General features: G+C 45.5%; 5 protein-coding genes, 1 long non-coding RNA gene and 24 other non-coding genes across 33 annotated transcripts; 28 read left to right on the forward strand and 2 right to left on the reverse strand.

Annotated features, from left to right (window-relative positions):
- Positions 1–12,903: 12,903 nt before the first annotated feature.
- Positions 12,904–14,830, forward strand: LOC114793971 (myb/SANT-like DNA-binding domain-containing protein 1). Its single transcript, XM_028986197.1, has 3 exons — positions 12,904–13,457; positions 14,180–14,464; positions 14,555–14,830. Exons 1-3 carry the CDS (start codon positions 13,204–13,206, stop codon positions 14,817–14,819), a joined length of 804 nt encoding a protein of 267 aa, XP_028842030.1. The 5' UTR covers positions 12,904–13,203; the 3' UTR covers positions 14,820–14,830.
- A 781-nt stretch (positions 14,831–15,611) lies between these two features.
- On the forward strand, positions 15,612–43,552 carry rgs12a (regulator of G protein signaling 12a). Of its 2 annotated transcripts, none has more exons than XM_028984744.1 (18): positions 15,612–15,703; positions 16,589–18,317; positions 20,526–20,627; positions 33,424–33,445; positions 35,303–35,472; positions 35,556–35,648; positions 36,365–36,508; positions 36,588–36,770; positions 36,850–36,964; positions 37,279–37,367; positions 37,530–37,730; positions 37,845–37,918; positions 38,406–38,532; positions 39,582–39,675; positions 39,782–39,852; positions 40,126–40,243; positions 40,357–40,926; positions 42,952–43,552. In XM_028984744.1, the coding sequence occupies exons 2-18, from the start codon at positions 16,674–16,676 to the stop codon at positions 43,260–43,262; spliced, it is 4,128 nt and encodes a 1,375-aa protein (XP_028840577.1). In that variant the 5' UTR covers positions 15,612–15,703; positions 16,589–16,673; the 3' UTR covers positions 43,263–43,552. The 2 variants fall into 2 exon arrangements, with proteins under 2 accessions (XP_028840577.1, XP_028840567.1); XM_028984734.1 differs by having other exon boundaries at positions 15,628–15,767.
- Positions 43,553–44,032: 480 nt separating this feature from the next.
- hgfac (HGF activator) lies at positions 44,033–57,974 on the forward strand. Of its 2 annotated transcripts, none has more exons than XM_028985222.1 (14): positions 44,033–45,514; positions 45,817–45,880; positions 46,330–46,423; positions 47,351–47,424; positions 49,899–50,024; positions 50,125–50,256; positions 52,369–52,479; positions 53,353–53,527; positions 54,940–55,034; positions 55,114–55,357; positions 55,664–55,803; positions 56,282–56,422; positions 56,746–56,888; positions 57,716–57,974. In XM_028985222.1, exons 1-14 carry the CDS (start codon positions 45,446–45,448, stop codon positions 57,878–57,880), a joined length of 1,773 nt encoding a protein of 590 aa, XP_028841055.1. In that variant the 5' UTR covers positions 44,033–45,445; the 3' UTR covers positions 57,881–57,974. The 2 variants fall into 2 exon arrangements, with proteins under 2 accessions (XP_028841055.1, XP_028841046.1); XM_028985213.1 differs by having other exon boundaries at positions 44,035–45,514; positions 49,899–50,042.
- LOC114803006 (U6atac minor spliceosomal RNA) lies at positions 49,282–49,411 on the forward strand. Its single transcript, XR_003751854.1, has one exon. It is a non-coding gene; the product is annotated as a U6atac minor spliceosomal RNA (small nuclear RNA).
- Positions 57,975–59,558: 1,584 nt separating the features above from the next.
- Positions 59,559–91,315, forward strand: dok7a (docking protein 7a). Of its 2 annotated transcripts, XM_028984980.1 has the most exons (13): positions 59,559–59,653; positions 59,756–59,801; positions 62,637–62,867; positions 67,986–68,186; positions 71,166–71,285; positions 79,269–79,376; positions 80,146–80,846; positions 83,354–83,402; positions 83,540–84,052; positions 85,319–85,404; positions 86,658–86,730; positions 88,834–88,962; positions 90,231–91,315. In XM_028984980.1, exons 1-13 carry the CDS (start codon positions 59,600–59,602, stop codon positions 90,371–90,373), a joined length of 2,454 nt encoding a protein of 817 aa, XP_028840813.1. In that variant the 5' UTR covers positions 59,559–59,599; the 3' UTR covers positions 90,374–91,315. The 2 variants fall into 2 exon arrangements, with proteins under 2 accessions (XP_028840813.1, XP_028840821.1); XM_028984988.1 differs by lacking the exon at positions 88,834–88,962.
- On the reverse strand, positions 59,941–60,012 carry trnae-cuc (transfer RNA glutamic acid (anticodon CUC)). The gene has a single exon. It is a non-coding gene; the product is annotated as a tRNA-Glu (tRNA).
- A 16,961-nt stretch (positions 91,316–108,276) lies between the features above and the next one.
- On the forward strand, positions 108,277–110,362 carry LOC114793663 (alpha-2 adrenergic receptor-like). Its single transcript, XM_028985761.1, has one exon. The coding sequence runs from the start codon at positions 108,447–108,449 to the stop codon at positions 109,719–109,721; it is 1,275 nt and encodes a 424-aa protein (XP_028841594.1). The 5' UTR covers positions 108,277–108,446; the 3' UTR covers positions 109,722–110,362.
- Positions 110,363–111,092: 730 nt separating this feature from the next.
- On the forward strand, positions 111,093–117,297 carry LOC114794246 (uncharacterized). The gene is made up of 2 exons (XR_003750327.1): positions 111,093–111,350; positions 117,096–117,297. It is a non-coding gene; the product is annotated as an uncharacterized LOC114794246 (long non-coding RNA).
- Positions 117,298–124,834: 7,537 nt separating this feature from the next.
- trnar-ucg (transfer RNA arginine (anticodon UCG)) lies at positions 124,835–124,907 on the reverse strand. The gene has a single exon. It is a non-coding gene; the product is annotated as a tRNA-Arg (tRNA).
- A 2,739-nt stretch (positions 124,908–127,646) lies between these two features.
- Positions 127,647–127,719, forward strand: trnar-ucg (transfer RNA arginine (anticodon UCG)). Its single transcript has one exon. It is a non-coding gene; the product is annotated as a tRNA-Arg (tRNA).
- Positions 127,720–128,608: 889 nt separating this feature from the next.
- On the forward strand, positions 128,609–128,681 carry trnar-ucg (transfer RNA arginine (anticodon UCG)). The gene has a single exon. It is a non-coding gene; the product is annotated as a tRNA-Arg (tRNA).
- A 495-nt stretch (positions 128,682–129,176) lies between these two features.
- On the forward strand, positions 129,177–129,249 carry trnar-ucg (transfer RNA arginine (anticodon UCG)). The gene has a single exon. It is a non-coding gene; the product is annotated as a tRNA-Arg (tRNA).
- A 103-nt stretch (positions 129,250–129,352) lies between these two features.
- Positions 129,353–129,425, forward strand: trnastop-uca (transfer RNA opal suppressor (anticodon UCA)). The gene has a single exon. It is a non-coding gene; the product is annotated as a tRNA-Sec (tRNA).
- A 399-nt stretch (positions 129,426–129,824) lies between these two features.
- Positions 129,825–129,897, forward strand: trnar-ucg (transfer RNA arginine (anticodon UCG)). The gene has a single exon. It is a non-coding gene; the product is annotated as a tRNA-Arg (tRNA).
- A 495-nt stretch (positions 129,898–130,392) lies between these two features.
- trnar-ucg (transfer RNA arginine (anticodon UCG)) lies at positions 130,393–130,465 on the forward strand. Its single transcript has one exon. It is a non-coding gene; the product is annotated as a tRNA-Arg (tRNA).
- Positions 130,466–131,022: 557 nt separating this feature from the next.
- trnar-ucg (transfer RNA arginine (anticodon UCG)) lies at positions 131,023–131,095 on the forward strand. Its single transcript has one exon. It is a non-coding gene; the product is annotated as a tRNA-Arg (tRNA).
- A 261-nt stretch (positions 131,096–131,356) lies between these two features.
- trnaq-uug (transfer RNA glutamine (anticodon UUG)) lies at positions 131,357–131,429 on the forward strand. The gene has a single exon. It is a non-coding gene; the product is annotated as a tRNA-Gln (tRNA).
- Positions 131,430–131,844: 415 nt separating this feature from the next.
- trnastop-uca (transfer RNA opal suppressor (anticodon UCA)) lies at positions 131,845–131,917 on the forward strand. The gene has a single exon. It is a non-coding gene; the product is annotated as a tRNA-Sec (tRNA).
- Positions 131,918–132,495: 578 nt separating this feature from the next.
- Positions 132,496–132,568, forward strand: trnar-ucg (transfer RNA arginine (anticodon UCG)). Its single transcript has one exon. It is a non-coding gene; the product is annotated as a tRNA-Arg (tRNA).
- Positions 132,569–133,680: 1,112 nt separating this feature from the next.
- trnar-ucg (transfer RNA arginine (anticodon UCG)) lies at positions 133,681–133,753 on the forward strand. Its single transcript has one exon. It is a non-coding gene; the product is annotated as a tRNA-Arg (tRNA).
- A 578-nt stretch (positions 133,754–134,331) lies between these two features.
- Positions 134,332–134,404, forward strand: trnar-ucg (transfer RNA arginine (anticodon UCG)). Its single transcript has one exon. It is a non-coding gene; the product is annotated as a tRNA-Arg (tRNA).
- Positions 134,405–134,797: 393 nt separating this feature from the next.
- Positions 134,798–134,870, forward strand: trnal-uag (transfer RNA leucine (anticodon UAG)). Its single transcript has one exon. It is a non-coding gene; the product is annotated as a tRNA-Leu (tRNA).
- Positions 134,871–135,291: 421 nt separating this feature from the next.
- trnar-ucg (transfer RNA arginine (anticodon UCG)) lies at positions 135,292–135,364 on the forward strand. Its single transcript has one exon. It is a non-coding gene; the product is annotated as a tRNA-Arg (tRNA).
- An 886-nt stretch (positions 135,365–136,250) lies between these two features.
- Positions 136,251–136,323, forward strand: trnar-ucg (transfer RNA arginine (anticodon UCG)). The gene has a single exon. It is a non-coding gene; the product is annotated as a tRNA-Arg (tRNA).
- An 83-nt stretch (positions 136,324–136,406) lies between these two features.
- On the forward strand, positions 136,407–136,479 carry trnar-ucg (transfer RNA arginine (anticodon UCG)). Its single transcript has one exon. It is a non-coding gene; the product is annotated as a tRNA-Arg (tRNA).
- A 415-nt stretch (positions 136,480–136,894) lies between these two features.
- On the forward strand, positions 136,895–136,967 carry trnar-ucg (transfer RNA arginine (anticodon UCG)). Its single transcript has one exon. It is a non-coding gene; the product is annotated as a tRNA-Arg (tRNA).
- A 577-nt stretch (positions 136,968–137,544) lies between these two features.
- Positions 137,545–137,617, forward strand: trnar-ucg (transfer RNA arginine (anticodon UCG)). Its single transcript has one exon. It is a non-coding gene; the product is annotated as a tRNA-Arg (tRNA).
- Positions 137,618–138,343: 726 nt separating this feature from the next.
- Positions 138,344–138,416, forward strand: trnar-ucg (transfer RNA arginine (anticodon UCG)). The gene has a single exon. It is a non-coding gene; the product is annotated as a tRNA-Arg (tRNA).
- A 414-nt stretch (positions 138,417–138,830) lies between these two features.
- On the forward strand, positions 138,831–138,903 carry trnaq-uug (transfer RNA glutamine (anticodon UUG)). The gene has a single exon. It is a non-coding gene; the product is annotated as a tRNA-Gln (tRNA).
- Positions 138,904–138,982: 79 nt separating this feature from the next.
- On the forward strand, positions 138,983–139,055 carry trnar-ucg (transfer RNA arginine (anticodon UCG)). Its single transcript has one exon. It is a non-coding gene; the product is annotated as a tRNA-Arg (tRNA).
- The last annotated feature ends 130 nt before the right edge of the window (positions 139,056–139,185 follow it).

Below are 139,185 nucleotides of genomic sequence, written 5' to 3' on the forward strand. Positions count from 1 at the left end.
CACATTCACATGCTCCTTGCTCTTTTCATGTTTCTCAAATAAAGGATGGTTAAAATTCTTTGAGCCCCTGTAAAACGCACCTGATTTGTCTGCTATATGTGGATGCGAGCGGCAAATCTTGCACCACATTTCAGTGCGCTCACTGTTAGCTTCCAGCCACTGCACATCTTGGAGCCACTTTTCCGAAAAAAATCTTTTCTTCGGCTCTGGCTCCGGTTGGCGTTTCTTAGCTGGTGGCGAAACGCCAAAGAAGCTGCTTAATGTCTGTTGTTTTTTGGACATTTAGTTGGTGACAAGCAACGTGTAAGATTAAATGAGATAGTGGTGTTGAAAACGTGATGGTCAAGTACGCAAAGGCGCGTGGTGACACAATTGTCACTACGCATTCCTAATTTTTGTCGCGCATGCGTAACTGCGTACCAGTTATGTGCACCCCTGCTTATAAATCCCTATGTCCAGCCCCCTAATTTGCACCTCAGGGAACCCGAAACTACCAGTGATTGACCAGCTGAGTATGATAATGATGCCAATCACTTGGTGCTGCTTAAAACACAATCTACCTTTCAAATACACACAACACAATTGATGCTGCTACACAGTCCTACAGCTGAGCTTACAAATAGACAGTAAACAAAATCTAGATCCTACCTTTCCAGAAGAGACTAATACAACGATGGACAAAGAGCACTCTGGGAGCACTCTACGTTGGTAGATTCTCACTGAAGGCATCAAAACTATGAATGAACACATGTGGAGTTATGTACTTAACAAAAAAAGGTGAAATAAGTGAAAACATGTTTTATATTCTAGTTTCTTTGCTCTGATTACTGCTTTGCTCTGATTACTGGTTATTCTGTCCCCACCCCTAATCAGTTATTGGTTACTTAAGCATGAAATCCATGTATTTACATGAAAAGCAGTCAGACAAAGTCGAGCGTGACATGTCATGTTTTGTGTGAACGGACGTGAGGGTTTAACGTTCTCTCGTGGTGTTTCAACAGGGCTCCCGGTTCTGGGGGATCGGCAGCGGGCGCTCGTCAGTCCGGCGCACCAGCGGCCGCAGCAAGCGCCTCAGCATGGCGCGTTCGCTGGACGACCTGGAGGTACGGTAGCAGTTCTCGACCCGTCATGGCATCTTTTAAAAACTCGAAAGCCCATCAATGTCAGAACAGTTTTGGACCTCCGCATAAAAACAAAGCTTCGTGTTTCAGCTCCTCCCCCCCGGGCCGGTGGAAGGTCTCCAGCGGTCCCCGCCTCTTTCTGCTCCCCTCCCTGGTGTGTTTCTGAATGCGGCAGGCGGAGAGAACTCACAGTTCGTCTTTTGTGCGTGGTTTGGGGTGGGGGGGGCGGAGTCCAGCTCCAGTTTCCCGCCTCTAATGAACGCCGCTGACTGACGGGCCGACGCCTTCCCTCCAGCCGCGCATATATAACGGCCTGCACACAGCAAGGCGTTCCTGCGCTCATAAATCATGATTATAGTCCGCGGCTCTTCTCCCAGGCGATGGAGCGATCGTACGGTACAATGGTGGGAGGGGCCCAGCGCGATCAAACTACACAAAATGCTCTTGATCGATTAACATGTAAATATATAATAATAATAATAAAGTGAAGTGATTGTCACATGTGATACACAGCAGCACAGCACACAGTGCACACAGTGAAATTTGTCCTCTGCATTTAACCCATCACCTGAGTGAGCAGTGGGCAGCCATGACCGGCGCCCGGGGAGCAGTGTGTGGGGACGGTGCTTTGCTCAGTGGCACCTCAGTGGCACCTTGGCGGATCGGGATTCGAACCGGCAACCTTCTGATTACGGGGCCGCTTCCTTAACCACTAGGCCACCACTGCCCTGTAATAGGATTTGGTCAGATTAAAGCGCCACCTGTTCTGTTTCTTGGTGAAAAGCGCTCGTCTCTGGGTTTGATCTGAGAGTGGTGGTAGCCTAGTGGGGTAGCACACTCGCCTATGAACCAGAAGACCCAGGTTCGAACCCAACTTACTACCATCGTGTCCCTGAGCAGGACACTTAACCCCGAGTGTCTCCAGGTGGGGACTGTCCCTGTAACTACTGATTGTAAGTCGCTCTGGATAAGGGCGTCTGATAAATGTCATAAATGTAAATGACGAGTTTTAGAAGATTAGAAGAGTCTCCGGCAGCCTTCTGGAAGTCTGACGCCTGCCCTCTTGTGTTCACCGCAGGCATCACGGGGATCCTCATGAGCGCCGCAGGCCTCCCTGTGTGCCTGACCCGCCCACCCAAACTGGTGCTGCACCCACCACCCGTCAGCAAGAGTGACATCAAACCCGTGCCGGGTCTGGGCCACTGCTGCCGCAAGACCACCAAGAAACAAGCCCGCAAAGGTGACCTGATCACACACACACACACACCACATTGTCTTTTCACCAAAAAAATTAAAATAAAGTGAAATAAAAAAATGGGACAGTGGTGGCCTAGCGGATAAGGAAGCGGCTCCGTAATCAGAAGGTTCGAATCCCGATCCGCCAAGGTGCCACTGAGGTGCCACTGAGCAAAGCACCGTCCCCACACACTGCTCCCCGGGGCCTGTCATGGCTGCACACTGCTCACCAAAGGTGATGGGTTAAATGCAGAGGACACATTCCACTGTGTGCGCCGTGTTCGGTACTTTTCACTTTTGTTACACTTTTTAAAAATATAAACCCTTTTCTGGTACATAGGGAGGACCCCAGAGGAGGTGGTGAAAAGATACCTACAGAAAGTGCGCAATCCACCCGACGAGGTACGACTTCGCTGAATAAAACTGGGTTTCATCAGTACGTTTTATTGTAGAACTTTTTTCTTTTTTTTTTCTTTTTCTTATCTCTGCTCTTCTTTCCTGCACCGTGTCGTAGGACTGCACCATCTGCATGGAGGCTTTGTCCGGCCCCTCTGGCTACAAGGGTCCGGGGGTGGGCGGAGTCTCCCGGGCGGAGTCGGTGGGCCGGCTGACCCAGTGCGGGCACCAGTACCACCTGCAGTGCCTGGTTGCCATGTACAACAATGGCAACAAGGACGGCAGCCTCCAGTTCCCCACCTGCAAGACCATCTACGGCGTGAAGACGGGCAACCAGCCGCCCGGCAAGATGGAGTACCACGTCATCCCGCACTCCCTGCCGGGCCACCCCGACTGCAAGACCATCCGGATCATCTACAACATCCCTCCCGGCATCCAGGTACGTTTCTTTTCAAAATGATTCATGCAGAAGAAATTATTGGGTTGTTTTTGCACTGCTATACTCCTGCGAACCAACTTAGTATTAAGTGGGGGTGGTAGTAGCCTAGTGGGTGAGACACTCGCCTGTGGACCAGAAGACCCAGGTTCAAACCCCACTTCCTACCATCGTATCCCTGAGCAACACACTTAACCCTGAGTGTCTCCAGGGGGGGACTGTCCCTGTATGATTGTAAGTCGCTCTGGATAAGGGCATCTGGTAAATATAAAATGTATTAATTCCACGCACAAATGGGCAAAATAATTCTAAATAAAAAATATAACTCAGTCAGGCCATTGTTTTTTTTTTGTATTCAGGTTTATTTTTTATTATTATTTTTTTTACGTTTTAGCTCAGTCTTCTTTAGGTGACAGACTGGGCTCTTCAGTTTCTTATTTTCCATCTAATGTAATTTTATCTTTTTTTTTAATTATTATTTTCTTCTCCACTATCTCAGTGTTTTGAAATTCAAGGACAATAAAGTTAAAATTCTCTTCTGAGTGAACAACCCTGATTGTACACAGCATAATGTATTCCAGCTCCAGTTTTTACAATTCCAGTGTACGGTAAAATATTGCAATATGTACGGTATACGATATGCGTATAGTAAGCACAGTATAGGGTGAATGCATATTAATAGCATTAAGCTGTTTTCACTTATAACTGACCTACTTGGTTTATCCGAGGGGGTGGAGCCTGGGCGGTGTGAAGGGGGCAGGGCGTGACGGGTTACGGGAATAGCGACAGAGTTGATAATTTGGTCATTAAGTCTGTTGTCGTTTTGCTTAAAACATTTTTCTGCCGATTTTGCCGTTTTGGTACTTTTTTGCCCTGGTTTCTTCTGCCGCTTATGAAGTCTTGTGTCCTTCAGGGTCCCGAGCATCCCAATCCTGGCAAGCCTTTTACTGCCCGTGGTTTTCCACGCCACTGCTACCTCCCCGACAGCGAGAAGGGACGACTGGTAGGCATCGGCATTCACTCGCGCATCAGCACTAATTTCACGTCGTTCCCCTAACGAATCCTTTCCTTTTCCTTCCGGCAGGTTCTGCGTCTGCTGCTGGTGGCGTGGGACCGGCGCCTCATCTTCTCCGTGGGAACGTCCAGCACGACGGGAGAGTCGGACACGGTGATCTGGAACGAGGTCCACCACAAGACCGAGTTCGGCTCCAACCTCACGGGGCACGGCTACCCGGACCCCGGGCACCTGGACAACGTGCTGGAGGAGCTCCGGGCCCAGGGCATCGCCGAGGAAGAGTGCCTGAGGGACTGAAGGGGAACCGCGGGAGGGAAAGAGGGCGGGGCTCGCCTGACGCCGCCTTGACAGGATCCGGTCGCGTCGAGTCCTTTTTTTTTTTTTTCTATTCTTTCTTTTCTCGTTCCACCTCCAGTTTGAAAGGGCGCTGGAAGTCAGGAGCAGCAAGAACAGGGGTACTGCAAAGAAGGGTTTTCACAGACATAAAAGCATTCTGGCATTCATTGTTCCAACTAAACTGTACTCTGCCTTGCAGCAGTTCAGTCAACGGACACACTACCTCCGAAAAGTTTTTACAAAAAGCCCGGTAGTATCCAGCCATTCCCAAAAATCGGCGCAGTTCCCTTTTCGATGTGGGAACTGGGAAGACAAGAATGACCTGAATCTTAGCCATCACAGGTTTTACCTGGCCTTGACCCACCTCTTTACCTAGGTAAGTCACAGTGGCTTTGCCGAACTCACACTTCGCCAAGTTCAAAGTCAGCGATGCATCCTGCAGCCGCTTGAACACAGCTGTCAGAGTGTGGATGTTCGGTCCAAGTGGACGAATAGACAATAATGTCATCTAAATAAGCGTCGCAGTTTTTAATTCCACAAAGCACTTTAGCCATTAGACGCTGAAAAGTCGCTGGTGCATTACGTAACCCAAAAGGCATAACCGTATATTCTAAGAAATTATCCGGTGTGACGAAAGCAGAAATTTCAGACGCTCGGGGAGTCAACGGAACTTGCCAATAACCACGAAGCAAGTCTAATTTACTGACAATACAGGCCGAACCAACCCTATCAACACAATCTTCCATTCGGGGCAATGGAAATGAGTCGGGTCTAGTTACTGCATTTACTTTTCTGTAATCAGTACAGAAACGAACTGTACCATCAGGCTTAGGTACTAACAGACAGGGACTACTCCATGGACTACAGCTTGGCACGGAGAACCCATGTTCCAACAAATAATCAACCTCAGACTGCATTACCGTACGCTTAGTGGGATTTAGTCTGTACGGGTGCTGTCTGATTGGGGCATGTTCACCAACATCAATGTCATGCTTTAATACTGTAGTACATGACGGAACATCACCAAACAATATCTTATATGTCCGAATTAAAATCATAACCTGCTCCCGTTCATTAAGAGGCAAATGTGACAGATGTGCATCTAAGTTTTGTAAGATCACACTGTTGTGTAATCTGGGCGAAGACACAGGAACATTTCCTAGATGTAACCCATCCTCCTCGGGAGAATATGCATCCAGCAGGGGCATAGAAGCCACGGATAACACAGCAGCTCCTTTACCTGGTGGATCTACATTGTCCTGTGTTGCATCACTGTCTCTCATAACGTATTTCTTGAGCATGTTCACATGACATACACGCATTTTACGTTTACGGTCAGGAGTGCGAACAACGTAATCAGTGTCACTTAACTGGGACTCCACCACATAAGGACCTGAGAATTTTGCTTGGAGAGCAGACCCCATTAGTGGTAATAAACTAGAACTCTGTCACCCCGGCTGAAAAGATCGAGAGACTGCTTTCTGATCATATCGGGCTTTCATAGACCCTTGTGCATGTTGTAAGGAAGCTCGAGCAGTAGCACAAGCATTATGAAGCCGTTCCCGAAAGGAACTGACATGATCCAGCACATTAGTCTCTGTCAATGGTTCAGCTACCCAGGCTTCTTTAAGAAGCTTGAGTGGACCACGCACGGTGTGACCGAATACAAGGTCAGCAGGACTGAATCCCAAAGACTCCTGAACAGTTTCACGAATGGCAAACAACAATAGTGGGAGACCCTCATCCCACTCTTTAGCCGAAGCTAAGCAATAAGTACGGAGCATGGACTTCAGAGTTTGGTGAAAACGTTCCAATGCTCCTTGTGACTGAGGATGATAAGCACTTGATACCAGATGCTTTATTTGCAATTCCTCCAAAACTTGCTTAAAAAGGCGAGACAGGAAATTCGAACCTTGGTCCGTTTGGACCAATTTTGGAAGTCCAAAAGTAGAAAAGAACGTCACTAAGGCTCTCACTATATTCTTAGCCTTTAGTGAGCGTAACGGAACTGCTTCCGGGAAACGTGTGGCACTACACATTATCGTCAGCAAGTATTTAAAACCTGTTTTGGTACGAGGAAGTGGACCAACACAATCTAAAATTATATTCGAAAATGGTTCGGTGAGGACAGGCACAGGACAGAGTGGCGCAGGTGGAATTGACTGGTTCGGTTTACCAGCCAATTGACAAACGTGACACGATCGACAATATTGAGCAACATCGCATTTCAACCCAGGCCAAAAGAAATGGCGCAAAATCCTGTTATATGTTTTTGTTACTCCTAAGTGTCCAGACATCACGTTGTCATGCCCTAAACACAGCACCTGAGACCGAAATTTAAGAGGAACCACCACTTGATATACTGAATTCCAACCTACGTCATCAGCAGTTGGAGGATTCCACTTCCTCATCAAGATCCCTTTATCCCAGAAAAAGGCTACCGAATTTGCAGTTATGTTGGCCTTGTCAACAACAGCCGAACGACACTGCGTTAAAGTAGAGTCTTTTCGCTGCTCCTGGGATATAAGCGTTTTACTTACAGGCAGCGACATTGTTTCATCATCATGGACATTAACAGCGCGCGTCCGCGGCGCTCCCTCTACCACTCCGCCGTCTGATGGCGCTGCACGGGAGACCAGAGGGTCAGAAACAGCCATAAACGTATCACACAGCTCATCCGTACTCTGCCGGCGTGCCTGCGCTCGGGTGACTGCACAAGCAGGGAAAACTGACTCATAACCCGGCACCACTGAAGAGGGTGGAACCGCAGGGTTATCAATGACCTCCGGAAGGGGAAGAACTTTCCCTCCAGCCAAATTGTTCCCAAGAATAAAATCGATTCCCTGCATAGGCAGTTCGGGGCGCACTGCGACTTTGCACGAACCTGAAAATAAAGCACAGTGCAGGTTTAGAACGTGCAGTGGCACTTTAACGATGCCTAATTCAATACCCCGCACCAGTACATAAGAGCCACAGAACGTGTCATCAGAAAAGGGCCAGACATTCGCTAAAACAAAAGACTGCGCAGCACCGGTGTCTCGTAAAATGCGCACTGGCACTGCACTACTGTTTCCAGCAGCTGCGGAAACTGTACCAGCAAGCACAAAAGGTTCATAGACAGGATCAACAATAGTGGGGACACTCACAGCAGACTGAACAAACCCAACCCCTTTTGGTGAGGATTTAGGAGGTGAACGGTGCTTCTTTAAGAGTTTTGGGCATTTAGCGATGAGGTGGCCGGTCTCGTGACAATAAAAACATGCGCGACCATCACTAAAGGAAACGGGCGAAGATCGAAATACGTTCCGATCCCGTCGGAAACTCACATCCCGATCTGGTTTTCGTGAGACTGAATAAAACACAACTTTATGAGTAAGCACGAATTCATCTGCGCAGACGGCTGCCTGCGCCAGCGTTGACACTTTCTGGTCGTTAAGATGAGTGGCAACAGCTTCCGGGATGCAGTTTTTAAATTCCTCCAAAGGATTAATTCACGAAGCTGTTCCCACGTACTGACCTTACTGGAAACACACCACCGGTTTAAACAAAGCTTCTTTCTCTCTGGCAAACTCCACATACGTAATTTGCTCACCCTTCCTAGACTTCCGGAATCTTTGACGGTACGCTTCCGGGACAAGTTCGTACGCGTTCAGAATTGAAGTCTTTACCACATCATAGTCAGAGCTCTGCTGCAAAGAAAGTGAAGAGTAAACTTCCTGAGCCTTGCCCACAAGAACACACTGCAGTAGCAGCGTCCAAACAACTTTAGGCCACTGTAAAGTTGTTGCTACTCGTTCAAAGTGACTAAAATATTTTTCCACCTCGTCCTCAGAAAATGGAGGCACCAGTCTAATATGTCGGCTGACATCGAAAACAGGGGTTTGCGACTCGACAGACAGGACAGACTTGGAAGTTAATTCAAGTTCGAGACGCTTTAATTCTAGGTCTCGTTCTTGACGTTCACGCTCAAACTGGCGTTCGCGATCACGTTCTTCCAACTCCATTTGCTTAAGGTGCAACTGGCGTTCGCGATCATGTTCTTCCAGTTCCAATTGCTTGAGTTGTAGCTGATGCGCTAGCTCCTTTTCACGCAGCCCACGAGCTTCTCGGTCAGCCCGCAGTTTTGCTGCTTCAAGCTGCATCTGCTTCTCTTGCAGTGACATTTCCTTTAACCGAATTTCACTAGAGAAACTCTCGCCGGACTCTTCCAAGCCCTCAGCAGAAAGTGGACTACCAGATTTAACACATGGTACCCCCTTTTCCACCAAACCGACTTTTAACGCTGTTACTAATAAGTCTTTCAACTTTCTATCGGCGCTGGCAATGGGTATGCCATAAAAGTCAGCTACACCCAATAGCTGCTCCTTGGTTAACTCTGCTAACATCTCATCGGAAGGGAACTCAACAAAACCCTCAAAACCTGTTGCCATAGTGACCTGTAATTCTAATCTCACAACAAAATATAAATTGAATTACTTGGTGAACCCACCAAAACAAAGAGAAACTACACAGACCCAACTACAGCTCACTGGGATGTATACCAGAGTCAGTCTGCTCCTGTGGGATTCTAGGAACTCCAGCCCCTAATCTACCTAACCAGCCAGCTACCTAAGATCTAGCTAGTCTTCAGGGAAGTTACCAGTTTTAGGCACCTTTAAACGCAAGCTCGCAACATTTCCAGTCTCTGACTGAGACAGAAATGCTCGACGCGTACCTCCCCCTGGATTTTTCCCCAAAAACAACAAACAAACATAACAAACAGCGTCCGTTGGAAGGACCCGCTCAAGGCAGAACCCAGCTGGACAGCTCTACCTATCCAGAGTTCACCAGAAAACCCACATAAACAGAAAAAACTCAAACTTACCCAGATGAGAACAGTTGCCAAGGTCCACACAATATCCTACCTACGCGATAGCAAATCCCGGACGAGCCCCCAAAATTTGTTACGTCCCCGGTCTAGGGTCAGGGACATAACAAATGGGACATATGAGTATAAACTCCAAAACGACGCAACAACACTTAACGCTAATCTTTTATTACAAACAAAGACATTTAAACAATAACAGAAACACAAAACAGGTCTGGGCAGTCTAAGTCCTATCTTCTCGTCCTAATCCTTCACTTCACCAACAACATTCTTCTCTACCAACAACAGTCTATCTTCCTCAAACACTCTCCTCCTCTTTTCACCAACTCTCCTCCTCTTCACCAAAGCAGCCACCATTTTGAACCCTGTTCCTGATTACAGCCCACCAATCACGGCAGGAAGTGGGAGGAGTCCAATCATGGCTGATGAGGAGCCACCCTGCAACATTACAGACAGAAAGAGAGAGACATACACAAACACAACAGAAAACACCCATAGTCTGCCACGGGACGTCACAAGACTCGCGCCATGGTAGAAAACCGTTCTCGTCGGTCCAGGTGAAAGCAGGTACGACCACGGACCTCAACTTTCAAAAGCTAACCGCACAGCGTACGCTGCGTTTCCGGCCCGGAGGACTGGAGTGCATGTAGTGTCAGTGTTGGCCACGCACGCCCCGCGGCGAGACGGTACGGTCGCGTCGGCATCCAGAGCATGATTGTTTACTGCCAGACGGTGGCGCTCTTTGACGATACATTCCATTTACGTTAGCGGTGTTGCACTGAAGCTCCTTTACGCGCTACTTTCTCTTTTTTTTATCTCGTCTGTCAAGCTGTTACTTTATACGTCTCCATTTTAGCGTTTAATTTCTCGGAGAAGCTACGTGTCAGTATTGTTTGACCTCCCGGGTTTCGGTAAGTAGCGGCCATTACGCTGCCGATCCCAGGTCCCCGGACGCAGAAAGGGGAGGTCTAGAAGACGCACATCTCCTTCCTGCCGGAATGCGAGGAAGAAGGGAACGAGTGAGGAGAATTCGCGACGTCCAGACTGGACTCGTTACCCGAGTACCGGCCCACGATTCGGACTAACTCCGCCCCCTCTGTGTAAAAAAATGTACACAGAGCAGCCGAAGGGTGTCCAGTGTCCAGTCGCCCTTGGTCCTCTTGGTCCTCTTCCTCTAAAGTGAGGGCCTGAGCCCTGGACGGCCCTGGACATCTGTTGAGTGACGGGGACTGTCCCTGTGCACTCTGGGACGCACCCTGACACAACCTATGCCAAAACGAACGAGGCCAATGTCGTTTCCGGAAGTGCTTGGGGGGGGGGGGTTGCTTTATGAAGGTTCGCTCGATTTGCCATATCGTCTGTGGCCAGATCTCTCACGGTTCCGAGTCCAGTTGCTCTCTGTTGGGTCCCTGACTGACCTGTTTACAAAGACATACCGCTACCAATGTGTGTGTGTGTGTGTAAGTGTGTAACACATGCGCGTGAATCTTGCGTTTTTAGAGTCGGAATTATTATGTGTAACGTACGTATGTGTTTATTTACACAATTTTAACCATGTTTAAAAGGTATGGGTAAACCTGTACTCAACCCTTTTTTCTTTTTTTTTTTTAATCGCATTATTTGTTATAAACTTTCGATTTGTCATATGTACTCACTTTTATACTTTCTTATTAGTTCAGTTGTTGCACTTATATGATTTGCTCTGCATTTAGTCTTAGTTCTTTTTTTTTATGGTTTAATTATTCTGATAGTTGCTATGGAGAACTCCATTTGTGGATATTCTGCCTTGAATGGCTAGCAAGGATAAGCTGGAATCGTGTCAGTTTTAAAATGGACTGGTTCAAGTAGGTTCAGGATCATTTCAAGACATAACAAGGTGTAAACAGAAAAAATTGTTGCTGTATTAAAGAAAATGTACAAAAAAAAAACATTCTTGCATATAAAGTAACTGCTGGAACATTGAATGAATATTAAAAGAAAAAAAAAAAAAAAAATTTTTGTTGTCACTCTCTTGTGGTTCTTGTTTACCGCCGCACGGTGGCAGTATTTCATGCTAATTGACTGAATGTAGTAGGAATCGCCCAATAAACTCTTTATTTGGGGGGGTGTACATGTGTGTGTGTACATACATTTTAAGAATGTGACTACGTTGTGGGTATTAATTGACTATGTTCTATTACTAGATGAATTATTCACGTATTCTGCAGACGAATGTGCAGCATGCATTTTAAAACCTATTAACAAAAATCAGTTTCTAAAGCTGCATTAAACTAGTTGTTCTTGGAATACATTGGGGAAATCCCAATTTTTTGGGTACATAAATTGAAAAAAAGGAAACATACAGTACAGGCCAAAAGTCACTTTACATTAAGAAGCATGTACAATACAGGCCAAACGTGTGATTTCTTTATGTTCATGACCATTTACGTTGGTAGATTCTCACTGAAGGCATCAAAACTATGAATGAACACATGTGGAGTTATGTCCTTAACAAAAAAGGTGAAATAAGTGAAAACATGTTTTATATTCTAGTTTCTTTGCTCTGATTACTGCTTTGCACACTCTTGGCATTCTCTCGATGAGCTTCAAGAGGTCGTCACCTGAAATGCTTCTCCAACAGTCTTGAAGGAGTTCCCAGAGGTGTTTAGCACTTGTTGGTCCAGTGAACATATATTTTTCAGGATATTTTATACACTCTATATACTTATTGGAAACATTAATTTCCAATACCATAAATTAAGTTTTAACATAATATTAAATAAAGCGAATGCTTGTGTGCCTCATGCAAGCATTTATGCCAGACTGGGATAATGACCTTCCTGAAGGTTGGGGGCCCTTATCTGCATGTTCTTACAGGAGGGAATTTTCCAGACTGCTCCGTGGAGCTCCGGGGGACCAGCCTGTCAAATCGCGGGACATATGGGGCTCAAGATATAATGCGCCTCCGCCCGGGTCTCGGGGGCCGGGGAGGGGTGTCATCTTCTGCCGAAGCTGGAGCTCTCGGTGCCCAACCCCCACCTTGACCAAACGTCTCGCGTCTCGGACCGCTCCTCGTCCCCTCCGACCCAACCTTCGACCCCCCCCCCTGCAGCAGAGGAAAGGGGGCGGATAAAGCTCTGAAGAAGACCTCCAGGCCTTAGAACGCGAAGGAGCGGGGACAGGCGTTGTCTTTCTTCTGGAACTCCGGCTCAAGTGATTCCATTTTCCTGATCTCGTCGGAGATTAAAAAAGGAAATAAATCCTCGGAGCCTCTGCTGTCCCCCCCCCGGGGGCCGAAAAGCCGCTCTGCACGTTGCCGCCTTCCATTAAAAGCTTTTAAAGCACGTCTGTGCGTCCGAAGCGGTGCGCGTGCGAGACCGAAGTCCGTTGCCAAGGCAACTGGCTGGCCAGTGGCCTGCCCCCCCCCCCCCCCCCCCCCCCCCACCCCATCTCTCTCCCGAGGGATCGTATTTCACGTGCACGCTTCCTGCTAGGCCCCCCGGCCGGCCGACTTTATTGGTTTTCAGCTAAAAGCTTTTTGTCGCGGCCCTGCAGACGCGGGCTGGGGGGCGGAGCCACTTTACATCACAATGACGAACCTTCCTGTTTAAAAGCTTTTAAACCGGATCCGTCCAGCCCCCCCCAGGCTCCATTTTGAGGCCTCTTAACTGAGCTTTGCCGTGCAAGAACCGAGATTCTCGTCCCCGCCCCCCCCTTCACTCTCAGTCTCACACGGAGACACTCGGTTCAAACTGCAGGGGTGAAAAAAACACACACCTTCACCTCCAAGAAGACCCGACTTTTCGGACTTAAGAAGATGTCCTCCGATAACAGCTTTCAGTACATCGTGCCGGGCTCGAGCGAGAAGCACCGGCGGGCGAAGAACTGGACGGACGCCGAGATGAAGGGCCTGGTCTACGTCTGGGAGGAGTACTACTTCCAGCTCAAGAAGGCCAAGAGGAACGCCAAGGTCTACGAGAAGATGGCCAAGCGCTTGACGGAGCTGACCGGCGAGCATCGGCACCGCGAGGAGATCAAGATGAAGATCACCAACATGACCTTCCAGTATCGGCAAGTCGGACGTGGTTTTCTTCCGTGTTCGTGCGTGCATGTGTGTGCGTTCATGGGGCTTCAAGGCCCACCTCATTTAGCGAATCCACCGAGTCCGCTTTAAAGGCACGATGAACAGATATATTGCTTAATATTTTAATAGCTATCGCTATATTCATGTTAAAAATATTAAAATACTAATCTGCCCACTAGATGGCGCTGTGCAAGCCTCACAGCTTTTCCGCAAAGGACGAATGGGATTTGGTCATCGGCTGTTTTTTTATTTACGATCAAAATAGCAAAAGCAAGCGGCCCCCGTAATCGGAAGGTTGCCGGTTTGAATCCCGACCCCACACACTGCTCCCTGGGCGTTTGAAGGCACCGTCCCCACACACTGCTCCCTGGGCGCCTGTCATGGCCGCCCACTGCTCACCAAGTGTGACGGTTAAAAGCACTATGGGTGCTTGTAGCCTATGAACCAGAAGACCCAGGTTCAAACCCCACTTACTACCAGTGTGTCCCCGAGCAAGACACTTAACCCTGAGTGTCCCTGTAACTACTGGTTGTAAGTGTCTCTGGATAAGGGCGTCTGGTAAATGCCGTAAATGTAAAAGCAGAGGACACATTTTGCAGTGTCTCACAATGACAATCACCTCACTTCCACTTAAGAGCTGACGGAAACGGGGTAAATTATGGGCTGGGGACCTTGTTGCTTTGCTAACAGGCCGTCTTCCCCCCTCCAGGAAGCTGAAGTGCTCCAGCAACAGTAAAGACGTGCCGGACTGGCCGTACTACAAGGCCATCGACAAGTTCATGAACAAAGTGGCCGAGCAGCCCAAAGGCGGCCTGGCGCAGGGGCAGCAGTCCGGGTGCGGCGGCGCCCAGCCGGAGGGCGGCAGGTACAACCCGGACGCCTCCCCGATGGGCCTGCTGCCGGAGTACACGGGCTCCTCCGACGAGAAAGAGTTCCGGCCGGAGGAGGAGGACGGGATGGACAGCTCGGACAGCCTGCGCTCCTCCGAATCCACGTACGCCGCCAAGCCCGACTCCGGCTTTCCAGAATCCGGTCTGGGGGGGGGGTCGCGTTGTTGAGCTCTCTGCGTGTGTGTGCGTTTCAGGACCCGCGCGAGCCCCCTGAAGAGGGCGAGGCTGTCGTCCCCCCAGTCGTCGCTGAGGAAGCGGAAGGTGCGCGTGATGGAGGCCATGCTGCAGGAGCAGCGCAAGGTCCGGCGGGCCGTGGAGGAGACGTGCCGCGAGGTGCGGCAGGTCATGCAGCAGCAGAACCTGGCGCAGGTCCAGAGCCTGCAGCTCCAGGAGCGCATGATGAACCTTCTGGAGAAGATCGCCTGGCCCAGCGCCACCAAGGAGCCGAACAAGCTTTAATATTTGCCATTTTTCTCCAGTTTGCTCATTTGTAGCATTTTAAGCATTCGATCAGTGTGTTGTTTTTGGTCACTGGTACTGCTAGAAATACGGGTAGTGGGGCGGGAAATGGACCCATAGTTCCAGTCCGTCCCCCGCTCACCAAGGCAGACATCTTACTGTGCGCCGTGCTTCACACTGACGGTCAGTTTTTTAAATGTCGGTTTTCACCTGCACTGGTCTCAACTCGGGCCTTGTCTTGGTCTTTGCAGAAATTAAAGCACGTGTTGTGAAACCCCCTCCGTGTCCGCAGGCTCCATTGCAAACGGCCAGCCTCCCGCGGACTCCGGCCCCTGCGTGTGGCGGGGCGGGGCGGGGCCGCAGCAGGCGTCCTCGCCATTGGTCGATTCGAACGGGCCGCGTCCCTGGTGCTGTAAATGCGCTCAGAATAAACACTCAAATCTCGTGAACTTTTTACATTGAAAATAATCATAATTATAACAATAAATCCGGGTGACCCAACAAGAAGCCCCGGCCCGGGTCGCATTTTATTTAGTTACAATGGCCGGAAAGGCCGTACCACGTGTTTCGACGCTCGACCAATAGGGGAGCAGCCCGTATTTGAATATCGTATTTGACTGACGGGCGTCCCAGCCAATGGGAAGGCTGCTCCCGGCTTGCACACGTTGAGGTGCCATAGTTACTAAGAAAGACGCCTTTGTATTCCCTACAATAGTAAATGCAGGCGGTTGACCAGCGGGACCCTGCAGGACGTCATAAGGACAACAGCAAACTTTTAAATTATTCCGAGGAAAAAAACACGAACAGCCGAAATCGATTTAAAAATATACATACATATAAATTTTTTCAAACAGAAAGCTTTCCAACCATTCGAAAAATAAAAGGTTTGTTTTTTTGTTTTATTTCGCTTCGGAGATTTTTAAGTTTTGCATGACAACTCTTTCCGAGGTAAGACATCGGACCGGTGTAATAAGAAGTGTAGAAGTATTTTGTTGTTTTGCACTTTAATGAAATGGTAAGCTTTAATGAACAGGCTATCTCTGACAGCCTGTTAGAATATAAGCAGGCTACTTTATTTAAAAAAAAAATAAACACCACATCGGTCATTAAAACACAGTATAGGAATTTATTACAATATTATTACAATCTGCCTTGTCACTATTGTTGCCAGATTTGGTTGTTAGTTTGCAGTTGCTTTGCTGTTTGGAGGAATGAAAAACTGGCCAGGTTTTTAACTCTGACGATCCAATCTGTCAGTATATTAATTCGGGATTCCATATGTCTCTCTCTATATCCATCCCAAATGTTTTTGTGTGTGTAGGTTTTATGACCAGTCGTGCTGTAAATGTGTAGTTTTATTGAAGTGTTGTTGCCAAATGTAAACCATTTTGCCCTGTCTGTCTATCTGTCCTTTAAATAAATACATTTAAACCTATCTATCTATCTATTAGATACAGATAATGTCACGATTCGATTGCAAAACTTCAACTTAAATTAAACAACTTAAATTGACACTTTAGATAAAAGTAGATTAAACACACCCACTAATCAATCAATCAATCAATCAATCAATCAATCAATCTATCTATCTATCTATCTATCTATCTATCTATCTATCTATCTATCTATCTATCTATCTATCTATCTATCTATCTATCTATCTATCTATCTATCTATCTATCTATCTATCTAAATATTCCATGCACACATTCCATGCCCTCGCTCACTCTGTTATTAATGCCACCTCTTGTCTGCATTTGCATCTCCAGAATGTCTGCGTCACATGACTGGCATTAAGTGGGTCTTGGCACCCCAGTGTTACGTTCGGCTTTACGGCACCCATTGGGGACAGAGATGAGGGGCTTGGACCAGGCTGGCGTGGCTCGCCGGCGTCTGGACCTCGCCGGAGGGCCCGAAGTGCTGAGGGTGGAGATGGCACGCGGCCGGGCCGGCTACGGATTCACCATCGTGGGCCAGCGCCCCTGCGTGCTGAGCGGCATTGTGAAAGGAAGCCCGGCTCACGTCATCGGGCTGCGGCCAGGCGACCGCGTGCTGAGCGTGAACGGCGCCGACGTATCGGACGCGGCCCACGAGGCTGTGGTGAAGCTCATTGGCTCGTCGGCCGCGCACCTTCGCCTGACCGTGGCGCAGGCTGGTGCTGGACGAGGGATGGATTCGTGTTCAAGCGATGAAGACCTGGTTCTTCACACGAGACAAAGCAGAGGTCCACAGGTTTTTGGTAGCTTCCCGGAACACTCTGCTCGTTCCTCATTCGTCGTTCCGCAGAAAATCAGTCAGTCCAAACAGCGGCCGATATCCGAGCCGGATCTTTCTTACTGGGTTCGACAAGGAGGCCTGCAGAGCGCTCCAGTCATGCTGGAGAGCAGCACCTCTGTCTTCACAGACCCCTTCCAGAGCCAAAGTGACCTTCTTCTGGATGGGGACATTCTCAACGTGGCCATGGTTGTCGGCTACATTAGCTCCACCCACCTGGACCTGACCCAGCAAGGCCAGAGGGACGAGGGGGAAGCCGAGGGGCTCGGCGCCGTCCACAGGTGCATTACCTCCCTGAGCATGGAGCGGAGCACCCACTCGGTCATGGTGATGCGCGTTCTGTGCGACTGCGTGCAGCTGTGCAACAGCGCCGGGGCGGTCCTGATCACCTACCCGGCCGAGAGGCTCGTGCTCTGCACCGTGTGTCCCGAGGACAGGAGGTTCTTCGGCCTCGTCACCGCCAACGCGTCCGGCGTCCCGGGGCCGAACGGGGCCGAGGCAAGCGGCGGCACCAGGACCTTGTGCCACGTGTTCTTCGTAGATCCCGAACTTTACCACCACCACGCACATAAAAGCATCCTGGGGCACTTCGGGATGGAGTGCACACCAGACCCTGACACCAACGGTTGTCTGGAGTTCCCGCAAACGCCGTGCGCCGTCGTGCAGTTCATATCCGTTCTGTACTCCGACATGGGCGACTTCGTCGAACGCTTGAGGACGAAGGCGGAGAAGGACGTGGTGGAAAACGACGGCATCGCGGGTCATAGCGGCGGCGGAGACAGTTCTCCTGAAAACGCCCTGGCCAGACACCGGAGCCACTCCATGGGGAACATCCCGAGCCGCGTTTGGCCCGACCTCCCGCCTTTCGACCCCCGGCACCGCGGGCAGAATGGCTTCCTCCGCCGCGAGCGACGGTGCCTCCTCTCCGAGCCTCTGTCCGGCCCGGCCCCTTCTCTCGCCGAGCCGGAGAGCTCCGCCTGGACTCGGCCGCCTCCGCCGCCCTACGACCACGGCGCAGCGAGGTCCCGCCAGAGGCGCAGCCAGCGCTGGCGCAGCATGGGCATTCGCGCCCGATGGCAGCGCTCCAGCGACGCCGAGGCCCAGGGACACGCCGGGCCCGAGAGCTTCGCGCCAGCGTGGAGGGCCGTCGCTGCGCACAACGAGCCGGCTAAGAAACCGTTCGGCTTGGGCCAGCGCGACGGACAAGGTCACAAGGAGAACAAGGTCCGTCAATCTTTCGTTCCTTCCTACTGAACACACGAACGCTAGTTGATGCTCGGCACCCTGAGCTGACTGAACGTGGCAAGTGTTGGTCATGAAGGGCCTTTGATTATAATAAAAAATAAAATTAGCAAAGGTATGTAGCATTTAGCCTTATGTAAAGACTTTTGCAACAATGGTAAAGTATCGAACCCGTACACTCAATAGTGCCGACTGCTAGCCTGACGTGAAAATGTGACTTTGTGAGATTAGTAGTACAGCATTTATCAGACGTCCTTATCCAGAGCGACTTACAATCAGTAGTTACAGGGACAGTCCCCCCCCCTGGAGACATTCAGAGTTAAGTGTCTTGCTCAGGAACACAATGGTAGTAAGTGGGATTTGAACCTGGGTCTTCTGGTTCATAGGCAGGTGTGTTACCCACTAGGCTACTACCACCCACTGGCCTGTCTATAGTCCTGCAGAAAAATGGTGATAGGTGTAAAGCATGGTTCGGTCTTTCCTCATTCTGGAAAAACGCAGACATGACTGCCTGTCTGCACCAAACATTGTGGTGGGTGAATGGTGTTGACGACATAATTTCCGCAAAAGCCCGCTCAACGTCCTCCTTGTCCCGCCTCTCTCCTCCTCATTAGCATTTAAAGCTACAGACACCGAAACGGCGCGTCCTGGGAAATCTCAATGTTTGACAGGATCAAAGTGGCCGTAATTGCACCACGGCTGAATTTCGGAAAGAGACTTAAAATACAGAATTTGGTGACCAACAAGACCGATATTTAAGCAAAAAAAAAAAAAAAAAACGTTTCATGTCAGGGGACCTCTCATTATTGTAACAGCAAGAGCCTATGGCTAATAACAACGTTTTTTTGAGTATGAAAATGCGTTTAAATTCCAATCGAAGTCCCAGCAACTAGACAGAGATGGTGGCGGCCCACCCCCAACCTTCCTAAATACCAAATACTGGTGTGGAGGTAGCTCTAAGCCTCCGGGGTGGTTGTCGGGACAAATTAAAATACTTATTTTCCACCGGTGACCCCCGCACTGTGCTGGTGGCGCCTTGTCACCTTGCCCCTTTAAACAAGAATCGGGAGTTTTGAGACAGGAGCCAGAGGAACCAGACGAACAGATGGAGCAGCTCCCCCCAGCCACAGCAGATGGCGCTGTTGGCCCGATGAGCGCCGCGGAGACGTTCCGTTGGGTAGCCGAGCAACCGCGCGCTCCTGTCCATCACTCTTATTTAATCTCACGTGAACTGTTGAACGCGTGGCGTGGTAAATAGGTGCAACGCTGGTCTGCTGTTGCCGTTGGTAGCGGGCCGGCGGGAGGGGTGGACTTTTCTGTGGTTCTTTGTCTGAAGCGAAGGAAGGGGGTTGACATCCGAGGACGGCTTGGCGCAGGAAGCCCGGCAAATTACAGGGCCGTGCCCCGTGTGATACGGCCGTAATTACCCACAATTCTTTTATCCTGCTCAGAAGAAGAGGCTGTGGGGAAGGAAAAATGGCACCCATCGCGTGGGCTGTTAGGAAGAGTCGAAAGGCCAAAGTGCAGGTCCTGCCTACGGTTGCGTCTGGATTCGATTTTAAACACTCAGTCAAACCACAATCGCCATTAATCCCTTAATCAAATTCCAGGAATTGTCAGCGGTCGGGTGACAGGCCAGCTGCTCGAGGAAGCCGGATGGAGCGGTAATTGAGACGGGGGTTGCGGTGATGTTGCAGTCTGCGGTGCGACTGGACAGCTGGGCCTTAGCGGTGTGACCCCCGTCCCCGACTCTGACCCGGGTGCCGCGCTGTGAGGCTGTGATTTAGTTACGCTGCTGCAGATGGAGGATCTACTGTGGTACTAGCCTACAAATACAATATACAGTACAGGCCAAAAGTTTGGACACACCTTCTCCATTTACGTTGGTAGATTCTCACTGAAGGCATCAAAACTATGAATGAACACATGTGGAGTTCTGTACTTAACAAAAAAAGGTGAAATAAGTGAAAACATGTTTTATATTCTAGTTTCTTTGCTCTGATTACTGCTTTGCTCTGATTACTGATGTAAATGAAGGTTATTCTGTCCCACCCCTAATCAGTTATTGGTTACTTAAGCATGAAATCCATGTAGTTACATGAAAAGCAGTCAGACAAAGTCGAGCGTGACATGTCATGTTTTGTGTGAACGGACGTGAGGGTTTAACGTTCTCTCGTGGTGTTTCAACAGGGCTCCCGGTTCTGGGGGATCGGCAGCGGGCGCTCGTCAGTCCGGCGCACCAGCGGCCGCAGCAAGCGCCTCAGCATGGCGCGTTCGCTGGACGACCTGGAGGTACGGTAGCAGTTCTCGACCCGTCATGGCATCTTTTAAAAACTCGAAAGCCCATCAATGTCAGAACAGTTTTGGACCTCCGCATAAAAACAAAGCTTCGTGTTTCAGCTCCTCCCTCCCGGGCCGGTGGAATGTCTCCAGCGTCTTTCTGCTCCCCTCCCTGGTGTGTTTCTGAATGCGGCAGGCAGAGAGAACTCACAGTTCGTCTTTTGTGCGTGGTTTGGGGTGGGGGGCGGAGTCCAGCTCCAGTTTCCCGCCTCTAATGAACGCCGCTGACTGACGGGCCGACGCCTTCCCTCCAGCCGCGCATATATAACAGCCTGCACACAGCAAGGCGTTCCTGCGCTCATAAATCATGATTATAGTCCACGGCTCTTCTCCCAGGCGATGGAGCGATCGTACGGTACAATGGTGGGAGGGGCCCGGCGCGATCAAACTACACAAAATGCTCTTATTCGATTAACATGTAATAGGATTTGGTCAGATTAAAGCGCCACCTGTTCTGTTTCTTGGTGAAAAGCGCTCGTCTCTGGGTTTGATCTGAGAGTGGTGGTAGCCTAGTGGGGTAACACACTCGCCTATGAACCAGAAGACCCAGGTTCGAACCCAACTTACTACCATCGTGTCCCTGAGCAGGACACTTAACCCCGAGTGTCTCCAGGTGGGGACTGTCCCTGTAACTACTGATTGTAAGTCGCTCTGGATAAGGGCGTCTGATAAATGTCATAAATGTAAGTGAAGTAATGTGTGTGTGTGTTGCTTTAAATGCCGCACGTCATTAACCCTCAGGCTACGGCAGGGAGTTCAGATCTGGCTACACCTCGGCTCAGATTTCCCTCCAGAGTCAAAGGTCACCGTTAGGAGGAGGCCACGTTAACGCTCCGCACTCCCGTGAAGGTGATGGGACAGCAGGCCGAGCGAACGAGGATACCTGCCGGCGGCTCGGGGAGGTGCGGGGTACGGTTTCCTCCGACCGTTTCCTGGAACGGTCGGACAGGGGGGAGGAAAACAGCCCCCTCCGCCCACAACCAGCAGCTCAACTCCCCCGTTTCCTAGCTAAGGTGAGCTGTGCTGGAAGCCACGTAACCGATCAGCTAGCATGAGGATAGTTGTCTTTTTGGCGGCCTGTATTAATTTTAGCTGTCGTTTTTACTTTTTCATTTGTCTTTTACTCACTTTACGTCTTTCATTTGGTACAGTATAGTACAAGTACCTGGTAGAATGGACAAAAGCAACGAAAGTGTCATAATTAAAACGGCATTGTCTTATTGTCATATTGCGGTGAACTTATAGGCTGAGGAACGCTCTACATCCACCCCAGTCGGCGCATTTCGCCCTGTGTTTTCTTTTCCACTTCGCTGCAAAGGAAATCACCACCATATTCCTGCGACCGACCACAAGCATTCGGAATTTGAAATAATGCGCAAAACGGAAAAAATAACCCGATTGAATGCCTCGTCTCGTTTTCGTCGGCAAAAATAAAGAGACATTTAGTCTTGTTTTTTTTTTTTTTTTGTTCTAGTTACCATCACATGACCAGCATTTACGCCTCATCTTTTTCGCCGAGTCGTAAAGGTTCGTTGACGAAGAAATTTCGTTCAAGAAAAAAAAAACAACACTGGTTGTGAGGCACGAAAGCGAAATTGTCATCGTGAAACACAGCAGATTACGGGCCTTCTTCGCTGGATGAGCCACGGCGTTAGTTTATTCTCGTTCAACCTACATTAGCACGTAGCGCCAACGTACGCGAGGAAGAGTCTGTGAGGAGGGGGCCGATCGCACCATTTTACACGATCGGGAATGACTGCTGTCTACGTATGTAAATGCATCTCCAGCGCCGGGTCGCCGGTTCGACTGGACTGGGAAATTGGCCTACGGGTGTTCCCATTCCCATTTCGGGGCAGTGGTGGCCTAGCGGTTAAGGAAGCGGCCCTGTAATCAGAAGGTTGCCAGTTCGAATCCCGATCCGCCAAGGTGCCACTGAGGTGCCACTGAGCAAAGCACCGTCCCCACACACTGCTCCCCGGGCGCCTGTCATGGCTGCCCACTGCTCACTCAGGGTGATGGGTTAAATGCAGAGGGCAAATTTCACTGTGTGCATCGTGTGCTGTGCAGCTGTGTATCACATGTGACAATCACTTCACTTTGACTTTGAAAACCAGCTACTGACGGACGAGGCCTTTCACCTCAGTGTCGCGATCAAAGTGCACAAACGAAAACACGCCAGAACCCACGGGACTTTTCTAGCGCGCGACACAGTTCAAGACGCTTTAAATATAAAAATGGCTTCATTCAAATGTACAATGCAAAGCAGAGCGGACGGTCCGTTTTACATCTTTATTACATACGAACATTCCTGTCTGTTTCGTCCAAGGACTGAAAAAAAGAAAAGTATTGCAGTATTCCATTCACATTTAGTTGTACTGAAATTAGTTACTTTACTTTACGTTGCCTGGACGAGGAGCTGCGTAGCCTGTTGCGAGAGAAAAGGCAGAATCTTGCGAATGTTGTAGAGAGTGAATCTGCAGGATCTGGAGATCGCAGCAACGTGATGGTTCAAACTCAATTTGAATTGAGAGGTTTTGCTGAGGGGAGTTATTGCCCGGAAAGATCAGAATCTCGGTTTTGGATAGGTTGAGTTGGAGGTGTCGCTCAGACATCCATGCCGACATGTCTGAGAGACAGGCCGAAATTTTTGTTGCTATAGTAGCATCTTCTGGTGGGAATGACAAATAGAGCTGGGTGTCATCAGCGTAAGAGTGATAAGAGAAGCCATGTGATTGGATGATGTAACCAAGTGAGCGAGTGTAGTTCACAACTTACTTTACTTTACTTTACTTTACTTTACTTTAAGTTCCAACTTGTCAGGAATAGAACATGCAGAGGAACTGTTAAGTGTTAGACGAAAAAAAAAATTATTTTGTGAGTGTGTGTGCATGTGCGTGTGTGTTAGACTCTTCTGCAAGGCGTGCTGTTCATGATCCAGTCATAATGTAGGGGTCCTTGTGATGAATGTGGTGATAAGTCCTGGGCAGATTTTTCAGCCTGTTGAGGCGCAGATTAGAGGGGACACATCTGGAGCACAGAGGACGCAAAAGGCCCGACCCCTGGCCAGATGCCTTCACGTCCCGCCACGCCGTCAGAAGCAGTGGAGCTAAAGGGAGCCTGGGCTGATAAAAGTCTCCTGCAGTGCTGCTGTTTGTCCCCGGGCGTTTTGCGTCACAGGACAGCCCCCTCGCGGTCGAGACGCCAGGATTTTCCATTGGCCGACACGTATACAGGCCGCCATCGCCTGCTCGCACTTGTCATGTCTTCGCTACGCCGCTGTTTTCCGAGGTGCAGGAACGTTTCCGGGATTATATAATGCTAAAATGCGGTATGAAGTGGAATAACAAATCAGAGCCCACGGACAGAATTTGTTCTGAAATGTCCCTGTTATCACTGAGTCACTGTCAGAGTTTCTGATGTGACGGTCCTGGACAATGTGATTCCATTCCTGCCCAGCTGGTACCTGTACCTGTCCCCTCCACGTCTTACATTTACGGCATTCACCAGACACCCTTATCCAGATATGACTTACAGTTAGTAGTTACAGGGACAGTCCCCCCCTGGAGACACTTGCTCACGGACACGGTGGTAGTAAGTGGGGTTCGAACCTGTGACTTTCCACGTCTTCCCCGGCTTCCTGTTGCATCGTGTCCCCTAACCGACAGGGACGTGCGGTCTCGCTCCACAGCGTGCTTTTCACCTGTGAATCCGCCTCTCGGAATGTCTGAGTAAGCGGAGGAATGCCGTCCGTGCGTAATTCCGTCTTTTTTACGCGTCTGACGTCTCCTCTCGCCGGGCCCCGTCAGGAGCCACGCCGACATGGGTGGAGAAGTGAGAGAGAGAGAGAGAGAGAGAGAGAGAGGGAGGGAAAGAGGGAGGGATCAGGATGGAGCGAGGCAGAGCGAGGGAGGAAAGCCGGCAAAACGAGACGGCGGGAGAAAGCGAGACGGCCGTCGGGACTCCCCGATCGAGCTCCATCAGCCCAATGGACCTGTGTGTGCACATCTGGCATCGGAGGGACCGCTAAACACACACACACACACACACGCAACGTCGCGCATGGAGCCAACTTTAACCATCAAGTCAACTGCCGGAGTAAGTTTCCTGGTGCATGTCTCCAGCGTCTCTGCTCCCTCGTCCGAGGCGGTTATCGTTTTAATACCTTTTTTTTGTTGGTTTGTCTGTTTTTTTGCCGCTGCCGTGTGTGTGTGAGCCGGGTTGGCAGCGTGGAGAACTTGTGTGGTCTTGCCGAGGAATGTTTTGGTCAGCATCCCCAAGCGAACCCTCCTATTTGTGTTCATTTTTACCCATTCGGACTGTCGGGGTTCAGGAAGCAGGGGTTCCCCCTCTTGTGCATAAAACGTGGCCACGTTGGCGCTTGCCGGAAGGTTCTGAACACAGAGAATCATTTAGATTCAGATAGAATAATGTAATTTATTATATTTCTTTTACAATCGGAAGATTTCGACATGATACAGCGGACATTTAGCATGTTTTCACTTCATCCCAAAGTCCTGTAGTCTCCAACATTCAGATATCCTGCCTTCGTCCACTTTGACCCGTGTCCATCCGGACATTACATTATCCGTCCTCCTTCAGCATTGAGTGTACTGTACGTCGGACGTATTGCCAGCCGCATTGATCTGGGCGAGTGCGAGGTGGGTCGGGGTCACGTGGAAGCTGTGAACTGTGCTCAGGGCCACGCCCCTTCCTGTGTTGCACGCTAACTAGCTGTCTCCCAAGTCCAGAGGCCAGCGATGCCATCCGGGGCTACAGTAGAAGTTTGAAGATGGACAACCAGCTAGGAAGACAGTAGACAATCTGGAGAAGGCTCCTTGCCTTTCAAACAACGTAGATGAGGCGGCGTTAACGTGGAGCTGGAAATGCTACCATGCGCCACGCAACGATCCTGGCGAAGTAGGTTGGAGAAACAAGTCGCGAGAGAGGAGAACCGTGGGAAACCGGGAGCAGCCCCAAGGCCATGGAGGCCACCTGCACTTCTCCATCTCCCTGTCTCTTTGTTTTCCGCCTACGTCGCCGACGTCCAGCCACACATCTTCCTTTTCCTTACCTCAGGCTGGTAGTGGGTGGTGGTTGATGATGGATGTGTTATGGCACCAGAGCCTTTTTTCTTTTTTTTTGCCGGGGGGTGATCTTTTTTCGCAAAATGGTTTGAGACCTGCAGTGCCACAAAGAGCTCAAGTTCTGCATTTCCATTTACAGCATTTATCAGACGTCCTTATCCAGAGCGATTTACAGTCAGTAGATACAGGGACTTAAGTGTCTTGCTCAGGGACACAATGGTAGTAAGCAGGATTTGAACCTGGGTCTTCTGGTTCATAGGCGAGTGTGTTACCCACTAGGATACTACCACCCTAAACCTAAAGTTCTGCATTGGTCATTTTTTAATGTTTGGAATGACATCATTGGCCATCTACAGCTACTTTTTATTGCACCTCAGACCATGAGGCGTGGCTTTTGTTCTAGCCTTTCGTCCGTGGTAAACACATCCTGGAAGCCCTGACACTTTAACATGGCTCCATGTTACCACAGCTCGGCATCTGGGAGAAGAACGGGTTTTCCTCGGCGCCGGCCTCCATTCAGCTGGTCTCAATTCGGCCCTCCAGCTCAGTCATTTACCGGATCCTCCCATTACGCCGCGAAACCGCCGGCCCGTGACTGTGTGCTACCAGCGAGCTTGGCCCGCGGCGAGCGCGGCTATTTTCGCTCAGGGATAATTGCAAGTGTACAAGCGTCAGGTGGGACGTTGCTCTCGCCCCGTGGAACATCGAGGGAGGAGAAGGTTCTGGGTGTTCGGAGGAGGTGACAACTGCACTTAGCCTCCAAGCGCCTGCCGTATAATACGTCTCGAAGGACTGTTTACTTGGCTTGCGGAGTTCTAAACGGCAGAAATTCTCACAAGTCATAAAACCTTTATGGGGAGGGAAAGATTGTTTCATGTGTAATAACAGCTGGAAGAGCTATTTAGATGTTTTACAAAGTACAATTCGTGTTGGTCATAGTTACATTCACGCTTCTTAGTTAAGTGGTCGTCTTCCCACTTTGTCCATGCTTCATGGGTTTTATTTCATTACGATCTAGTGCACTATTTCCAAACGGACACAGAAACTGCAGCATTTTGTACTTTAGCTAATGAGATTTCCAAGAAAAATCTATTTCTATTAATTTCTCAAAGATGCGTTCACATAGAACCGTTAGTAGTAAAATTTGTTGCAAACTTGGTAATTTCATACACAGTTCAATTCATGGCAGACTTTTATTTAATGTACATTGTGTTGATTGAGGTGTTGTTTAATCCAAATTGCATGCAGCGTATGGCTAATCAATTTGATTCATTAGGCTACCACATAAATGAAAGGAAATCTTTTTCGACGTTGGTGATGCTCATCAATCTTTCCCAAAGTTTTTGCGTATTGATAGTGTAAATAGTGAAAAAGTATTTGGTCTGATTCAGGCTACTGGAAAGTGAGTTCTAGTTTACGACATCTTTTCTTTTTATTGTTCAGTGCAGGGTCGATTTGAATAAATGATGTATTAATAAAAGAGATGAGGACAGTGTCTTGCACAGTGGGTGTAGTGTCTGCATGCCCCTTGTGGCCTTTTTTTATTCAAGAGACAACATGGCATACAAGCATGCCATGCAGTGTGTGAATTTGCATCAGATATGTTTCATGCATCTCAGTATTTGTGTAAGTTCTTCTGTGCTTCGGAAAAACCCACTCCAGACAATATAATGGGCTGACCATCTTTAATGCATGACATCCGCCCTTCAAGATGCATAAATTATACCAGTGTGTTACAAGCTCTGTATTCTAGATGTTGTATTTGGTTATCTGTTTTCTGTGGTCTCCTTTCATAATAGGACTTGTGAGTGTGAGTTTGTGTCAGGCTTATCAGGTCACGTAACCTCACCCTCCCTCCCTGGCGGACTAAGAGGAAGTTGCCTCCAAGGTCTCTGATGTTATTTGTGGGGGCAGTTAGCCAAAGATAAGGACTAGAAATTTGTTTTGCACCATCGGACGATTGTAAAATTGCTGTTGCTTGGGCTAGCGCATAAACACACATACCTCAAAGCTGCCCGGGCGCCTGGAGACCTGGAGTGTTTCTAGAAACGCAAGAGCTTCACCTTCAGCAATTTCCATATGTGGAGAAAGTCACCACAGAGATCTGGAGATGGATCTTGTGCAATGATGTGGGGCGTCATCTTTAATAATGGACATGGGAAAGGGCCACCCAAATAGAGCCGGTCAAAGACAAATACAGATCACTCTAAATTTAGCCCCTCATATATCACTTACATCCCCAAAGCAACGGGACGAACTTCTGTTTCCAAACAGGAACATGCAAGTTACATTAAGAGCAGATTGACTGACGTTATGTTATGGGGCAGAGGTGGCCTAGCGGTTAACAAAGCGGCCCGTAATCAGAACGTTGCCGGTTCTGATCCGCCGAGGTGCCACTGAGTGAAGCACCGTCCCCACACAGTGGGCGCCTGTCATGGCTGCCCACTGCTCACCAAGGGTGATGTGTTAAATGCAGAGGACAAATTTCACTGTGTGCACCGTGTGCCGTGCTGCAGTGTTTGACAATGACAGTCACTTCACTTTTTACTTTATCTGAACACCAGCTTTGCATTGAGGTTAGTCATAAATGATACCGAATGAAAAGTCCCATTCTACTTGGATGCAATGTCCTTGATGTTGGCCATGTGAGTGTGAATGGGTGACGAGGTTGTCATGGGAACGGTGAGCGTAAAGGCGAACCCCACCTCCCCTCCTCCTCGCGCGACTAGCGATTTGTCGGATTATTTGCCCAACTTGTACAGACATGGCACCGCGGTGCAGTCAACCCTCTGTCCGGGGTGGAGATTAGTCAGGTATGTACCCGCGGAGCGTGAAACCTGCAGCGTCCCTGGCGCAGAGAGCCTTCCACAACGTGAGCCTCAAAAAGAGGTTTTCCTTCAGGAGGAAGTTCCTGCGCAACGCGGTGAGTCGCTCCACTTGTCGCTTTCCCTTGCGGGAAAGGTTTCTCTTTGTTGGATCAGATGTTTCGCTCATCAGGCGATGGTTCCATCACTCCTCCTTCCTCTCCCGCACCTTACAGCTGTGGACCGATGGGATGTCGCACTTTGCATTTCACGTAACACTGCACATATTGGAATATAATTGTTAAAATGTGCATACCGAGTTTGTGGAGTAAACAGCTTTTCTCTTTATTCTTCGTTCAGGATTTTCGGGGCAGTGCATAATTCACGTCTCAATGACACAGTGATGTTATCACTTGGCATAACCCTATCCCTAAAACAGACGCTAAATATCAAGTTATCTCAAGTAACAAGTAAATCTCAAGTTATTATACTTTATTACATTTTAGAAATAGGCACAGCTAGCTAGCTAGCAAACGGTCACACGTACGAGTGTACGAAAGTCAAGTCAAAGTGGACGTTATTGTCATCTCGCCATATGCATGTGCGCAGAGAGATGACATTTGAGCGCTAAAACAACACATTATGTAATACGTCTTGCCAACTAGCTAACATGGGAGAAAAGAAATAACATTCTGTTACAGATGAAGAGAAACGAGGTTTATTGGAATTCGTTTGTCAGGACTCTTGAGAAAGAAGCGGTGTGTCCATTCAACTTTGGCCGAGCGGTACGAAAAACACAGGTTTTATTTTACTGCTTTGACATGCATCCTTACAAAGCGCTTCCTGCTAAGAACTAACGTGCCGAGGCACGCCCAGCTGCGCATCCTGAGCTTCCAGTTTAACTTACTCCACGCGTTCCTTGTTCCTGGTTCAGGTGAACTAGTTGAAATAGGATTCATGTTGTTGGCGCCCAACAGAACGTTACGGCTGATTTAGGCCCGCCGGTCCTCAGGTGAGAAACGCCACACCACGGGCTCACCGCAGACACGCGGTGGGGGCGGGAACTCCTCGCTGGGACGTCTGCGAAGGTGCGAAAGACAAGACATTTGAGAAACCGGGGGGCGGCAGGTGTGTGGGTGACCCTGAAGGAGTGGAAGCTGGGAAAGTCGGACGCAGAACCCAGACCGGTGTGTATTCATGTGTGTGTGGTCCGATCTCGTGCGTTGAACAAGTTCTGTGGAACTCAGGATGCAGTTGGCAACCCTTTTATCTTTTATCGCTGGAATTTGGTAACGTGTTGGCCTTGATGGTGCTTTCAAAGCAAAATGTGTGGGCCTATTATTTCATATGTGGCGCAGGTGGTGCCCATTTGATATTGACCCCCTTTGATATTGGAGCAGCTTTAATTTACAGAATACTGATCACATTTGAGTCAAAATCTCAAATTGTACATGGAGAAAGAAGTCCACAGCAGAGGTTTTCATTTTGATGACGTTGTGCCGGAATCAGCAAACCATGGACCCGGAATGGCTATCATGGAAATCAAAAATGGTCTCTTATGTTATCAAACTGGTCCAGTTGGGAAGGGAACGTTATAATCACCAGTCGGTCTGGAGAACCCCCCTTCCCCACCCCCCTCGTGCGGTATAGCAAGGCAGCTCCTTAACGGGGCCTTTTGGTGTATTTAAAGCTCATCGCCAAGACGTTTGTCATCGGTGGCTTCTGCAGCCTGCAGTCCCACATGAGCTGTGGTCACGTTCAGAGAGCACATTTTGGCGATTGTGGCACGGTGCCTTCAGTTACAGCACCAGGGGCCCTTCCTTTGAAAAACAGAAGGAGGGCGGTGTTCAGATTCTTTTTTCCAGAGTGTGCTTTTCTACCATCCTCCTTCTGCTCCTTCTGTTTGTCATTATTTCTCTTTTTGTGGACCGGACCACAAAAAAAAGTTCAACATTGTTCGGGCTTTTTGCTGTTCATGGCAGACCTATAATGCCAACGTGTGCGGGTGTGGGTAACGACAGAATCTTTCACTGAGCTCTCTTGTCTCTTCAGAACTTTATAAATGTCCTCTTGCCCCCAAGAAATCCTAAAACAACAAATAAATGAACTTCCTTTGGTTTCCTAGCGTTCTTCAGAAACAGTTCATGCCTTATTCATTCTGAGCCATGACAAATAATGCTTCCAGCTATAATACACTTCTGGATACAGTCTTGTCAGTCTGTATTATTGGAGATGAATGAATGGGAATGTGTTACAGATAGATATAGATACATAAGGCAGATAGAGACCCTATTGACTAAATAATCATTTCTAAAACACAAGAAATGGTTGTGGATCTTGTTAACTAGTGTTCTCAAGATTTACAAATATGAAGTACACACAGTCAAAAAGGTCTTGACGCATTGTTGGTGTGTCTAGTGCCAGTTCGAAAAATAGTAACTGTAGAAGGTTTTGCTGCAGGACTTGAAAATGAACCCAATATTTGTGAACAGACAAATATTGATAATGCCAACATCCTCATTTTGTGCCTAATGAAGCAAGTAGCCGATGTCTCTTCGATGGAAAGCTCAATGAGTAAGCTGTATAAATGTTACACCACCACCTAGAGGCCTGGCATACAAACTACTACGGGCATGATAGTTGGCTAGTGGCTAGTGGACTCACATTTGAACAAGAACTCAGGTTCAAACCCCACTTACTACCATTGTGTCCCTGAGCAAGACACTTAACCCTGAGTGTCTCCAGGGGGGGACTGTCCCTGTAACTTCTGATTGTAAGTCGTTCTGGATAGGGGGGTCTGGTAAATGCTTAAATGTGCTGCATTGCCACTGACTTGACAAGGATATTTTGGACATTTGCATGGGAAACATTTGGAATCTCTGGATATACCACTCGCGTGTATTGTTCCATTTGAATACGCGCCTGTGGAAATGTCTTCAGTGGCCAAAAATGTTCACACACTCAGTTGTGTCAGCCAGTGGAGCCATCTGAGCTAAAACCAAGTATATCCCGAAAACCAAGACGGACTTTTGGCAGGATAGATTGCTTGGAAAAGCACACTGACCTTTTGAAGTGTTTTTTTTAAAAGGTCTGTGGCTTTTGGAGCATGCCTTTTCTCCTCTGACGAATTACGCTAGAGCTTGGTGTTTTGCTGAACACAGCGAAACGTCCCTTTCCCCCTTTGTCGTCAGCTGGAAACGTTCTCAGAGTGTAATGCCCCGCAGTGTCGCCCACGGCTGTCTGTCTGGCCCGGTTTTTGAAAGACATCACGATCCAGTCAATATTTGCTCACTGCCCATTGTGTTAGTCATGCTGGTGTGGACGCTCTTTTGTATTATCTGGTAATACGCCCTTTTCTCCAAATAGGCTATTGCCCGTATCCGACCTAGCGAGCGCGAGGCACTCAAAGGAGCCTCGGGTCCGACTCGAACCCCCTGTCCCACGAGAGTGAAGATATCAAAAGCGGCCCATTATTGCTTGCAGTGGGCCCTTAAGTGAATCCCCTTGATGATCTCTTGGTTGCTAATGACACACTGAGAGAGGAATGCGGTCGTCGGGAGCCCCAATGAGCTCAGGCATCTCCGGGCACAGAAATCGCCCCCCATTAGCATGAACAAAAGTGGGTAAACCCGGCAGGACGTTCTAGACTGCTCGCTCGTGGGAATGTTATGTTCCGGAATGTGGCGGCGAAATTGTTATGCTGATATGGTGATTATGGTCATTATTGGATTGTGTTCAGTGGGGTTCGACCAATGGATTTTAAACGATTGACCATTGCCATTGATCATTTTCCATCGAAGGAACTTTTAATTTAACTTTTAATTTTAATTGAATTTTTAACTATTTTTATCTTGCACATTTACTTTGTTATACTTTGTCACTTTATACTTTGACTCCACCTATTTGCACACCTTCACCCTACCTGTCACACATATTTTATGTTTTAGGTTAAAGACATAAAAGTGTAATATTTGGTTATGTTTGTAATATTTGCATATTGGTTATTTGTTTCTTGCAATATTTGCAATACTGTGGTCTGTAGCAGTGTATGTGACAAATAAAATTTGAATTATTTGTTGATGAAATAGGCTGTTGATAAGAGCGTTTGGTTGCGAAACATGCTAATGAGGTCACATTGTGTCCGTTTCATTATGTCCACACAATTAATCACAGTGCAGATCTACTAACTTTCCAATCCACCCATTCTATGGACATATAAACTACACACACACACACACACACACAGGCTCATTGTGTTAGATTAGGAAGTATGCATGTTCAGTTTGATGTTCTGACAGCCTCCTCGGGGTTCTCACCTCACCCAGCTGCCGCCACTTCCTGCTCAGCCTCCAGCGTTGGGCTTCTGGCTGTGATGGGATGTCATGTGAGTGCCGAAGCTGTGTGTCTGCACATTGTCACGCATTCGTGTCGGCGTAGGTGTAAATAATGCACTGTGTGAGTTTTAAAAATGCACGTTCCGGTGTGCTTTTATTTCTTTTCGATGTGTGTTTTTTGTGAGTGTGTGTTAGGGCATGTCTGTGAGCAGCTGGTGTGGGGAGGGGCTTTGTCCCGTGCAGAGGTGTGAACAGCTGTGTGTGTTTGTGTAGCAGTGAATGGGCCCACACCACATTAATGAGTGTGTGTGTTTGAGCTCAGGGATCCTCCCCTTTTTGGTACTCGGAGAAGCAGGGTGCTTTCCCCCTTCTCTCTCACACACACACACACACACACACACACACTCTCTCACACACACAGATGCCTGCTGTAGCCGGAGAGATGTCTGGAGCTTTGCTCTCCAGCCTGAATTCCGGCGCTCATGAGGCCAACATCTCATTCGTTTCTCTGTTCTCTTTCTTCCAGACTGCTGCGGCCTCAGACAGCGGTGAGTGTGTTCGCTTTATTTTATCACACACACACACACACACACACAGCTCATTCCAACAATCAGGTAAAATCTCAACAATGAAGTTCCATGAAGCAGACGGCGTGATAAAGGGACGTGGAATGCGAAGGCGGCCTTGCTGAGAGTGCGAGATGCTGCCGACGCTGCGCTGTTCGACTCCGGGCCTGAGGCCCTGTGGAAAATCAGTGCTGGACCAGGTTCTGATAGTTGATGGTTCAGCGTGACCTTCAGCATGTGTGCTACTGCGAATATACCGCAGTTTAAATGCTCAAATGCTGTTTTATATAGTACGGAATGATATTTAGAGAGATGAGTAGATGTCTCAGAGTGCCACTGTTATGAGAAATAAATAAATTGAATAAAAAGTGCCGCTATCACATATGAAAATACAGAAATAATAGTGTAGTAGCCAATATCAGAAGAAGACAACGTTGTTTCTAGTTATTTCTATTTTGAATATTTTTTACATGAATATTTTTAACAATTAAATTACATGGTGTGTTATAGGTGTGTTATATAACCAACAGAAAATGTAATTTTAGGAAAAAAGGAACACTCTTGGCACTCTTTCACGTAAAAGTAGGTTAAATTTAGTTCAAATTTATGTTTTTTTTTTCTGTTTTGTGACATAGTAAAAAGTAAACTTCTCTTACTGGAATAGCACTAAAGTCGAACTTCAGCTTTATTAAACCCGAAGGAAATTGCTCAAACTAATTTCCTTAATTGACGGCCATATTATTTTCCATTGTTTTGTATTTGATACGTGCTTGCAGTCCGGGTTTGTCCGAGGTTGACGACCCATGACAGTCTAGAAAATTGGAAGGGGTTTTGGAATAGCCACACTTAGGTGCACCTAGGCGCTTTAAAAGATGCAATGTGTAACCGTCTGCTAGGGGGCAGTATTTCGCCAGAAGCCGTCCTGCCTCTGTCTAAAGTCCCAATAAACAAACAGCTCACTAAATCTCTGACAAAATGTGAAAAATGAGTTCTTCGTTTGACAGGTAACCTGTTGATTTTGTGTTGTAGCTGGAGTAAGCGTATTAAAAATGGTCTTCATAGAGCTGTATCTCACCGGCCCCTTCCTCAGAAGACTGGGTTCACGGCGAGTTTTTGAACTTGCTTGACTTTCCCAGTAGGGCCGTTTGGTGTTTTTGGATGTTATGTGTCGCACCGTCTGTAGTTTTGAGTTATTCCTCAATTGATTTATGAGTGTTCGACTATAAAATATTATAGTTATACGTGACTGGCCACGACGCACTTCACAAATAACGAACCACAAGTATTTCGAAAGCTATTAAAGCGGATGGGTTGGGATCCCAGAAACGTTTAACAAACCACACACTTGTTTTACTGCCAGCGAAGATCTTCGTCGGCGTGTGTTTGGTTAATGCTCGTATTTCTCACATGCTGACTGGCTTACTGAGGAAATGCTGAGATTTTAACTTTCCAAAGCAAAAAATGATCACTCCATCGCAGTTGTAGCAATGGTACAACCATTTGAAGTCACTGTAGGCCACAATTCATCGATGGAGTGCTACCATAGGTGTCAACGCCACAACAAATGGAAGACTGTTTGGAAGACGGGCGTCTTTCCCTCCGGTAGAAGGACAGAGACTAGAGGTGAACTGAAGCTGTCCATGGTGGTTCATGGTGTCACCCAACTTTGAAAAAGGTCTTGAAAAGACTCCTATGCCCTTGTACAAAGCAATTTCCTTCGGGATTAATAAAGTTTTCAGATTCTGATTCAATCAAAATATCAGCATTGTATCCGTTATAATTATTATCCTGTTTATCACACTGTAGCTTGACCCTTGACCTTTCCCCTTCACCCTGCAGAGTTGCGCTGCAGAGATCTGCAGGGTTGTGGCAGCGAGAGCAGTCTCAACAGCAATGGCAGCCTCCCCGGCGCTCAGGTGCGCCACCGGCTGCCCGAGGGCCGCGTCGCGTCCTGGGCCGTCAGCTTCGAGAGGCTGCTCCAGGACCCGGTGGGCATCAGCTACTTCTCGGTACGGAGCGCCCCCCCGACCCCGCGGCATTCTGGGAACGTGCGTTGTGCCGCGCCGCTGACGACTTGTTCTGCTGCTTCTAGGAGTTTCTGAAGAAGGAGTTCAGCGAGGAGAACATCCTCTTCTGGCAGGCCTGTGAGCTCTTCAGCCAGGTGCCTGAAGATGACAAGAAGCAGGTGAGGCTTGGTGGTGTTTACGTTCGGTTGCTATCTTGATGAACGGGGACCTTGTTGTTTTCCTCGTCGGCTCACGACTTCGCACTCGCGTCACGACTTCGTGTAGTTGGACGCTGGACTGGAATGGTTTGTTTATAGGCTTTTTAAAACCGACATCCTGAAGATGTCTTCGTTTTTAACGAGCCGCGGTGACATCTCTCAGCTGCTCTCTTTGCTCATTCTGCATCTTTCAGTAAAAGGCTTATTTATTCACGTCTTCATGGTCGCATTTCTAGCCCTTCCCCGTGGCAGGAATCCACCATGGTAATCGTTTTAATGGTGACGCTTTCACACAGTCGGGAATAATTCTCTAAAGTCATCTTTACCCGAGCTCCTTTCATCGAGGTCATCGCAACATCATGTTCTAGATACACAGACGTGGTGTTAATCGTTGTAGGTAATGACTTTTCAGTGCTTACGCAATTGAAAGGTGGAACTGTGGAATGGATCCATTATTGTCTTCATTCATCTGCTGTAGGTGGTCATTTTCAGGTGGAATGCTGGTTTCTGTTGTTGTATTTGCATTACATTGTTCCCATGAGCCTTTGCATGTCATCATCCTAGAGTGTCTGATTGTCCCAAAAATTTGTGTCCATCCTTTGACTCCAAAAACTTTCAAAAAGACAACATTTCACAATACGGGGGTATCGGTTTAATAGAATTGACTTACATTGCAGTTGTCGCAGAAGGCGCAGGAGATCTACAACAGCTTCCTCTCCAGCAAGGCCACCATGCCGGTCAACATCGACAGCCAGGCCCAACTGGCCGACAACGTCCTGAACGCACCGCAGCCAAACATGTTCAAAGAGCCGCAGTTGCAGGTGAGACTTGGGACGGAGTGGAATGCCGTGCGCTCACGTAAAGATGTTCGTAACGACGTCCTCCCGCTCTCTCTCTCAGATCTTCAATCTGATGAAGTTCGACAGCTACTCCAGGTTCCTGAAGTCTTCGTTGTATCAGGAGTGCATGCTGGCAGAGGTGGAGGGCCGACCCCTCCCCGACCCCTACCAGGTGCCATGCAGCCCAGCCCCGTCCAAGCACAGCTTCAGTTCGGACCGCTCCACCCTGACTCCGACCAAAAAGGTACAGATCGCCGTTCTTACGTCGCATGTTTGTATTTTGTTCAATTTAACCATGCATCCCACGCCCGCAACGCGAACAGAACGACCTCAGGGACGATCCGCTGGGCAAGAAAAAAGGGAATTTCTTCTCCTGGTCCCGAAACCGCAGCTTCGGGAAAGGGCCCAAGAAAAGGGACATTGGAGACTTCAGCTACAGTAAGTCTGAGAATGTAGGTTGTGCTTAACCCGTAGACCGCAGTTAAAAAGGTGATAGTAGCCTAGTGGGTAACACACTCGGCTGTGAACCAGAAGACCCAGGTTCAAATCCCACTTACTACCATCGTGTCCCTGAGCAGGACACTTAACCCTGACTGTCCCTGTAACTACTGATTGTAAGTCGCTCTGGATAAGGGCGTTTGGTAAATGCTGTAAATGTAAAAAAAGAACATTATGTTTCTGTAGACACAGAGACGTATGTTGCAGTGCTCTGTTGGTTTAAATTTGTAACATGGTTTTGTTTGGCGTGGCAGACAGTAATGGCCGGCGCGAGTCTCAGGGTTCCCTCTCGTCCGGCACCAGCCAGGAACTGACTTCATCCTCTCCGGGGGGGAAGAGCGAGGTGAGAACCAAACACAAGCCATCCTATTCGAGAGTGAATTATCCCGTTAAAGGTGCTGTGTGTTGTACTGTCCACCTGTCACAAAGCAAAATGTCCACTAGAGGGCACTGTCTCAGGTTCAAAAGCAAGCCAAACAAACTGTATCCCGCTCCGTGTGCGCAGTGTGAGTACCGCAACTCGGTGGCAACGGGGGAAAAGGGCGATCGTGGCCCGAAGCAGTGCAGTGTGTCCCTACCGGATGGCACCAACTGCCACCTGGCCCTCAGCCATGGGACGTCCATCAGGCAGCTGCTGCTGGAGCTCTGTCGCAAGCACAGTGTAAACCTGGCTGCGGTGGACCTGTTCCTCATCGGCGGGGAGAAGGTAGACGGGACTCTTCGGTTGTCGCATTACGTAGAACTAGATGCTATAGAGCTGGTGTAGAAGGTAATGTGTCGATTCTCACTAATGCTTGTGTGCTTGTGTTTTAAATGAAAGCCATTGGTTCTGGACCAGGACAGCATGACGCTCTGTTCACGAGAGCTGAGGCTGGAGAAACGCACTTTATTCAGGTAGACAAGTGGTTTTGGGAAGGAACATATTAATGACATGCCAGCGCTAGACAGTATGTGCGAATTAGCACAGAAGTGGCAAAACTTTCAGATAACTGTTTAGCTGATATGAGTTACTCTAACATTCTTAAATGAAAAATGCCTTTTCTTGACAAGTAATTTTTTTCCCATAATGTTAGTTTAAAAGCACCCAATCTGGCAACACTGGCAGGTTACGATCAATGTCACGTAGGGCCTTAATGCATGGGAACATTTATTTATCATGGCATTTTTTTGGTGGTTCTGCCTGGTCAATATTATTCTGGACAAATATACAATACCGACTTGCCTTAAATATCCACCCAGCCTGCACAAGTTCAGCTCCCACCTTGATGTGTTCTGAGTGGCATGGAATTGATGCGTAGGCATAGGATGGTAACAGAATGAATTTCTAATTGTAGGCATCAACGGAGGTTTCTATGGTAATCGTTTGTTCCTCCATCTGTAGGCTGGACCTGGTCCCCATCAACCGCTCAGTTGGGCTGAAAGCCAAACCCACAAAGCCCGTCACCGAGGTTCTGCGGCCCGTCGTTGCCAAGTACGGCCTTCGCCTTAGCGACCTGGTGGCCAGAATAGTAAGTCACTCCTCCTAATGATGGCCCTACATTACAGCAGTGACTGCCGCCACACCCGCCCCGTGTTTAGCGGGCAGCCGTGATGACGTCACCGGGTGGGACTGCATGTGGTCGGTTAGGGGGCTTGTTTCTGAGCTGGTCTTTAGAAGTTAAAATAAGAAGCCCTTCAGAAAAATAAAGAATGGAAGCCCTGCTCACCCCGGGCTGTGTGGTGGGGAAGGAGGTATTTCTGTCTGCCGCTTTGTGAGGACCACTGCTGCCTCCTGTAGCCAAGGCCCAGAAGGCCACATGGAAACAGCAGCAGCACTAAAAGTGTGATCAAGTTACTGAACTGTTCTAAAATAAAAGCAGGAGGTAAAATAAAGCAGTTTTAAACTATTGATTTGTGATATTTGCTCCAGCTGAATGTCATGACGTCATTTTTTTACTATAGATCCATAAGTAAATGCTTATGAATCAATTTTTTCATGAATATATTACCTTAGATGCTCAAACTATATTTCTTAAAGAATCAATGGACAAAAGTGAACTTTTTTTTTCTTTTACATAAAGTGTTTTTTTTTTACTTTACTAATGCATGTTTTAGTCTATGTAATGATTAATTTTATTTGCCTTTCCATTTTCTTCAAATGCAGTGTATGCACTTTGAGATTTGGACAATGTAAAGAGCAGTATAAGTTTGAAAAAAAGTGGAAAATGGAAAAGTATAAATATTATATATATATATATATATATATATATATATATATATATATATATATATATATATGTATGTATGTATATGTATGTATGTATGTATATATATATATATATATATATATATATATATATATATATATATATATATATATATATATATATATATATATATATATATATATAAAAATATAAAAATTTTGGACTTTGCACAGCATAGTGTGCACTGTGATACATATTATTAGCATTTTGGTAAAATTATGTAATGTTTGGGGGGTGTTAAGAGTGTTTTAATAAAATGTGGTGTGGTGTTGGGATATGCTTTAAATTGAATGCGGTATGTTATTGGGCAGAGTGGAGAGACAGAAATTCTGGATCTGGGGCTGCCCATCTCTAACCTTGATGGACTGAGGGTGGTGCTGGAGAGAGCTGACCCTTCGGCAAAGGGTATTAAAACGCACACGTTCACACACGGAGACGCGCTGTACGCTCATGCAAATGCACTGCGTGTGACAAATATGTTCACCAGTTTCACATGCTGTTCTTCTGCCAGAAAAGTCCAAGATGCCCTTCTCAAAATGCCACACCCCACCGACCATAAACAACATGAATCGGTCCACGCCGGTAGGCCTGCCTATATCCATTTTTTTACTATGCATTATCATATATTATTATTTGCTGTGTTTTTTATCTGTTTTAAATATATATGATTAGTGTGCTGCACTGGATATGTTATCACAGTCATATAAGAAGTCATGGTTAGAATGGACTATTTCAATTTCTTGATATAAGAAGTACCTACAAGACAGAATTTTATTAACTGCAGGTGATCAAGCAGGACCAACAGCATCACTTTACCAAAATATCAGCACTGAAAAGTATGCGCTGGTTTTACAGGGGGACAATCGGACAATAAAGAGCCCTAAAGAGACCCCAAGAGACAAGAAGCGAGACCCTTGCACTCCAGATGGGTCAAAGAAGAAATCCAACAAGAAGCGTGCAGATGAAGCTGAAGGTAAGCAGATGCAGCCCATAAAGTTGCCATATAAGGAAGCACCATCAGATGGCGCTGTTTGACTGTGAATGTGCATAATAAACTTCATCAATAAAATTCCTCTCTGTTTGCAGAGCTGTTTGAACTGCTCAGTCGTGCTCAGAGCAGCCGCGTGGACGACCAGCGTGGCCTCCTGAGGAAAGAGGATCTGGTGCTGCCTGACTTCCTGCGTCTGGACTCCCCTCCCACCCTCACTCCAAAACCTAATCCCGACCCGGACCATCCCGTCTGCTCCACACCCACCTCCCACAAAACCGGTCAGCCCAAAGGCCAGAGTGCAACGACCCCCCATCCCACCCAGCACAGTACTGACACACAGCACAGCTGTCCTACCCACCCAGCCAACACAGGGACAGAGGGAGTCAGAGGGGATGATGGGGTGGGCAATGACTCTGGTGACAGAGAGCAGCTGCCCTTCTGTGCCCCTGTGTCCCCCATCCTGCGGCCAATGGGTCGAGCCTTGGAGGAAGAGACCCCCGCAGATTTGACACTAGTGGGCGAAGGGGACATCAGCAGTCCCAACAGCACACTCCTGCCCGTCCCAATGCCCCCGACCCCACCCCGACCGTCCCCTTCTGCCCCCATCCTGCCGGAGGCCACCTACACGCCCCCGCCCCCTTGCCTTCACCCGCCAACGACAGCAGGTATTTTACCCACGTGACGACTAGCCGCCCGAGTGTGTGCCTTCGTGTTTGTCAGTGTGTGTATGTGTGTGCTCGCACGGTTCCTGTTGGAGTACGGGGACTGAAACGCGCCTGGGAGCCAGAATGAAGAGACACCGCAGGCGAGCTCTCGGGCTGTCCGTTGTTACAAAAAAAGCACTTATCTGGGTGCAGACTCGTCAATACCACGACCCCCTCAAATGTATTTTCACAATTCAACAATGCTAAATAAGAGCTTCAGAGGTATTAAAATGGCAATGCTTATAACCTAGTTGCTATTTCTTCATGTGCATGTAGAGGAGCCTCATTGTTGATTGCTAGAGTCCTTTCCTCCTGTAGATGTAGTAGATTTCTGTCCTCATTAATCCTGTATGTGTTTTTCTGTTAGCTGTAATAAACATGGCTGAAATCAGTACCTGTCTTCGCATACATTTGTGATTTTTACTTTCCTTCTTCCATCCACGTGCTGCGTCATTTGATCCTGTTTTTCTTTAGCCTTCCATTCCTTCCCCTTTTCCCATTTAAGAAGACTTGACTTAGTCCAAAACCAGCATGACTTGCTCCAAAATCATCATTGGCATGTTATCTTGCTTCGCTTCCCTTCTTTTCTGTCTAATATGAATTCGTTTTTGTATAAAAAATATCAACTGTTTTATTGGTTTTTCAGAGATTGCTGTACAAATATATTCACATTATCAGTTCTTCAGCTTTCAAATTAGCCAACTTTTACATTCTTCACATGAACTTACATTCACTAAATTCATGTTCAGTCACCCCTTAGGGACATAGTTGAAGAACAAAGTGAAGGGACTGCTTTACAAGGGCTTTGGAGCAGATCTTTCTATGGCCACAGGGGGGCAACAGAAGTCAACGATTTCCACAAAAATGCACAGTCACCGTGTGGAACATGGTGTTATGCTTTACTTTTCAACAAGGTTCCGTAAAATTGTCATCACAACTACTTTTTACAATGTAGATTTTCAGGCACGTACGCCTGATATAAAGCTGTTAATGATTATCAAGCGACTTGCATACCTGAACTGCTGTAAATATCTAGTCCTTGGTTGCTCTTCCAAGGATTCAGTTCATTTCACGATCACATTGTTTACTTTTCCCAAGATTTTATCACAGAGAAGGGACCACCCAGAGGTAGATGCTTTGATCAGTCGGACTGGTTGCTTAATAAAGGAGTTTCTGCATTCCCCGGCACAACGTCCCTGGGTAGGCATGTGTGAGGAAAGTGCACGTATCTCGCTGGATTCGCTAAAATAGAAGAATGCTGTCAGGAGTCCGGAGGTAACACTTCTGCTTTGACGATTCTGTGGCAGTGATCTGTGATCACTGCACGTTAAGCCGAGGTCGGAGTCAGGTCCTGAGGAAAAGTGGCCTTTGGATGAATTTTCTGGATGAATGCTTGGTTTGCTTCATGCCATCCCGCCTCTGTCTGTTATCTTAATTCTTCATGTGAGATCCATCCCGTAATCATACTGACGTAACAGTTGGGTGGGTGACCAGAAAAATCACGTTGAAGCTTAAACTGTCCACCTAATGTGAATGTTGTGGTCTCTCTAGAGACTTTTCAGACACAGGTTCAATGTAAGGGAAGCCTTCATGGTAACAAATCAAGGAAAGACAGTTAGTCTTAAGCAGCCGTTGTCAAGCTAGGGTCTGTCTATGATGGAAATCCATTTACATTTACGGCATTTATCAGACGCCCTTATCCAGAGCAACTTACAATCAGTAGTTACAGGGACAGTCTCCATGAAGCAAATTAGGGTTAAGTGTCTTGCTCATGGACACAATGGTAGTAAGTGGTCTGCTGGTTCATAGGCGAGTGAGTTACCCACTAGGCTACTAGCAACCCAAATATTGTTTGAAATACACTTCATGCTAGTAAGTGTACAACACTCCTATCTTCCCTAAATTCCCTACAATGACAAATTGCATTTTGTGAAACGGTTTACTACTTTGGATAAAGTTCACCAACTCACCTGTTTGCCCCCTCAGGTGCAGAAGCTGAGGACAAAGGCTGCAATTCAGCCCATGGCCACTGGAAGGCACTGTTCTTAGGACCAAATCACATTTCACAGGACCAGACTCTCTCATCAAGCCCAGGGATTGGCCTTGAGGGGGTTCGCCTAGAGGAGGACCCTGACCTGAGCCTGAGTTTCGAGGGATATGCCAACGAGCTCCGGGAGTGCCAGAGCCGGATGAAGAGCAACACGTACCCATTGGCCGCCGAGCCCCGCTGTCATCTTACCAACGAGTCGGAAGGCAATGAAGACGGAGCGGGGGAATATAAAGCGACGTTCGTCTGAGGAAACGAACTGTATGCGGGACTTGCCAAGTAACGAACTGTATACGGGGCTTATGCCATGGTGACAGGAACGGGCACGCAAGAACCACTCCTGATCTTTCTGTGTAAATACTCAATCAACAGTTGGGCAAAAATTGATGGATGGCTGGTCGCCACTGAAAGCGTTAAATAATTTATTGATTAAAAGAATACAGATTAAATGACCTGCGTAGATGCACATGGTTAGTTGAACAACTGTCTCGTCATGGCTCGATAATAAAAGGAAAGAAAAAAAACATTTTTTTTAAAGAAGTCAAGAGTGTCACTTCATTCCTGCCTTTTGTTGTACTCTGATGTAGATGAGCTCATGTACCATTGTCTCGATGTCAACACTGCCGCCTCCTGCCGCCTGTCCCTGGGTCTCACCCACACAGATCACTTAAAAGCTTTTTCTGCGCTTTCAGCCACTGTCATTAGTGAGACATTAGGCAAGAGGCGAGCTGAAGACGTCTTTTCTTCCGCGGTGTCAGGCTTTGTGGCCGGCAAGCGCAAACCCTCTCATTCTGCTCAGTCTCTGGGCGACAACGAGGAAAAGAGTTCTGCTGCTTGTTTACTTGAACATTTGCTCAACCCGCTCATGACTCAGAGGTTTCAGAATTGGGAAAAATGTGCCCTCGAGGGGATCTGCTTTCCCTCAGCACACTGCGGCATCGTCGCTGGCAGTCAGTTTTGTGCTTCGGAAATACTTAAGATGACGTGGTAAAACCGCCACTAGCCAAGATTTACACCGGGCCAAGAGTAGTGACTCGTCTCCAAAAAGCAGGCTGAGCAGAGCAATTCCTGCGATGTGTGTGCATCCATCTGTGCAGTAAAGACCATCTCAACAGATCCAGGTTGGGTTAGGTTTACTCTGGATAATTTGGTCCAGGTTGGGTTAGGTTTACTCTGGATTTTTTTTATCTAGGTTGGGTTAGGTTTACTCTGGATTTTTTTTATCTAGGTTGGGTTAGGTTTACTCTGGATTTTTTTTATCTAGGTTGGGGAAGGTTTACTCTGGATTTTCTTTATCTAGGTTGGGTTAGGTTTACTCTGGATTTTTTTTTATCTAGGTTGGGGAAGGTTTACTCTGGATTTTTTTATCTAGGTTGCGGAAGGTTTACTCTGGATTTTTTTATCTAGGTTGGGTTAGGTTTATTCTGGATTTCTTGATCCAGGTTGGGGAATGTTTACTCTGTATTTTTTTTTATCTAGGTTGGGGAAGGTTTACTCTGGATTTTTTTTTATCTAGGTTGGGTTAGGTTTATTCTGGATTTCTTGATCCAGGTTGGGGAAAGTTTACTCTGTATTTTTTTATCTAGGTTGGGGAAGGTTTACTCTGGATTTTTTTATCTAGGTTGGGTTAGGTTTGTTCTGGATTTTTTTTTATTTAGGTTGGGGAAGGTTTACTCTGGATTTTTTGATCCAGGTTGGGGAAGGTTTATTCTGGATTTCTTGATCCAGGTTGGGTTAGGTTTACTCTGGATTTTTTGATCCAGGTTGGGGAAGGTTTATCTGGGATCATTTGATCCAGGTTGAGGATTTAAAAGTTTAAAAAGGGGATTTAGGAAGGGTTGGGTGCATTCTTGAGCAGTTCACAGTCGCTCAGCCCAGTTCGATAAAATGATTCCTTTTTATCGCCCGGGGAGCATCTGTCGATGAAAGCAGGTCTGTCGGCTGGCAAAGGCCGAGAATGATTAACACGGTGATTTCATCTTGGGGCCAGCGCTCGGCCCAGGGACGCGGCGTCCATCTGCGGAAATGTCTCGCTCGATTAATGCTGATTACTTGCAGCACGCTCAGTCCTGCAAGCTTCCACCTGCCGGAGCAGAACAGGTCAAAGGGGGTCGATAATTACGGGACTGCGAGAGGAGGGTCTGCAGCCACAGCCCGGGCAAGGAATGTGTGCCGCGGCCTTTTCCAGAATATTCTTCACATGCCCACAGCATGTCATGCGAGTCTATAAACGGTTAATGCCGAACTAGAGCTAGTTGTCTGGGGGAAGGTAACCGGGGTCGTCGCAGGTGTCCAACGTGGCCCTCAAGCCCCGCGGTTTCCTGTTTCGGCCGGTGGAATCTCGGTGACGCAACCGGGGATTGGGTCACCCCGCGTCCCTGACGGTCGCCACCCACCTTCACCCCGGGAGCCGAAGGAGGAGTTGAAGGGAGGATGGAGCTGCTCGCCGCGCCGCCGCTGCTTCTCCTGCTGCTGACGGCCGGCGTGCTGGACGCGCGGACGGTGAGGAAGCGCCAGAAGTGTCCTGTCTTTTTCCCGCTTCTTTCTCTCTCTCTCTGTCCCTCTGTGTGTGTATGTCTCTCTCTCTCTCTCTCTCTCTCTCGCTCTCTCTCTCTCTCTCCTTCATGCTCTCAGTGTCTCTCTCTCTTTCACTTTCACGCAGCTCGTGGTGCAAGTTACAAACGTTATAAATCCATTAGCTTTTCCAGCGCTCGTCGTCTTTAAAACACGAAATATAACCTATATGCCCTTTTTTAAAAATTTGATAAAGTTAATTTAAATCCCCAAATTAAACGTGTTTCCAGAGAATGTTTCCCCCAGGCCACGAAATATTACCTTCAAGAGATGCCATCAGAGGGAGCCATAAAGGTAGGCTGATTTATTTTATTTATTAAATCACATACATATGGGATTAGTGCACTTTTTTATTGTTATAAATTCCTTACATCGTCACAAGTACCCTACAGACAGTTCATTTCTATTCATACTGTATATATTCATATAGTATCTCCTTAGCTGTGGGGTTTCAAGTTTGGGTACAAGTCTACGACAGTACAAGTCTACGATATGGCTTTTGTACTGGAAACTACCAAATTTACATAGAATGGACCAGAACCCAACTTACTACCATTGTGTCCCTGAGCAAGACGCTTAATCCTGACTGTCTCCAGGGGGGGAACATCCCTGTAACTGCTGACTGTAAGTCGCTCTGGATAAGGGCGTCTGGTAAATGCGTCTGTGAAGTGGTGGAACTGATTTTTTTTTCTGTAATTATTATTTTTAACTTGTATGATGAACTGGAATATCTACACGTCCAGTTCTCACCACGGACGGCCGGGAGTGTAAATTCCCTTTTCTCCTGGGAGGGACCCTCCATCGTCAGTGCATCTCCATCAGCTCCCCCTGGCCCTGGTAAGAAACCCACCATCGTGCACCCACGTGCTTCTCAGGTGAACGGGCGGCCATGCAGGTTGCATGAAGAAACGTGAAGCGCTGAAGCCTCTGATGATGCGTCACTGAAGGCATCAAAACTATGAATGAACACATGTGGAGTTCTGTACTTAACAAAAAGTGGAGACCTGGCCTCCACAGTCACCGGACCTGAACCCAATCCAGATGGTTTGGGGTGAGCTGGACCAACAAGTGCTAAACACCTCTGGGAACTCCTTCAAGACTGTTGGAGAAGCATTTCAGGTGACGACCTCTTGAAGCTCATCGAGAGAATGCCAAGAGTGTGCAAAGCAGTAATCAGAGCAAAGAAACTAGAATATAAAACATGTTTTCACTTATTTCACCTTTTTTGTTAAGTACAGAACTCCACATGTGTTCACTCATAGTTTTGATGCCTTCAGTGAGAATCTACCAACGTAAATGGTCATGAAAATAAAGAAAACACGTCGAATGAGAAGGTGTGTCCAATTGTTTGGCCTGTACTGTATATATATTACTGTATATTATAGTGACAATTTGCCTTCAGAAATGCATGAAACTGGGCGTGGCTGGTACTGTAAGCCCTACATGTAGTCGGATTGCCATGACGGCGTCGTGAGTAAGCAGGGTCCGCGGCCCCATCCCACGCACAGCCGGAGCTTCTGTTTGTCCCACGCGGGGCCAGCTCGGAGAAGCAGCCACCGGAATTGGCCAATGCGTTGCGAAACCCGGCCAAGAAGAGGGTTCCTTTCCGCTGCGTGTATACGCGTGTGTTAATATGTCCCCCCCTCGTGTAATCTAAGCCGGCGTGGAGAGTGCTGTTTATGTAAGGTGTGGCGTGCGAGGGCGCCCCGGCAGGCCTCGTCCTCGTGCGAGCCTCAGGAATGCTGCTTTATTCCCGTCTCCTAGGTGCTCCCTCACGCACAACTTCGACCGCGATCGCCAGTGGGGCTACTGTCACACGGAGGAGCGTCACCCCAATGGTACGTGGGCGTGGCCTCCGCACCTTTATCCTTTGTCTGATCGATATTCAGCACGTATCAGACAGCATTTGTCTGATAAATGCTGTAAATGTAAATGTCTCCCTAATTATGGAGTAGCGGTTGCACTATTCACACCTTAGTTGGAATATATCGGCTATTCAATGTCGCTGCTACCTCTCTATTTCTGCCACACCACTTCATAAGTGTGTCCCTGAGCAAGACACTTAACCCTAAGTGTCTCCAGGGGTGACTGTCCCTGTAACTACTGATTGTAATCGCTCTGGATAAGGCCATCTGATAAATGTTGTAAATGTAAATGTAAATGTAAATCACTTCATCTAATAATTTACTATACCTGCCATAGTTATTTATTAATTGTTGCTTTGTTCTTGTCATTTATATTGCACTATTACTACTCTTCTGTTCATATTGTTTCTTATTGCATTGAGCATGCTTGTTGGACAAAAGAATTTCCCTCGGGATGAATAAAGGTTTACCCACCCCACCCCACCCATCCCCACCCTACCCTACAGCGCATCCGGAAAGTATTCCCAGCCCGTCACTTTTTCCACATTTTGATATGTTACAGCCTTATTCCGAAATAGATAACATTTTTTTTGTTCTCAGAATTCTACACACAACACCCCATAATGTCAACATGAAAAAAAAGTTTACTTTAGGTTTTGGCAAATTTATAAAAAAAAAAAAAAAAAAACACACAGTAGGGTGGTATATCCTAGTGGGTAACACACTTGCCTGTGAACCAGAAGACCCAGGTTCAAACCCCACTGATTAACATTGTGTCCCTGAGCAAGACACTTAACCCTGAGTGTCTCCAGGGGGGGACTGTCCCTGTAACTACTAATTGTAAGTGGCTCTGGATAAGGGCGTCCGGTAAATGCTGTAAAATGTAAATGAAGCTCAGCATTAAGCTCCTGTTTCCCCTGATCATCCTTGAGATGTTTCTGCAGCTTAATTGGAGTCCACCTGTGGAAAAAACAAGTCACAGGAATCGTCTGTAGACCTCCGAGACGGGATTGTCTCCAGGCACAAATCTGGGGAAGGCGATTAAATCATTTGCCGTTTATTAAACAGCAATTCTTCTTCTTCTCATTCTCGGCATTTACTGTTATCGTTAAAGGCCGATTCTTACGTTTGTATGAGCGTTGAGGAGCGTCCAGTGGCTGTGTCTCTTGGCTGTTTGAGGGGCTGGCTGGCAGCTTGGGAGCATCTGGATCTGCTCGTTCCTTTGCCGATTGACATGTGACTCCAGCCCTGTGCAGGAGCGTGGAACTAGTTCTGGCCGCGTTCGTCAGCGCTGCGCTCAGACGTGTAGCAGGACGGAGTGCTGTACACCGGAGGCGCCTTCTTCTTCTGCTCTTCTCATGAGCGACTAAAGCATATTTTAAGCAGAAACACCTGAAAAGTGGCAAGAAGGCCTTTAATGGTGACTTATTGTGGAAAACTGTGCTTCAGCAGAATTTGGTGGAACTCCCATGCAGTAAACATGGGCGGGGTTTTTGGACGTCTCACAGATAAGAGGTGGCTGGAGTGTGTTTCATAAGAAGAATCAGACTTGGACTTATTAGTCATGCAGTGTTGCATTTACTAGGAATTTGTTTGGCCTGATGGAGGTGTTAAAAGAGACCTGGAGAGCTTTGAGCTGTTGCATCTTGGCTGAGTTGACACACGCTGTTTTGTGATGGCTTCACATTTAATAATCCTGATAGTGTGACGCATGTGGACACCAGTTGTCGAAGGGACGTAGTATGGCATCCGAGCTACGTCCAGCAAATTTGTATTGTTCTTCCTCACGGTATATATTATATATATATTATTCTCCTTCGTTGTCCCTGGCTGGTGGAACAACCAGGAGAGAAGGTTAGCACTCGCCTTGACAAGGATGGAAGAGGCCTTTGTGGCCTTCAACACACATATGGTTAAGGCATTGCCACCTACATCGTGGCATCTCTAACCAAGTTTTTGTGGCAGTGGTGGCCTAGCGGTTAAGGAAGCTGCCAAGAAGCCACTGAGGTGCCACTGAGCAAAGCACCGTCCCCACACACTGCTCCCCGGGCGCCTGTCATGGCTGCCCACTGCTCACTCAGGGTGATGGGTTAAATGCAGAAGACAAATTTCACTGTGTGCACCGTGTGCTGTGCTTCTGTGTATCACATGTGACAATCACTACACTTTAACTTTTACTTTAACAACTTGCCCGGCTCCATTCGACTAGCCGAGACTTCTACCACCTTTAAGAAGCAGTTGAAAACCCACTTGTTCAAAAAGTATTTCAGACGAGTCTAACACTAACACACATACATGCACACACACTCACACTGCACTATTGTTTTTTTTTTCGTCACAATTTCCGAGCATGTTCTTTTTTCTGACAAGTTAGGCTCTTAGTTTTGTAACTAAAAAACTAGAAAAGAAAAGTAAAGAATGCCGTTGTTTCATCGTTCCCTCTGCAGTGGTTGTTCCTGTCGCCATAAGGGAGGCGGACCCGTGTGAGGGGAACCCGTGCCGGAACGGTGGCCTGTGCACACGCGCCCCGTACAACCATTCGTTCGAGTGCTCCTGTCCTGATGGCTACACAGGCAGGTGGTGTGAGAAGAGTGGGTAACACCTCCATCGACCCTGTCCATTAAAGGCCCATCACCGTGCCGCGGGGTCACCTTCCTCCATCTTGTTTATCAGAGAAGTGCTTTGAGGAGGTCCACCTGCGACACTACGACAGCGGAGAGTCTTGGGGGAGGGTCCACCACCGCAATGTGGAGCTGTGCACCTGCCTGGACGGGAAGGTCTCCTGTGAAAGCACCCGATACACTGGTGAGAGGAGTGCAGGCTCGTGTCATTCTGTCTTACTTGATCTATTTAGGTAAGCCCGTGGTGCATTGGCACATGACTTCCTGTAGCCTTAGACTGACCTCCATCTTCAAATCTCAGAATTGCACATGGATCGTGTAGATGAAAAATAATAGTCCATGTTGCAACGACCCCCAAGTACCTCACCCTTCCAATTACAGTAGCGTGGTAGGACCTGCGGTGCCCATCTGGCGCCGACAGCTTCTCCCTCCAGGGCTGAATTTAATCTGCTCTTCAGCACGAAGTGATTTATAGTTACAGGAGATACATCAGAACCAGTTTCATGGTGCTCTACAAGGCGTGGTGTTATACAGAAATAAACTGATAGAAGAAGAAGTGACTTGTTATCTGTAAATTGGAGCGCAGGCACCATTCTGTAATCACCCAGAAGATGAAATGAGACGTCATGACTGACAGCTCTCCAGCATTCTGGATGACGCAACCCCCCATTTCCTGGCAATCTTCACCTACATCCTCTAATACCACTCGCTCATGTCAGCAGACATCACGAACATGATGTCAGGACGGCTGCATTAAAATAAAAATTCCATTTCTAAGAATAGATGGACACGCGCCACCTTTTGCCCCCGGGTGCGTGCTGGCATTTATTTCTCCGATTTCGGACCGAAGCTGGCGGGACGAGAGAAATATGTAATCGCGATAAACCCTCTCATATCCCTGCACTACTGCGTCCCTGAAGCTGACCAGAAATGGAGGAACTTTGCAGAACAAACACGGCAGGCACGGCAGAGGGAGCGGCGTGTTTTGGTACATCTGTGCTGGAGACGGAGTGAGAGGAAGAAAAGTTGTCAAAAGATCTTTGGCTCTTCTGCGCGTGCGAACGTCTTTTCACAGCCAAGAGAATGGTGTGGCTCCTGAAAGGACAGATGAAAGGAACAAATTAAAACAACAGCAGCTGAGTCACACTGACGGCTCTGAGACATTCAGTATCTACTTTTGATGAGATATCAAAGTAGATATGAGCATTTTTCAAACTGCAGATGATCACAAATTTATAGTGAGGGATCAGAAAATCTGTAATAATCTGTTGCATGAACCTCTGATTCATCCCTCTGAGCAGATTACAGATTACTGAAACCCGTGAACATTATACAGAAGTATTGTGCAATCACGGTAGGGAGGACAGGTAGGGGACACCGTCAGCTAGATAAAATCTCGTCTTTGCATGTAGCTACCAGTTCTAATTGCTCCTGTCATTCAGTTACAGTTGTACCGCTGTAATGAGGAGATATTTTTGTTCATCGTGCAAAGTCTTCAGAAATGTAGGGTCCGATGATGTTGGACAACTTGGACAGATCTTGGACGTTCCTGTTCGTCGCTGCTCTTGTGAACCAGTCATCACTACTGTTCCAGTACCAACGGAAAACTTGAGCTTGAACTTGGATAGTCAAATATACCTGAATGTATTTCACCCAGGTAACGCTAGAAATGGAAAACCAGAGCTGTGACGTCAGCAAGAAAAAGCTTTACGATTCCTTCCTGTCGTCTGGACCCCATTCTGAGGAGCGGCACAGGAAATGATAACAAGACGAACCCCAGAACAAGACCAAAACTTTCAATTCTCGTGAAACAGTGGCAGCCTCTAAAGGCCAGGAGTCGATTAAGTTCTAGTATATAAATCTTGTTGATGAATGAAGCTCTCCCATTGCTGACAGGACCAAGACGGTGTAAAATCGACAGAATTGCTCCAGTTCTGGATCTACATTGAAGAAAGATCTGTGATTAATCATGTTGGCAGTATTGTTATTGTGATGTGTGACATCATACGGAAGGCATTAGGGCCATGAAACCCGATAGCTTTTTCCTCACCAATCTGAGGTTCACTTCGGATCATAATATGACTCAGAAGGCATCGCAAGCACCATGTAGGAGGTGACCACCGCCGCTCTCCGACAGCCATGTAATTACCGCTGAAGGGTGGTTCCCACTCGACCGCAGACGCACTGTTTGGCCATGAGGAAACACCCTGCAGGGTCCAGCCTGACAGTTCGGGGAGTGTACAGACTCTTACTGTCTGTTTGTGTGTGTGTTGTGTGTGTTTTTGTGTGCGTCCAGCCTGCTCGTGGAACCCGTGTGAGAATGGGGGAACGTGTCGGATTATTGAGGCCACGGGGGAAGAGGTGTGTGCCTGCAAAATGGGGTACAGCGGACCATTCTGCAGCATTAGTGAGTTGCGGTCATACATAGACATAAATGCTCATTGAAAGTGATTGAAGCGAAGCGATTGGCCACTTTATTTTAAACACATTGTGTGGAGATAGGGTACTGCTGTTGCAGTGTTGAACAGTCATCATGCATTCCTTAATTTGTGGTCAGGATCGAGCCTCGGCTGATCTACCTAATGATGATCCGCCACACAATTTAGATGCAATGTGTTTTTTATAGAGTGCTCATTGACTTGCAGGTAAACTTGCATATAACCAAATCTGGCCAAAAACAGCCTGCTGTTGCAGTGTTGTACAGTCATCATGTAGTCCTTATTTTCTGGTCAGGATCGAGCCACCGCTGATCTACCTAATGATGATCCGCCACAGAATGTAGATGCAAGGTGTTTTTTATAAAGTGCTCATAGACTTGCAGGTAAACTTGCATATAACCAAATCTGGCCAAGAACAGCCTGCTGTTGCAGTGTTGTACAGTCATCATGTAGTCCTTAATTTGTGGTCAGGATCGAGCCACCGCTGATCTACCTAATGATGATCCGCCACAGAATGTAGATGCAAGGTGTTTCTTATAAAGTGGTCATAGACTTCCAGGTACACTTGCATATAACCAAATCTGGCCTTTGAAACACTTGCAGGTGATTGCATGTGCCAGCCCTAACGTTAAAAAACAGGGCTGTTCAAAGTTACTTTAATAGTTTCATTTAAAATATTCAAGCAGAAGCCTCTTTCATGCACTTGTCTCTGTGATAGTTTTAAATGCGAGTTGCAGACGTGCAAAGTATTTCTTTTTAATCAATTGACAGCCCAAACAGAATTATGCACACAATTACTGACCAGTTTAATCCCAAATAAAACCATTTCCCTCCTGTAACAGCCCTTGAGGCGCAGTGTTACGAGGGTAACGGAACCCAGTACCGCGGCACGGCCAACACCACCATCTCTGGTGCCCGCTGCATGCCGTGGAACTCCGACCTCCTGTTCAACAAGCTGAACATGGCCGCGATGCAGGGCGCCGACCTCAAGGGACTGGGGGAGCACGCCTACTGCAGGTTGTATCCTCTGACATAAAGAAAATGCTGTTGAGTAATGGTGCTCCCGTCGTATGTTAATTAGCTCTAAAGTGTTGGGGACAACTTTTTGAGTCATTTTATATTGAATCAAAGTTCCCATCAATCAGGACTAATACAGGATGAAAAAGGGGCAGATTCGTGCAGGCCCAGACTGACAACATCGGCCAGTGATTACGTGCAGCACAGTCTTTATTATATAAATTGATGTTGCAATTGCATTTTATTAAATGTATCAGCACAGCTGCAAACATTTAACAGCACCATTTTTTTGCTTTACAAATGCTTGAGAGTTGTTGTTGTTGCCTGCCTGGAGATTTGAGTATAGCTAAGTATTATTAGCTAAGATAAAAATGGGCATATTATTTCCGTCATCTGTTTCGTAAGTGCAGCCCTGCACATCCAGCCTATCTGGGAGATTAATCAAGATGTCAGGACAACTCTCTGCCATGCCCGCAAAACCACGCTCACACGGAGTTTAAATATGAGTGTTGGAAATTGGGGCGGAGGGGGGTGGCGTAATGACACGTTGCGCGCCAATCCTGACCAGCCTCTCCAGCCGAGTTATGAGAGTTCCAGGCTTGTGATCTGTCACGCTGGTTTGACACGGCCCGAAACAGTGGCTCGGTACATGGTGAACGGGTCAGACAATGACCCGACGGCGAACAGAGCAGCTATACACAGGTGAAAGCAACCAGCAAACATAATAACACTCGACCGACAGGAAGCTCTGGTCCGAATCCCGCACCCGGAGTAGCCCCTGCCGGACCATCTTGATTTCCATAGGCAGACATTAACGCAGGATTTGGTGGGCCTCGTGCATAGTGTGTAGTACGATGTCATTCCGTTGTGCTCCTCCTCTAGGCAGGGGCGTGTCTGGACTTTTTTTGTTGGGTTGGGGGGAGGGAGGCAGGCAGGTGCACAGAGTATATAAGGAGTGGCCGGGGGTTGGGGGGCGTTTGTTGCGAAGACCACACATGTGCAGATGGAGAGGGGGTGTATGATTGTGGGGGGGCGGGGGTTAGGGTGGTAGAAGCCTAGTGGGGTAACACACTCGTCTATGAACCAGAAGACCCAGGTTCAAATCCCACTTACTACCATCGTGTCCCTGAGCAAGACACTTAACCTTGAGTGTCTCCAGGGGGAGACTGTCCCTGTAACTACTGATTGTAAGTCGCTCTGGATAAGGGCGTCTGGTAAATGCTGTAAATGTAACTGTAAAATGCAAGAGCCGTTTTATTACTAGCACGAACATGCGCTTAGAAGCCATTGACGTGAAACCATCAAATTACTCACCCCACAAGGCTTCTCTAATTTGACGAACTGGTCAACAACCCCTGCCTCTAAGCCTATTCCTAACATTTACCATGTCTGGCTGTGGCGCTTTGGCCTAGGAACCCTGATGGTGACAGCAGGCCTTGGTGCTACGTCATGAATAATAGAGTTGCAACGTGGGAGCACTGCGACATTCCCCCCTGTACCACTAACAGTACGTAAAACACTCAGAAGACAATAAATGCCCATTTTTTCCCCCCCGTTCCTCACCCCCCGCAACACCTTGCACCCAGCTTCATTCAGGCACGTGGCGACCCCTGCCCCTAAGGCGCCCCCCACCCGTAAGCCCCGCAAGCCGCCCTCGTGCGGCACGCGGCACAAGAAGCGCATCCCTCGCGGCCGGATCCTGGGCGGGACCGCCACCCTCCCTGGGTCCCACCCATGGATGGCGGCGATCTACATCGGGGACTCGTTCTGCGCAGGCAGCATGGTGGCCTCCTGCTGGGTGGTGTCCGCCGCTCACTGCTTCTACCGCAAGTATCTATCCATGCGTCCGTCTGGATTTTCAGTGTTATCATTCAATTAATCTGTACATTATCAATAACAATTTATAGAAATTAGCAACTGTTAATTATTTGTTGCCAAAGAGTCAAATGAATATTTAGGCTATATGTAAGAAATCATTATATTCCAAATTATATGACAATAGAAAAACTCAGTGTGTTATATAATAAAATTCACACGATCGTTATTTTATTATTTTGCTTTCTTTTTTTTAGCATTTCTGATATCCATAAATCCGTGAAACTCTCCTTTTGTCATTCTCCTTTTCTTCTGCCGTAGCCCCCTGCTGTCCACTATAAAGGTTGTCCTTGGACAGCATGAATTCAACCACACAGGCCCCAACACCTGGACATTTGGGGTGGAGAAGTACATCTTCCCCGAGCAGTACAACCAGTTCAATCCCACCGTGAATGACATTGGTGAGCCTGTTGGGTTACAAAAGGAAACCGCTTACTGCCGTGAGCTTCGTCTCCGCGGCCTCAGTTGTTCTTCTCCCTGACAGCTGTTCTCCATGTGCCCCGGACAGCTGGTGGAACGGGACCTGGTCTTCAGACACACTCGCTTTATTAGCCTCACGCGGCTCTTTAAGCACAAACATACGGAGATTTTTTTTCGCAATCATAACTGCTTTTCATCAGAGGCTTGATGATTTGGGACAATCGGTTCATTGTATGCTTACAAATGTTGTTAGAATATAAAAGAATTTGTCATTATTGACGTAAAACCAATCATATACACAACCCAGCCAGTCAATGAGGAGCATCACATACACATGTTAATGCGTGGACACAGGTCTTTTTTATAAACCAAAAACCCTGTTTATAGAAAAGCGTTTTCGCGTGGACGGGGGCCCAAGAATGCGAAGCCGCAGCGACTGACGCTCCATCTGATCCCCAGTGCTGGTCAAACTTCAGAAGAAGGACGGCCGCTGTGCCCGGAGGAACCAGTTTGTGCGCCCCATCTGCCTGCCGGAGACAAACACCACCTTCCCCGACTACTACTGCTGCCAGATCACCGGCTGGGGCCACAGGCAGGAGAGTGAGTGTCTCAGACGGGCAATCGGGGGTTAAAAAGCTCCGGAGAGAGATGGTTTATTCTGTACCGGTTTTCGCCAATGCCGTAGAAGTGCTTCTGTGTGTTACTACAGCTGCAACACAAGAGCCCACTCAAGATTGAGGTCAAGATAGAACCACTTTTGAGAGTTCAGTCTGTAAAACTGACACTTTGACTCCGCCCGTACGGGCGGAGCCCCATCCCAATATGAACCCAAGAACCCGGATGAGATGCAAGAGCGTGCAAATTAGCACCGGCGGCATGACGGGGCTCTTGTTTCCAGGACCTGAGCTGTGTTCTCTCCCCAGAGGGCCAAACGTACAACAGCCTGATGGAGGGCGTGGTGGGAATCATCCCGTTCGAGTGGTGCTCCCATCCGAAGGTCTACGGCTCAGAGATCCGGCCAGGCATGCTGTGCGCGGGGAATAATGGCTGCGTGGACGCCTGCCAGGTACGGGGACGACTTTGTGCCACTCCCTGCCTTGTGTTATAGCCAGAGTAGGTGTGTTTGTCCGGGTCGGGGAGTAACGAGTACAAGTGTTACGTACTTTAATTATGAATAAATGCGTTGACGCACCGCCAACAGAAACGAAGCATTGAAGCGACCCGGAAACCAAGATGGAGGAGAGGTTGATTATTAGCACTGATTGTAAAGCGATTCTAGAAATTTAAATCGACAGCATCGTCTTACCGTGACACCGCAAGCAAGGCATAAAAAAATGTCGGATGCTACAGACCTGCCGGGTGGATTCTGACAGTGAACGGGTGCTGGTTTAGTGAAAGTGAAGCGATCGTCACAGCACACGGTGACACGGCGAAACGTGTCCTCTGCTTTTAACCGTCACCCTTGGTGAGCAGTGGGCGGGGACGGCGCTTTTGCTCAGTGGCACCTCGGCAGCTCGGGATTCGAACCGGCGACCCTCTGATTACGACCAATGCCCGGGACGGAGGAACCCCGACCAGCCATAGAGATCCTTAAATTATTCAGTGCTTTTGAATGTTAAATACTTGGTTTACGTGCATTATAACTGTATGATCATAAAAGTCCGACATTGTGGTGCTTTATTATATTATCTTTATTACATTGATAAATTATAATAATGTTAATTCATGTAATGGTATATATGGTAAACACTGCCAGATTTCAAAATGTCTAAGACTAATAATTCATCATTTACAAAAGTACTCAAAAAAGTGATCAGATGTAATGGGAATAGTTACACTGCTATTACATTTTAAATAGGGAAACTTTCCCAACGCTGGTGTCTATATGTGCAGGGAGACTCTGGCGGCCCCCTGGCCTGCGTCAAAGACGGGGTCAGCGTCCTCTACGGGGTCATCAGCTGGGGAGAAGGCTGTGGACGGTCGAGCAAGCCTGGCGTGTACACCAGCGTGCCCAAGTACATGAGCTGGATCAACTCGGTCATGCGGCGGAGGTCCTAGCCCGGGTGGACGTGGACTTGTTTATAACACCACTGTGAATAAATAGTTTTTTTTTATGCAATAAAATAATTTTAAATAAAACACTTGATCTTGACTATTTGTTGATCTTGACTGTTGTTCTTCTGCTTGTTGGAGATCATTCGATAGTTTACAGAATTGGAAGAGACTGACACCCAAGTTCTTCTACCACATCTCTACACATCAGCATTTAATCGTTATAATTCGAACAGAACTGTACCCATGAAGATGTTTTGGTCTATTTGAACACTGTGTACGAGGTTTGAGAAGAAGCATTGGAAGCCGTGGTGGCACCATGGGGGAACGTCTCCTCATTTTACCAGCCTTTGCATGTACCATTTGTGTCCCTGTCCTGCAAAGGGTGGTAGTAGCCTAGTGGGTAACACACTTGCCCGTGAACCGGAAGACCCGGGTTCAAACCCTACTTACTACCATCGCGTCCCTAAGCAAGACACTCAACCCTGAGTGTCTCCAGGGGGGGACTGCAACGTTTTAGTTCAGGCCCGGAACGTTGCTCCAAAGTATTGGAGAAACCTGTGGTCAGATGGGGGCGCTGATTATTTGGTTATAAATCATGCTCAGCGCTGTCGCATCGTACGCGTGCGGCTTGGCGAGGCCGCGCCGAACGGCATGTGTAACCGGCCGTGCGGCGTGCGCGCCGGCAGAGTGAGGTTTCACATTCCTGCCTCGCTAATCCCGGATCGTCTTTCCACGCCCGGGCATAACCTATGGCGGCGGAGGCCGCTCAACGCATTCTATCGTTGCTGCCAGGGCCACTGGTGCCGGCATCGGGAGCGGGTGTACAGTCAGAGACGAGGGAGGCGGTTGGCAACACCGGGGACAAACAGAAGGCAGAAGGGTCTTGAGGGTGACCCCAAAGCGGTGGTAGTAGCCTAGTGGGTAACACACTCGCCTATGAACCAGAAGACCCAGGTTCAAACCCCACTTACTACTATCGTGTCCCTGAGCAAGACACTTAACCCTGAGTGTCTCCAGGGGGGGACTGTCCCTGTAACTACTGATTGTAAGTCGCTCTGGATAAGGCCGTCTGGTAAATGCCATAAATGTAAATGAAAGCGTGGTCAAATGGGTGTGGCAGCACAACTCGCACGGTGCTTCTGGGTTTATTATAAAGGACACAGACTTTCATACACGTCTCCTTTCTTTTCCTTCTCCTACCCACGATTCCGTGCTTCAGCCCCAGCGTGTCACACGTCATTTTGGACAACCGCAGCGGCTTACATCAAACCTGAATAAACCCGTCGAATGAGCTTGCGGACATTCTCACTCTTGGTCGCCATTTTATACTGTCCGTTGAACCTGGACGTGTAGTCCTTCCGGGTCGGGGAGGTCTGGGTGCTCCATCATCTGCAGACGATCACCCTCCGGCTTTGGGGAACCAGGACCCACCAGAGAAGAGCCCCCTCCCTTTTTTCAGGGTCTTTTAAAAGCTCTCTTGCTGCTCACATGCTGCTGCTGCTTTTAATTAGTCCACTTGACCTCTAACCTGACAAACAATTACCGAGGAGCCGGGCAACTGTGCAAACCGCGGAACACATGTCGGGGGGTCTGGGGGCTGTGCATGGGCCGGAGGGCCGGAGGGGGGGGGGCTTTAAAGCGACACCGCGCCGCCCCGCGCCGATAAAGTTATTCTGAAAGTCACCCTCCCGCCGGACGGCAGTGCTGGCACCATGACCGAAGATGACGGATTCGGTGGTCGCGGAGGGACACGTCAGGATCCGAGAGGGGAAAAGGGTGCTGTTCCCCCCCCCCCGCCCCGTTCCTTTCCTTTCATTGTCGTCGTGATGAAACGACGACCGCGGTAACGATGTGTGTGTGTATTTTTAATTTTTGCAGTGGAGGAGTAGATGGGTGGTGCTGCGCAAGCCCTCGCCAGTGGCAGGTAAATTACGCGCGTCCGTGACGCAATCGCGTAACAAGGTGCAAGGCAGCTTTTTACATCCATCCGACGTCAGACGTGAGCTTTTCGTGGGTTACTTTGTCACTTTGGCGATCGTAAAGTGAAGGGGAAAAAAAAGATCTTCCCTGACCGGGAATCGAACCCGGGCCGCGGCGGTGAGAGCGCCGAATCCTAACCACTAGACCACCAGGGAGTCGGAGGCGAGCGCTCCTCCTCTGAAACAGTAGGTTCTCCAGCCGCATGCGACGTCGCTGTCGCTGATGTGTGCAGATGGAGGTGCGTTTTAAATAGATGCAGAATCGGAATTAACCAAAAAATAAAATCCAGACCACAGTTGCATTTACACTTCAAGTGGGCCTTTTAAAACATCTTTTAAATTCCACTGGGCATTTTGACAGGAAGGGCAGGAAATATGCCCACTTTGGCACTTTGGGTTGAGCCGAAGAGCGGAGTCAGGCTTCAACCCTTTATAAGACACCTTTGAGTCTTGCATTGTGAAGATGCTTTTACTTTACAACCCTAAAATGCACATTAGCACATAACTAGGCCCCTACTCCAACACTTTATTACAACTCCAACTGGGTGGACCTGATAAATGATGGCATAGGTGGAGTGAGAGTGATGCATAATTGCTTAATTATTGATACACACTGAGGATGTTAATTTGTTAATTAATGGATAATTTGTTGTGTCAGGGTTTAGTGCTTTATTATTGTGGCATTGCTAATCATGGTAATAGCCTTAGCTTGGTTTTTTTATAATTCGAATTTTTCTTTAGTTGTGTTTAACAACTTAAATGACAACAATGGCTGTTGTGAAAATGCAATGGTAAAAAATATATTTTGCTCCATTGTGAAAACCAGCTAACTAACTAATGCTGACTAATGTTAATGTTAGCAATTGAAATGTCGTCCCAAGAATAAAAAGTTTAGGTAGTTTTACAATAAAACATAAATAGTGCTAACATTAACTAATGCTAACTACAGCTAGCTAATGGTAATGTTAATTAGCAAGTGACTCTTGTAGTAATGAAACATAGCTAATGTTAACATTAACTAATGCTAACTACAACTAAAGCTAGTTAATGGTAGTGTTAATTATCAAATGTCTCTCGTGGGAATGAAACGTAGCTAATGGTAACATTCCACAGCTATTGATAATATTATATCTTTGGTATTATATTACACACACTATAGCTAAACAAAACTTAATTCTATTAAGAAAACGACAGATCGGCCTTGTGTGTAGATACCTGGACCTGAACAGACCCCTCCAGTTTGCACGAGAACATGTGCAGGCTGCAAACGTACAGTGCATGGCAGCAGCGACCGAAGCCGTTGCCGGCATGTGGGTTTCTTCAACAGGGGCCCTTTGGCAGGCGGTGTAAGCATCACCCGTACGCCCAGACGCCGCCGCTTTTTTCCCCTCACACACCATGAGTGTTAAGGTGGGCTTGGTTGGCCTGGGTGGCATTAGAACACGGGTCACAGGAATAAAGCAAAAAAAAAAAAAAAAAAAACACCTTTTATCCATTTAGTTTCAGAAGTTAGCCAGATATAAAGGTCAGAACGATCTGGAAGTTTATACAGTACAGGCCAAAACTTTGAACCCACTTCTTGTTCAATGTGTTTTCTTTATTTTCATGACCATTTACGTTGGTAGATTCTCACTGAAGGAATCAAAACTATGAATGAACACATGGAGTTATGTACAAAAAAAGGTGAAATAAGTGAAAACATGTTTTATATTCTAGTTTATTTGCTCTGATTACTGCTTTGCACACACTTGGCATTCTCTTGATGAGCTTCAAGAGGTCGTCACCTGAAATGCTTTTCCAACAGTCTTGAAGGAGTTCCCAGAGGTGTTTAGCACTTGTTGGTCCAGCTCACCCCAAACCATCTGGATTGGGTTGAGGTCCGGTAACTGTGGAGACCAGGTCTCCACTTTTTGTTAAGTACATAACTCCACATTCATAGTTCTGATGCCTTCAGTGAAAATCTACCAACGTAAATGGTCATGAAATCAAAGAAAACACATTGAATGAGAAGGTGTGTCCAAACTTTTGGCCTGTGCTGTTTATTTGGCTCGTACCATCCAGCTACCTGAGTAAACCCTGTTTTGTGGTGCCACCATGGTATATTTCAGTGAGTAACAGTTGAAGGGCCTGAAGTGATTAAACACAAGAAGATTTGGTTTCTTCCTTGGCATACGATTGGCGATGTGTATCTGAGTGATGATTCTTTTTCCGGCAACCATCAGCCATGATCTGGCAGACTGTATGGAAAAATCCATGTATGCAAATGACCATTCAATTGATAAGATCTGGGTTGTGATCAGTGTTTTTTTTTTTTTTTTAATCTGTCAAAACACAACAAGAGCAAAACCACAGAGGTGCTTTAATTATATATACATAATACCACAGGACCAACACGAAACTCCGGTCCGAATCCCCTTCTGGACCAGATCCTGACAGTGTGTACATGTGTACGTGTATGTCATATTTTGTCAGTAGTTTTGCATCCCACTGGACCAACAGCCGGGCAAATGCTGGGGATAAACAGGGCACTAATGAACCAACGGGAAGCTGTCTGAAGTGCCTTTGGCACGGTAGTTTGTAATTATGCTCCTGGAAGTTAATGGAGAAATGAATAGAGAAACCATTAATCCCAGTGTAATCCTGAGGTACACTTAATTACAGTAATGGGGAACTCTGGAATGTCTGTAATTGCTCGTGATTAAATGTAATTTTAATCAGCATCCAGCAAACAATGGTCACAGGGAAAAAGTCTCTTTCTTTCCTTTCTTTCCTTCCTCCAGATTGCCTGGTGGTTCTGGTATATAAGGAGCATGCTGAGCGCTCGTCGGGCCAGAAAGAGAGGAGCAGCATGACCCTCGAGCACATCTGCGGCCTGGAGTCCGGGCTACCATACGAGGCGGTGGCCCACTCCCTCACCATCCTCTGCCTTGGCCACAGCGTTGTCCTGGGCTTCGAATCCAAGGAGGCCCTGCAGGCGTGGGAGCTCCGTATACGCTACAGTTTAGGAGAAGGTGGGTGGGCTGCAGACCTGAAATTCTCACTGTTGCCCATTACTACTCTGAGTGGGGCCAGATTGGAGGGACAAGGGGAAAGATTAGGTGAAGAAACAAGCTGGGTGAGGCCAATGTACAGTGGATGTGTGATGTACCTTGGTAATGAGAGCTCCAGAACAGTCAGAATTAAAGCAGGATGAGTCCAGTCCATCAAATGCTGGCTAAAACTACAGAACTGGGTATTTTGACTGGAAGGGCAGGAAATATGCCCACTTTGGCACTTTGGGTTGAGCCAAAGAGCGGACTCAGGCTTCAACCCTTTATAAGACACTTTTGAGTCTTGCATTGTGAAGATGCTTTTACTTTACAACCCTAAAATGCCCATTTGCACATAACTAGGCCCCTACTCCAACACTTTATTACAACTCCAACTGGGTGGATAAATGATGGCATAGGTGGAGTGAGAGTGATGCATAATTGCTTAATTATTGATACACACTGAGGATGTGATGAAATGGTTAATTTGTTGTGTCAGGGTTTAGTGCTTTATTACTGGTCTTATTGCCAATGATGGTAATAGCCTTAGCTCAGTTTTTTATGATTAGAATTTTTCTTTTGTCGTGTTTAACAACCTAAATGACAAGAGTGTTAATGGCTGTTGTGGGAATGCAACAGTAAAAAAATATGGAATCAAAATAACTATATTTTGCTTCCATTGTGAAAACCAGCTAACTAACTAATGCTGACTAATGTTAATGTTAGCTATTGAAAGGTTGTCCCAAGAATAAAAATTTTAGTTAGTTTTACAATAAAACATAAATAATGCTAACATTAACTAATGCTAACTAAAGCTAGCTAATGGTAATGTTAATTAGCAAATGTCTCTCGTGGGAATGAAACGTAGCTAATGTTAACATTAGCTAATGCTAATTAAAACTAAAGCTAACTATAACTAAAGCTAGCTAATGGTAGTGTTAATTAGCAAATGTCTCTCGTGGGAATGAAACATAGCTAATGCTAATATTAACCAATGCTAACTACTACTAAAGCTAGCTAATGGTTTTGTTACCTAGCAAATGTCTCTCGTGGGAATAAAACGTAGCTAATGTTAACATTATCTAATGCTAACTAAAACTAAAGCTAATTACAACTAAAGCTATCTAATGGTTTTGTTAACTAGCAAATGTCTCTCGTGGGAATGAAACATAGCTAATGTTAACTTTAACTAATGCTAACTACAACTAAAGCTAGCTAATGGTTGTGTTGCCTTGTGAATGGCTGTTCGAAAATTAAACATTAAAAATACAATGAGAAACGTAACAAATACTTTATACAATTAACAGAAGTTAATGCTAAGATTATCAAATACTAGCCTATACCTGTCAAATGACTGCTGTAGAGATGCAAATAAAATAAAAGGACATAAATCTTAGCTAACAAGCTGGTCTGAAGCTGGATTCAGACGTGCACACTGTAGATTCCACTTCACACTTTGAACGGGGTTCCATTTCGTGCGAGCTTGTGATCTGTGGAACTTGAGTGGGAAGGAATTTGATTGCTAGTGCAGTCATGCCAAAAATGCCCACGGTCAAGATAGCGAGCTTGTCTGGTAGAAGTGACCCAATGCGAAGCAACAGACCCACAATTCAGGATGGCAGTGCATGTCGTCATCCAACATAACGTGAGTGATAAGTGTCCCCTGTGGTGCCTACAACGTGTAACTCAACGTGTTCAACTAGCTAATGCGAACGTTGCCATGCATTACTTGTTGATACACGTTAATTATAGGTACTGTTGAGGTGAAAACTATACATAATACTATGCACTCTGCAACATGTTGTCCAACACATTGTGCCACAGAATTATTCCTCCCTGTTATGCTCTTGTCTGCTTGATGCGATGCCCAGAGGGCTTCGTTAATGTCCAGTTCACGTACTCACCCTTGTCGAACACCATGAGCCGACTCTCGCTGTCACCCGGCTCAGATGTTATTAAGGTGAGACGTTTATCTCGGCGCCACCTGCTGCAGCGCATGCTCCAGAGGCCTTTATTGTTAATTAGCCGAGGTTCTTATCTCGAGCACCAGGATGCTTTCTTAAGGGCTGTAGGAAAGGCCTGCAGCGTTGTTTTTTTGGAGGGGGACATGAATTTCGTAGTGGTAAACTCTCCATCGGTGGGGGTCTGTCTTTTTTTTTTTTGAAACGCTTACCCACTGGAGTTGGCTTTTATTCCAGTAATTTCAGAATGTGTCATTGTGGTATCAAATGCCATTTGCAGAGATTTTTTTGTTCCCCTGGTGAAATATTCTCAGTGCAATTAGCACAATGTGGGTTTATTGGCTGGACTTATTTACGGGACTAGACAAATTTATTCATGTATCTTGTGTTATAGCTTGTGTTTGTCCGCATGCACTGTGTGTGTGTGTGTGTGGCCCAGCCTGCTGAAATGTCACCTGCCCTGCTGTGACAGCGTGAGCACATGCCAGGCCCTTTGTTTTGATTTGTGGCCCTTTATGAATCTAGGCTCAAACAGAGCGCTGACAGGCAGGGGCCGGGGGACATTCCAACGTCGCGGACCCCATCAATCTCCTGTCCAGCACGCACACACACACACACACACACACACAGGCTGTCACCTGGCCCCAGAGTGTACATTCCAACGCCGGCCACCCCCTCTCAAAGGCGCACACACATCCGAAGACATGAATTCTACTCGGTGCAACAGTCGCCCCTGTCTTATTTCATGCTCGTCTCATTCGAACATGTACAAAAAAGAAGCGTTAAAGCCATCTGTCAACAAGAAGGTGTCCTGAGGGACATGCAGCAGATCAGAGGTCATGAACCCTGGTTCACCACACCTGATTCCACTCAAGTGAAGAAGGTAAACACCAAAATGGGATCAGGATCAACTTAAATGTGCGAGTTGGTGACCCTGTGAGTTGAGAAGTGGGTCCTTCACCACTTTCCTTGACCAGCATTTATGTTCTCAGACGTTCTTGCAGCAGCAGCTCTCCTGTAGGACGGGATCAAAGCTGGTAGACGCCCTATATTCAAGGAGGTTCCTAGGAGACCTGCTGTTTTGGAGATGCTCGGACCCATTCCTCTAGAATTACAACATGGCCTTTCCTGCGTCCGACACGTCGTCTTCAAACTTTTCTTTGGCTGTAGCCATATAATCATATTCACATCTCCTCTCAGAGATGCGGGGTGTATCCACAGCTCCCTGTGTTTCTAATTAGCGTTGCTATTGATTCAATTTCGAAGGGCGTCCACTCTGATTAATTGCAACAGACTCGGTGCTGGTTCGCTCTGTTTGCTCAATAAGATTCGCTTTTTGTTTTTTTCTAACTTTCCGAACTTTTTTTTCCTGACTGCTGCATAATTATGGCCAGACTTCTCCGGCTGTTGCTGCAGAAAAGCCTCCGCAAACATTTCCCATGTGTAGAGCAAACTGTGTGTGGAGGTGAATAAGCGCAAATCTTTTCTAATTCACTTTCTAATTCTGCTGGTCAATATCATGCCCCAAACCTCCCAAAAACGTTTAAGGAACAGATTTAAGCAGGGAAATCAATGGCTAATTTCCCTGAAAGCACTTTTTTCACTGTCACGGCGTTATAAAAATGTAATTATTCTATTAGTTAGACTAAAATCTGACCTTAATTACTTGTAATTACGAGGCCGAAAAAGTTGGACTCGCAAGTACAGTCGTTTTTGAGAATGATTTGAAGTTGCTGCTTCCGTTTTTTATTATGGCAACTTGCATATAATCCAGAATGTTCTGAAGAGTGATCAGATGAATTGCAAAGTCAGTCTTTGCCAGGAAAATGAACTCAATACCATAAAACTCATTTCTACTCCCATTTCAGCCCTGCCACAAAAGGACCTGCTGAGATCATTTCAGCGATCCTCGCGTAAACACAAGTGAGAGTGTTGAGGAGCACAAGGTCATTTTGTCGTGCTGAATGAGTTAGAGTAGCAGACTTGATGCTTTAAAAGGAGGGTGATGCTTGAAATCATTGTTCCTCCTCTGTTAACCATGGTTACCTGCAAGGAAACAGTCGTCATTGCGTTGCATAAAAAGGGGCTTCACAGGCCAGGATATTGATGCTAGTTGGACTGCACCTAAATCAACCATTTATCAGATCATCAAAAACCTCATGGAGAGAGGTTCAAGTGTTTCAAGAGGTTCGACACAGCCATAAATAAAGAATTGTACCAAAACATCCTCCAACAGCAACTTCTCCAACCGTCCAAGAACAGTTTGGTGAAGAACAATGCCTTTTCCAGCATGATGGAGCACCGTGTCATAATGCCAACATGAGAACTAAATTGCTCGGGGAACAAAACATTGACATTTTGGGTCCATGGCCAGGAAAGTCCCATGGACAACTTGTCAGGCCTCAAGAGGGGGGTGGACAAACAACAACCAACAAATTCTGACAAACTCCATGCCCTGATTATGAAGGAACGGGTCGCCATCAGTCAGGAAATATTGACTCTTCGCATAAACTTGATGTAATTGTAAAAAAAAAAAAGCCTTTGAAATGTATATAACCACAAAAACGACTGACAAAAAGCAGCAAACTTTGTGAAATCCAGTATTTGTGTCTTCTCAAATCTTGTGGCCATGACTGTATACATTTATACATTCAATTGGACTCAAACTGGCTGTAGTTTACGGTTACGTTCACTCCACTGGCTTCCTGTAGCTGCCCACATTACATTGAAAATGCTGACGGTAGGGTCACACCCTCCTACCTCAGACCGCTCATCGTTCTTCGCCCTGCACCTCCAGCACCGTTCCACTGGCACCACCATCTCTCAACACACTAGGAAAGCGTCCACCTAGACTTGTCTCTGTCTTGGAGACCAGGTGGTGGTCCCACTAGATGTTTGAACAAACCCCCTTTTTAGGAAACACTTGGACTCTTATGTATATTAAATGAAAAAAGTTGGGTTCAGACTTGTTAAATGGTATCTACTGATCAGGTCCTAGTGAACCAAAGGATGGATTTCAATGAAGGATATTTTATAGCACTTATATAATTCGCTCTGGACCAGGCCAGGAGAGTAGTCTGATTAGACGGCCTCGACTGAGCATGTACAACGTTCTCCTGATACCCTCTATTCTCTCCAGTCCACAGGTTCACCGTCAGCGTCCTGCCCGGGACCAAGTTGGAGTCGGGGCCGGCGGCGCTCCATTTGTGCAACAGCCTGCTGGCCATCGCCAGGGACCACCCTCCGGCCGTCGTGGGCCAGTGGGACCTGCTGGACCTGCGGAGATACGGCCCCGTGCCCAACGGCTTTGTGTTCGAGGGCGGGACGCGATGCGGCTACTGTGAGTTCCTCCCCGTCGCCGCTCGAGAGCAGTGGGCCCCCGAGTTAGTTCTAAAAAGGAAGCGATGCTGTTTTTTTTCACGGCGTGGGATCAAAGCGTGACATTTGCCTTAGACAGGTGTCGCCGTTCGCCGCGTAATCTCGAAGATTAATCTTTGGCCATTGTCTCCGAGCGGGAAGTAAGACCTTGTCTGATGTGCTGAAGCGCCGCACAAAGAGGGCCCTGATCTCCAGGAATGACAGCTCTAATCCACCAGCCGCGGGATTACGCGGTAATTTAATTGTAATCCGGTGACGGCGCAGTAATCCCCGGTCATATGACGGGGCCGACGGGAGCCTTCCTGGCTTCCTGCGCGCTGACCTGCCGCTTCTAAATCCGGAGATCAAAGGGACGTAGGGCCCGGCGCGGGGTCTTGCCTTTCGCGTTCTGCCACATATCTTCCACTCGCGTGCGGGGGCGAGAGGCGTCTACTTTTCTTCTCTGGTCGTTATGAACAAGCACGCACTTGTAAAATAGTGGGGCAGCGGTGGCCGAGCGGTTAAGGAAACGGTCCCGTAAACAGAAGGTTGCCGGTTCGAATCCCAAACTGCCGAGGTGCCACCGAGCAAAGCACCGTCTCCCACACACTGCTCCCCGGGCGCCTGTCATGGCCGCCCACTGCTCACTCAGGGTTATAGGCTAAATACAGATGACAAATTTCACGGTGTGCACCGTGTGCTGTGCTGCTGTGTATCACAATGACAATCAGGTTTTTTTGCGTTGCGGTTTTCCGGGGGAATTCTGTTTGCTTCGCCATGACAAACATTGCTAAACAAAGTGAGTTTTTTTGTTTTTCCCACGTCAAGCCTGCGAGCCAAGCACTTGAATCCTAAATGAGCAGAGGGCTTTCCTGTACCCCGTACCCGCCTCTAGCCTCACAACTACCTTCCGGTCGTACGGAAGGGATAACACAGGGGTAGCCGTTCCTTTAAGGATTTATTTAGCCTGTGCAGCGGAGCCAAGGCTCTGGGGTAATTAATTACAAAAAAAAAATAATTGTCACACATCGTCAAGTGTGGGACGTGAAATGGGTGTGATTAAGTGAAAATATTAGGACGGGCGGCACGGGGCGTCTCGCCGACAGTAATTAAATGTTTCGGTGGGACGTCCTGAAGGGCTGTTAGGGTACAGACTACATAGCTGGGGGTTGAACGGTCAGTTATTTCTTATCAGAAGGCAATACGGTGCGTTCATAATAGAGCCTATGCAGGTGAGGAAGAAGTGAAGCGGAGTGCTTGTTGTGTTTCCTTCTCTCTTTCGACTCGTTAAATTCGTGAGCCGTTGTCTGTGTCTGGCGCTGCGCTTACGCCAGCTCGTAGAAGTCGAGTTGGTCTGGCGGTGTCTGTGCGCAGCGTATAATGGTTCCGGTTTGCCAGCGTGCGAGACTGAGACTGAGACATGTCCATCACTGGGGCCTAATGAATGCCTGACCCGTCGTGGGTGCTCCGGTGACCTAGGTGACAGATTGCCGTTCCTAACCCACACAACCCGCAGACACTTATTTACGAATATTTGTTTGGACCAAGCTGCAACCAGGCATGGGGCGAGTGCCTTTTTTCATGAATTGATAATCAAACTTTACCTCTTTAAATTTAAATAGATGAAACTAATTTCTCTAATTTGCATAGATCTACCGGTATTTAATGTCATATAAGGAAGCACCACTAGATGGAGCTGTCTGATTGTGAAAGTGCAAACAAGCAAACAGATCATTTTTCTCAGACCTTCTCCAGGCACTCTTGATGTTCCAGAACGGTCCCGTCCACAACTTCTGTCTGCCATCACTGACACATGACGCCTGAGAAAAATGTCCTTTCGGGTCAAGCTGCATGTTCTAGCTGGAGGAAAAGCAAAATGTTTCTAAAACTCACCAGATATTATAGGTGAGGACTATATCTCAGAAACATAAAATTATGATTTTTGAACGCAATTAAACAAAAAGAATAAATCCATACTTTGAGCATGCACAGTAGTGAATACTATTAAATTGATTAGTGCAACATTTTTAGAAAGCATATATGATCAATTTAATATAAATTTAAAAAGCATATATGATCAAGGTGATCAAGGTACCGGTAGATTTTAAGTTTTTATTCCAGAACATTTTAAACGGAAGATCAGCTAAAAAACCCTTGGTTAATTCAAAATTATGATGATATGGATTTCCAAATTGTATTCCAAAAATTTTCTGATGACTATTTATCAATGTTTGACTGCATATAGTTGTCTGTTGGTTGATGAACAAGACATATCAAGTGTGTGTTTAGTACACTGACATTAATCTTTCTGCCCGGAGGATTTACTTCCAAAAATTGCTAAAGGACGCGGTGAATTTTTAAGTATTCTTGGACATAACCTTCCACATGCACTCAGTTACATTTACAGTGCAAGTTGCTGCATTTCAACCATTAAGTCAACGTTTGATAGAAGTATTTCTTTTGCTTCCTTGTAAAAGCAGCATTTAGGGCCTTATGTTATTTTTGGTTGATGCCGTTCCGGTCTTTTGTATTTCTGGTCTCTTCTTGCAGCCTAATGATCCGTAAGGCCCACAGAAGAGCTGACAGGGGTGCTGTGAGTTCAGCGGTGGCTTTCTTGGCACAGCTGTGCGTTTCCCTTTCTTCTCAAGATCTCTCCGCGTTCGCTTTGAAGCATGCCTTGATCCCCGTGATGCGATTCTTGTTCGGAGCACGCGAACAGAAGGGGGTATTTGTCTGCGGAATTGGACGCAGCTCTTTAATTGCGTGCCGTGGGACTCCTTCTGTTTTAATGGCTGCGTGACCTTTTGAGGACAGCTGCCCGCACCAGAGAGTTCACGTTCTTTAGACATTAAAAAAGGGGCCACTTTAATCCAATAGTATTCAAGAAATACATTTATAAAAAGACGTGTGTTACACGTGTGTAATACGGCATGTTTTTCCTCTGTGTGTGCGTTCTCCGCAGGGGCCGGCGTTTTCTTCCTGTCGTGTGGCGAGGGCGAGCAGATCAGTTTCCTGTTTGATTGCATCGTGCGCGGCATCTCCCCCTCCAGGGGTCCCCCGGGGCTGCGGCCACTGCTGCCAGGTCAGGACTGTCTGGTTTAGGGTTCAGTGGGGTGTCGCCTTGTGTTCTGTTTTTGTTGCATAGAATAAATAAATAAATAAATACACACACACACACACACACACACACACACATAAACATATATATACACATACACAGTATAGGCCAAAAGTTTGGACACACCTTCCCATTCAATGTGTTTTCTTTATTTTCATGACCATTTACGTTGGTAGATTCTAACTGAAGGCATCAGAACTATGAATGAACACATGTGGAGTTATGTACTTAACAAAAAAAGGTCAAATAACTGAAAACATGCTTCTCCAACAGTCTTGAAGGAGTTCCCAGAGGTGTTTAGCACTTGTTGGTCCAGCTCACCCCAAACCACCTGGATTGGGTTCAGGTCCAGTGACTGTGGAGGCCAGGTCTCCACTTTTTGTTAAGTACATAACTCGACACGTGTTCATTCATAGTTTTGATGCCTTCAGTGAGAATCTACCAACGTAAATGGTCATGTGTGTGTGTGAGACTTGCGGAGAGACATGATAGTGAAATGATGCACAGAATACAAAGTCTAAGCAAGGACGTCCTCGAGTGCATGTTTAACCTTATTCAAAGTCAAACGTACAGAGAGATCTCTGAGTCCTCAGAGAGGACTCCCTCATTTTAGGGATCAAATCATCCTTTCTGCAACCAAACTACTTAAAGCAAAAACGTACATCTTCGCAAATAAAGCTCCTCCCGTCTATGCTCAAAAAACGCTCTAATGCTTTAGGCCCTTTTCCAGTGTGCAAAAACAAGACTTGAACACTGTAAATTATTTAAAGTTGGTTAAAGTTTTAAGGCAACCTTAATTTTTAAGTCCTCGCAACTTCACGCGAATGTAGTTGTTCTTCTAAAGTTAAGTAAAAATACCCTTTTTTTTAAAACATCTATCAGCGGAACGGATTTGGAGGAAGTGGTATTGCCAGTCGAATGGGCTGAATTTGTAGTGATGATTGCCAACACTTTTTTTCATTAGCCACGCCAGGTCTACCACTGCCATGCTGAAGAGAAGCGCCATTTTTTGCCGACTGACGCCGCTTTTTGGCAAAACAAACAAAAAAAAAAAAAAAAGGGAAAGATGGAGTTCGGCTACAGTAAACGAGAGCTGCCGGCCTCCACTCGGCAGGACCGGGCGTTTTTTTTTTTCTTCGGCCGATAATGAGAGCGCCGCGGCAGACAGCTGGCAGTTGGGGGTATTAGCGTTTTCACACGTCGGCCCCGGCCAATCAGGGTCGCCGCCCGCGGCCTATTCTTACACCGGCAGCAGAATAAATAGCCGGAGTGATGTGGTGGCAGCGCACATGGGGCACAGTTCCCAAAGCCTGCTGAGCATTCTGGGAATGTGTGTAACTTCATCCAGCCTGTCTGTCTAACACCCGCTCTGCCCCTGCCTCTTTATTCTGGCCGTCTTTCGCTCATTCACTCCCTCAAACACACACAATCTACCAATCTACCGCAGATGAAAAGGTTCCTACGATGGGCTCAGAACAGGACCCTGAAGCAATGGAAAAGGTTCTGCTGGGAGAGACATGGCACCTGGAAATGCTCATTTATTTTCATCTATTGCATTTAACAGACGCCCTTATCCAGAGCAACTTACAATCAGTAGTTACAGGGACAGCCCCCCCTGGTTAAGTGTCCTGCTCAGGGACACAAGGGTTGTAAGGGGGGTTTGAACCTGGGTCTTCTGGTTCAAGGTGAGTGTGTTACCCGCTAGGCTACTAACCACCCTCCCCCTAACACTCATACATGTGCACGCAGACAAGGCAAGCACAGAAATGCACAATTACTAAAACGACCCACAATACTAAAAAATAATACGATTCGATCTACGCACAAAGCTCTGAACTCTGAAAGGCCAAACCTCCACTCACCCCCCCCTAGGACTGTTTATTTGTATTGTAACATGTTGGTGTGCTTTGTTCAACCAATGGGGAGGGTGTTTGTTGTTCAGTGTTGGGGTGGCATAAGGGCACGCCCTGTTGGGGTGAAGGGGGCAGTTCTGCAGAACGGGAATAGTCCTGGTTGAGAGAGAGTTGGACCATTTACAATGTCTGAACGGGATCTTCGATCGATTTAATGGACAAACCTTTGAATGGTTGAATATGCATCATGCGAGTAAAAATGAATGTAAAAAATGTATAAAGAGCTTGAAATTTCCCTACTGCCGGCAAGCTTGCCAGCTTCATCTGGTTATTTTACAGTGCGCCCTACCGAACTTCAACAACAGAGAATCACTGTGTTCAGCTGAAGACACCCCGAGTTAGGGTAGATAGTGACGAAGGTTCAACGTATAACGCGACAGACAGAACTCGGGGCGTCACAACAGGATATTAGGAGCGGGGATAAATCATATCTGTAAAAAACTTTAAAAAAAGCATGTGTCTTAATAAACACATATCTAAGAATATTTAAGTCTATTTGGAGTGAGAATGTATAGTGAAAGTGAAGCAATCGTCATTGTGATACACTGCAGCACAGCACACGGTGACACAACTAAATGTGTCCTCTGCATTTAACCATCACCCTTGGTGAGCAGTGGGCAGCCATGACAGGCACCCGGGGAGCAGTGTGTGGGGACGCTGCTTTGCTCGGTGGCACCACGGCGGATCGGGATTCGAACCGGCAACCTTCTGATTACGGGGCCGCTTCCTTTACCGCTATATATTTATATACATTATTTGTGTTTGTGTGTGTTTGGGTGTGTGTGTGTATTGATAGTGCAAATTTTGTTTGTGAAAACTGTGCAAGTATGCATGTGAATGTCGAGGGCGAGTGGACATGGGGTCCGTGCAGTGTGGGTAGTGTTTACGGTGACGGCCGTCCAAAGTGCTGAATGTGTCCAGAAGCTGGACTGCTTGGGGACAGAAGCTGACTGCTACGTCACTGTTCTGTAGAGAATATTAGCTTCACAGGACATTGTTGTCTGCTGTTCAGCTGCATAAAAAAAAACCCTGGCAGCCTCGTGGGGACATTTTGTCTCTGTGTGAGAGCACACACTGCGCGCAGTCCTCCGCACTCGAATATAAACTGACTAAGACAACACTCTCGGAAGATTCGCACATGATGCACACACACACACACACACACACACACACACACACACAGTCAGGTTTCTCTCGGCGTCCTTACACACAGATCCCTTCTCTCTCTCTCTCTCTCTCTCTCTCTCTGGCTCGCTCGCTCGCTCGCTCACTGTTTCTCTGTGTAGTTCCTTCTTTTCCCGCTCGTCGCTGCCAAGCTCGCCTGAAGTAAACCAGCGGCAGATGGTGCCGAGCTCCAGCTGACCGGAGTGCTCACGCAATTGCCGTAAAGGCCGTGGATTCGGACGACGCCTACAGAGTAGGGGCCGCGTTGGCAATCGTTTATCCCTCACATGCGCTGACAGTCAAACGTTTGGACACTTACTGCTTTATGGGCCTTATAGAACAAAACTGAGGACACAAGACCATGAAATAACACGTCCGGTCATGAAGGTAAAAAAACTGGTTCATCGAACATGCTTCACTTTCCCCTGACTTGAATTCTTCAAAATGGCTCCATCTCTGTCTCCATAACCGTGACTCCAAACTTTTCACCGTGTCTGCCCACGTGGTCAGTTCCATTTACGTATTTCTAGTGCCTTCAGTGCCACGTCTCTACATGCTTTGCTCCCAATTTCCATTGTAAGGTTATTTAAAGTCACCATGGTCCTAGACGAACCATGAGGCGTTCCCCCTGTGACCTGCATTGGTGTCTTATCTAACGTTGTCCTGCAGTGCAGGCCTCTACACAAAGGGGGCACCACGTCCTTACATTTACAGCATTTATCAGTAGTTACAGGGACAGTCCCCCCCTGGAGACACCCAGGGTTAAGTGTCTTGCTCAGGGACACGATGGTAGTAAGTGGGGTTTGAACCTGGGTCTTCCTGGTTACCCACTAGGCTACTACCACGTCCTCCTGTTTTATCTGGGCTATATTCAGATGCGACATTCAAACTCATGAATCCATTTCATATCCTTTTTATTACTACTTCAGGGGGTTTGTGTCTCAGCCTTCCCCTTGTCCAATCCCTGTCCACCTCGATCTGATCCTTTGGAGGGTGCGTACAGCTTGGAGGGTTTGGGCGAGAGAGTGAGGGCCATGAAAAGATTCTGCCAAACTGCCACCGTAAGCCTTATCACTCTCCGACTGCCAAGTTCCGAGTGACCTCATGGCCAGAAAAGAACTGGCTGCCGGCGCGGTTTGTTCCGTCTAGCGGGAGGTGCGAGCAGACCCTTGCCCGACCCCGTCGCTTTGAAGAATCCGTCGGGCATGGTGTAGATTAACACCGTGGAATGCGGTCGTGTGGTGGAGGATTACACCCAGGTGTTCCACTGACGTGGCATTCCATTGCTGAAATACTGGAATATAAAGTTTATTCTTGCCAGCCGTAACATTAGGACCGCTTACAGGTTACAGAACCACGTTACAGAACCTGTCGGGTGGGATGAATTCGGCTCAAAGTCAATAGTTTGTCCTTTAAATCGATCTGATGGAAACAGAAAGAATCTCCAAGTGTAAGGGTTTGAGTGACTTTGATAAGGACCAAAGTTTTATATCTATATGGATAGGGTCGTAGCATCTCCAAAAACCAAAGTCCTTGTGGGATATTCCTGGTCTGCAGAGGTCAAGACCAAGACCGGTAGCTACCGCAGATGAAAAGGTTCCTACGATGGGCTCAGAACAGGACCCTGAAGCAATGGAAAAGGTTCTCCTGGGAGAGACATGGCACCTGGAAATGCTCATTTATTTTCATCTATTGCATTTAACAGACGCCCTTATCCAAAGCAACTTACAATCAGTAGTTACAGGGACAGTCCCCCCTGGAGCAACTTAGGGTTAAGTGTCTTGCTCAGGGACACAATAGTAGTAAGTGGGGTTTGAACCTGGGTCTTCTGGTTTATAGGCGAGTGTGTTACCCACTAGGCTACTACTACCCTATTTAATTAACAAATAAATGCTATGAGAAGATGGCACAAGGGCAAAGGTGATGCAAGGCTCCAGGCAATGTTCTACCTGAACATTGCTGATGTCCAAGCACACCCCTTCGTGGAAACTGTGTTCCATGCAAAAATTGTTCAAGGGGTCAGATGTTGGCCTAGCGACCAAGAAAATGGACCCGTAATTGGAAAGTTGCCGGTTTGAGTCCCGAACTGCCGAGGTGCCACTGATCAAGGTACCGTCCCCACACATGTTCCGTTGTATCACCGTGTGACAATGACAATCACTTCACTTTCACCACAAAGTACAGGACTTAAAAGGTTCCACAGTGGAGTGTGGAGAACATCCCCTGACAGGTCAGGTAGATCCTGCTGCGTCCTCTGGCTACATATTAAACAGTCTGTTGTCATGAAGGCCATTTAACACACACTCGATGGCCTTCACACCAGTGTTGAGGTGGGTTGCTGCTGTTTCACTCCAATGGTGGCTGCAGTTCTTGTGAGGTAGTCAGTGTTCCGATTGGACAGTCTGTTCCCGTGTTCCTGTATGAGGTTCCCAGAAGGATGTCACCTTCTTCACACAGTGAAGAACAGCGTTCCAAAAAAGAACAGCTTCGGACTGAGGTTCAGGCCACAAGACCTTTCAGTCTCTAATTGTGACCACAGGTGACAGGGAAGAAACGAGGACCATGAAAACTCATCAAATCGCTGTGCAAATGTTTCATTTCATGAACCCTTTTAGAGAAGGTCTCTTTATTTGCCATCAGGAAATTATTCTGAAAAGACCTGGTTGTTAATAATAATAAATAATAAAAGCTTGATAACGACAGAACACAGTGTACACAGAAAAACTATCTGACCCACAGCTACGGAGTGCTACGAGTGCCAAAATCAAGCAAATAAGTACATCAACAACGAAATAATAATAAAATGTGTCATGGGAAATTTAAATATAATTCATTCATTCCGTATGACAGGAATGATAAAAACTGGAAATAAAAGCATTATCAATTACTTAAATGTCACATTGAAATATTACACAATTTATTTCATTTTGGCCCATTTATATTCAAGATTTTTATTTGTCATGTGCATAGTTATAGCAGTACAACACGCAGTGAAATCCTGAACAGCTCTGATTCGGCTCTGCATAGTTAAAGAGATAAAAATGAATAAATAAGAACATGAATTAAGAAAAAAAGTAGGCATGCTAAAACGCAAGCAAATATTTCTGTTCATCGTGAATTGCTGCTATCTGGAAACTGTGCCAATTGCCGTGCCTCCATCCAGACCCATTGTGAAAAACGGGAGCGGTCGAGCCATCGTGTCCTCAATTTTTTTCAACTCTTCTCAGACAGCCTCGGTCCATTTGATTTTTTTTACATTTTTTTTTTATCAGGATCGAAATCAGCGCTAAACAGAAACCCTCTTTATGTATGTCAAGGCCAGTTACCACTGCCTCACAGTTTCGTAGTGCCGCTGCTCGAGGTTCTGGTGGCAGAGAGCATCTCAATGTGCTTTTTTCCCCCCATTGAAATCAGAATATACAGTTGGGAGACGTTCAAGATCACCGTTTTTAATAACTGCTGTTGGTTTTGTATGTAATTTGTATAGGCAAGTTGGCTTTGAGGTGCGTCCCCTGACGATGAAAAGAAGCTCCTTTCTGTCGTCTTCCTTTAGTGCCTGTGAAATTCGCAATCAACTTTTTACTTATACAGACCGTTTTACAATGTACATTGGCACAAAGAGTGTCACGTTAGAACAGCAGCCCGAGGCCACTGGTGAGCAGCCAAAGAGGACAGTAGCAAAAAAAAACTCCCTGAAAAAAATGAAGAAACCTGGAGAGGAACCAAGGTTCAGCAAGGGGAACCCATCCTCCTCTGCTCAGAACCTGAGATGAGTCAGGAAATAGTTCGTTATTGTATTATGTATATGAATATATTATGTATTATGATGTAGTGTTGAGGTGGTATATTAGGGCTACATTTGCATTTTTGGGTTTAAGAAACGCGACAAGGGTGTGTAGAGTTACACACACAGGGTGGTTGTAGCCTAGCGGGTAACACACTCGCCTGTGAACCAGAAGACCCAGGTTCCAATCCCACTTACTTCCATCGTGTCCCTGAGCAAGACACTTAATCCTGAGTGTCTCCAGGGGGGCAGCTGCATTTCCTGTGTGGGGTCTGAACGATTACAGTTTCCACATAAAGATGGAGACAGACAGTGAAAGTGTATTCATCAGACACTGTTGTCCAGAGCGACATACACCACTGCTTTGTAGTCCATAGCTCATCTTCATACCCGACTTCATTCAACATCTGCTGTTTAACAGGGGCTATTATTTAAGTTGCATTCCATCACAGGTCCTATTAAAGTGCAAAAAAAAAATGGAGAAATTAAGTGTATGTAAGTCCAGAAGATGCTCCTTTAAAAGGTTTGTCTTATCTGGTCCACCACTGAGGAGCCAAAAGAGCTGAAAAGACTCTGGATGCATCTCTTGTTTTTTTAATGAGAGGAAGCTCAAGACGACAAGTTCTTGATGCTTTGAGAGGATGAGCAGTGACCCGCCATTTAATCAGTTGGAAGGAGCGAGTCTATTCCTCGCCTTGAAGGCAAGAGTGAACGTTCCGAAATTAACACGAATTAGTACCACGTGTCACGCGGTTCACATCGTATTTGGATCTTAGGAATTAATTGTGATTAATTCATTGCTAAATGTGCAATTAATATGCGTATTTCTTTCCTTTTTTTATCGACAGACAGTCCTAATTTACTTATTTTTATCCAGGCCACTACACTTTATTTTTGGTGGTGAGGCTCTTCGCCTTACATCTCTGTCTTAAGTTAACCTTGTAATACTATGAGCCAGAAAAAGAAAGGTTCCTGAAATTTGACAATGAACAGGCCGAGCTAATCCCAGCTCCCGTCTTTCCACTTCACTCGGAAGCTGATGCTCCGGGACGCAGTTGTCTGACGGCATGCCACTGTTCTCCTCAGACCTCGACACCTGCCCCGCCTCGACGGAGGAGCGCCTGAACCAGGAGGCCCGTGACCTGGAGAAGAGAATGAGTCTGCTCTCCCAGTGCAGCCAGCACAGCAGTGCAGGTCAGTTCAGACGTACCTCTGAGGCCGGGCCCGATCATCCGTGCCCACCAACTGTAGTGTGAAAAAGTGTTTGCCCCCCTCTCAGATTAATTACTTAATTGATGAATCAATTAATCACAATTAAATGTTTCCGATCATCAAATAACATACAATTTTAGTAATAAAAAAAAAACCCACAGGTAAACACAAAATGCAGTTAAGTAAAGGATTTTATTATTAAGGGAGAAAGAGAATTCCACCCCTGCACGGTTCTGTGTGACAAAGCGATAGCCCGTGAGCATTTTAAGGCGAAAAAGTGCAAAACCAGAGCGGGTGCAAACACTTTTTCTAACCAACTAAAATCCTTTAAAGTGCTGATAATTAGCACATGCCTGATTGTCACGTGAACAAGATTTGTTATGGAGACAGAAATTGGAAGAGCCCCTTTAACCACATTAATATAAAGTTAGTTGATTTGCATGTATCTGCCACTGGATCAATAGATCCACTAAAATATGATAGATGTGACTTCCAGGAGATAAGACGGTGTGCTTCCAAGTATCGATTTGAGGAAACTTCGGGTCTTAACTAATTGATTTCATGCTCTTTGAATCTTCTGATGTGGGATAATGGCCTCTTTTGCTGCTTTTTGTGCTGACCACCACTGAAACCATCTTTCTTTCATCGCTTGATGATTGTATACTTATAAGTTATAAAGCTCAGCACGCTTATCAATTATTCAGTAACACTGTTCATGGTTTTCTTTTTTCCCCCCGTCATTTTCCCGAAGCCTCCACCTCCAGTTACAGCACCTCGGTGGCGGAGGACGACCAGAGTGTCTCGGGCTCATCTGAAAGTTCTGACTCCAGCCAATCAGATGGCAGCATTGGTAGCCGACTCACTGTGTGGACAGACCCCCCAGCTCACCCGACTTCTGTTGAGGCAGTGAGCCAATCAGAGTCCAGATGTTTGCCACAGCATGAGGAGAAACCAATGGTCAACCTGGTGGGAGGAGCCAAGACCACGGGCGATCCCCAGCGCTCTCGGAAGCTGCAGGAGATTGGGCGGCAGGGTTCGTCCGACAGTGGCATTGCAACTGGAAGCCACTCGTCTTACTCTGGAAGCTTCTCCTCCTACACAGACAGTCTGGACAATGCTGCCCCCGGGGAGGAATATGCGTCCTTCCACAGTCTAGTGCCCCACTCCGGTCCAGATCACGTGCCTTGCACCTGCCCACCGTGTCCTGGTCACGAGTACCAAGTGCCTACCTCTCTACGCTACGTGTACGACACACCTAAAAGCCTCCGACAGTTGCGCCAGGGTTCCATCAGGAGCCCACGTGAAGCCCCTAGTGATCAAGCCGCCACCGCCGGCCAAGCTGAAAGGGGCAGCAGCAACAGCAGCGAGGTGATGCCTACTGGGGCCGAAGTGTGTCAGATATGCATCCCGCCAACACTCTACATGGCCTGCCCAATCTGTGGAGGCCTGAAGGTAACATCGCTGTTCCTACTCATTCAATGCATTTCTGGAATGGAAAAATACACCAACAGTAAAAAGTCTGGCGATAGGTTTACTCTGTGGTGTTTATATAGACTTAGATGGAGCAATTTTAAAGAATCCATAATATATATACATATTATATCCATATATATGCAAAGTATGTTTGATGAATCTGCATAAACCTTCTGTTGGAAACCGTCCCCGTAGTCTGCGTTAATAAGCTCTTTTTGCCTAGTTTGCTATTTTTTTGGGGGGGTTCATTACATAACCTCACGTGTGTTAAGTTTTGTTGTGTAATGCAAAAAATGCAAGATCCATAAATGAGTAGGTGTGCTCCAACAACTTGGTGTGCTCCAACAACTTGACTTGTAACGTAGTTTGATTCACCTTTTCACCCAGAAGGCTCAAGCTCACCCAATTGAAACTGCTGCAGCATTAACTTTTATATGTAAGTCGAGTCTACTTTCTACAAACAAACTTGAAATGGCTCTGGAGCCGGCTGTCTCGCCTCTTACTGGCCCCCTAAACACAACGGCTTTAGTTTTAGTAGGGCTTCTAATACCAAAGGTTCTGGGGGAAGTACCGTGAAAGACGGGTACGTACCGAGTTCAATTATCTTTTTAAGAAATTCCTATGAAGTAGACGTGGGGATGGGGAAAGCAGCTCAAGGCTGCGTGGCCCATTGACTGTAGGGTTAATCCGACGGTCACTAAGATGCTTGTGGGCTCACCCTTAAACTTAAGATTTAGCACATTGCAAATTTAGCATTTTCCCCTCAATCGGCATTTCTTTCAGAGGAGCATGTCAGCATTTCATTCGCTGGTCAGCGAACGTCCGTACTGTAACTGGGCCGTACTGTACTACACGGAAGTGCATAAACATGCAAGAATTAAAACAATTTTTTTTTGCCATCAGGCTCGTGTGGCCGGATGGAAAAGACTCAATTTCACGACACATGGTTTTAACATAATTTAACGGGGGTCAGACATAAAACGAGGGTACAGGACAGACGACAGAACAGCAATGATACAGATGAAATCAGGCAGCAGAAGACAAGCCAAAAACGAAATCCTGGTCAGGAGCACCGGGAAATGTCCACATTGTGACGTACAGTACAGGCTAAAAGTCTGAACACATTCGACGTGTTTTCTTTATTTTCATGACCATTTACGTTGGTAGATTCTCACTGAAGGCATCAAAACTATGAATGAACACATGAACACAACAACAACAACAACATTTATTTCTTATATAGCCCAAAATCACATACAGTATGTATCAATGGGCTTTGACAGGCCCTACAGTTGACACCCAACACACTTGACCCTTCTGCACACAAGGAAAAACTCCACAGAAAAAAAACTCAAGGAAAGAGAAAACAAAAGAAAGGAAGAAACGTTGGGAAGGAGTGATACAGAGAGGGACCCCCTTCCAGGGTAGAGTGAGCCTGCAAATGGTGTCAGTGCAGGGCTGGTGATGATTTGTACAATATAATAATAAGTCCTACAGTTGTAGGGTTGGAGAAGTCCAGAATCTAGTCCAGTGTCATGGTCTAGATTACGTGTCCATAATGATGCTACTGGTCCACTTGAAGATCCCTGAAGCATGAACAAGATGGTTTGGGGTGAGCTGGACCAACAAGTGCTAAACACCTCTGGGAACTCCTTCAAGACTGTTGGAGAAGCATTTCAGGTGACGACCTCTTGAAGCTCATCGAGAGAATGCCAAGAGTGTACAAAGCAGTAATCAGAGCAAAGAAACTAGAATATAAAACATGTTTTTGGTTATTTTACCTTTTTTTTGTTAAGTCTATAACTCCACATGTGTTCATTCATAGTTTTGATGCCTTCAGTGAGAATCTACCAACGTAAATGGTCATGAAAATAAAGACAACACATTGAGTGAGAAGGTGTCCAATCTTTTGGCCTGTACTGCATGCTTTTACAAATATTGTAATATTTTACAAACTAAGAATTCTCTAAAATTTTATTATAATTGTCTACTTAGCCTGTGGAGTCAAATTCTCCCCAACCAAAGATATATCACATTTGGGGCAGTGGTTGCCACTGAGCAAAGCACCGTCCCCACACACTGCTCCCCGGGCGCCTGTCATGGCTGCCCACCAAGGATGATGGGTTAAATGCAGAGGACGCATTTCACTGTGTGCGGCGTATTATCATATTATATCATATTACATTTATATGTGTTGTAATGTATTTTTAAGGAAAAAGACCTGACCGCTGAAGTCAGGGTGGTTAGTAGCCTAATAAGTACAACACACGCCTATGAACCAGAAGACCACAAAGTCACAGGTTCAAACCCAACTTACTACCATCATGTCCCTGAGTAGGACATTTAACCCTGAGTGTCTCCAGGGGGGGACTGTCCCTGTCACTACTGATTGCAAGTCTCTGGATAAGGGGTGTTGCATAAATGCCGTAAATTTAAATGTTATGTAAAAATAAAATGCTAATTCCTTTTTCTTGTCTTTGACACAGGGGGCACCCGTTCCACCCTCGGGGACGCTGTCAGCGCCCGCTGCAACAGGTCAGTCCCTCTTGCTTATCTGGAGCACAGCTTTGTCCTCCTCGTCTCTCTCTGCATGAGGTTTTGATTTGAGTAGCGAGAAAAAGCAAGCAGCATATTTCAAATGATGTATGATGGTGTGATTCATAATTCAACAGGTCAAGAGTCAACCACTGTTGAGGAGACCAATCAGGAGACCGCCAGCGAGACGAGGCTGAGGTCCGACGAGAGCCCTGAAGGGACGGGCTACTTTAACTCCCTGTCCGACCTGATTGGGCACTACTGCTCAACAGAACGTTCCGGTCACGGGACCAATGTCTACGAGTCCATGGCGTCCACCCTGGGATGCGGAGCTCAGCAGACCTCGTCCGCTGTCGGGTGCAGAGCCAACAAGCACAGCGCTGCCGAGGCGAAGAGGAGCGAAGGTCGCGTGGTCTATGAGAACTGCTCCGGGTGCAAGAAGCACGGTGACGGCTTAAACAGGATGCTGCACCTCAGGGCGAGAGGCAGCGCCTCCCTGCTGGCCGGGGGCAGAAACTGCGGCGCGTCGGGTCCAGTCCTTCCCGTTCCCGAGGAGGACTTGGAGAAGAGGGCTACAGGTGCCCGAGCCAACGAAGCCGGCCTGGCCGTTGCACAGGACTGCCGGTGCGACGAGGACTGTGAAGAGGAAGGTAAGATCTGCAGCATCTACTCCAACTTCATCACCCTTCCCTCCAACGCCATGTTCATGGCTTCCAAGTCGAGTTTTCTTCTACCATTCCTTTCCTTTCTTGCTTCCCTCACCTCATTGACTTTTGTGTCCCTCTCTGAACCCTGAGGTCTCTCTCTCTCTCTGTCTCATTGTCTCTGGTTTCTTATCGATTTTGGTCACTGTGCTCTGCTCTGAAAGGCCGGGAGAGACCTAATGTGAGGGGATGGATGACGATGATGATGATGGGTTTTCACACAGCACAGTTGCCTCTCAGCAGGGGTCCATTGTCCGCTTGGCGAAAGCCGGGGACGTTGCTATTTTCGTGTGCTGTACGGGGGTGAGGATCGCTGCGCGCCATCAATGATTCTGCTGGGTTTCAAAAAGCGGCCGACGTCTCCGAGCCTCCGGGGATCTGAGGGCCGCGCTATCGCGTTTATCGGTTGTGATAAAGTCCGGGCCGATTCCGATGATCAGCCAATCAGAGTCTACCTCTCCACTGCATCGCTTCCGTGGTGTCAGTGCTTGAGGGTGGGCGCGTTGGTCGCACCCGGGGGTCGCACTACAGCAGCATCCGATTGGTGCATCCTCCTGGTCAAAGTGAAGTGATTGTCACTTGTGATACGCTGCAGCACAGCACACGGTGCGCACAGTGAAATTTGTCCTCTGCATTTAACACTAGGGTGGTAGTAGCCTAGTGGGCAACACACTCGCCTATGAACCAGAAGACCCGGGTTCAAACCCCACTTACTACCATTGTGTCCCTGAGCAAGACACTTAACCCTGAGTGTCTCCAGGGGGGGACTGTCCCTGTAACTACTGATTGTAAGTCGCTCTAAATAAGGGCGTCCGATAAATGCTGTAAATGTAAAACCGTCACCTTTGGTGAGCAGTGGGGGGCCATGACAGGCGCCCAGTGAGCAGTGTGTGGGGACGGTGCTTTGCTCAGTGGCACCTCGGTGGATCGGGATTCGAACCTGAACTCTTTTGATTACGGGGCCGCTTCCTTTACCGCTAGGCCACCACTACCCCAAAGCGACCCACGAGTTCAGAAATTATTTAACTTCATATGCTTCCAAAATGTTCGCAAAACTTGATCTCTGGTTTCTTCAGTGCAGATGCTCTCAAACTTCCAGTGCCAGTTGGTGAAAATAAATGATAAAATCACCCAATTTCTTTCTTTTCTTTGCTGCGTTGGGGTTTGGGGTTTGAAGGACTTCATTCCCTCTTTCTTCTCCTCTCTCCTTAGACGGGAGTGTGCAGGAGGGGCGCCGCGGAGCCGAGGACCCAGCCTTCCAGATTACGGAGGCCCGGGTGCCAAGCAGGATTTCGGAGGTAGGGCAGAGAGGCAAGCACGAGTGTGATGCCATAATCCCGTTAGCGTCGCCAAGGAGACCGTATCAAAACAGGCGTCCGCACTTTCTCCGCCGCATCAAACAAATCCCATATATGGTCGTAAATTCCCCGTCAAACCGTCCAGCCGAGCTCGAGGAGGGGAGGGGTGGGGACAGGGACAGAAAGAGGAAATAATTACACGGAGTCTACCGGCCTCGTCCACACACGGTAGACTAAAGCGGTCCAACAACGGCGTCCTTCCATCATGCCTCTCATCAAGTGGCACTAATAAGAAGCCTCTCGCCACGCTATTTATATCTCCTCCTTTTCTCACCCAGCCTCCCTCTCACGCCTCCGGCTCGCTGGAGACAGCGCCGGAGGGGACGTGATATGTCACCGGAGGAGTTGACAACTCACCGCGCAGTCCTCAGATGCAAAAGAATCACAACTGATTCATGTTTTCCATTAGACTCTAGTCGGCTGTTCAGTAGTGAAACGAAATGTCTGTCGCCGCTGGTGACCAGAGCGTAGAACGCGGGAAACGTATCTGTGTGGAGGGGCCAATCAGCCCAACCTCCAACGTGACCTATAACCCCAAACGCGTCGTACCCACAACAACGCTCATGGCTGTTGCAGAGAGGAGCGTTCTCGTGTGGACGGGGCCTTCGGCAATTAGGCGGGTCCGAGTTCCCCGTGTCACACGTCCGCTGGGTCCCCACGTCCAGCTAAACGTCTTTTTTTTTTTTTATTGTTTCCTATTGTTGCAGTTTTACTTTACTTTATTTAGCAGATGCTTTTATCCAAAGCGACTTACACCAGCAATTCTCATTCAGTTTCTATAGATTTTCAGTTTATAAAACAACAACAACATTTATTTCTTATATAGCCCAAAATCACATACAGTATGTATCAATGGGCTTGAGACATACTAAGAGCCCTGATAAGGCCCAACTTGTCAGGAAAAGAAAGTGTGAAAAGAAAGAAATGATTATTATTATTTTTGTTTTTTGTGAGTGTGTGTGTGTGTGTGTGTGTGTGTTAGTGTTGGACTCATTTGAAATACTTTTTAAACAATTGGGTTTTCAACTGTTTCTTTAATTCTTCATATCGTATAGACATTTTTCTATTGTTCTTCTTCAGTCTGTTTTGATATAAATGTCAACAATAATCCTCTTATTATTAAGCAGAATATCCATGTCCATGTAAACACACATGAAACCCGTCGTCCTAGTCAGTGTTCCTCTGTCTTGCAGTCTGAAGTGAGGAGCAAGTACGAGCTCATGAGCAGCCATGGTGTGCAGAAGATTCCTTATCCGGATCCAGAAGGTGAACTTTTACCACATCCTTTTTTTTAAGTTTTTATTGTTCATTTTTTTTTTGTTGTTTTTTTTCATAATATCCTGATTTGTAGTGAACTCTACTCTTTCTACAGCACTTTTTTCCTCTGAAGTATTCTTGCTCCAGACGAGCAGGCTTCATTGATGTGTGGGTGTGTCTGCCGTTGGCAGAGAAGTGCCAGATGCGAAGGGAGGGCAAAGTGGCTTACCGTTGACCCTTTCACCGGGGGGGGTGGGCTCAGTGAGAGGTCTCGCGCTAATGGACAGTGCTCGGAGGTGGGGAGTGGGGTGCCGCTCTGCCTCGGCCTGGTCGTTGTTTCACTCAGACCAAACCAAACCAAAACCAAAACCCCGCATTCTTCACAATACACGTCATAAAATGAACAGATCAGAGCAAAAAACGGCCCCGTGATCAAAAGGCTGCCGGTTCGAATCTCGATCCGACAAGGTGCCACTGAGCAAAGCGCCGTTCCCACACACTGCTCCCCGGGCGCCTGTCATGGGTGACGGTTAAATACAGAGGACACGTTTCACCGTGTGCACCGTGTGCTGTGCTGCAGTGTCTTACAATCACTTTCACTTAAGTTGATCAATTATTTGCCAGTGAATCCACGTCCAAACAGGTTATTTTTACACGATCAAGTTATTTTCTATTAACTCTGAGGTGTTTTGTTGGAAACATAAAAATTTTACGTCCCTTTTTCCAGCCCCATCTTAATATGAACCCAAAACGAGGAGCAAGAGTCGCCCCTGATTTACCCGCCGACACGCGTGTGCAGCCCTGGCGGCCGTTTTTGTGGCCCGGTGTTGTTATATAATGGGTGCCACGCTTTTACAGACACCCACGGGACATGGATATGTGCTCAGTGCTGGCAGTAATGTGACGCGAAGCTGAGGGGACAGTCGTGCCTCCGGGGGGGGACCCAGTGCATAAAAAGGGCCGCCCACGTTCTCGTCTGGGTCGTCACTTAGCACCCACACCTGCTGGTTGTGGCTGTCGCCCAGTGGCCCCGTCTCCATCATTCACGGCCGCGATGGCCCCCCACACGAGGCTCTGGGCGCCACAGGCGCGATGTAATCGTTCCGAGGGACAAGGCGACCATTGTCTTCTCCTCTTGTTCACAACAAGTGTTCATATAAAACTTTTGTGAAATGATCGCATTTCTGTGCTATGCGACCAAACACTCGCCCTTTAGCGAACTCATGGCTATGGCTGGTCAGTAGAAGTCATCGAAATTTACGATCAAAAACTCTAGTAAAATTATACCCGTAGTAAAATTCATTGTTGATGGAAAAATAGACGCGTTTAGTCATTATTCTGTTTCCTGTGTCTCTCCATGAATTTCCGGATTACTTGTGGGATAAATGCAAGGTCCTTGTGTGTATCCCGAGTGTGAAAGCGACTGAAAACTATCTTTACGCAACTAAAAACTGAAATGAGTAAATCTGTAGCCAGGACCCTCGAGATCTTGGCATGCCGGTTCCCCCCCACCTTTCCTCGCGGCTCTGTGCATCTCTGTCTCGCACTCTCAGTGCATTTACCCTTATCCAGAGCGACTTACGATCAGTAGTTACAGGGACAGCCCCCCTGGAGACACTCTGGGTTAAGTGTCCTGCTCAGGGACACGATGGTAGTAAGTGGGATTTGAACCTGGGTCTTCTGGGTCATAGGCGAGTGTGTTACCCGCTAGGCTACTACCGCCCTGTCTCTCCCCCTGTCTTCCCCTCGGTTGGTTAATGTCTGCTCAGTCGGGCCTTTAGTCCACTTTCACTTTCAGAAGGCCAGGGCTGGTGTAATGGCAACAATCACCATGGCAACAGTCAAAAGAAACGGACTTGATCGTGACCTCTTGTCTGACCTTTCTGCTTAGCTCAAAATGCATGACCTCAGGTTTCACTTTCACGTGTCCTGTTCATTTATTATAGTGCAATCTTGAGAATTCTTGCATTAATTCTTAATTTTTTTTTTCCATTTCCATTTTAAAGGTTTGTTTTTGTAAATACTGTAATTTTAATTCATCCGTTTTACATTTTCCGTCTGGTTTAAAATGTGAAATCTGCTTCTCCGTGATCCCTTCGTCTGCGTTCCCAGGCGGCGTGTCGTTGGAAAGGCCCCGGGGGGACGGGCTGACCTACGTTAATATTCCCGTCAGCCCCACGTCCAAGAAGCAGCTCAACTACATGGAGCTGGAGCTGCAGGAACCCAGCGGGGCCGTCCGAGGTAACCTGGTTTGTCTGGGAATCTGGTTTGTCTCGACCTGCACTGTGTCATAAATGTCCAACGTGAATCCCCGAATCTCGTCTCTCTGCGTACTCGTATATGGTTGAGATGACAATAAAGTCGACTTTGACTTGAATGAGGAGGCCAGCACTGCATCTTCTTGCAACCGTGGGGATATGTATGCGCTTTGGGCCACTCTGTAGCCAGCAATCAATATCGATCGATGCGCAGGATACCTTAATGTACAATATTTCGTTTAATCCGCTTGCTGCCAGTAATTTTCTGTCACTTCTTCACATTATTGTTCTGTGAAGAAATAAACGTTTTGTAATTTAATTCCAAAAGAGGGTCACAATTGGATAAACTGTATTTTAAAAATGAATAATGGACATGTTACACTTTACAAGGCAGTATTAAGAATCATCATGCTGATGCTGATATGCCAGTTGCCTGTAGCGTATTAGCTGGGACGTGTCATATTTTGGGCTAAATGGATTAGTCCCACACAGGACGTCCTTTCGTTGCGGATTTTGATTGCAAACCCACTATCGCTAATAACGATCGCATTTAATTGCATAGAAAATACATTTGAAAAACCATATACTTTTATACAACAGTTCTGAGGTACAAGATTTCAGATTTCCACCAGCCAGAATCATCCCCATATAGTCTAAGGACTAACGCATAAATGAAGGAATCCATTTTCTAAATGACCAGTCGTGAATTGTGTTGTCTGATGGTAAAAATGTGGTCTTTTGGTTATTATAAACCTGTTACCGTGGTTTTTTTTTGTGATTGTCAGCTCTAACGTTCTCTGGGGAGACGGGGGTCATGCCACGTCTTTCGGGGTCGCGGATGCGACAGTGAGACTTAATCAGTATTTATTTTTATTTTTTGTGTAATTGTCCATTAGCTGCGTCCGGGCTTCGTACGAGTGGGGGGCGGGGTTAATTGGCTGTGTCACCGATTCGCCGGTCTGCCTCTCTCCGTGGGCCCAGCTTTGCCAGTGTACCGTCGGCCCCTGAACGACCGCCATGCCGCTGCAAGCTCGCCCCGCTAATGGCCTGTCCTCGCCGCCAGAAAAAAAAAAGGCGCCTTTGCTCCCCCGTTAAGATGGCGCAGAGAATGCGAAAGCCATTATGGTGCTTTCAAGGGTTACGAGGAGGGCAGCTTTTCATTATTATGAATATGAATATGCAGACGAACGTGGGCCATTAGTTTTTTTTTTTTTTTTTCTGCAAACATAACACACTTTGTTTCCGCTTCAGGCAGAGGTTCGTCAAAATACGCCCAGATTGACATCACCGCCACGGAGACGGCCCATAAAGTGGGCACCCAGCATGCCCTGGGGCGGGAGGAGGGGTTGCCGAGACTCGAGCAGCAGAAGAACAAGGCAGCGTCGCCGCAGTGAGGATGCGGGCGCTGCAAATTGTGACCTCTGACCTCGTTTTTTGCGAGTGTGGAAGTTTCAGGATGGAAAAAAGAGACAAAAAGAGCGACGGCAACAACAACAAAAAAAACCCCACACTTTTCAAGAGACAGAAATGCACTCCGGGGCTCGTCCCAGCCAGAAGCGCCTCCGCCGAGCGGCAACATCTCATTAGTGGCGATTATGTCAGTGGTCCCGCCCCCGGGGGGGCGCGGTGAGGGGTGCGAATGTGCCGACGTGCCGCTGAGTCACCACCGCACCCCCCGGCGACTGCCGAGCCCTTAATCGGATGACATGGGCTCGTCAGCTCATTTCGGAGGAGGGAGAAATGGGCCCTGGTGTGAAAGAACAATGTCTATTGTCATTTTTTTACATTTTCTATTACGTAGAGAGTTGCTCCGCTGCTCCAAAACGTGCAAATTCTTCAAATGTCATTGTTACCCTGGGCGATCGAGCAAAGCGAAGGACAATTGACAAAAACTGACAGCGAATCACAAGAACCAATGGAATTAGAGCAACACGATCATGCCATGGTTATAATAATATGATAATAATATTGCAACTTATACATACATATATATATATATGTGTGTGTGTGTGTGTGTATGTATGTATGTACGTATGTATGTATATCAAGAGAGAGAGAGATTTTTCTCTCCTCGGCATCTCAAGGTCGCCTGAAAACGTTTTTCTGTGCGGGTCGGTAACAGCGAGAATACGCACGGTTTTGCCGGGGATGTAGCTATGTACAGGTTGTCTTTTAAATGGCCGCAAATTATCTTACCATAAGCGAAATTAGCCAATATTTGATAATGACTACAGAAATAAAACTGTAGACATGATGTAATTGCCGTTGTCCCGGATGACGTCCCATTATAATGTCAAATGGTGTTTGTTGTATTTACATGAACAGTTTTACTCTAACCAATAGAAAACCTTGGCTTTTATATTTCCTCGATTACTGACTGATAAAGGTCCTATGGTCCCTTATGGTTCGGGTTAGATTCAAATAGACCCGGGGTGAACCATAGCAGGTTAAAAATCACCTTGAAACCCTTCATTAATCCATATATTCATTTTATCTTGTTAGAATATAAGGTTACATAACACAACATTACCAATGAAAGAAAAACATTAAAAACAACTAGAATTCTTTTTTCTTAGTTAGAGTTAGAAGTTGTCCATTGATGATGTGCTTTGATGGACATCTATTGGGCCAAAACATATTATTCTAAAAAACAAAATGGAAGTCCATTTCTGCCCCAAATCAATAGTCCTCAGCTCTGGGCATAAAACAGAGAAATGAAACTTCAGTCGGTCAGATATCAAAGCTCTGAAAGCCCTTTTGTCCCAGCAGGGGTCACAGAATCGTCCTGCGGGCTTCAACGGCAGGTTTGCGGCTCCCCTGATTGGCCCCCCATCGTCATCCTGTCCTCTCCTCGAGCCATGCAGGACACTCAGGAACCCAGCGAGACGTTCCCATTCGCTGCGGCGTCGCCTCGGAAGGAGCAAACTGAGCGATGCTGATGAGAAAATTTCACCCACTACATTGTAATTGATGACCCCCCCCCCAAAAAAAACGAGAGCCTGCCGGGTTCGGCCCCCCCAGCTCGTCTGAAAACAAATTCATGCTCAGTGGTGGTCAATTTTTTCGGAGGAAAAAGAACAAAACTGGAAAAGTCCAAACAGGGCATAAATGTTACGAATAATTCTTGAACAGCCTGATGCTTCAAAAAAAAAAAAAGCTTGTGAAAGTACCAAAGTTTGGGCTAAAGTAAAGCGTCTCTGACGCTGTGTATCACATGTGACAATGTGACAATCACTTCACTTCACATTTTTAATGATTTGGGGGAACGTCTAGTCCCACTAATTCCTGCTTCATTTTTAGACGATTGGCTGATCAACCAGACCTTTTCCAACTGAAAGCCTCAAAAGAAGAGCGGTGTAGAAGAACCATTCCGTACTGTTACCCTCTTGTCACGGACGTGGTTCTAGGCTTGCAGGTACCTCAGGGTGTCACACCCTCAAGTCGACAACACCAAGGTCAACTGAAGCTGACCGAAAAAAGAAGGACGTGTAAAACTTCTTGGACGTGCAAGATCTTGCGTGACTGGCTGAGGGCCTTAACGGGGAAGTGTCACCAACTCACTCTGGACTCCAGTCAACGGGCAGAAGAGCATTTTCTGGCCATCTGATTACTACACGTCTGTGTGCGGCCCGCTTCGCCATCTGCTTGAACAAAAGCGGTCTTGCGTAATCCGATCTCATCTGGCAGAAGCGAAAGCCTCGAGGCCGACACGACGTTTGAAAAAAAAAAATAGAAGAAGACAAAAGGCGCGACCAAAGCTGGCGAAAACAGCAGTGATCTTTGTGGACGACGAACTTCAGCTGAAACGAAGACGACCCAAGGAACAAATTTTACTCCAGTAAATGTGAAACTCACTCCAATTTTCTTCATGCCGCCAGGAAAAATCAGGGGCGACTCTCGCTCCGCATCTGGGTTCTTGGGTTCATATGAAGACGGGTCTGATATGGACCACCTGTCTGGTACCTGTGTATCACCCATATGGGCTTGTTACCTGGGAAGGGGCGGAGTCACTGACATTTAACACTAATTAGTGTCAGTTTTACCTACTGAACGTGAAAAATGTAATTAAATAGTCTTATAAACTCTGGCCAGTGTAATAATTTAGCAATAATGACCATAATCATTATTTTAACCGACTTCAATCAATATTAGGTGAAAAGACTAATGTCACTCTAGGCACAACAATCTTTTAACAAAATGTCATTACTTAGCCTGCATATCATCGTAAGTTCTGTTATGAATGAACAGGATTTGACAGAAGTCAAAGTTTTGGTTGCAGCCCAGAGTTCATCGTTACTTCATCCACGTCTGTTGTGTCAGCGTTCCCTCGCCCTGTCATCACTCCAGTTCTACCCAACTCAATTATGGCCCCTAATGTCCCAGCGAAACCAGGTTTAGGTCGCCGTGGCCACAAGGCATTGGTGGTGAGAAATGCTCTAATTATGTTTTATCCATACTTACTTTACCTCTTTTTTTTTTATCCTCCATTTCCCTCTCTCGCACAATATAAAAAATTTCAAGCTTTGGTTTAAACTATACTTCTTAGTGCTTGTGGCCAAGTGTGGGAGTCGAACGGGATTCATGGTGAGAAGATACTGTTCCACGATGGATGAATGGTGAATATCCAATAAGCCCTACAATGGTGTTGTTAACTTTTAAAGCTTGCAAAAAATCTAATATGGCTGTGGAGAAGGTACTATATGTCAAATGATTCATGTTTTCATTTGATTGATTTATGTATGTTAATTTTCAGTCTTATAGAAAAAAAAAGTAGCTACTAATTAACCAAAATATTTCATTGGTTCTCCTGATCTACTAGGGGGAGCAGTGATCATCCCACCTAAACCTAATATAATCCATAATTAATCACAATTCTTTTTTTTCTACACTGGTAGGGCTCCCTGATGAGTTAAAACACCTTCTAAATGGAGTCAAGCCTTAGGAACCGCCAAGTAGAACCATCCAGATGCATTTGGAACCGTCGCTTTCTCAGCGTTTGTTCTAGTCTTTAATCGTTTTGCCACCCTGCAGTTTCCACTTCACGAACCCCAGGCATTGACTATTCAGTTTCCTCACACCTTTTATTAACCAAATTATTTATTCATTCATTCCTATATATATCATAACAGGACTCCCCATCCAACAATTTGTTCAATATAAAAAACCAATGCATTAGGATTGCATCAATACATCACAGAGGGCCGGATGCTTATTTTCATGCCACCCCGCTCTGCTGGCCCCAGGAGGTGTCGCAGGAGTCCTGATTGAATGTGAATGAGGCCATTAGTCTCGAAACGCAATAACTAGCATCTGACTGGCAAGCGCGGAGCTGAGCGGGCGAATGCATGTGGACGGCTGGAGGAAATGCCCCTTAGGGGCAGTGGTGGCCTAGCAGTTAAGGAAGCAGCACCGTGATCAGAAGGTTGCTCACACTGCTCCCCGGGCGCCTGTCATGGCTGCCCACTGCTCACTCAGGGTGATGGGTTAAATGCAGAGGACAAATTTCACTGTGTGCACCATGTGCTGTGCTCCTGTGTGTCACAAGTGACAATCACTTCACTTTACTGCTACTACTAGTTGTCACTGCAGATTTCTGGCCAAAACCGGGACACATTTACACATTTGTGTCCCCGTCTTCATTGTTTGGGAAGCTACTGCGGACTTTCTTCATCTCCGATGGAAATGAACCCGGACGGGAGACAAAAGGTTAGCAGACTTCTCCTCCAAGTCAAGAAGTCCCTTGGTGCGCGTGTCTGGCCTTTTGTTGCCTTGACATTTACCCGCTCTGCGATGCCCAAATGAGAGGAACTCTCTCCAGCTTTCATCTGTTACCTGCCCCACTCCCGAGCCCTCTGTCACTTCCAATTAAGGCCTAATCCCCGAAGCTGCCGCAGCCCAGCTTCTGGTGGAGGGTAGCATTTACCCATCTCCAAGGGACATTTGCTGAGGCCACAAGATCAAAAACACTTCAAAATGGTTTACGTTCCATCCTGAAATGTCCGTAAAATGCTCTGAGTGGTTAAGCAGGACCTTGGTTCTCCAGTACTCATATTTAGGAGTAAAAGTAGGAGATGCCTTTGTTGGTATGTTCCATGTACTGCCTAGGCCAGGTTTAAAGATCTGAGGAGATTGGAACAGCGGGGAACTGGGTACAAAGAAGCAATGGAAACCCAGCGGCACAGGTACCTGCTCCTTCCAAAACACACACTATCCTACTGTGTCTGACAGATACGAGCACATGTACAGTTCACCCGGAGAGTATTCACAGCACATCGCTTTTTCCACGATTTCTTATGTTACAGCCTTACTCCAAAATGGATTCAATTCATGTGATTTCTGTTTTTTTAATTTTTAATAAATTGGCCAAAACCTCAAGTAAACCTTTTGTATTTTTACGAAAAAAATCATTTAATCAGTTTTGGAATAATACTATAATATTACAAAATGTGGAAAAAGTGATGCGCTGTGAATACTTCCCGAATGCACTGCAGGTGTGGCCCTGACCCACCGATCCCTGGCTTTAATCGATATGGTAATGGAAAAAGTCCCAAAAAGCAAGGGGAGAGGGCAGCCAGTCAGGTGACCGTACCATGTGCCTCTGTGTCACACTACGTACGTTTTATATTGCAGTCGTTTCACCAGGGCCAATCAGCTGGCATTGCCAGTTCAGCTAACCAGCATGTCTTTGGACAATGGAAGGATCCAAAAAAAAACCCAGGCCTCTCTGTCGCACCTGCCACTCTAGGAAAGCCACTATTGCCAACGTTAGTGCATCTGGCGTATTCTTTTGAAGAGACCCTCTGAGAGATGTGTAAATGAATATAAAAAATGCGTTACTGTAAAAAAAAACTGTCATTTACTGTTGAATTTTGCTGTACAGTGGAAAAAAACATTCTCCCCAAAAGATATTCAAAGAAATTAATCAAATGACAAAAGAGAAATCACCACGAAAAGATCAAGCAATAAACATGGGAGAACCGAGGACCACATCTGATGGAACCCATCAGAGATAAGAATATATAAGATAATATGTAAGATAATCTTTTTCAAGCAGTCGTAATCCATCTTAAGTAAATGCTTAATGGCCAATTCAATAGCGCCCTGGATGCATCCCGAAGAATTGTATATAAAAAGATAGTGTTTCTTTGCTTTTTAGACAGGAATTAATCTAAGATAAAATTGTAAATAGTAAAAGGTAGTAATGTGTAACGTCACCCCTTCAAGGTTGTGAGTTCAAATCCCCACTGGGACCTTGTGTGTGCGAAGTGGCGACTCTGAATTGTCCATAGGTGTGGGTGTGTTTGTCTGCACAGCCTGTAGGGTCCCCACTCGGCATCCAGTGTCCGAGAAGGACACGGGGTGATGACGATTTTTCCCTTTTTAAAAAAAGCATGCATATGTTATCTTCCCTTGACGTCTTGCCACAGAAATCAACCAAACCCGGCTGGTGCTGGTGTAAAATGCGAGCAGCGTGCAAAGGCACTTGCTTGTTTGCTGGTGCTTGTCTTGTTATAATATTTTTTTTGCCATAATGGCTGCGCTGGGAATGCTTACAATGGAAGAAACACACATTGAGCCAGCGCTCGGCCGCATGAAACTGTATCCAGAGTCTAAACGCTCATCTTGCAATGGTCATTAATGAGACTAATGACGAACATGATTCATGGAAGGGCCCCCGCCCGGGAATTTATTAGCCTCTCAGAGCCCAATAAAGCCCCTTAAAACAAAACGCCTCTCTCCTGGCTTCATCAGTGACGCAACGGCAATCAAACTCCAATCTAGCCCCCCAGTTGGCAACCACAAAGCGGGGACATCACTAATGCAGGCGCCAGGCAACCGCCTCGAAGGCCTATTAACCTTCACGCGGAGTGTTTTATTATCATATGCGCGAGGCTCTGCCGGGAATCGCGCTTTGTTCGGAGAGGAGCAGGAGGGGGGGGGGTCGGGTCTTCTGCCGGTGCACTGATTCAAAGCCGTGAGACTTCCTCCTGCATCTGGGGGTGGGAGATGGTAGACAGGGCGTGATGAAGTGACAGCTGGTGATTTAGGCCCCGTCCAAGTCCACCAGAAAAGTTTTTTTCTCTAGAACGAGAACATTTCAATCCAATCTGCCATTGTGTCTATTTCACGGGAACCAAAGCATTTTTTTTTGTTGCAAAAACTCTGACGTATTAATCCAACCTCCGACATGACCTATAACCCCAGACACGTCATACATGCAACAATGGCGGATAACGCATTTGTGGTTGTTCTTCAGTAGCTGCAGAACATCACAAAGCAACTATGGTGCATGTTTCTTAATGAAGAGACACGGCTGGAGAACAACGACGTGTTTGACTCACCGCGGAGGAGAACTATATGACAACCAAGGACAGCGGGGAGTTACAGCGTTCTGGACATTTTCTACATCTTCTACAGTAGGTTTTTTTGGAAACCAAAGACTGGTTTTAGAGAAAAGTGTTCTTGTGTGGACGGGGACAGCTGAGCTGATAAGCACCCATGCCTCAAAGGTCATCCCAACCCCTGCCATGACCAAGATGGTTAGTACACTCTAAAAAACGCTGGGTTGTTTTTTCAACCCAAATGCTGGGTTGAGTCTGTTGTTGGGTTGATTTAACCCAATTTGGGTTGAAAATCGGTCTCGATCTGTAACCCAGCGGTGCTGGGTTGGGAACGCGGACCTGAAAGAGAGCACGCACGTCACGTCAACTACCTGGGACATCAGTGAGAGAAGCCGCCATTGTCTTTGCACCGTCTTTAGTTTCTGAGGGGCGAAAAAAAAAATTTTCTGAAGGGCGAAAAAAAAAACATAAAAATTATTTTATGAGCGAAAGCCGCGGGGTTAGGAGACGGGCGGGAAAAAAATTCTGAGGCAAAAGCTGCGGGTAGAAGGACAGAGGAGAATTTTTTTCTTGCTAACTAACACTTGCTATGCTAACAATGCTTAATATCTTGCGACTGCATTGGGGCCAGCAATTTGTGTGTACTCACTCACACGGAGATAGGTAAGCTTTATTTTGCATATACAACGTGAAAGGGGGTTTTGGGGTTTAATGTTGTATTTTAGAAGTATACCTTTCTGTCTACATTTGTCTGTTTCCCTCAAGTTTGGACTTTTTTTTTTAAAGGAGTTTTGCTTGCTGCAACGAGAACCATTTTGTGGATGAACAAGGTGAGTTGTTTTCTCTATTCAAATTAGAAACTGCTGGAACATTTGTAGTTTGAAACATGCATTTAATTATGAGGTCATCTTAAGGGAACAGTGAGCATTTGATACTTGCAGCATTGTGTTTTTAGAGTAGCTCTCTACTTCTCTACATACAGTTTTGAAGAATTCAAATTATTTCAATGTAGGTTTGAAAAAGTAAACACCCACTTTCAACATATGCCAGTTTTTTTTTTTGCACTACTAGTTTTGTTTAAAGCCACTTTAATATGCTTTGGAAATGCAAGTACTATCTGCGAGAAGAGCACAGTTTTTTAAACGTTACAGGCTAAAATATGGAACTTATGCAAGAAGGAACTAAGCCCTTTCCTTGCTTGCATCAGGAATCATGTTTGTTCTTAGACGAGAGGAGGTTGTAAAGGATGAGCCTGACATCAACCAGATGATCCAACGCTGGCCAGTGCTTTTTTGACTGAAAACCAGGTTTGTGGATGTGTCCTTTAATGTATTTTTTTTCTTATTTGTTTTACATACATGATGTTCAGAGAGGTTTATTTGTGTTATAAATAACTCTGCCTGAATATCAAAACTGAGCATATTTAATATTTTTCAGGTTTACCTGGAGTTTAACAGGATTGTTGGTAGAAATTTTAAAGAATAGTTCTTTGGTGTTCTTGATGGGTTGTGTCCAATTTTGATGGAAATTTCAAGAGGAAGACAGGTCGGATAGAAAAGCAATTAGCTGACCTGCTACAACACAACGGTGGGTTCATATTTCTCTTTTCTTCTCATAATGGTATTGATGGTTAGTTCAATACATAAACTGTTCTCTTGTGGTATTTCTCTATATGGACAAATAAACTGATATAAGATTTATTTCCTTTGTTCTACATTCAAGTGTGTTTTATACCACTTTGCAGAGCACAGAGCCAACAGCCATTAGATGCCTTGTCCTGAGAGGACTTCCAATAATTCTTGGAGATCTATGTTCTTCAAGAGCAGTTCAGTGAGTAAACCCTTTCTCCATTTGTACCATTCAAATATCAAATTGTGTAATATACCACCTACTGTCACAACATGAAAGACGCCTATATATAAACACACAAAATAGATTGTTTACAGTGCCTAAAATAAGAGATCAAGCAGGAAATAAACAAGTTGTTGCATCACTTGATACTGTCTCGTGTCTGGATGATGGGAACAATGACCATACTGCCTTGTGGGTCTGGGCACAGTCCTCTATTGCATCCTAGTCACTTCCCCTGTCTGTGGTAGTTCTGCTTCTAGCAGATCCCTTTGCAATGGCCGCCCTGCTGCCAGACAGTCATCCAAATGGTGGAAACCATATGCAATAAACACTTTTAGCTTGGTGTGTGTTTTGTCAATTTTTGTCAGTTAATTTAGATATTTTAAGTCACCAGTGTGGAGGTTGCTGCATCTGGATCAAATGCTGTGGCAAAGGAGACACCTTGAATGGACCCGGTCCATAGGAACGGCCTTTGATTCTTGAAAATGGGAACCAGGAAGTGGACTGCACCATAGATGGCCACCTCAAGGGGGGAATTGGTGGTGGGGTTTGTTTGCTTTGTTTATTTAGTTGGGTCAATGTTGGTGATGAATTGGTTTGGTATCATTTATTGCCTTAATTCACAACTGATATATAACTCACCAACCTACCTCAAGCAATGTGCCTCTTGTTTGGCTTAACCTACGCACTTCACCTGCAGCACCCAAAGTGCTTGAAAACACGTTTACCTTCATTCAGCAGGCAATGTGAAATTAAGGTAGAAGTGAGCTACCTCCAAAGGTTCAGAAGCTGAAGAATGAGCTAGCAGGGTAAGACCCAATTATGCTTATAGCACAGCTCTTCATGCCTGATTGTTGTACAATTACTTTGCAGTGATTAGAGCAAATAGGCTTGCAGTTGTTCATTTTGTATCTGATTCTTCTTGTGCTTGATGTGTCTAGTATTGTATTATTTTTTTTTTTTTACAGAGTGCACATTTTAGGAAAGTTGCAAGTTTATTTTGACCAAATCTGATCCTTACTGCATAGATGTTCTTAATGCCTGCTTTGTTGTGTGTTTCTTACAGATGACTTTTATATCTTAGTTTATGCATGATAAGAAAACTTTTTTTCATTACATTTACATGTCAAATTGTGTTTTTCTAAAGTTAATTTGGCTTCAATCTGATTCATTGTTACTGACTTTATTCCAGAAACACTGTGACTACAGTTTGATACATTTTCATAAAAATTGTCTTAATGTTGAGGTGGAGATGGAAAAAAAGTCTTAAATTCATATGGACACATTTTTTACATGTTTTGTCATTAATAAAATTCCATTATTGAAATATGTATTGCTGTATAATTGTTTTTATTTTAGTAATTTTAATCACAAGTTTCTATATTAAATTTCTGACCCATTTTGGGTTCCATTCAACCCAGCAGCGTAGTCATTTTTAACTAATAGTTGGGTTAATAATCACAACCCAGCATGCTGGGTTAAACGTGTAACCCAACTTGTTGGGTCAAAATAACCCAGCGTTGGGTTGGTCCCTTTTTGACCCAGCGCTGGGTTACCAAAATAACCCAAATTGGGTTGTTTTTAACCCAGCAGTTTTTAGAGTGTAGTCTTTAAAAAATGAATAAGATAAAATGAGTGAATAAAAACAACACTGTCCCACACTGGCACCTTGGTTGACCTGGCTGCTCAGCAACATGAAGTGAACGTGAAACACTGCGGCACAGCACAAAGTGACACGGCGAAATGTGTCCTCTGCCTTTAACCATCACCGTTGGTGAGCAGTGGGCAGCCACGACAGGCGCAAGACAACAGATTGAAAGTTCTACGTTCAGATCATGAAATATCCATCTCTACCAGTAATGACAGAACAGACCATGTTCCACTGATCAAGACGTACTGATGTAATGTAACCAATACTCATAGTATTTTGAGAGTGAAGTGATTGTCATTGGGAAACAGAAATGTGTCCTCGGCTTTTAACCACCACACAGACAGGAACGGTACTTTGCTCAGTGGAACGTCAGTGGAGGTGATTCGAACCGGCCACCTTCCGTTCTGGCACAATAGTCGGCTCTTCACACCATATCTCCCATTCAAAGAACTCTCTGGTGAAAGTACATATTGTGAAGATGGCATAACAGAGACAGTTTGAAAGGCATAGTCTCTAATAATAGCCTGTCTCTTTTAATAAGGAGGTAGAATGCCCTGTTTAATTAAAATTTCAATTTAATTAAGGTCAATATTCTAAATATATCATAATTCATTGAGTTTTATAATTAGTACCATAAAACTTGAGTCTCCAATAATAGCCTGTCTGTTATGATAAGTGGGTAGAATATTCTATTTTATTTAATAACTCAGGTCAATGCAAATCATATAGTTGATTTGCCGTTTGCTTAACACGGGTACCAATAAAACTTGTCTCCAATAACAGCTGTGCACACAGTTAAATAAGTGCTGGACCAAGCTCCAGCCAGACATGTCCACCGTGAGCACCACCGACCATTCGGGAGAACATCCTGGCACCTCGGCCTCAAAGGAACGCGCCTGTGAACCGCTTGGAATTTGGCTTTATTTAAATGACCGTTCTTCACTTCGTACCAAAGTACGAAGCGAACGTCCAACCGGCCAGCAGAGAGTGTGGACGTTACCCTAATCTTCGTCCTGGCCGTTGTCCCAGCTTCCATCGATTGGCAGGGTAATTGCATCTGATGTTTCGCTAATGTTCATTAAATTTCATCCTTCTGTGGACCTAAAAATCTGCTCCCCGACACAGAAGGTGGAGCGTGGAAAGCTGTGCTTTGGTTGGATGAGAAGAAAAAGAGGGGGGGGGGGGGGTGTCTCGGCTTGTGCTTGGAATCGTGACAGGAGGTCGGCTACTTGCAGTCGGTCATCTCATTATTATTATGAATCACTGTGTGTGCGGAAATCGGGGTCCTTCTCCTAATGAATGTTGGAAATTCGGAAATTCGCCCCGAGACTTTTCTTGCGCAACAACAGACGAAGCGGACGCACAATTAGAACTCATTCGATCTGGCAGCAAACGCGTCCCGAAATGAGACGTCCCCGTTCCTGTCTGGTTTACATGCGAACCGGGCGGTTCCCTCAGACCACAACTGAGACCAAGGACAAAGAGCAACGTGAATGGCATTAGGGCGGGATGTCTCCAGTTAGCAAGGTGTGTGACGGGGAAGAAAAGAAAGCCCCCCCCCGGGGGCAGGAGAACGGTGTCCTTCGGTTCGATCGGCCGCATCGTGCATGCTGGACACGGAAAGCGTTGTGTCTGAATACAGGTAGCTGTCACGGAATAATTGGTCAGAGCCGCTCTGACATACGCGGCCTACGTACAGAGGTGACCTCTGTTGACAGCGGGCATATGCTCGCGGGGACATTAAAAGCCTTCAGCGCAGCGACCGGGGACGTGTCCATCCACTTTCCGAACTGTCCGGGTCAGGGGGAAGATGAAGGTCTGGACGGGGCGTCATCCCGTTGAAGACTGAATTCTTAGGCTAATCTTGACCAAATAAGCACCGTTTTCCTTTACAGCATTTACCAGACATCCTTATCCAGAGCGACTTACAGTTACAGGGACAGTCCCCCCCTGGAGACACTCAGGGTTAAGTGTCCTGCTCAGGGACACAATGGTAGTAATTGGGATTCTGGTTCATAGGCGAGTGTGTTACCCGCTAGGCTACTTCCACCCTACTAGGATGTGGCGCGAGGCTTGTTTTGTGATGGAAAAATGGGAGGAGTCCAATGATCACCCTAATCTTTACCTGGTACTTGGGCCTACCTGGTGAGGAAGCAGGCCCGCCAAGGTGCCACGGAGGTCCCCTAGATCAAGGTACGGTCCCCACACACTGCCTTTCATGGGCGCCCGCTGCTCGCCAAGGGCGATGGGTTAAAAGCAGAAGACACATTTCCTCGTGTGCCACTGTCTGCTGTGCTCTGCCAAGCATCACAGTGACAAAACCAATCACGCGCCTGTAGATACGTCACATGCTCAAACATTGAGCCCCACATTTAACACCGACATACAAGTCTCATCTGGAATTTCATTTAAACGTTGACGGATTTATAGGGTTCCATAAACTGATGGCACACTCGGCATAACTCAACGACAAACACTCAATGGTGTCCGTGCTTAATTAACATTAAGGCCAGGAATTTTACGGATTTTACGTTGCGTGCTCCCTGGTTCAGGAACAATAGATTACGCTGGGATAAATTAGCCACTGGCCACTACCACACATGCATCCATCCTTCCATCCATCCTTCCATCCATCCATCCATCCTCCATCCATCCATCCATCCATCCATCCATCCATCCATCCATCCAATTATAAAATCTAATTTCCTGCATTAGTGGTGGTAAATGCGCCTTCGCCACACCAATACATACTTGTGGCCATTCGTCAGAGACATACCGTACAGGTCAAAAGTTTGGACACGCCCTCTCATTCGACGTGTTTTCTTTATTTTCATGACCATTTACGTTGGTAGACTCTCACTGAAGGCATCAAAACTATGATTGAACACATGTGGAGTTATGTACTTAACAAAAAGTGGAGACCTGACCTCCACAGTCACCGGACCTGAACCCAATCCAGATGGTTTGGGGTGAGCTGGACCCCAACAAGTGCTATACACCTCTGGGAACTCCTTGTTCCTCTTGAAGCTCATCGAGAGAATGCCAAGAGTGTGCAAAGCAGTAATCAGAGCAAAGGGCGGCTATTTTTTGAGTGACTGTGGTTGGCCTATAGGCGTTCCTAGAACTTGAACATGTCAATGTTCAGATCACATTTCTAAAAAGCCAGGAAAGCGAATGTTGCTGGAGTTGAGACTCACACAGAACTCGCATGCAAGAACCCGAGCCATTAGCATCCCTCGCATGCTGCTGCCGCTGGTGACGAACTGTAGAGCCAAACGCTGTGGCTCTGAGCGAGATGAGAATCTCTCAAGCTGTCAGCCTGGCTCGCCGGGGACGAGCAGGCGGCCAAGTCAACTCTCACACCCCCCTCCCTCGCTCCTTCTCTCGCTCACGCCCCCTAATTTTGCTCAAACGTGCCATACCGAGGCATCACATTTCGCTGCGCATGTTTCCCGAAGGATCAATTAATAAGCGGAGGGCTGCAGGACTACTGTGCCACTAAAAAGAGCTTTTAAAAAACAGGGCCCATGTGGCGATATACTGACATTTTAATTTAATCACCCATATAAAAGTTTTTTTTTTAAATGCTTATCCAGATAAAAAGTCATAAATCGCATGTTGTTATTTAACATGGCTGAGAAAAAGCTGGTTAAGGGGCGTCGGCAGGTACAGACGCCACAACCACATGCATCAGTAGCCGCGGGGACGTGAGTGAAAAGGATCGTCTGACAAATACGGCTTTGTGCGCTTTTGTTTGCCTTGAAGATCAAACCGTAAATAGCAGGCAACCGTGTCGGCGAGGGAACAGTCGCAACGCACAAAAAGCCTCCAATTCACTGGCTGATCCTGCCGGAACTTTTAAATGCAAGAGGATGAATTATTTATATGTTCATGCACCGCACGATGCCACTGGAACTATCAAACTCGCGCACGGGTGCGTTCGGTGTCTCGACCAAGCAACTTTCACACGTCATTAGTGGACCAGGTACAGTAACGGGTGTTTTTTATGAGTGGCAGCCACTATAAAATGGCTTAAACACCTTATGGCATCCAGGCCAAAGAGTTACCAAAATACTAGTTAGTTAGCAACATGGTGCCAGTCAACCGGCATAACTAGGCGAAATCTGCCTAGTTATGAAACTGCATGTACAGGTCAAAAGTTTGGACACACCTTCTCATTCAATGTGTTTTCTTTATTTTCACGACCATTTATGTTGGTAGATTCTCACTGAAGGCATCAAAACTATGAATCCAGATGGTTTGGGGTGAGCTGGACCAACAAGTGCTAAACACCTCTGGGAACTCCTTCAAGACTGTTGGAGAAGCATTTCAGGTGACGACCTCTTGAAGCTCATCGAGAGAATGCCAAGAGTGTGCAAAGCAGTAATCAGAGCAAAGAAACTAGAATATAAAACATGTTTTCACTTATTTCACCTTTTTTGTGCATAACTCCACATGTGTTCATTCATAGTTTTGATGCCTTCAGTGAGAATCTACCAACGTAAATGGTCATGAAGATAAAAAAAAACACACTGAATGAGAAGGTGTGTCCAAACTTTAGCCAGTACTGTGTGTCAGATGAAAATATTCTTTACTTTACTTTACTTTATTTAGCAGACACTTTTATCCAAAGCGACAAGAGGAAGACACCAGCAATTCTCGTTCGATTTCTATAGAATATTGAGTTTACAAACTAAGAGCCCTGATAAGGCCTAACTTGTCAGCAAGAAGCATGCTCAGAGATTGTTAAGTGCTAGACGAAGACAAATTATCATGTATTTATACATTTTTGTATTATTTGTGTACGCATGTGCGTGTGTAAGTGTTAGATTTGTCTGTAATATTTTTTGAACAAGAGGGTTTTCACCTGCTTGTTAAATATTCTGTTCTGTTAGGGACCTTTACAAAATGTTTTTATAAAATATGGGGAAATTACACAAATGACCTTTCTCTTTGTTTGACTATACCCTGTTATGCCATCATTAAAAGTTTCACAGCATTTATATTTGCAATTAAAGACAGTTGAGCCTGGTCTGTAACATAATAAAATCAGTTTTATGTTGCATTTTTAATAATAGTGTTATAATGCACGTGAAAGTTTGTTACTTTAATTCTGCAGTCTCTGTGAGGGACAATTTGTATAAATTTAAAAAGTCTTTAAGTCTTGTCAGAGTTTTATCACATTGCACTCACCAATTTTATTTTATTTGGATTCTATGAAGAAGTGGGGAAACCTGGTGAAATCGGGTTGTAGTAGCCTAGTGGCAGTCATCTATAAGCCAGAAGACCACAAAGTCCCAGGTTCAAATCCCACTTACTACAATCGTGTCCCTGAGCAAGACACTTAACCCTGAGTGTCTACAGGGGGGGGGGACTGTCCCTGTAACTACTGATTGTAAGATTCTCTGGATAAGGGTGTCTGGTAAGTGCCATAAATGTAAATACTGCCAACTATCTAGTGGAGGGAAAATATGACATATCACCTTTAATCAGTACGATGAGAAAATACTTTTTTTTGGACAAAATGAGCTGTGAGAATATTAACAGGCATAATTACTAGTTAATAAATAAATAAATATCTACTTAATACATTTCTAATGATCATTTATTGTGTAGATGTTTTACTTTCCATTAATCCAAAATGAAAGGTTCATTACCAATTTGGATGATTCTCATACTTCTGCCTTGTTCCTCCATCCTCGCTGGACGTGAAGATGTTCATGTTGGAACCCTGCACAGATACTGTCCAGAGGAAATCTCCCACAAGGCTCCATCAATGGCTCCGTACCACTCTCCTCTATCGTGGATGAACCACATGACCAGGTTCTCAGCAGCCTGTGCTGGATTCACCAGATAGAAAAGCTGCATCGGTTGGGTAGTTTTATGATAAAAAAAATACTTTTTAAAAAACGACTGAAATGAAATATGATTGAAGTCTCTGAGGCCCTCTTGTGCCCCGGACCCGAAGCTGCAGCCCCTGGAGCCTGTAGGTTGAACGCAGATCACAAGAGCCTCATCTTTCGTCACATTCCAAGGAGAACATATATATAGTTATAACACTAGTTATATTTTTTTAACCTTTGGAATTTTCAACAATTGCAAAAAGCATCAAAAAACATCAGAACAGTCCCTCACAATTTCACATTTTTCAAAGACATTTGTTACCCTCGGGTTATATGGTTTATATGGGTCCACAGAAACTGGGCAGTGTTGAGTGTGTGTGTGTGTGTGTGTGTGAGAGAGAGAGAGAGAGAGAGAGAGAGAGAGGAATTAGAGGAACTGGAGAACAGCGCTATTTGCCGAAATTCATGAATGTAGAATGCAGCTTTATACCATTGATTCTCTTTATTCTTCTATGGGAATAGAATAAACGGTAACTAACAGCACACACACACACACCACTGATGGCTGTGCTAAGGAAGAAAGTGCGATGTTGCGGCGTGGGTCTTGGCATGATGTGCCCAGGAAAACTTCTCTCCCACGTGTCACCATTTTCGTTATGTAATGGTTATTTTAGTAAGAGCGCTTCCTCCGCTCCTTATTAAAATAAAAATCCTCAGTCCCTGTATGCTTATTAATTTATTGGTCATTGGGACCACCTCACACCCTTGTTAGAGAATCTCAGTGTTCTGTTCTGTTCCCCAGCTGCTAATTGCCTCCATTTCTCATACGTGGAGCCCAAAGTGGAGAAAAACTAGAGCAAAACTCAGCTGCACCGGCTGACTGCTCCTGGTCCATAAAGGTATTTCCAACACTGACCGTGGTGACTTCGAGACGGTACTACACGTTATAACAGGTTGGTTGAAAAATATGGCAGTTTTTCAGTGTCCCCAAACCCAAAACACGACAAAGGTCGGTGACTCCGCCCCTTCCCAGGTATCAAGCCCATATGGGTGGTACACAGGTACCAGACAGGTGGTCCATATCAGCCCCATCTTAATACAAACCCAAGAACCCAGATGGGGAGCAAGAGTCGCCCCTGATTTACCCTCCGTCATGATAAAGACTTCTTTTACATTTTTTAGGGATAAATCTTTATGTCATAATATAATATTTATTATAATCATCATTTCATATTGAGATGAGGCCGATCAAGAAAATGTATTACCTGGTCAGGGCTGGAGTCACTGTGATTTGGGTGGTAGCATCCTAGTGGGTAACACACTCGCCTATGAACCAGAAGACCCAGGTTCAAACCCCACTTACCACCATTGTGTCCCTGAGCAAGACACTTAACCCCGAGTGTCTCCAGGGGGGGGACTGTCCCTGTCACTACTGATTGTAAGTCGCTCTGGATAAGGGCGTCTGATAAACGCTGTAAATGTGCTGAACCAACAGAGAGAAAGAAATGCATCTGTTTTATCGAAACAAGACACGACAGCGACACGAACCCGCAGACTCTGAAAATGCCTCCGATCTAGAATTTAAAAAAACGAAGCTGCGATGATGCGCGCCTCGTCTCGTCCGTGCGGGGAGGGGCTCCCGGACTCTCCACAGCCAGGGCGCACGGTTACGCACGGCGAGGACGGAGACGGAGAGGGGACAGGATGCCGCGGGGACGGCTCGCTGCCGGGATCTCCCACGCGTGGAGCCGGACGGACGCGTGACGGGGAGAGGCGAGCGATGGACGCGCTGAACGCGAGCGGGATCCCCGCGAACGGCTCCGAGGGGGCGCGGGGGAGCCCCTACTGCCCGGGCGCGATCGCGGGGCTGGCGGCGCTCGTCGGCCTCCTCATCCTCTTCACCGTCGTGGGGAACGTGCTGGTGGTGATCGCCGTGCTGACGAGCCGCGCCCTCAAAGCCCCGCAGAACCTCTTCCTGGTCTCCTTGGCCACGGCGGACATCCTGGTGGCCACGCTGGTCATGCCCTTCTCCCTGGCCAACGAGCTGATGGGCTACTGGTTCTTCGGGAGGGTCTGGTGCGGCATCTACCTGGCCCTGGACGTCCTGTTCTGCACCTCCTCCATCGTGCACCTGTGCGCCATCAGCCTGGACCGGTACTGGTCCGTCACGCAGGCGGTGGAGTACAACCTGAAGCGGACGCCCAGGCGGGTGAAGGCCACCATCGTGGTGGTGTGGCTGATCTCGGCCGCCATCTCATCCCCGCCCCTGCTGACCATCGACGGGCGCGCCGACCCCGGCCTGCCGCCCCAGTGCGAGCTGAACGACGAGACCTGGTACATGCTGTCCTCCAGCATCGCCTCCTTCTTCGCGCCGTGCCTCATCATGGTCCTGGTGTACGTGCGGATCTACCAGGTGGCCAAGACGCGGACTCGGACCATGTCGGAGAAGAAGCACGCCCCCGACGGGCCCACGCAGACCGAGAACGGGGTCAGCAAGGTCACGGCCGAGAGGGAGAATGGCCACTGTCCGTCGGTACCCACCACGCCCAAGCTGGACCAAATGACGGAGGAGCAGGACTTGGAGGACAGCACCTCGTCCGAGGGCAAAGGTCGGAGGGCCAATAACCCGGCGGTCAGCGCGAAGCGGGCGCGCAGGGTGGCCGGCTGCCGGAAGGACAGCGCCCTGTCCAAACACTCCGGCCGCCTGTCGCGGACCAGCAACAAGTCCATGGACCTGTTCGCCTCACGCCGCAAACGCCGCCGCAGCAGCGTGTCCCGCAAGAAGGTGTCCCAGGCGCGGGAGAAGCGCTTCACCTTCGTGCTGGCGGTGGTGATGGGCGTCTTCGTGCTCTGCTGGTTCCCCTTCTTCTTCACCTACAGCCTGCAGGCCGTGTGCCGGGACTCCTGCCGCATCCCCGAGCCCCTCTTCAAGTTCTTCTTCTGGATCGGCTACTGCAACAGCTCCCTCAACCCTGTCATCTACACCATCTTCAACCAGGACTTCCGGCGGGCCTTCCAGAAGATCCTGTGCAAGTCGTGGAAAAAGTCCTTCTGAGGGGACAGACGGGGACCGTCGGGTCCTCGGCTCTGTGACGACAATCAGCCGTTTTGTGGACGAGGAGGAGTAACGCGCTGGAGAGGTAGAAGTGGATATCTTTTCTCACCCACGTCCCGGGCGCGAACCCCAAGCGCCTCTGCTTGTGGGCAGGAGGACACTGATTGCCGAAGCAGGACGCCCGTGGACGGACAGGGACGTCTGCTTCGTTGGTATTTCTATAGCCAGAAAGTGCTTTATTTTTCAGTGTGGATACAAATAAATATTCCGAAACAGCAAATGAATCCATTTTCCTCCATTTTGTGTCAGGTGGAGCTTTTGGGGGTCACTGGCTGGTCCCTTATATGCCCCGCCCCATTTCTAGTATTATATAGCGATTATATAGCGAGTCCGTGGGAATCAAAGCAAGTAGTATAATCTAAAAATAATAAAGTACATTCATATAAATGTCTTACATGATCGGATGATGTCAGTGTTGGTAAAGGAGTTGAAACTCAGGGTTAGTGACCCCAGGATGGGGTCAGAGGTCAGAGTAATTAACGTAAGAACCCTCCAGTTGTCCATGCCGGAGCGCCGGGTGGCGTCCATCTGGGCTGGAGCTCGCGAGCGTGAGTCGTTGCCATGCCGACCGACGGTTTTCACCAGAGCTTTGCGGTGCAGAGAGCGTGTTCCACTCCATCATGCCGCCGACGGGGCGAGGTCACCCCGTGACCCCACTTTTTCTTCTGGCTCTGCTCCCTCAGTGCAAAATTTATATGCCGCAGGTTTAGACTCGGCATTGGATCTTCACGCTCATTTCTGTAATATTTCACACATTAAAATTCAACAGTTTTCTAATATTTCGCACGTCACAAGAGAAAAAAGAAGAAAGTTGGGAGCGATTCTCATCAGCAGCGGGAAATAAATCGGACACCTTGGACAAAGTTCAGCTATGGGCCAGGTATTGATCCCAGCCACACGGGCCAAGTGTTCCTGGGAGAGAAAAATGGCCGTAGAGGGTCGGTATGGAGCCCCCAGGGGGTCGGAGGTCAGCTCTGGTAAGAGTTTATGATCATGGACGTCTTCCGTCTTAATGCTTCGTCCCACCAGCCTGTGAGAAACGGCTCAAATCTGACAGCATGGAGTCTCGTCGCGCCAAATCTGAAATAAATCGTCATAAGCCTGTTTTCATATTTATTTATCACTTAAGGTTACTGTATAGGGAGCTTACATTTTATAAGCAGAAAAATTCACACATGGAAATTATTAAGTATTGCAACAATGATGTAAGCTATTTCAATAATCACAAACTAAACATGTTAATTTTTTACTATAATTCAATTGTATTCTTACTCATTATTTTTTAATACATTAAGAATGCATGTTAAGAAATACTTTTCTATTTCAAATATAAATATATAGATTTTGTTTTTTTAATTGACGATTTGGTTCTGAATGGTGTATATATTTAGAATAACTGGGCCGTGACTCCGGTACGTTCTGAACGCGTGGTGACATGTGAGTTTGTGTCGCAGGGCGGGTTCATTCCCCTCGAGTGGACCTGCGTGAAGACGCCGTCGTAAGGCGGGTGTCGAAGCGGCCTGAAGCGCTACGCTGGAGAGGGGATTTCGCAGGGAAAACCATCAACAGGTACCAAAGTGTGTGTGCGTGTGTGCGTGTGTGTGCGTGTGTGTGTCTCTGGCTGGAGTTTTCCCTCATTCGTCCCGGCTCGGCATCAATCCTCGCAGCTCATCTTGCATTTTGATCGGCGCCTTTCCTGCGGCTGAGGAACAATTACCCTGAGTGCTCTTGAAAGCGACCAGCGGCGTCCCTCATCCAAGAAAGGGGGGAAATGAGATTTATTTCCAGACGCCGCAGAGCCCTTCACGAGCAATAAAGAAGGGGAAAAAAAACGAAAAATCTAATTAAAATCAACAGAAACGCTGGAGAAATGATTGAAAAACAGCGTCGTGACGAGCTGAGATGTTCTTCTGAGCTGTTGCCCTGTCAGGAGCCCGTGGACCATGCCGGGTCTGGAAGCGAGGCCGCCTCTCTGGCCACCGCGGGGGGGACTGCCGTCCACCGCGACATGCTGCTGGGGGTCACGTCCCTAAATTAGAGGCGGGTCAAGCTGTCGGACTCACTTCCATTAGGGGACAAACAGAGATTCCCTCTTATAGCGGCTTCAACGCAGGCTGGAGGACGGAGGGGCTTTCAGACAGATTGATGGACTGATTGATTGATTGGTTCCCACTCTGTCTGTTTAGCCCTGTTTACCATCCCCGTGACTCCCGCTGACCTCTGCGGTGACAACGTGCTTCTCGTTCCTCCCACGCTGCCTTGTCAGCCACCTGGTGGAACGTCAGGAATGTGTGTGTGTGTGTGTGTGTGTGTGTTTCTACTCATCGTTCATTCCGAATCCTGGTCGTTTGCAGCACGTTGGCGGATATTTGCCTTGACTTGGCGTAGTTTGTGTCTGTTGTTTGGATTTGTTTATTAGAGCGTGGTGTGTGTGCGTGTGTGTATTTCAATGCATGAGTGCATGCGGGTGTGAATGTGTGTGTGTTTTTTTTCACGCCGACGTGTGTGTGCAGTTTGACTGGCGGGAAAGGCCATTACCAGGGAACAACGTATCGAGTCGGGCAGTCCGAGTCATCTGAGAAGCCTTGACTGGTGTGGTGACGTGTGTGTGCTAGAGAGGGTGTGTCTGATAACCTTGTTAGGCGTGCTGAGGCGTGATTATGTGCGTTTTAATAAGCATTATTGACACGTCAGCGTGTGTGTGTGCGCGTGTGTGTGTTGCTAGTGTGAGCGCCACAGCTGTTCCACTGCATTTCCACCCTTTTCAGATGTGACTGGGCGTGTCGGGGTCTAGAGGGCGTCGCCGCCACGTAAACAGCCCGAAAGTCAATGTTATTGCCTGCTTTTTGCCCGAAGGAAGGGGTTCGGACCAAAACCTGGCGCCCTGAGCGGCACGTCTTGTGTCACAAATCCATTCCAAAAGAGGTTATCTGGGACCAAATCGAATGAGAACTGGATCGGGGGGGGAAATAAATAAATAATCTCGGTAATGAGCTGTTATGTCGAAGCCGGCGGCGTTCGACGATATCGTAACCCTCAAGGCACTCAATCTAATTGCAGAGCAGGTTAATGGTCTTCAAGTGTGGATATTGTAACTATAGATTTAAGGGATCGACGGGTAATTACAATGGACCTCAAACGTCCCTTCTCACTGTGAAACAGGAAATACGGCCACTGCGCCCAACCTAACCATGGTCATACAAAACCCTCAAAATGCAACAGAGAGACGCTTTCACGCCATAGTTCATTTGCTGGGGCAGAGGTGGCCTAGCGGTTAAGTAATCAGAAGGTTGCCGGTTTGAATCCGCCAAGGGGCAACTGAGGTGCCACTGAGCAAAGCACTGTCCCCACACACTGCTCCCCGGTCGCCTGTCATGGCTGCCCACTGCTCACTCAGGGTGATGTGTTAAATGCAGAGGACACATTTCACTGTGTGCACCGTGTGCTGTTCTGCTGTGTATCACAAGTGACAATCACTTCACTTTATGCTTTGGTCTGAATCGGTCATTGAGTTTGGAACATATTTGTCTCATTTTCCTCTTGGTTCAGTTCCCTTTAACACAGGGTTCCAATCGAACCGAAATACGTCACTTCAAATCACGCAAGAACTTTCTCTCTGTTGGTTGGTCAGATGTGTCGCCGCGGGAACAAACGTAAATGCAGGCAGCAGATCTGCTGTTTGTGTGAAATTGGAGGGACGCGATGAAGGTAAATATACGGCCCTGGCGGTTTTATTTTATTTTGAACGCATTTACCACATTTTGAATATTTAGTGAATATTTAGCGTGTTTACGTCTTGAAAACAGTATACTGGTGCACTGGAGTCGCCGAAGGTGCATAACGAGACAACACAGGAGGTGTTATTATTTACCCATAATTCACTCTTGTCAAATAATGTAATAGCCTTTGGTCCTGTTTTGATTCGATATGCGTTCTTGATTCGAATCGAGACCACCTCTTTTTTTTTTTTTTTTTTTGACACGCACTTGAGTGATTACTGTGTTCACACAGAACGAAACAAACCGCACCAAGAAGTTCGAAGCTGAGTTCGATTCCAGCACATTAAAGCCTGTAGGTGTGAAAGCGGCCTTAGTTCACTACTGCAGTCCAGCACGTGCATTCTGAATCCTTGTGGGAGGTAGATGTTGGCCTGAGATTGGCGGGTTTCTCAAAAGGAGTAATCCTGCCCATCACTGACTTTGAACAGATTTGGTAACATTTACTCTTACTGAATTCATCAGACTCCCTTATCCAGAGCAACTTACAATCACTTGGGACAGTCCACCTGGAGCAACTTAGGGTTAAGTCTTTTGTTCAGGGACACGATGGTAGGGAGTGGGGTTTGAACCTGGGTCTTCTGGTTCACAGGCGAGTGCAATACCGGCGAAGCTACTACCACTTTATGGTAGGCTACCACCCCACAGTATACTAGACTTCTAATATCCTGAACAAGACTACTACAATCCTATGGCAATCGGTCTGTCCATCTTGCTGAAAATATTAGAAGACATTTGCATTGTGGTGTGTTTCATTGTGTCTCCGGTTTGCCTTACATTTTTTGGTAAGCAACAAAGCCTGTCTATACTAATTTCTACCAGTATTGTGGTAAACAGCCCTTCTAATGATGACTGCATGGCTACAGCCTTGTTATGGAGAAGGCCTTTGATCTTTAAGGGCCGTGGGAGGACCGCCCAAGAAGGCTATCAGACTAGTCTAGACCTGTGAGCTTCTGTTTCTTTCCTGTATCCTTGAAACATTTTTTGGGGGGAATTTGCAATTCATCTCCATTGATTTTTCACGATCAATTAGAATGATGCATTTGAATGTATCAATAGTTGCGATGAACGACTTGTGACAACGTGCTGACACAGATCTGAGTATTTCTCATATCATTGGGGTGGTAGTAGCCTAGTGGGTAACACACTTGCCCATAAACCAGAAGTCCCAGGTTCGAATCCGACTTACTACCATCGTGTCCCTGAGCAAGACACTTAACCCTGAGTGTCTCCGGGGGGGGACTGTCCCTGTAACTACTGATTGTAAGTCGCTCTAGATAAGGGTGTCTGATAAATGCTGTAAATGTTCATTTAGAATCTTGTCAGAATCAGAACAGAGTTGTTTCGAAGGGATGAACACATTTTAAATGAAACCAGAGTAGATGTAGGTGGGCTTGTTGGTGCGGTTCCTCGATGTCTGGGCAAAATGCTCGCTGAGGCCCGAGTTGTTGCCACTCTGTTACACTAGTGATGTGCACCTGTAGAGAGAGAGAGAGAGAGGTCTTTCATCATATCCCGTCCCCGCCGGGAGCAGGAGGAGTAATGGCTCTGTAAATTTCAGATAGAGCAAAACAAATTTCCTGGAACCGGAGCCACGGCCGATCGGGGAAAGCCATTTCTCGGCCTGAGCTGGGGACTGCGAACACCTGCATTCACTCCGTGCTGACAGGGGACGATTTGGATTGTTGTCGTGCTGCATGAAGGATGCAGTTGCAACTTGAGATTTCCTGAATTAATGATAATAATAAAGAAAAAGGCAGAACTGCAAAAAAAAAAGCTCTGTGTAGGTTATACAAACACATACAGACGTGATGAGGGGTTTACTGCACTGGTCAAGGCAACACACATACACACACACACACACACACACACACATATATTGCTGGAGGGGAAACAAGGCACAGGTGAAACGAACAAGAGGAATGGAGAACTAGAGGTGTACTTGGGTCTAAATATTTCGGCCCGACCCAGCCCGACCCGACAAGTCCAGCTTATAAAAGCCTGGATTTCTTTGCATGCACTTCCAGTGCTTGACTAGCCTCCGCTTCTCCTCCTCAGCGTCCATTTCGGCATTTCTCATCTCTCTTAATTTAATTAACAAAGTTACATTCTCATAATATCAAATTTATAAAATATGAAAGATTGTGAAAGAAATTTACACGCAGTGACTCATACAGAAAGGATAGGTACTATAGGCCGGAAATTCGAGTTTGCTGACCAAGGAGGTGGGGTCGGGTTCGGGCCAAGATTTACAGTTCTACCGAGAACCATACAGAACCAACCCAGTCCGGTGATCCGCTTGTGGCAATTAAGTATAAATTCCTCTATTTCTTGTTATTCACATTTAAATACAATACAGAAGAAAGCAGTAGAATAATATTATTAAGAAGACAACAATAAAATTGCATGTTTAAAAAAATCCAAATTATATAAAAAATTTGGCAAGAAATAAACAATTTGTCAATTTTTGCTATTTCTTAATTAATTCTAAATAGAAAAAATATATATTTTTAATTTAAATAAATAACAATCATTGACTCAAAACAGAAATTTTCCACTTGTGGGACTGATAAAGTATAATCTTATCTTATCTTAAACTTTAAACTTCTGTTGTTAATTCCTGAGTGAAAATTTTTTATTTGTCTGTTTTTCTTTCTCTTTCTTCTCCAACAAGGTAGCATTGGAAATGATCAACTTCACAAAGTGCACTGTGCCACCAGAGTAGAATTGATGGGATCCGACGAATGAGCAGGTTCTTTTCTTAGACTGGCATTTAGGCTTTCAGAGGATGCTGGGCGAAAGCCGTCAGTGTCCTATTACACACTGAGTGCAGCGTATGAACTCGGCATAGCACGGGATTAATCCAGATATCAACCAGACCACTGCTCAGTAACTCCGGCCCAACTGCGTAATGGGGCTTTTATTAGAATTCGGCCGCGCACCAAATTGACGCAGTGTGCATGTGAAAGGCCGCAATTTGAACGGTCATGATGCCGTGACCAAAATCAGTGCATTTTAGTGCATTTGCTAATCCATGCCACCATTATGGACTGCATGCATGTATATAAATAACATTCTCTATATACTGCATACATTTTTTTATTGCATGCACTAGTATATAACATTGTTTCTTGAAATGTGAGGTACTGGGTGGTAAATGGCAGCCCACTGCAGGAGGCCGTGCTGCTGTTGGACCACGTGGCCGGGCAGCAGAACTAATGCATCCCCTCTCATTGATTTTAAAACCCAATTGAAGTGAAGTCCCTCGCTGTGGTCGTCTGCATTAGGCAGGACGGCTCGGAGATTTGTCATTCTGCGCAGGGCACTGCACTTTCCACACCGCTGTTCTGCCTGGCCTCCTTAAACCGACTGATTTCAGTGGAGAGGGGTGTGTGAGTGTTTGTGATTGGATGTGTGTGTGTGTGGGTGTGTGTGTGTGTGAGAGAGGGAGAATGTCTCCAGACCCTCTTACAAATGAAGTCGTACAAAACGCTCTGTGAAATTCAATTGGACTCTGTTTGTTGGGTGTCGCCGACAGGCATGAGGATGAAGGAGCTGCTGCCGGATCCCCTGGTGGACCTCAGTTTACTCCATGCTGAGACAGTCTGCTCTCACTAACCAGCTAATAACCGTAATATTAGTATCACTAGTGCAGCTCATTTTTTATTATCTATCAACTATAATCTTCATAAAGGTATTAAGACCAAACCAAAAAAAAAAAAAAAAGTGAAGCATTTAAATTATATGACTGTAAATCATTTTTGGTGCGCATAAATTCTATTTTATGGTCATTTTAAGGGCCAAAACGCCACCTAGTGTTTAAAAAGGTTGACACTTTAATTGCAACCATCACATACAAACCAGAAAGCTATTTAGATGCAATATACGTTTAGAAACTGTATCATATCTAATTGTATGAATGTGAAACAGTGATATTCTGTGTGGGACCTTCTTATTAAAATGATAAGATGCACATTCATCCTGGGATGAGCTCATGGTGGATCTGGTCTTGGCAGTAATGCTGCTTCTGGTTCCACCAGCAGAGGGTGGTCATGTCTGCAGACTCAGCTCACATGAAATAAATCCGCACAGCACCGAAGAACTTGAACTTGAACTGCTGGTCGTAATGTAAAACTTTTAACTTTTTATTGCATGGTTGTTCAGTGCACCAAATGTGAAGATGAATTTGCTACAACTGTTTGACTGGACCACCTGTCTGGAACCTGTGTTCCACCCATTTGGGCTTCTTACCTGGGGATTTGGCGGCATCTCTAATTTAACATGAACTAAAGTAAATTATTAAAATTGAGAGTGAATTCATAAAAACTTCTCCTCCCATCGATGTAGTCTTTGTTTATTTCACTTTCTACCTTTATTAATAACTGTGTACTGTGGTACAAAAAATACAGTTATGTAATACGTATACAAGGAAGGTTCTTGTTGTTTCCAGGTTTTCACTTTAATGAAGTAAAAGCCTTCATTCATCAATTCTCAACTGGAACTACTTTCCTTCTCTGGGCATCGTCACCCTGTTGGTTTCACTCATATTTGTGTCATATGGGGTCATTAATTGTATATTTGAGAATAGCAGGGTCTCCTTCTTCATCAGGTGTAACTGGGACAAAAGAAAAAAATGAACCTGGATGAGGTGTGTGTTATGCATGTTTTCAGGTTTAAAGAGTGAACAAAATTTATTTAACAATACTGCTATAACCTACTAATAAAAATGTATGTTTGTATTTATGCATTTACATTGTATGTATTTATTATTTATTACATATAGAAATGTGTAATGTTACTCTCTTATAATATTTATTATCAAATGGAGCTCAACACAATTAAAAATGTGTCTGGTCGTAAGCGGAACACCGGGTGAAGGATGAATTATCCACTAATCATTCTATCTAGCTTTTTTTTCTGAACAGATGTTTGTGTGTGTGTGTATATGTGTGTGTCACTTCAACACAACAATAAAACGTACAATGGCACCATACACATTTTTTTTTAAATACACATCAACTGTCATCAAGTTCTGCCTTTGTCTTACGGTGAGAGCAACCTGACTTATTAACAGATTAATTTCATGAAATTTGCATGAAAAACTCCTCTGTTTGCTGATTTAATTCATATTTATTTGTAGCTGACTATAATATACACAGATATTTGTATATTGATAATAATGTTCATATTTTCAATGTGCCTTGCCCTGGTAGTCCAACTACAATGGAGACTTGTTAAGGATTGTAGAGGATTGTAAATACTAAAAAGATAAATACATCAATAATTAAATAATAAACTGTGGCATGAATTATTTAAAATGGGACATTTAAGGATCATCAATTAATTTAATATGATATGAATTATACAACATGGAAATAAAAGTATTTAATAATTGTGATGTAATTTCATTCATTTTGTGCACATCATGTAAGACTATCTGTCACTGTGCATCGTCAGCAGAGCACAACATCTGGTTGGTTACACTTTACAGCAAGTCAAGACAAGTAGATTCCAGCAGGGGAGGTCCTAGGAGGTTTGGTGCCCTGGGCGAACACCATGGTCGAAACCGCACTGAATTTTACCAGATAAACATATACGGGGCTTTAACCGTTTCTTGTCTACCTTCCATAGTGTTGTAGTAATGTTGTAACCGAGACAAAACACTGCCGAGACCGGAGGGTACCAAGACCAAGACACTGCTGAGACTTGAGGGTACCGAGCATAGGCAGGTACAAAGATTTAAATCCCTCACCAGGATTCTTCACCAACCTTGTATGCAGAAATGTTCCATTAAGACATTTAAATACGAGCTCTCAACAGAACACTAATAAACTCGAGCACTTTTACTTTCAATCACTTCTGGACTCAATCCCCCCAGAATTTTGTACTTTCACTTTACTCATTGGCACACGTTCACCCTGCCTGTTAATAATATGAAAGTGTAATATTGGGTTATGTTTGCAATATTTGCATATTGGTTCATTGTTTACTTGCAATATTTGCAATACTGTGGTCTGTAGCAGTCGCTAAAGCATTTCACTGCATATCATACCGTGTATGACTGTGTACAAATGTGACAAATAAAATTTGAATTCCAGCAGTGTATAGCAGTGTTTAGTAATTGAAAAGTTATTGAAATTTGACATGAATTTAATTTAATCCATTTAGAAAAGTTACACACCTTTCTTGTGTTAGTTTTAGCCCGATTTATTAATTAAACTGAACCCAGCAAGAGTGGCCCTTGTCACCAACCATCATCAACAACACTTGGACCAACAAGGACCTGGCTTTTGTATTTTATTATTGAAGTTGTATATCATTTGTTCTGTTCTATTTGTAGAACTTAAGGAACATGTTCTTGTGAGAAGCAGAAACTTTTGTTTATTTTTTTTATTTCTCCACCTCGTAGCTTCACAGAACAGCAACCATGGTATATATGCCTTTCTGAGATTTTATATTGTCTCAGTCAGCATCAATAAAATTCATAAAACTGATTTTGTCATTTTTGTGTCACAGTGACTCCTCCCCTCCCAAGGTAAATTATACAGTGGGTACAGAAAGTATTCAGATATGTTTCAATCTTTGTTATATTGCACCCATTTGTATCTGTATCATTTTGTACCACAGCAAGGGCCCCCAAGTTAGCAGACAAAGGTGACCGTGGCAACGAAGAGGCTCCCTGAAAAAGGAAAAAAACCTTGAGAGGAACCAAGGCTCAGAAAGAGGAACCCGTCCTCCTCTGGTCACCACTGGATTCCGTTACAGGTGGTACCGTCACCCCAGTGGTCACCTGTAACCGAGGGTCAAGGTCGAGCATCGCAGAAAAACCTCAATAAAGGCGGTTAAAGAGCTCCCATATGTCAACCCTCACCAGCAAGGTGAAAACAGATCCCACACTGTGTGGCCTGGTCCAGATTATACCAAATTTGCTATGAGGGGAGTATTGAAGGCTGCAAGCTGAGGCTCTGCTGATTCTACCACCTCCTCTGTTCCACTGTTCCACTTGTATCTCTGATGATTTTGACCTGGCCTTGGTGGGTTGTAAGTGGCAGTCATGGCCTAGCGGCTATGGAGTTGGCCCTGTAATCAGAAGGTTGCCGGTTCGAATGTCGAGGTGCCACTGAGCAAAGCATCGTCCCCACACACTGCTCCCTGCTGCCTGTCATGGCTGCCCACTGCTCACCAAGGGTGATGGTTAAAAGCAGAGGACACATTTCACTGTGTGCTGTGTATCACAATCACTTTTTTTTTTTTAAGCCCCCCCCATCCCCTCCACACACACACACACACACACATTTCAGTTCAGAAAACACTTTATAGCTTGATAAATTTATTTGTGACAAATGTACATTTTACATTTATGCCATTTACCAGATGCCAAGACGCATCTTACAATCAGTAGTTACAGGGACAGTCCCCCCCTGGAGACACTCAGAGTTAAGTGTCTTGCTCAGGGACATGATGGTAGTTGAGCGTTGAGCTCCATATGATAATAAAAATCATAGAGTAATTTTACACCTTTTTCAAACGAGTAATAAATAAACACATGTAAATACATAAATATAGACAGGATTTTTATTAGTCAGATACAGCAGTATTGTTGGACAATTTTCTTTTACTCTCTCGTGTACAATTGACAGCACCAGTGGTGCTGACAAGATGGTATCGTGACCTCCAACTTCAAGGAGATACAAAGTGACGAAAGAAACATGTTCAAATTGAATATTAATTGGGTGGAGTACAGAGATACTGGCAATTACACCAAATGGAAATTAACTGTTTAAAATGTTTCTTCTCAAAATTTACCACAGTCAGAAATGGCTGGTGAAACGGAAAAGAAGAATTTGTCTGTCTTTTCTTAACTCGCAAACGCAACGCAACTGCAATATGTTCAAACACGAACCGAATACATGGGCTCATCCAACTGTGGATTCAGGAGGAACTTGAAGGGTCCGGTGCAATGTGGATCGGCAGCCTGAGGCAGGAGCTTTGTACATGGAACATCCCCTCTCTGGCGGGGAAGGAGCTGGAGCTTGTGGAAGAGGTTGAGCGGTACCGGCTAGATACAGTCGGACTCACCTCGACACATAGCATTGGCTCTGGAACCCAAGTCCTTGAGAGAGGTTGGACACTGTCCTTTGCTGGAGTTGCTCCGGGTGAGAGGCGGAGGGCTGGGTTGGCTTTTTGTTAGCCCCAAGACTCTCAGACTTTTGTTTATCCCTGGGGATGAGAGGGTAGCTTCCCTGTGCCTTCGGGTCAGGGAATGGGTCCTGACTGTTGTTTGCACTTAAGCCAGGGCTGGGATACCTGGGTATGGACTGTCCAGTCTCAGTGGCAGAAGTTGCTGAGGTAGTCAAACATCTACACAGCAGCGGGGCCTTGGGGGTGGATTTACATTTACATTACATTTACAGCGTTTATCAGACGCCCGTATCCAGAGCGACTTACAATCAGTAGTTACAGGGGACAGTCTCCCCCTGGAGCAACTTAGGGTTAAGTGTCTTGCTCAGGGACACAATGGTAGTAAGTGAGATTTGAACTTGGGTCTTCTGGTTCATAGGAGAGTGTGTTACCCACTAGGCTACTACCACCCTTGGATGAGATGATGGTGGATGAGATACGTCCTGGGTATCTCATGGCTATGGATGTTGTATTGCTGACATGGTTGACATATCTCTGTAAATTGTGTGGACATCTGCTCCGAAGTAAGACGCCTTTTCCATTAGGCATGGCAGTCTTTTGGCATGTAATTATTTTTCTTTAAAGGCATACAGTAATATATATATCAATATGAAGTGAAATATGTGTTTGAGGACACAAAATCAATCACGAAGAACCCTCAATCTACTGCTCTGAAGTCAGATGCCTTTTTATATAGTCATGGCAGTCTTTTGGAGGGTGAATCCTTTTCCTTAATGGACTACAACAATACAAGTGCTAATGTGAAGAACAAATGGTTTTGGGGAAAGAAAATCAACTAAGAACAGACTCAAACCCTGAATCTCCTAATCCAAAGTCAGATCCATTGCGGGGCAGTGATGGCCTTGCGATTAAGGAAGATTGATGGTTCTAATCACAGATCTGCCAAGGTACCACTGAGCAAAGTACTGTCCTCACACTCTGCTCCCCGGGTGCCTGTCATGGGTTAGATGCAGAGGACAAATTTCACTGTGTGCACCGTGTGCTGTGCTGCTGTGAATCAAATCACTTCACTTAAATTACGCCACGTGGTCTTTTGCCGTGTATTCATTTTCCTTTGGGCCTACAACCTGCCTTAACATCACGCCACACAGACTTTTGCCTTGTACATTTTTTTCCTAATGTCCAAAAAAAAACAACTACTAATATGAAGAACAAAAAGCTTAGCGGAAACAAAATTGGTTTGGGGGAAAAAAAACAACCATGAAAGGGACTCGAACCCTCAATATTCTGATGCAAAGTCAGACGCATTATCCATTAGGCTATGAAATCATTTGGCATGTGAACTTTTTTCCTAATGGCCTACAAAAAACAATAACTAATGGGAAGCACAAAAGAATCTTCTAACCTTCTAATCTGAAGTCAGACGCCTTATTCATTTGGCCACACGGTCTTTCGCTGAGTAATAACATTTCCTCTATGGCCTACAACCAAAAAGTAAAAATGTAAAAAAAAAGGTTTTGAGGACACAAGATCAACCACGAAGAGACTCGAACCCTAAATCTTCTGATCCGAAGGCAGAAGCCTTATCCATTAGGCCATGTGGTCGCTCTGCATGTGAATTTTTTTCCTAATGGCCTACAAAGAAAAAAACAACTAATGTGAAGAATAAAAGGTTTTGAGGACACAAAATAAACCACAAAGAGACTCGAAACCCTCAATCTTCTGTTCCAAAGTCAGATGCCTTATCCATTAGGCCACATGGCCTTTTGGCTTTTGAACTTTTTTCCTAATTGCCAACAAAAAAACAACAACTAATATGAAAGAAAAAAAAAGTTTGGAGGAAACAAAATAGGTTTGTCTGAAAATAGACAACCACGAAGGGACTGGAACCCTCAATCTTGTGATCCGAAGTCAGACGCCTTATCATTAGACCACGTGGTCGTTTGAAATGTGAATTTCTTTCCTAATAGCCTACAAAAAAAAAAAAAACTGTGAAGAACAAAAGGTTTTAGGGAAGCAAAATCAACCAAAAAAAGACTCGAACCCTCAGTCTTCTAAAACAAAGTCAGAAGCCTTATTAATTTTGCCACGCGGTCTTTCGTCGTGTAATTTTTTTTCTTTAGTTGCCTAAAACCAAACAAGCAAATAATGTGAAGAACAAAAGGTTTTGAAGACACAAAATTAACCACGAAGGGACTCGAACCCTCAATCTTCTGTTCCGAAGTCAGACTCCTTATACATTAGGCCATGTGGTCGCTGGGCATGTGAATTATTTTCCTAATTGCATACAAAAAAAAGCAACTAATGTGAAGAACAAAAGGTTTTGTGGACACAAAATTTACCACGAAGGGACTCGAACCCTCAACCTTTTGATTCGAAGTCAGATGCCTTATCCATTTGGCCATGTGGTTGCTCGGCATGTGAATTTTTTTCGTAATGGCCTACAAAAATAAAAAATAAATAATGTGACGAACAAAAGGTTTTGGGGATAAAAAATCAACCAAAAAAAAACATATGGAAACCTTAGTCTTCTAATACAAAGTCAGAAGCCTTATTCATTTGGCCACATGGTCTTTCGCCGTGTAATAAATTTTTCTTTAATGGCCTAAAACCAAACAAGCAAATAATGTGAAGAACAAAAGGTTTTGAAGACACAAAATTAACTACGAAGGGACTCGAACCCTCAATCTTCTGATCCGAAGTCAGACGACTTATCCATTAGGCCACTAGGTTGTTTGGAATTTGACCTTTTTCCTAATTGCAAACAAAAAACTAGAACTAATGTGAAGGAAAACAAAATAGGTTTGGGGAAAAAACAACAACCACGAAGAGACTCAACCCTTAATCTTCTGATCCGAAGTCAGATGCCTTATCCATTAAGCCATGTGGTCATTTGGCATAGGAATTTCTTTCCTAATGGCCTACAAAAAAAACAACTAATGTGAAGAACAAAAGGTTTTGGGGAAACAAAGTAAAACAAAAAAAGACTCGAACCCTCAGTATTCTAATACAAAGTCAGAAGCCTTATTAATTTGGCCACGCGGTCTTTCGCTGTGTAATAATTTTTTCTTTAATGGCCTTAAAAACCAAACAAGCAAATAATGTGAAAAACAAAAGGTTTTGAGGACACAAAAAAAACCACGAAGGGACTTGAACCCTCAATCTTCTGATCCGAAGTCAGACGCCTTATCCATTAGGCCACATGGTCGATTGGCTTTTGAACTTTTTTTCCTAATTGGCAACAAAAAAACAACAACTAATGTGAAAGAAAAAAAAGTTTGGAGGAAGCAAAATAGGTATGGGGGAAAATAAACAACCACGAAAGGACTCGAACCCTCATTCTTCTGAGCCGAAGTCAGACGCCTTATCGATTAGGCCACATGGTTGCTTGGCATGTGAATTATTTTCCTAATTGCATACAAAAAAAAGCAGCTAATGTGAAGAAGAAAAGGTTTTGAGGACACAAAATTAATCATGAAGGGACTCGAACCCTCACTCTTCTAATCTGAAGTCAGACGCCTTATACATCACAGCACATGGACTTTGGTGCATAATGCATTTTCATTAATGGCCTACAACCAAACAAGTATTAATGTGAAAAGAAAATGCTTTGAGGAGACAAAAGCAACCACGAATGGGACTCGAACCCCCAAACTTCTGATCCGAACTCAGACGCCTTATCCAATAGGCCACATGGTCACTTCGCATGTGAATTATTTTCCTAATTGCATACAAAAAAAGCAACTAATGTGAAGAACAAAAGGTTTTGAGGACACAAAATTTACCACTAAGTGACTCGAACTTTCAATCTTCTGAATCGAAGTAAGACGCCTTATTCTTTAGGCCATGTGGTTGCTCAGCATGTGAATATTTTTCCTAATGGCCTACAACAAAAAAGCAACTAATGTGAAGAACAAAAGGTTTTGAGGAGACAAAAGCAACCACAAAGGGACTCAAACCCTCAATCTTCTGATCCGAAGTCAGACGCCTTATCCATTAGGCCACTAGGTTGTTTGGAATGCAAACAAAATGCAAACAAAATGCAAACAAAAAAACTAGAACTAATGTGAAGGAAAACAAAATAGGTTTGGGGAAAAAACAAAACCACGAAGAGACTCAACCCTTAACCTTCTGATCCGAAGTCAGATGCCTTATCCATTAGGCCATGTGGTCATTTGGCATGGGAATTTCTTTCCTAATGGCCTACAAATAAAACAACTAATGTGAAGAACAAAGGGTTTTGGGGAAACAAAGTAAAACAAAAAATGTCTCGAACCCTCAGTCTTATAATACAAAGTCAGAAGCCTTATTAATTTGGCCACGCGGTCTTTCGCTGGGTAATAATTTTTTCTTTAATGGCCTAAAACCAAACAAGCAAATAATGTGAAAAACAAAAGGTTTTGAGGACACAAAATTAACCTCGAAGAGACTCGAACCCCCAATCTTCTGATCTGAAGTCAGACGCCTTATCCATTAGGCCACATAGTCCCTTAATGGTAAATTTTGTGTCCTCAAAACCTTTTGTTCTTCATATTAGTTGCTTTTTTTTTGTATGCAATTAGGAAAATAACTGACATGCCAAACGACCATGTGGCCTAATGGATACGGCGTCTGACTTCGAATCAGAAGATTGAGGGTTTGAGTCCCTTCGTGGTTGTCTATTTTCCACCAAATCTATTTTGTTTCCTCCAAACTTTTTTTTCTTTCACATTAGTTGTTGTTTTTTTGTTGGCAATTAGAAAAAATGGTCAAAAGGCAAAAGATCATTTGGCCTAAAGGATAAGGTGTCTGACTTCGGATCAGAAGAATGAGGGTTCGAGACCCGTCATGGTTAATTTTGTGTCCTCAAAACCTTTTATTCTTCACATTAGTTGTTTTTTTTTTGTTGGCAATTAGAAAAAAGGTCAAATTCCAAACGACCTAGTGGCCTAATGGATAAGGCGTCTGACTTCAGATCAGAAGCAATGACCACGTAGCCTAATGGATAAGGCGCGTGACTTCGGATAGGAAGGTTAAGGGTTTGAGTACCTTTGTGGTTGTTTATTTTCCCTCATACCTATTTTGCTTAATCCAAACTTTTTTTCCTTCATATTAGTTGTTGTTTTTTTGTTGGCAATTAGGAAAAATGGTCAACTGTCAAACGACCATGTGGCCTAATGGATAAGGGGTCTGACTTCGGTTTGAGTCCCTTAGTGGTAAATTTTGTGTCCTCAAAACCTTTTGTTCTTCACATTAGTTGCTTTTTTTTGTATGCAATTAGGAAAATAGTTCACATGCCAAGCGACCATGTGGTCTAATGGATAAGGCGTCTGACTTCGGATCAGAAGATTGAGGGTTCGAGTCCTTTAGTGGTTACTTTTGTGTCCTCAAAACCTTTTGTTCTTCACATTATTTGCTTGTTTGGTTTTAGGCCATTAAAGAAAAATATATTACACGGCGAAAGACCGCGTGGCCAAATTAATAAGGCTTCTGACTTTCTATTAGAAGACTGAGGGTTCGAGTCTTTTTTTGGTTGATTTTGTTTCCCTAAAACCTTTTGTTGTTCACATTCGTTGTTTTTGTAGGCCATTAGGAAAAAATAATTCACATGCCAAGCGACCATGTGGCCTAATGGATAAGGCGTCTGACTTCAGATTAGAAGATTGAGGGTACAAGTCTTTTTTTGGTTGATTTTGGTTTCCCCAAAACATGTTGGTCTTCACATTAGTTGTTTTTTTTGTAGGCCTAATGGATAAGGCATCTGACTTAGGATCAGATGATTGAGAGTTCGAGTCCCTTCGTGGTTGTCTATTTTCCCCTAAACCATATTAATAAGGCTTCTGACTTTGTATTAGAAGACTGAGGGTTCGAGTCTTTTTTTGTTTGACTTTGTTTCTCCAAAACCTTTTGTTCTTCACCTTAGTTGTTTTTTTTGTAGGCCATTAGGAAAGAAATTCACATGCCAAATGACCATGTGGCCTAATGGATAAGGCGTCTGACTTCGGATCAGGAGATTGAGGGTTCGAGTCCCTTCGTGGTTGTCTATTTTCCTCCAAATCTATTTTGCTTTCTCCAAACTTTTTTTCCTTTATATTAGTTTTTGTTTTTTTGTTGGCAATTAGGAAAAATAGTCAACTGTCAAACAACCATGTGGCCTAATGGATAAGGTGTCTGACTTCGGTTTGAGTCCCTTAGTGGTAAATTTTGTGTCCTTAAAACCTTTTGTTCTTCACATTAGTTGCTTTTTTTTTGTATGCAATTAGGAAAATAATTCACATGCCAAGCGACCATGTGGTCTAATGGATAAGGCGTCTGACTTCGGATAAGAAGATTGAGGGTTCGAGTCCTTTCGTGGTTGTTTATTTTCCCCCATACCTATTTTGCTTCCTCCAAACTTTTTTTCCTTCATATTAGTTGTTGTTTTTTTGTAGGCAATTAGGAAAAAAGGTCGACTGTCGAACGACCATGTGGCCTAATAGATAAGGTGTCTGACTTCAGATCATAAGATTGAGGGTTCGAGTCCCTTCATGGTTAATTTTGTGTCCTCAAAACCTTTTGTTCTTCACATTAGTTGCTTTTTTTTTGTTGGAAATTAGGAAAAAAGGTCAACTGCCAAACGACCATGTGGCCTAATGGATAAGGCGTCTGACTTCGGATCAGAAGATTCAGGGTTTGAGTCCCTTCGTGGTTAATTTTGTGTCCTCAAAACCTTTTGTTCTTCACATTATTTGCTTGTTTGGTTTTAGGCCATTAAAGAAAAATTTATTACACGGCGAAAGTCCGCGTGGCCAAATTAATAAGGCTTCTGACTTTGTATTAGAAGATTGAGGGTTCGAGTCTTTTTTTGGTTGATCTTGTTTCCCTAAAACCTTTTGTTCTTCACATTAGTTGTTTTTGTAGGCTATTAGGAAAGAATTTCACATGCCAAATGACCACGTGGCCTAATGGATAAGGCATCTGACTTCGGATCAGAAGATTGAGGGTTCGACTCCCTTCGTGGTTGTCTATTTTCCCCCAAATCTATTTTGTTTCCTCCAAACTTTTTTTTCTTTCACATTAGTTGTTGTTTTTTTGTTGGCAATTAGAAAAAATTGTGAAAAGGCAAATGAACATGTGGCCTAAAGGATAAGGCGTCTGACTTCGGATCAGAAGATTGAGGGTTCGAGTCCTTTCATGGTTAATTTTGTGTCCTCAAAACCTTTTATTCTTCACATTAGTTGCTTTTTTTTTGCTGGCAATTAGAAAAAATGATCAAAAGGCAAACGAACATGTGGCCTAAAGGATAAGGCGTCTGACTTAGGATCGGATGATTGAGAGTTCGAGTCCCTTCGTGGTTGTCTATTTTCCCCTAAACCATATAAATAAGGCTTCTGACTTTGTATTAGAAGACTGAGGGTTCGAGTCTTTTTTTGTTTGACTTTGTTTCTCCAAAACCTTTTGTTCTTCACCTTAGTTGTTTTTTTTGTAGGCTATTAGGAAAGAAATTCACATGCCAAACGACCACGTAGCCTAATGGATAAGGCGTCTGACTTCGGATCAGAAGATTGAGGGTTCGAGTCCCATCGTGGTTGTTTATTTTCCCCCATACCTATTTTGCTTGCTCCAAACTTTTTTTCCTTCATATTAGTTGTTGTTTTTTTGTAGGCAATTAGGAAAAAAGGTCAACTGTCGAACGACCATGTGGCCTAATGGATAAGGCGTCTGACTTCAGATCAGAAGATTGAGGGTTCGAGTCCCTTCATGGTTAATTTTGTGTCCTCAAAACCTTTTGGTTCTTCACATTAGTTGCTTTTTTTTTTTGTTGGAAATTAGGAAAAAAGGTCAACTGCCAAACGACCATGTGGCCTAATGGATAAGGCGTCTGACTTCGGATCAGAAGATTCAGGGTTTGAGTCCCTTCGTGGTTAATTTTGTGTCCTCAAAACCTTTTGTTCTTCACATTATTTGCTTGTTTGGTTTTAGGCCATTAAAGAAAAATTTATTACACGGCGAAAGACCGCGTGGCCAAATTAATAAGGCTTCTGACTTTGTATTAGAAGATTGAGGGTTCGAGTCTTTTTTTGGTTGATCTTGTTTCCCTAAAACCTTTTGTTCTTCACATTAGTTGTTTTTGTAGGCTATTAGGAAAGAATTTCACATGCCAAATGACCACGTGGCCTAATGGATAAGGCATCTGACTTCGGATCAGAAGATTGAGGGTTCGACTCCCTTCGTGGTTGTCTATTTTCCCCCAAATCTATTTTGTTTCCTCCAAACTTTTTTTTCTTTCACATTAGTTGTTGGTTTTTTGTTGGCAATTAGAAAAAAATGTGAAAAGGCAAACAAACATGTGGCCTAAAGGATAAGGCGTCTGACTTTGGATCAGAAGATTGAGGGTTCGAGTCCTTTCATGGTTAATTTTGTGTCCTCAAAACCTTTTATTCTTCACATTAGTTGCTTTTTTTTTGCTGGCAATTAGAAAAAATGATCAAAAGGCAAACGAACATGTGGCCTAAAGGATAAGGCGTCTGACTTAGGATCAGATGATTGAGAGTTCGAGTCCCTTCGTGGTTGTCTATTTTCCCCTAAACCATATAAATAAGGCTTCTAACTTTGTATTAGAAGACTGAGGGTTCGAGTCTTTTTTTGTTTGACTTTGTTTCTCCAAAACCTTTTGTTCTTCACCTTAGTTGTTTTTTTTGTAGGCCATTAGGAAAGAAATTCACATGCCAAACGACCACGTAGCCTAATGGATAAGGCGTCTGACTTCGGATCAGAAGATTGAGGGTTCGAGTCCCTTCGTGGTTAATTTTGTGTCCTCAAAACCTTTTGTTCTTCACATTATTTGCTTGTTTGGTTTTAGGCCATTAAAGAAAAATTTATTACACGGCGAATGACCACGTGGCCTAATGGATAAGGCGTCTGACTTCGGATCAGAAGATTGAGGGTTCGAGTCCCTTCATAGTTAATTTTGTGTGCTCAAAACCTTTTGTTCTTCACATTAGTTGCTTTTTTTTTTGTATGCAATTAGGAAAATAATTCACATGCTAAGCGACCATGTGGCCTAATGGATAAAGCGTCTGACTTCGGATCAGAAGATTGAGTGTTCGAATCCCTTCGTGGTTCATTATGTGTCCTCAAAACCTTTTGTTCTTAACATTATTTGCTTGTTTAGTTTTAGGCCATTAAAGAAAAATTTATTACACAGCGAAAGACCGCGTGGCCAAATTAATAAGGCTTCTGACTTTGTATTAGAAGACTGAGGGTTCGAGTCTGTTTTTGGTTGATCTTGTTTCCCTAAAACCTTTTGTTCTTCACAGTAGTTGTTTTTGTAGGCTATTAGGAAAGAATTTCACATGCAAAATGACCACGTGGCCTAATGGATAAGGCATCTGACTTCGGATCAGAAGATTGAGGGTTCGACTCCCTTCGTGGTTGTCTATTTTCCCCCAAATCTATTTTGTTTTCTCCAAACTTTTTTTTCTTTCACATTAGTTGTTGTTTTTTTGTTGGTAATTAGGAAAAAAAGGCAACTGTCGAAAGACCATGTGGCCTAATGGATAAGGCGTCTGACTTCGGATCAGAAGATTGAGGGTTCGAGTCCCTTAGTGGTAAATTTTTGTGTCCTCAAAACCTTTTGTTCTTCATATTAGTTGCTTTTTTTTGTATGCAATTAGGAAAATAATTCACATGCCAAGTGACCATGTGGCCTAATGGATAAGGCGTCTGACTTTGGATCAGAAGATTAAGGGTTCGAGTACCTTCGTGGTTGTTTATCTTTCCCATACGTATTTTGTTTCGTCCAAACTTTTTTTTCCTTCATTTTAGTTGTTGTTTTTTTGTTGGAAATTAGGAAAAAAGGTCAACTGCCAAACGACCATGTGGCCTAATAGATAAGGCGTCTGACTTCGGATCAGAAGATTGAGGGTTCGAGTCCTTTAGTGGTTACTTTTGTGTCCTCAAAACCTTTTGTTCTTCACATTATTTGCTTGTTTGGTTTTAGGCCATTAAAGAAAAATATATTAAACGGCGAAAGACCGCGTGGCCAAATTAATAAGGCTTCTGACTTTGTATTAGAAGACTGAGGGTTCGAGTCTTTTTTTGGTTGATTTTGTTTCCCTAAAACCTTTTGTTGTTCACATTCGTTGTTTTTGTAGGCCATTAGGAAAATAATTCACATGCCAAGCGACCATGTGGCCTAATGGATAAGGCGTCTGACTTCAGATTAGAAGATTGAGGGTTCGACTCCCTTCGTGGTTGTCTATTTTCCTCCAAATCTATTTTGCTTTCTCCAAACTTTTTTTCCTTTATATTAGTTTTTGTTTTTTTGTTGGCAATTAGGAAAAATTGTCAACTGTCAAACAACCATGTGGCCTAATGGATAAGGCGTCTGACTTCGGTTTGAGTCCCTTAGTGGTAAATTTTGTGTCCTTAAAACCTTTTGTTCTTCACATTAGTTGCTTTTTTTTTGTATGCAATTAGGAAAATAATTCACATGCCAAGCGACCATGTGGTCTAATGGATAAGGCGTCTGACTTCCGATCAGAAGATTGAGGGTTCGAGTCCTTTCGTTGTTGTTTATTTTCCCCCATACCTATTTTGCTTCCTCCAAACTTTTTTTCCTTCATATTAGTTGTTGTTTTTTTGTAGGCAATTAGGAAAAAAAGTCAACTGTCGAAGGACCATGTGGCCTAATGGATAAGGCGTCTGACTTCGGATCAGAAGATTGATGGTTCGAGTCCCTTCATGGTTAATTTTGTGTCCTCAAAACCTTTTGTTCTTCACATTAGTTGCTTTTTTTTTTGTTGGAAATTAGGAAAAAAGGTCAACTGCCAAACGACCATGTGGCCTAATGGATAAGGCGTCTGACTTCGGATCCGAAGATTGAGGGTTCGAGTCCCTTCGTGGTTAATTTTGTGTCCTCAAAACCTTTTGTTCTTCACATTATTTGCTTGTTTGGTTTTAGGCCATTAAAGAACAATTTATTACACAGCGAAAGACCGCGTGGCCAAATTAATAAGGCTTCTGACTTTGTATTAGAAGACTGAGAGTTCGAGTCTTTTTTTGGTTGATTTTGTTTCCCTAAAACCTTTTGTTGTTCACAATCGTTGTTTTTGTAGGCCATTAGGAAAGAAATTCACATGACAAATGACCATGTGGCCTAATGGATAAGGCGTCTGACTTCGGATCAGAAGATTAAGGCTTCAAGTCCCTTCGTGGTTGTCTATTTTCCCCCAAATCTTTTTTGGTTCCTCCAAACTTTTTTTTCTTTCACATTAGTTGTTGTTTTTTTGTTGGCAATTAGAAAAAATGGTCAAAAGGCAAACGAACATGTGGCCTAAAGGATAAGGCGTCTGACTTCGGATAAGAAGATTCAGCGTTCGAGTCCCTTCATGGTTAATTTTGTGTCCTCAAAACCTTTTATTCTTCACATTAGTTGCTTTTTTTTTGCTGGCAATTAGAAAAAAGGTCAAATTCCAAACGACCTAGTGGCCTAATGGATAAGGTGTCTGACTTCGGATCAGAAGCAATGACCGCGTAGCCTAATGGATAAGGCGCCTGACTTCGGATAGGAAGATCAAGGGTTCGAGTACCTTCGTGGTTGTTTATTTTCCCCCATACCTATTTTGCTTCCTCCAAACTTTTTTTCCTTCATATTAGTTGTTGTTTTTTTGTAGGCAATTAGGAAAAATGGTCAACTGTCAAACGACCATGTGGCCTAATGGATAAGGCGTCTGACTTCGGTTTGAGTCCCTTAGTGGAAAATTTTGTGTCCTCAAAACCTTTTGTTCTTCACATTAGTTGTTTTTTTTGTATGCAATTGGGAAAATAAATCACACGCCAAGCGGCCATGTGGCCTAATGCATAAGGCGTCTGACTTCGGATCAAAAGATTGAGGGTTCGAGTCCCTTCATTGTTGTTTATTTTCCCCCATACCTATTTTGCTTCCTCTAAACTTTTTTTCCTTCATATTAGTTGTTGTTTTTTTGTTGGCAAATAGCAAAAAAATTTCACTGTCGAAAGACCATGTGGCCTAATGGATAAGGCGTCTGACTTCGGATCAGAAGATTGAGGGTTCGAGTCCCTTCATGGTTATTTTTGTGTCCTCAAAACCTTTTGTTCTTCACATTAGTTGCTTTTTTTTTTTGTATGCAATTAGGAAAATAATTCACATGCCAAGCGACCATGTGGCCTAATGGATAAGGCGCCTGACTTCGGATAGGAAGATCAAGGGTTCAAGTACCTTCGTGGTTGTTTATTTTCCCCCATACCTATTTTGCTTCCTCCAAACTTTTTTTCCTTCATATTAGTTGTTGTTTTTTTGTTGGCAATTAGGAAAATGGTCAACTGTCAAACGACCATGTGGCCTAATGGATAAGGCGTCTGACTTCGGTTTGAGTCCCTTAGTGGAAAATTTTGTGTCCTCAAAACCTTTTTTTTCTTCACATTAGTTGCTTTTTTTTGTATGCAATTAGGAAAATAAATCACACGCCAAGCAGCCATGTGGCCTAATGGATAAGGCGTCTGACTTCGGATCAAAAGATTGAGGCTTCGAGTCCCTTCATTGTTGTTTATTTTCCCCCATACCTATTTTGCTTCCTCTAAACTTTTTTTGCTTCATATTAGTTGTTGTTTTTTTGTTGGCCATTAGGAAAAAAGATCAACTGTCCAACGACCATGTGGCCTAATGGATAAGGCGTCTGACTTCGGATCAGAAGATTGAGGGTTCGAGTCCCTTCATGGTTAATTTTGTGTACTCAAAACCTTTTGTTCTTCACATTAGTTGCTTTTTTTTATGCAATTAGGAAAATAATTCACATGCCAAGCGACCATGTGGCCTAATGGATAAGGCGTCTGACTTTGGATCAGAAGATTAAGGGGTTTGAGTCCCTTCATGGTTTCTTTGTCTTCTCAAAGCATTTTCTTTTCACATTAATACTTGTTTGGTTGTAGGCCATTAAGGTAAATGCATTATGCACCAAAGTCCGTGTGCTGTGATGTATAAGGCGTCTGACTTCAGATTAGAAGATTGAGGGTACGAGTCTTTTTTTGGTTGTTTTTGGTTTCCCCAAAACATGTTGGTCTTCACATTAGTTGTTTTTTTTGTAGGCAATTTGGAAAGAAATTTACATGCTAAATGACCACATGGCCTAATGGATAAGGCATCTGACTTAGGATCAGAAGATTGAGGGTTCGAGTCCCTTCGTGGTTGTCTATTTTCCCCCAAATCTATTTTGCTTCCTCCAAACTTTTTTTCTTTTATATTAGTTGTTGTTTTTTTTGTTGGCAATTAGAAAAAATGGTCAACTGTCAAACGACCATGTGGCCTAATGGATAAGGCGTCTGACTTCGGTTTGAGTCCCTTAGTGGAAAATTTTGTGTCCTCAAAACCTTTTTTTTCTTCACATTAGTTGCTTTTTTTTGTATGCAATTAGGAAAATAAATCACACGCCAAGCAGCCATGTGGCCTAATGGATAAGGCGTCTGACTTCGGATCAAAAGATTGAGGCTTCGAGTCCCTTCATTGTTGTTTATTTTCCCCCATACCTATTTTGCTTCCTCTAAACTTTTTTTGCTTCATATTAGTTGTTGTTTTTTTGTTGGCCATTAGGAAAAAAGATCAACTGTCCAACGACCATGTGGCCTAATGGATAAGGCGTCTGACTTCGGATCAGAAGATTGAGGGTTCGAGTCCCTTCATGGTTAATTTTGTGTACTCAAAACCTTTTGTTCTTCACATTAGTTGCTTTTTTTTATGCAATTAGGAAAATAATTCACATGCCAAGCGACCATGTGGCCTAATGGATAAGGCGTCTGACTTCGGATCAGAAGATTAAGGGGTTTGAGTCCCTTCATGGTTTCTTTTGTCTTCTCAAAGCATTTTCTTTTCACATTAATACTTGTTTGGTTGTAGGCCATTAAGGTAAATGCATTATGCACCAAAGTCCGTGTGCTGTGATGTATAAGGCGTCTGACTTCAGATTAGAAGATTGAGGGTACGAGTCTTTTTTTGGTTGTTTTTGGTTTCCCCAAAACATGTTGGTCTTCACATTAGTTGTTTTTTTTGTAGGCAATTTGGAAAGAAATTTACATGCTAAATGTCCACATGGCCTAATGGATAAGGCATCTGACTTAGGATCAGAAGATTAAGGGTTCGAGTCCCTTCATGGTTGTTTATTTTCCTCCAAATCTATTTTGCTTTCTCCAAACTTTTTTTCCTTTATATTAGTTTTTGTTTTTTTGTTGGCAATTAGAAAAAATGGTCAACTGTCAAACGACCATGTGGCCTAATGGATAAGGCGTCTGACTTCGGTTTGAGTCCCTTAGTGGTAAATTTTGTGTCCTTAAAACCTTTTGTTCTTCACATTAGTTGCTTTTTTTTGTATGCAATTAGGAAAATAATTCACATGCCAAGCGACCATGTGGTCTAATGGATAAGGCGTCTGACTTCGGATAAGAAGATTGAGGGTTCGAGTCCTTTCGTGGTTGTTTATTTTCCCCCATACCTGTTTTGCTTCCTCCAAACTTTTTTTCCTTCATATTAGTTGTTGTTTTTTTGTAGGCAATTAGGAAAAAAGGTCAACTGTCGAACGACCATGTGGCCTAATGGATAAGGCGTCTGACTTCGGATCAGAAGATTGAGGGTTCGAGTCCCTTCATGGTTAATTTTGTGTCCTCAAAACCTTTTGTTCTTCACATTAGTTGATTTTTTTTTTTTTAAATTAGGAAAAAAGGTCAACTGCTAAACGACCATGTGGCCTAATGGATAAGGCATCTGACTTCGGATCAGAAGATTGAGGGTTCGAGTCCCTTCGTGGTTAATTTTGTGTCCTCAAAACCTTTTGTTCTTCACATTATTTGCTTGTTTGGTTTTAGGCCATTAAAGAAAAATTTATTACACGGCGAAAGACCGCGTGGCCAAATTAATAAGGCTTCTGACTTTGTATTAGAAGACTGAGGGTTCGAGTCTTTTTTTGGTTGATTTGGTTTCCCTAAAACCTTTTGTTCTTCACATTAGTTGTTTTTGTAGGCCATTAGGAAAGAAATTCACATGCCAAATGACTACGTGGCCTAATGGATAAGGCATCTCACTTCGGATCAGAAGATTGAGGGTTCGAGTCCCTTCGTGGTTGTCTATTTTCCCCCAAATCTATTTTGCTTCCTCCAAACTTTTTTTCCTTCATATTAGTTGTTGTTTTTTTGTTGGCAAATAGCAAAAAAAGTCCACTGTCGAAAGACCATGTGGCCTAATGGATAAGGCGTCTGACTTCGGATCAGAAGATTGAGGGTTCGAGTCCCTTCATGGTTAATTTTGTGTCCTCAAAACCTTTTGTTCTTCACATTAGTTGCTTTTTTTTTTGTATGCAATTAGGAAAATAATTCACATGCCAAGCGACCATGTGGCCTAATGGATAAGGCGCCTGACTGCGGATAGGAAGATCAACGGTTCAAGTACCTTCGTGGTTGTTTATTTTCCCCCATACCTATTTTGCTTCCTCCAAACTTTTTTTCCTTCATATTAGTTGTTGTTTTTTTGTTGGCAATTAGGAAAAATGGTCAACTGTCAAACGACCATGTGGCCTAATGGATAAGGCGTCTGACTTCGGTTTGAGTCCCTTAGTGGAAAATTTTGTGTCCTCAAAACCTTTTGTTCTTCACATTAGTTGCTTTTTTTTGTATGCAATTAGGAAAATAAATCACACGCCAAGCAGCCATGTGGCCTAATGGATAAGGCGTCTGGCTTCGGATCAAAAGATTGAGGCTTCGAGTCCCTTCATTGTTGTTTATTTTTCCCCATACCTATTTTGCTTCCTCTAAACTTTTTTTGCTTCATATTAGTTGTTGTTTTTTTGTTGGCCATTAGGGAAAAAGATCAACTCTCCAACGACCATGTGGCCTAATGGATAAGGCGTCTGACTTCGGATCAGAAGATTGAGGGTTCGAGTCCCTTCATGGTTAATTTTGTGTCCTCAAAACCTTTTGTTCTTCACATTAGTTGCTTTTTTTTATGCAATTAGGAAAATAATTCACATGCCAAGCGACCAAGTGGCCTAATGGATAAGGCGTCTGACTTCGGATCAGAAGATTGAGGGTTTGAGTCCCTTCTTGGTTTCTTTTGTCTCCTCAAAGCATTTTCTTTTCACATTAATACTTGTTTGGTTGTAGGCCATTAAGGTAAATGCATTATGCACCAAAGTCCGTGTGCTGTGATGTATAAGGCGTCTGACTTCAGATTAGAAGATTGAGGGTACGAGTCTTTTTTTGGTTGTTTTTGGTTTCCCCAAAACATGTTGGTCTTCACATTAGTTGTTTTTTTTGTAGGCAATTTAGAAAGACATTTACATGCTAAATGACCACATGGCCTAATGGATAAGGCATCTGACTTAGGATCAGAAGATTGAGGGTTCTAGTCCCTTCGGGGTTGTCTATTTTCCCCCATACCTATATTGCTTCCTCCAAACTTTTTTTCCTTCATGTTAGTTGTTGTTTTTTTGTTGGCAATTAGGAAAAAAGGTCAACTGTCGAAAGACCATGTGGCCTAATGGATAAGGTGTCTGACTTCGGACTAGAAGATTGAGGGTTCGAGACTCTTCATGGTTAATTTTGTGTCCTCAAAACCTGTTGTTCTTCACATTAGTTGCTTTTTTTTTGTTGGAAATTAGGAAAAAAGGTCAACTGCCAAACGACCATGTGGCCTAATGGATAAGGCGTCTGACTTCGGATCAGAAGATTGAGGGTTCGAGTCCCTTCGTGGTTGTTTATTTTCCCCCATACCTATATTGCTTCCTCCAAACTTTTTTTCCTTCATATTAGTTGTTATTTTTTTGTTGGCAATTAGGAAAAAAGGTCAACTGTCGAAAGACCATGTGGCCTAATGGAAAAGGCGTCTGACTTAGGATCAGAAGATTGATGGTTCGAGTCTTTTCATGTTTAATTTTGTGTCCTCAAAACCTTTTGTTCTTCACCTTAGTTGTTTTTTTGGTAGGCCATTAGGAAAGAAATTTACATGCCAAACGACCACGTGGCCTAACGGATAAGCCGTCTGACTTCGGATCAGAAGATTGAGGGTTCGAGTCCCTTCGTGGTTAATTTTGTGTCCTCAAAACCTTTTGTTCTTCACATTAGTAGCTTTTTTTTTTTTGAAATTAGGAAAAAAGGTCAACTGCCAAACGACCATTTGGTCTAATGGATAAGGCGTCTGACTTTGGATCAGAAGATTGAGGGTTCGAGTCCCTTCGTGGTTAATTTTGTGTCCTCAAAACCTTTTGTTCTTCACATTAGTTGTTTTTGTAGGCCATTAGGAAAGAAATTCAAATGCCAAATGACCACGTGGCCTAATGGATAAGGCGTCTGACTTCGGATCAGAAGATTGAGGGTTCGAGTCCCTTCGTGGTTGTCTATTTTCCTCCAAATCTATTTTGCTTTCTCCAAACTTTTTTTCCTTTACATTAGTTTTTGTTTTTTTGTTGGCAATTAGGAAAAATGGTCAACTGTCAAACAACCATGTGGCCTAATGGATAAGGCGT

This window comes from Denticeps clupeoides, chromosome 1 (genome assembly GCF_900700375.1).
Source record: "Denticeps clupeoides chromosome 1, fDenClu1.1, whole genome shotgun sequence".
Lineage (NCBI taxonomy): Eukaryota > Metazoa > Chordata > Actinopteri > Clupeiformes > Denticipitidae > Denticeps > Denticeps clupeoides.

Excerpts from the sequence above, each read along its gene's own strand:
- rgs12a (XM_028984744.1), top strand. The coding sequence starts at position 16,674 with ATGAGGGGCTTGGACCAGGCTGGCGTGGCTCGCCGGCGTCTGGACCTC. Across the intron at positions 33,446-35,302 it reads TGCTGCGGCCTCAGACAGCG|AGTTGCGCTGCAGAGATCTG; the intron begins GTGAGTGTGTTC and ends TTCACCCTGCAG. Across the intron at positions 36,771-36,849 it reads CCCTGACTCCGACCAAAAAG|AACGACCTCAGGGACGATCC; the intron begins GTACAGATCGCC and ends CAACGCGAACAG.
- LOC114793663 (XM_028985761.1), top strand. The coding sequence starts at position 108,447 with ATGGACGCGCTGAACGCGAGCGGGATCCCCGCGAACGGCTCCGAGGGG.
- hgfac (XM_028985213.1), top strand. The coding sequence starts at position 45,446 with ATGGAGCTGCTCGCCGCGCCGCCGCTGCTTCTCCTGCTGCTGACGGCC. Across the intron at positions 46,424-47,350 it reads ATCAGCTCCCCCTGGCCCTG|GTGCTCCCTCACGCACAACT; the intron begins GTAAGAAACCCA and ends CCCGTCTCCTAG. Across the intron at positions 55,035-55,113 it reads TCCCCCCTGTACCACTAACA|CTTCATTCAGGCACGTGGCG; the intron begins GTACGTAAAACA and ends CCTTGCACCCAG.
- dok7a (XM_028984980.1), top strand. The coding sequence starts at position 59,600 with ATGACGGATTCGGTGGTCGCGGAGGGACACGTCAGGATCCGAGAGGGG. Across the intron at positions 62,868-67,985 it reads ACGCTACAGTTTAGGAGAAG|TCCACAGGTTCACCGTCAGC; the intron begins GTGGGTGGGCTG and ends TATTCTCTCCAG. Across the intron at positions 86,731-88,833 it reads TCCTTATCCGGATCCAGAAG|GCGGCGTGTCGTTGGAAAGG; the intron begins GTGAACTTTTAC and ends CTGCGTTCCCAG.
- LOC114793971 (XM_028986197.1), top strand. The coding sequence starts at position 13,204 with ATGTCCTCCGATAACAGCTTTCAGTACATCGTGCCGGGCTCGAGCGAG. Across the intron at positions 13,458-14,179 it reads AACATGACCTTCCAGTATCG|GAAGCTGAAGTGCTCCAGCA; the intron begins GCAAGTCGGACG and ends TCCCCCCTCCAG. Across the intron at positions 14,465-14,554 it reads CTGCGCTCCTCCGAATCCAC|GACCCGCGCGAGCCCCCTGA; the intron begins GTACGCCGCCAA and ends TGTGCGTTTCAG.